The following is a 144,179-nucleotide window of genomic DNA, read 5'->3' on the forward strand; positions in this document are numbered from 1 at the left end:
TAGCGTACAGCTTATCGATTTCTTCGGCTGTCATTTTGTGAATTTTATCCGGGGTGTAGTCCCCAAAGTAATGTTTGGCTTTGCCGCCAACAGCCAACGCCACCAGTTTCTCTCGCTTGGGGGAATCCCCAGTTGGGGAACCCTCCACAGACAATTGTTCGAGCAATTCCTCACACTCCATCTTATAATATAACAAGTAAGATTTAGTTTTAACTATATAATACCCGATGCAGACAAAACACAGAGAAATGAAAGTTAAGTTGCACACGACAAATACTTCAAATATCATAGCTATGCTTAGCATTTGCTTAGCTTTGCTTAGCTTTACTTAGCTTTTACTTAGCTTTGCTTAGCAAACTATATATGCTACTGGTTGGTCGGTTTTTAGAACGAGCTTAGCGTGTTTAGTTTCAGCGAGCTGTTTCTTTACCCGTTCCCGTTCTAATTTACTCATCACATCGTTCTCTCTCAAACACTCCTCGAACGAATCCCTATCCTTGCAGTGAAATAAGACCACCCATCGCGTCTGCTCCCTGAGGTCTTTCAACACCGAGTTGAACTTCTGCGTTAGCACCCAGACGCTGTGATTTGCATGCCGGCCGGAGAAGGCCAGGTACGATAGCATGTCTCTCTTTTTTGTTATCTCGCGATTAGCGCTGCAGTCGTCCAGTATAAACAGCGTCGGTTCCCCTTTAAATTTCTCGTGAAGAGCTTTCAACCAGTCCTGCAGGCGTGTTCCAGGGTCGATTTTGTGTACGTCCGGGTCCGTCATTACCCAAGGTCGCGCGTACGTTTTATTCATGCCTAGAGTAGGGCACATGATAACGATGTTATCGAACACATCCTTGTAGTAACCCTCCAACATATCCAACACGAAAACGGTCTTCCCACAGCCAGTCTGCCCGCATATGATAGCGCAGTGTGGGTCAGTGGGGAGGTGGGGCAGTTTATTGTTGGGGGGTGTGGGGGGGTACCCCCCATCAGTAGATGGCTTGCACGAATCTCCCATTGTCTATATTAAGTTGCGCGTCCATAATAACGTACAGATATAATTTCAACTTACCAGCGGTTTGAGCCTTCTTAGTAATCTGGATGGTTATCCCTTCGCTGCCGTTATCTATACGGCGCCCGCTACCATGCAGTTTATCATCATCCGTGGATCGCATGTCCAACCATAGGGCGTACTTGGTGGTCAGGTATTCACCGATCTGCACGGAGCCGAGGTCCAGGTCCTTTGTTATGTAATCCCCCACTGGTAGCTTTTTTATCTCATCCCACTGCTGGTGTGGTCTCATACCATGACTGAACAGCTGGTTGGGCACGCCCTCGATGGTAACTTCCACCTTTTCAATCTCGGGGTTGAAAAACTTCTCGCTGTCCCTCCGGAATGGATCATAATCCTCCACGGGGACGACCAGGATACCTTTCATCGATCGCGCCGGCACGTTCAGGTTGATATTCCACACAGTGTCGCTCTTATCTCGCACGACTGATCTATGTCTCAGTACGCGATCGTACAGGATAGCCATCTTCCCAGAGTACTGGCTTCGAACCTGCCTGGCCAGCTCCGGGCTAGTGACCATGTCGAACTCCAGAGAGATGTTGTCTATGGCATAACTGGCCTCATCACCGTTCGGCGTACGCACTACTTTGCTATAGTCGTTAAACGTGAGCTCGTATTCGAGCCTATCACCCAGTGCGGCCTGGTAAAACGGCGCGTGTCCCGTGAGCAACTCGAAGTCGAGCGGCACGCAGAATCGATTCCCGTATGCTAGAGCGATGGCCTTTTCACCGTCCGATAGCTTGTCTTGCTGGTCTGTCGTGAAGACGTATCCTATGCGCGCCCGGGTTGATTTGCTGATACCCTGGTACACATCATTGACTCGTTCTCTCTCGCTTTTCCAGAGATCCTTGTAGCAGTGAAACACGTCGCTGTCGTCGATGCTCAGTACCTCGTTACCGCTGATCTTGACGGTCGTTTTCTTGATGATAGCTCGACCCACGTTCCGCACTAGCTCGCGTTTGTCGTTGTCGGAGGTCAACGTGATATTAAACGCCAGTCGAACAGTGCCTGGTACAATGAGGTCATTCTCACCAAGGTTTGGAAATCTAACCAGCAGAGTTTGATTCTGGTCTATCTTGCTGGGATTGTTGGTGATGGTCACCGACTGTCGCACGGCTCTGGCACCTAATGGCTCTCTCAATTTTCTGAAAGGATCTAATTTTCTACCGTACATTGTTATATAAAAGAAATATATTTTTAATACTAATGGATGAAGACATACCTATGGATGATATGTGGGACGATAGTGCCCAGGCATTCGATGATGAGCAGGAGACCTCATTTACTAGTTTGCCATTGAGCCAACAACTTTTAGAAACAACGGTAAATGATTATTACGAAAGTTTAAAAAGCGATAAAAACTACGTTGAACCCCAGGGTCGATACCATAAGGATTTTTTTATTGATACAAAGGGTGTTCTACGTCTTAAGTCTGCCCCAAAGGTTGACCTCTTTAACAAGATCACTAAAAAACCACTGGCCTTGTCAACTCTAGCCAGCCGCAATGGTGGTGCTGAATTTATCCGTGAACATCTAAACATGCGTGATTACGGTGGTGCAATACCTAAGACCGTTAAAGAAGATCTGCAAGCTACCAGATCCCACCTCACCACTATAGATGAAATGACGCCAGAGCGTGCTACAGAAGCCTCGGATAGCATAGAAAAACTGTTGAGCACCTACTGGGACAAACCGTTACCGGGGTTTGACTTTCCAGTAAGGGAACTGCGCGGCTTAGATGAAGCCGTGAAACGCGTGCGTGGAGAACTCGTGAACAACATGGGGAAACTGAACGAAATCGACGAGCACATCGCTAGGGAAAAAACCAAACTCACCGAAACTGACGACGATGGTATGAAGAATCGTATTAATGAACGAATACGTGATTTAGAAGACGAGAGACGTACACGATTGGAAGCCGCTTCCTCGAATCGTGAACATCTTCGATCCCAGATCAGTCGTATTCGGGAAACAATCGATAGAATACTGAACGAAGATACAACTTTAGCCAACAGGATTCGGATATTGTTCCGGGAGCAAGGGATCACCATCGCCAGCATTCTGACTGCATTGGGTTTCATCATATCAACCTTGGTGGTGTCACTGGTGGGGGGTGCCCCTGTGGGGCCTGCCGGCGGCGGTGGAACTCCAGGCGGTGGTGGTGTTAAAGACTGGATCAAAAAACTCGGGGAAGGCCTAGCTAAACTGGCTGGTAAAGCCGCCGAAGCCCTTCCCGGCATACTGGGTAGCATCGTCTCGTGGTTGTTGAGCGCTCTGTCTAAAACTGCCATGTGGCTCAGTCAAAACCTGTGGGCAGCCATCGTCGCCGTGGCGGGTCTGGTGTACGTAGCGGCTAAGAAATCTTTAACCAAATAAGTCCCAAAGTTACCCCACCAATCACTAAGGCTGTTTTATTATCAATATGCTGTTGATAGGTGGTGGAAACCCCCACACCCCCAGGGGGTACCTCCACATGAATTTTAGGCTCCGGTGGTGGCGCAACTATACCCGTTTCACGTGGTTGGGTGTGTGGGATATAGGGGGTGTTAATATCGGGGTTGATACCCAACTTTTGATCCTTCGTGGCTATGACTATTTCGTTGTTATAACCCACCACTTTTTTTATTCTCAGTTGCATATCACTCGGAGCCATGTACAACCCCACGCCGAACACGTAATTGACTTTCGATCTGGCGTATTCTAATACGTTTTGGTAGCGTTCGATGGCCCTCGGGAGATCAACTGGTGAATTGATAGCATCATCAACGTTGGAAACGAATTGTGTCTGAGCGTCGTAAGCAGTTCCCTTACCGAGGATGTTGGAACGCGTCATCGACTGCGCACCCAACAGTGCCCACACGTACGTTCGAATCGAGTCGTTCAACCTGACTACCCCTGCACGAGTGAATCCTTTCGACGTGTCCAGCATGAACATTTTCCACCCGTCTGCGGTTGACTGCTCCACTTTCTGGACTGTGAAAGCAACACCACCTTTAAAGTTCATACGATCATCCCTCCATTCATTACTCGACAAAGCAAAGTCCGGGCGTAGTTTACCTTGTTTCAGTATAAGATCACTGAGTTCTTTCACTGATCGCACGCCATCAGAAGGAATACCCAACCCGTGGTTCGGCCCCGGCAAACGCCAATCCGTCTTCGGGTTTATTTCGAATTCATTACAAATACGTTCATAGGCCCGTCTATCGTATGGGTTGTTTGTTGCGTCCCACGCTTTGTCCTGTGGGAGGGGGGCACTGATCTCTTTAAGGATACGTCTGACCTGGTAGTACACGTGGAATTTGAACACAGACTGACTCAGCGGTCCACGCCGAGTGTCGGTCAATGCCACACCACACCCCGTTGTAGCGCACCACACAGCAAAGTTGAATTGATTCTGCCAGAACTGCATAGGGTTGTTGAACCACGCGTGGACTGCCTCAATGTTAGTCACCATAAGCTTATACTTATCGAACACATCTAAAAGCTGGGCATTGAAATACAACTCAGGAGCAACCACGATCTTCATGGGGGAGAAATCTACATCCAGTTTAGGGTAAAACACACCAGGGGAATACATTTTAAAACTATTATATAATAAATATATATGTAATATGTACATAACACTTCCTGGAATAACGAGCGGTGAGGCCGTTCAGCTGACGCACGCGATCGATAACACGTCAGGTCAACTCGAAGTCGCACTCTGCGATATCACCTACCTACCGCAATGGACTAACATTAATATCAGCAACAATAAGCTGTTCGTTAGTGGAACTCGCAGTCAAATAACTGACGGCTACTACAGCGTGTGCTCGCTAAACGACGAGGTCTTCAAACCCCTGGGAGCCGAACTCAAGATGAACGACTCAAACGGCACAGTGGTGTTAATCAACAACGGAAGAACCTCATTGAGGCTAGGCCGACCATTAGCGAGGATACTCGGTATGTCTCCTGACGAGATAAAACCAACAACAACCGTCACAGGCACGAAGTTACCCGAACTAGTACCGTACCGAGAGCTATACATTCATCTCGATCAGGTGAGCACAACGTACAACATTCAAGGAGGCCACCCTTCCACTATACTGAGAGCAGTGCCGGTGAAAACTGAGAAATTCAACGACGGTAGAACCGAGGCATTTTCACCACGGCAGTATAAGAGATTAACCCAGGGTAACATACCTGAGCTGACAATATCGGTGTTAGATATAAATCATAATCCTGTAAATATAGGATACCTCAGCTTAACGCTTCACGTAACATGACCAGCGCACAAGGACCCGGAGTGAAAAAATGCGTCAATATCGGGATCTCCGACCTCGGAGACACACGCGGTTTCGACGCTCCCGGAGTAGATGGTAAATCGTATGCCTTGCAACTGAAAAACAACATTTACAAACGCGTTGAAATCCCCTCCGGTGGAGCCCTAAGTGATATGATAGATACCACAGGAGCAACAGCCAACACTAAGTACGCCCTCGTCAACACCGGTGATGACAACTGGAGAATATACCCATCATTCGGAGGTAAACTGTTCGATTTAGACGATGTTGAGAGCACTACCATCGTCAAAAACAAACCATATATGCTCGTCTTCACCGAAGATGACAAGTGGGTGTTGTTACCCGATAACAAATGGTTTCTCAATATTAGACTCGTCTCCCCTTACGTGTTCACGGATAATAAAGACAACCACCTAAACAAAGTCGTGAACAATGGAACCCTGCTCGTGGCTTACGTCCCAACTCAGAGACGTAGCATAGTCGTCAGCCCAGTCAACACTATAGCAGCCCACATGCTATCGAGTAAACCGGCCATACAAAACGTGAAATTGCAGTTGGTGTCTGAATTCGAAGGCGTGGTCAAGATACTAGAGAGTCTACCGGCAAACTCAACATTAATCATCAAAGTCTACCTAGGGGAACCATCGGTGAATGAGGTCGAGATCGTGAAGGGGATCAAACTCGGGTGGGTGAAACGACACCAGTATCAAGTTTGCAACGTTTACGTGCGGGTGGGTGTCGGCTCCAAGACCAGTCTGCAGGGGGTCAACGTGATCGTGGAAAACAAGATATCACTAATCAATATCTTCCTACCTGACAACATACACTTCATGGGTATGAAGTTAACCCCTGAATTATTATCAGAAAACCAGTTGGAAATTATATCGTAATAATATAATAATGACCAGTCATCATCCCAACACTACACTTAACGACCTGGGAGATACGGAGGGATTCGATCAGCCTGGTGAGGAAGATGAATTCTACATCCTGCACTTCAAAGACAACGTGTACAGACGGGTGTCGTTATCAGATTTAAAAGAACCCAAATGGCTGATCAATTTAATATTCACCTCACCTTATATCACAACAAAAGGGGAGTGGATTTATATCTCTAAGATTACGAATAACGGTATCTGGCCCGGGGGTTTCATTACGGGGAATGAAGCAACAGACACGGTATATTTTTATGAAGGAAAAATTGGATTAGGTTCTGGAATAGAAAGTAAATTAACATTTAGCAGTATGTATTTACACGAAAGGCAGCTTGAGATATCCCCCCCTTTCACACTCATCATAGAAGTCTTCTTTTATTTAGACAATGAAAACACCTCAAGAGTACACCAATTTTTACCCGGGGTGTCAATACACTGGTATAAAGAACACATAGACCAATATTGTCGTATTGTTATACAACAGGATACCCCCACGGGTCCTATAAACCGCTTAATAAACCTCAGTGGGGTTTTTATTACAACAGAAAAGTCTATTAGCCTCTCACCTATTACCCTGAGTACTAGTATACAACTTGTAGACTTCAAATACATTGATAGATTTTTAACTGAAACCCAATTAAAATATCTTTCAAAATATATATTATAGGATGGGTCTGTACCCAGTCGTAGAGGAAGTAGCGAAGACGCTGGAAACCGTAGATGGGTTCCGCTTGAGGCAGTTATGTGATGTGAAACGTCAACTAGAACAAGACCGTGACACGCGGAAAGCATTATGTAAAAAATATAATAGAGCTTTCAATATCGTGGACGGGGCTGACACTACCCTTATGGCAACCAGCATGGGACTAGGGGCGGCAGGCGTTGGATTGTTAACCACCATCGTGGCTGCACCTATAGTGCTAGGTATTGAAATAACGGCTGGGGTGGCAGGGTTGGTAGGGTTGGCGCTTAAGTTAGTATCACGCAGGCTTAATCGTAAGGCATTGAAACACGACGAGATCAGGGTTCTGGCCGAAGCAAAACTCAACACAGTGAGTGAGCGAATTTCCACGGCACTCTCTGACAGTAAGATCTCAGAAGAGGAGTTTAGTTCAATCCTCTCTGAACTCAAAAAATATAACGGAATGAAACAAGATATTCGATCCAAGTCTCGTAAGTCTGCTATCAGCGAGGACGAGAAAAAAAAGTACATAGCACAGGGAATACAAAAAGCCCAGCAAGCCTTTATTATGAACACCAAAGAGATCGTAGGCGGTTCACATTAAACTGTTTCATTGATATAAACATAACATAACCGTAAGCGAGCCACCGATCCTATATGGCCAGTCAAAACTTACAACAAATTATTGATCGTACCGTACGGCACAGTGTTACCGCCTGCCAAGTCACGGTAAACGTGATGGTGTGGCTTTGTAGTAGGGGCAATAATAGCAAGAGCTAATGGTCCCACCAAAGCCTCATTTAGTAAATGAGGCTTTTTAGAGGGGTTTTTGAAAAGTGTTTTCGGACTGTCATTCCCTATACTACTTCGGATGAAATTGTTTAACAAATGATCACAGTTTCAAATTGCTTAGTTTGTTTGTATTACAAGGGGGTATGCACATTAAATGAAACACCAAGAACAAGTAGTGTTGGTCTAAGCTGACACTCGTCACATACCGCACATGCATTTGTTTCACGGTTCTCACTACTGCATTTATCACCATGTAATACAAACTAATAATAGCAATTTGAATTGATGATTGTTCGTTAACAACTTTTATCCTAAGTTGTTTCAGGGATGGCAACAGATGAAAGTGATGTCTGCTGAAATTCAGCTGGGTGTCCTGGGGCTGAAACAATGTAGATAAGAAATTACAGTGAAAACTTGAAATTTGATTGCCCAAAAGACACAGATATAGGTACTTGATGTTGATAAGCAGGACCTCAACCTCCTAAATATTTTCTCCCTGGATTTAGACGAATCTCAGATTGATAGATTTGCATTTAAATCCGTGGTATCATGGAAAATTGCCATCCCTGGTTGTATAAAGTGAAATTTATTGGTACATTTTCACAGCAAACACACTGTTGTCAATCGTACCAGGAGCTGGAGGCAACACTAACTCACTTGGTTAAGTGCACAGCATCATGCATTAAATGTTTTGTTTCAGTGCTTGTAACTGTATCAAACATTAAAACCCAAACATGCATCACAAAACAAAAGAGCTGAGAAAAATGGTTTATTGAGAATGATCATATAAGAACTCATGCATTAACAATTTCATACAGCAACACCCCAGATTTTAATTCTCAAGTCTGTGCAAGAAACAGGCAGGTCAATATTGGCCTAACAGGTTTGTCATGATCTTGTCAGTAAATAATAGCTTTTGGTCTTGACTAGCAAAATCATGGCTTTGGTCGGTATATCATGGCCTTGACCAATAAATAATGGATTTGGCAGGTATGTCACGACCTTGACTAGTAAATAATGGCTTTGGCATGCATATCTTGGTGTTGACAAGTAAATTTTCATTTTGGCAGGTGTATCATGGCCTTCATCAGTAAATAATGACTTTCCAAGTACATCTTGGTCTTGGCAAGTATAAATGATGGCTTTGGTAGGTAAATGATGGCTCTGACTGGTAAATTATGGCCCTGACCAGTAGTTTCAAGGATTTTCAGTTTCCAGTACAAGTGTACCTCTTGACATGGACGTAATTGCATAACTAGTGCAAAACAAGGGTAAGTTATCAGACAGAGAATGCCATAATCTACAACCAGGATGGGTTGCTTTGCCTTAATTTGCCATTGGATACATCAACCCATAAAACAGTGGCCATAAAATCAACAGAAGCATACAAAAAGCAATATACATTAAAAAAAAATGAACATTTCAACAACTGATATATATACATATATAAAATTAAACAATCAATATATTGTATTGTGAGATGTCTTCCTTCTTATCCTCTTTTGCCATCATCATCCGTATCAGCAGCAGCATCACCACCATCATCGTTGTCCACAGCACCATATTCAGCAGGAAGTTTTAGGGATTATTGTCAGGCAAAAAAAAATACTTGTGTATTTCACTAGTTTTATTTGCAGCCCAAATATTCTTCATCACAGTTGTAAACAGCTTTAAACGAATTATTGTTGCTTTTGATATTTCGAGTTACAAGTTTGAGAAACTTTGCTTCAAACAGTTATTCACTCATTTACTCAATTGAGAAACTTTTCTACTTAGCTGTTCTAAACAAGCTATTTGTATTGATCCTTATTTCGAAAATATTACATACAAACAAAACCTCCATGTCACCTTTAAGCACAAGTAATTTTTGTTTGTGGCATAATCAGCAATAAATCACTGCTAATACCTAAACCATAAATTAAAATGTCCAAAGAATCTGCCAATTTAACTTAAAGTATTCCACTCTGAAAATAACACAGCTGCATCTGTATCCCCACAATGGCCTCTTCACATCAGCAAAATTCACTGCATCTCTTGGACACTACCTCCAAAACACAGACACAAAATATGCATTCCATAGATAAAACCTACTGCATCCCATGCAGGAAGAAAATATTGCATTCCACAGATACACCTTATTGCATTCCAACACACAACTACTGCATTTGATGCAACAGAAGATGCATCCCATGCAGACACAACTACTGTGTTCCAAGAAAATACTGTATTCTATAGTATCCCATTGACACAAACTTCTGCATCCCATGCATATACGCAACTACTGCATCCAATGCAGAAAGAAAATATTGCATTCCATAGATACAAACTACTGCATCCCATGCAGGTACACAACTACTGCATTCCATGTAGACACACAGCTACCACATCCCATGCAGAAAGAATATATTACAGTACATAGACACAACTACTGCATCCCATTTAGATAAACAACTACTGCATCCCATGTAGAATGAAAATATAGCATCTCATGCAGACAAAAATACTGCATCGCATGAAGGTAGAAAAACTCTATATCCATTGCAGGACCACACACATAAACTAATGCATTCCATGCAGAGTATATACAGACCTTTTGCATCCAAGACTATTTGCATAGATACACAACCACTGCATCTCATGCAGAAAGAAAATATTGCATCGCACAGATACACAACTACTGCATCCTATGCAGAAAGAAAACATTGCCTTGTAAAGATACACAGCTACTGCATCCATGCAGAAAGAAACTTATTGCTTCGTGTAGATACACAACTACTGCATTCCATGCAGAAAGATACTGCATCCCATGCAGAAAGAAAATATTGCATTGCATAGATATACAACTACCGCATTTGATGCAGAAGAAAACACTGTGTTACATAGACACAAAGTTCCATGCACATACCCAACTACTGCATCCCATGCAGACATACAACTACCGCATCCCATGCAGAAGAATATATTGCAGTACATAGACACAACTACTGCATCCCATGCAGAAAGAAAACACTGCCTTGTAAAGATACGCAGCTACTGCATCCATGCAGAAAGAAACTATTGCTTTGTACAGATACACAACTACTACATTCCATGCAGAAAGAAAATATTGCATTCCACAGATACAAATTACTGCACCCCAATGCAGATACACAACTACCTACTGCATTCCATGCAGAAGAAAATATTGCCTTGCAAAGATACACAATCACTGCATCCCATGCAGAAAGAAAATATTGCATTGTATAGATATACAACTACCGCATTTGATGCAGAAGAAAACACTGTGTTACATAGACACAAAGTTCCACGCACATACCCAACTACTGCATCCCATGCAGACATACAACTACCGCATCCCATGCAGACACAACTACTGCATTCCATGCAGAAAGAAAATACTGTATTCAAGTATCCCATAGATACCAACTTCTGCATCCCATACAGAAAGAAAATATTGCATTCCACAGATACAAACTATTGCATCCCATGCAGATATACAACTACTACATACCATGCAGAAAGAATATATCGTTACTGTATTCTATAGTATCCCATGCAGAAAGAAAATATTGCATTCCATAGATACAAACTACTTCATTCCATGCAGAGAGAAAATGTTGCCTTGTAAAGATACACAACCACTGCATCCATGCAGAAAGAAACTATTGCTTCATATAGATACACAGATACTGTATTCTATAGTATCCCATAGATACCAACTTCTGCATCCCATGCTGAAAGAAAATATTGCATTGCATAGATACACAGCTACTGCATTCGAGGCAGATACACAACTACTGCATCCCATGCAGAAAGAATATATTGCAGTACATGGACACAACTACTGCATCCCATGCAGACACACAATTACTGCATCTCATGCAGAAAGAAATTACTGCATTCCATAGAAACAAAATTACTGCATCCCATGCAGAATGAAAATATAGCATCTCATGCAGACAAAAATACTGCATTGCGTAAAGGTAGAAAAACTCTGTATCCATATATGACCACACACATAAACTAATGCATTCCATGCAGAATATATAAATGCAACCAATACAGACTTTTTGCATCCAAGACTATTTGCATCCAGTGCAAAAAGAAACCACTGCACCCACGTGGAATGAAACTATTCCATCCAATGCAGAGGAAAAATGTATTCCATGTTGATAGACACTACTGCATCCCAGTAGAATGAAAATATTGCTCCCCACAGATACAAACTTCTACATCCCATGCAGACAGAAACTTCTGCATCTGATGCAGACAGAAAAAAACTCTTCCCATGCAGAAGTACACTGTTGACAGAGAACTACTGAATCCCATGCAGAATGAAAATACTGCATCCCACAGACACAACTACTGCATCCTATACAGACCTCACATTACCAGTAGGGACCTGTAAATTATATTGATGGGGATCCGTTGGACAAGCGAAGGTAAAAACAAGGGATCTATCCACCGAGGAATAACAGTTGACACAATTACTGAATTAGGGTTTCAATTTCTAAAACACCCAGAATTGCCACAATAGGGGGTTGTTTAATGTAGAATGAATCAGAGTTGACACAATAGGGGATGTAGAAAGGCAGTGTCCAGAAACCTCGAGGTTTGACTCGTGAAGAACAACCAACACAACCCTGTGGGTGTGTCAATGAAAATTCTGATGCACATGATGGACAATAGCCAGTGAATGTTAGGGGATACCGATGCAGTTATACAATCAGAGGCTCCAGTTATCAAGAAGATGAATTTAAACCCAAAACCATGTCACGCAGATCAAGCCACAATGCCTACCTGTCCCCAAAGTCCTACTGATGAGGTCGGTGCTGTGACACTGCAACAAGAAATAAACAACTAGAAACTACCTGGTAGACAAAATATCTTTCATCTAAGTGTAGAAATAATCGTAATTATGTCTTTTAGCAACTTTTCACATACCAAATTTTGAGTCCACTTGTTTGTACTTCTTTGACAAAAGACAATATATTATGGATATCAAATTCTTGTTTATTATACATAGTGTTTCTGAGCTTTTCAACATTCACCTGAAGCCCAGAAACATGTGTTTTCAATAATAATAAGAAGACATCCATATTATTTTGTCCTAACTTCAATACCGACTTCTTTATGCCTTTAAACAACCCCGAATTTGTTTGTCCTTTTGACTTGCAAAAGCATTTCTAAAAATCTGAAAATGTGGAGCAAGCTGAGAAAATACTTACATGTTGAAGTGGGATAAGCTCTGGTTTTGAATGAGGATGGCTTGAAAGGAAGACTTGCATTTCTGTTTTCAAAAGAGGAAGAGGTAGATACTTCAGCTTGTGGTTTTAAACCAGCTTTCAACATGTTCCATGCTGGTCGGGGAGAGAGATCGACACTCTCAGAGGAGCTTGAACTAGAGGTGTGCACACTCTCTAACTTGCAGGTGCTAGGTGGTCTTGGGATCATTCTCTTGGAGCCAACAAAGTGTGACAATCCAGCTTTTGCGTTACTTCTGGTGAGCATTTCAGGTGTGCATTTTGGTCCAGTGGATGACTGCCATTTGTGAGACTGATTCTGCTGAAGGCCTGTCTGTTTTCTTGCTGCAGGTGACTTATCCATGGAGGTGGATGTTGATGGCAATGGAGCCACACTGTTGAATGACATATGTCTGTCTGCTACCTTCCCTACCGGTGGACATGGTGCATGTGATCCAAAGCCTGATCTGTGGCCGGACCCATGATCCTGTACCACTGATGGACCAAGACCAAATCTAGGATCCAGGACCATCACAGATTCCACTGATGTCTCCTCTGGTTTGACTGATGCAGACATCTTACCAAAGGACATAAACTGATGCTCTTTTGGACGTCGTAGCCCTGATGTGGTGTAACCAGATCTCTGTGAATCCACTGTCTGATTTGGGGATTCAATATTCTTGTTCAACACCTTATTGTGTGGTGTCCTTGAGTGTGAAAACCTTGCACGAGAACTTGCCCCTGTTTCTGGTGCCTTTGTGTCAGGTGGAGAAGGATGTAAGGATGACCATGGGTTTGGTGTCGGCAGACAAACAGATTCCATCCTCCTGCTAGATCCAGCAGTATTTACTGGATCAAGTCCTCTTGATTTCCATGGATCAAGTGCCTTAACAGACCTAACCTGGACATCTGGTTTTCTGTTGATTCCCAATGAACGGATGTTCTGCTCCTCTTGGAAAATGGCTGAACCTGCAGATGTGAAGGCTCCACGTGTGGACACGATTTTGGAGGAAAGTGATTCTGATACATCACAAGGAATCTCTTGCTCTTTGCATGTTGTAGGTATTGGTGCAAGAGGGGATTTTGCTCTATGTGACCCATTCATGACTTCTTTCAGAAATTTGGCATCCTTGGGAGAATTATCAATCAGAACTTCGGAAGGACTATCCAGATCTGACATGCGCTTCACAGGGGGTAGTGGCTTCTTTTTCTTAAATGCATCAAAATCATCTGAATCCTTTCCATCAGTGCTCTTGCTCATACCGAGGACTTTACGAAGCTCAGGATCAGTAGAACTGCCTGAATTTGATGTGAGGGAATCCACAAGAGAATCAGAGTTGTTAACAAAAACTGAGGGCAAATCAGTTTCCGCAGAAGCTCGTCTCAAGCTTATCACTCCATCTGTTAATAAAAAGATAATTACACCTGGTCAGCTGTTTAAACAAGATGTAAAATGCATACACTGGAACATCGACAACATATAACTTTTGATTGTGTATTCGTAGAAAACTGAATGTTGTGCTATGCCTCAGTCAGCAATATTCAATCTATTTCCCATTAACCAGAACATAATCATTATCAAGTCATTTCAGTAAACCAATGGTTAACAGCATGAGCATCTGCCCAAGTTATTGGTGTATGTTAAGACACAAACACTTTGTCCTACATTGAGGAGTTCATTCATCATTGGACGTTTGATACCCCACATGGGTACAATGTGTGAAGCCCATATCTGGTGTCCAAATCTGGGATATTGCTGGAATATTGATAAAAGTGGCGAAAAACTAAACCCACTCACTCACTCCTACACTGTTGTCATTTGTTACACGTGATGACAAGCATGCATTACTGGGAATTTTTGTGTTCTCGGTTCCGTCTTGACTGGAAACGTCCAGTGTATTAGGGGACTTTTATTTCATTTCAACATACATTTCAACTTGATACATAAAATATAAAGTTAAAGCTTACCTATCTTGTTTTTCACTGCTTTTGGTTTCTCCAGTCCAAGAAGTCTGTACAGTTCTGCATCTGATGACAGTTCACTGCTGGAGGTGTCTGTGGTGGAGATTTCTGGTTGCCTCACAGCCTTCTTCATAGGTGGAGGAGTTGGGAACAGTTCCCGTTTTACACCAGTACGACGGTTCTCACGTGCCAGGGCAAGAACTCTGTTCACACGACGTGGTGTTGAACTTCTTTCTGTGATGGGTACATCAGTTATTAGTAGTAGTAATATCAGGAATGAAAGTCAAAGGATCCTTATTCCCACTCCAGTGTTCAATACAACTTCAGACTTGGCTTCAAATACAGTGGCCAAATGTTCTGCCGTCTCTATGTTTCTAAGATTTGTGCACATACAAGAGAAGTAAATCTTCAGAGCACAACAAATGATATTGATATTGGATCCTTGATTTGATCATTTCATTTCTTCATACAAGTAAAAACATCACATTTCTTTTAACTGCCAGAGTCATCCTATGTTCATCATGAAATCCATCTTCAACTTAGCGATATCTACTAACAAAATTGTCGTTTCACAATTAGCCTGGCGGAAACCAATCACATTTCACATTATTTCAGCATAAACCGCTTGAGCCAATTTGCAGCCATTATGGCTGTGTACTGGCCAATAGTTCTTTGCCTGTAACGGTAACAATGTGCAAAAAGGTACAAGCCAAGTTCTGGTGGAATGCCTTAAATGGGCCTGATTTTCTGACTTTACTTGGACAGTATTGGCCCAGTTATGTGATGTTACCTTTTTCAGTCCTGATGTCGTGTTGTAACCAGTACTTCTTGCGAGCATTTGCTTCTGATGAGCTGTCACTGGCTGATGATACAGGACGGTCCTGGTCAGTAGGGTCAGATTCAGACGACCTTGAGGCAGGAGGGTGAGCTGCTGGTGCAGCTGAGACATCAAAACTGGATTCAGGTGACCTTCTCTCGACCTCATTGACAGGTGGTAATCCTGATGAAGTACATAGCATGGTACAATTATTGGTTAATATGAAATAGTCATTAATCTGATTAGGTACAGCATCATATATGGAAGAGAACAGATAGATAAGAACAGATAGATAAGAACAGACAGATAAGAAGCAAAAAGATACAATGCCAGGCAAAAAGGTACATCCTTGAAAATGGATCTGAACAAATATGTACAAAACATCATTCAAACATTGCTTGTTGTCAAAACATGGCACAATCAAGTTCAAAATCAAACCCATGACAACTATCCACTGAATGTTTGGCATAAGGGCAATCACTAGACACTATCCCCCATGTACAATTCAATGTTGAATATATGCAAGCAAAGTCTTTGTTCAGGAGAGTTTACCTGTGGCCATCTGAGTCTGTGCATGTCTGCTGGGAGTCTCACTGTTGTCAAACTTTGCTGATGTAGACGTCAGCTTTGTGTCAGCAGTTTCAGAGCTTGACTCTCCAAGATCAGGCAATGAAAGATGGTTGTCTTTTTGTTGATCTCCACTGTCTATGGCTGTGGAACAAGAGTTTAAATTTGTGTTGGATTCTGAGTGAGTGAATGTTGTTTTTCAGTCAATACTCCAATGTCCCGCCATCTGCCTCCTACTGTCGTCAGCTAAGGTAAGGGCCGATGCAAGTAGGTGGGTGTTATGAGGCTTTGTGTGTTTTACTAAGGAGTAAGTGGGTATGCTTTTGTGCTGCTTTCAGTAATATTCAAACAATGTCAAGGAGGGGTACACCATTTTCAATAGGCTGCACACATTGCACCCATCTTGGGAACTGAACCGCTGCCTTTGGTGTGAAGTGCAATGGTTTAATACCTAGTTTCTGAAGAATGTACGGTGAATGGGAACATGCATTAATAATAGTTGTCTTCATAAAAGAAGATAAATTCTAATGGGATTAATAGTTTCTTGACTGCCATTGTAGTGGGCCAGATAAGCATATGTGGCCAAGGCAAGCCTGTGACTGAAGCACATCATTGAGGTACTAAATCACCCAGTCTGCCAGGTCACACATTCCAACCATCCAATGCCCATTTCTGACCAGCATGATGTACAGAGGACCTTTTCTTTCTGGGATCATGACATGAAGAAATTTCCATGGAAGAAAATACAGCACCACCTACCAATCTGACCTAAAGTGGAAACATCCACTCCAGAACATGAGAAGGTTGGAGAATATTTGCAGACTGGAACATCCGCTGAGCTACTGGATTCTGCCTCAGTTGCCTCCCTTGTGTGGAGGTCATCAGGAGGTGATGCTGTATGTGCAGATGGAAGAAAATATCTTTGAGACGTGTTGATCAATAAGAAATGTGAAATAAAATATTACATTTTTAGAGCCATGTGGTAATGAAAATACAATGTTTTTCATGCATGTCTTTCATTCATTCCTATTAATGGAGTGAATCTGACAGTTAAGTCTGATGCATATATATTTTTACAGCTTTTTAAAGTTGCAGCTCATTCATATTCCATCAACATGTTTTGGTCTAAATAAGTAATTCTGGAGGAGGCAAACCAGTGGTTGACATCATGACCATCCAATCCATTGTAGTTGCCTCTCACAGCAAGGATAAGATGCTGAGGACCAAATTATATGGCCTGGAATTCCTATTGAGGAAGTGAGTCTCAGACATGGTCACAGTCACCAGCATTCTACTGCAGGGATTGGGAAAGATTTTGCACATAAGAATGAAAAATGGCCCATTAAAATTTTGAAGTTTACTACTGAAATAAGGGCAGTAGCCCATTCTAAATTCAGAAAATGGCTATTAATCCTGAAAATGACCCATTGTCAAAGTTCTCTTTCCTAATCCCTACTGCTCATGATTAAGACAAGGGACATCAGAAACTACAAATATACATTATGGTATTTACATGATACAAATGAATCCACATATTGCTCACCTGTGTAACCATCACTGGGAGAAACAACACCTGGAAAATAGATAATGCATTAATGAATTAAGTAACAATCACTGATTATTCTGGTATTTTTCTATACCCCTTTAACTAGAGTTGCAACCAATATACCAGAGGAGAATGGGATGTTTTACAAATATTTATTCACAAATACTTTACAGTTAAAATCAAGAGATCGAAATAACATACATGTCATATAATTCCTTAAAAAAAGCTAAAACATCAGAGAAAATGCCCCTTTAAGTCTTGTTACTGTCATGCTTGGCCCACTTCAAGATAAGACAAGTCATGCCACTGCATGGTGTGGATGTATTCTGACCTCACTTAGATAAACAACAAAGTAGTATCATAACTTGACTACTTTAACAATATTCCAAAGTCTTAGTAGTATAGGGAATGACAGTCCGAAAACACTTTTCAAAAACCCCTCTAAAAAGCCTCATTTACTAAATGAGGCTTTGATGGGACCATTAGCTCTTGCTATTATTGCCCCTACTACAAAACCACGCCATCACGTTTACCGTGACTTGGCAGGCGGTAACACTGTGCCGTACGGCACGATCAATAATTCTTCTCTTACAAAACCCCTACCCGGCCCATCCCTCAAGTAGTACAAGTTAGGTTCGTCGGCTTTCATATCCACTTTATCTATGTTGTAAGTTTTGACCGACCATATAGGATCGGTGGCTCGCTTACGGCTATCACCCTCGTGTTCCCCAGGCTGGTACAGATACCTCACTAGGGCCCTATCCGGTATCTGTTTCTCCTTCCCACGCAATGGAGCGGCCGACTCTGCAACTATTGATTTTAGTTTGATAGCGTCTGCCGGTTTCTTACCGGTGAGACGGGTGACTTCATGGTTGATTGCCGACACCACCTCGGGTAACCTCGTGACCCATTCGGTCGATCGTTTTCCAGGGGTGGCCATCTCCCTAGCATACTGATGACCGAACAAGCGCTCAGCCAAAGTCCTATTAAATCTCTCAACTATAGCTTGACTGCGATGGGCTCCGGCCGTGCCACGCCTGACCTTCGTATCGTGTTTGGCTAGCAGTTGTGACACGGCACCCATGAACTCCCGTCCGGGGTCAACTTGCAGCTCTGTTGGCCACGTCAGCGGGCTGCGTTTGTATATACGTTCAAATCCTCTGGCTACCTTGGCCGAATCTTTCGTGGTCAAGGGTTCGGCTTCCTTGTAACGACTGGCTACGTCCACTACGGTTAAGGCATACTTGTACCTCTTATCGTGGGGTAGGAACAGTAGGTCTGCCTGGTGAATTCTATTAGGTATGTTAATTCCGAAACTCCTTCTAGGTACGTAGCGTGGCGCTGGCAAATAGATCTGCCACAGGGCTTGTTTTTCAAGCCACGCTTTGGCTTTCTCCGGTGATACTCGCGCCATTTTAGCTAGCTTATCTACTGCGCTAGCTCCTTTCCAATATCCACGCGGGCTGTAATAAATAGCCTCAAATTTTTTCATGTCCATACGCGTATGTGTTTATACCATCAATAGCTATCCAACGTTTCGTGTCCATAGGCGATAGGGACGTCTTGTTTATAGTCAGTCCGTATATCTTATGTCCATCACTTCTAAGCGTGTTCATCTTATGTCTAAAGGTACGGGTCTTGAACAGGGCCTCCTTGAATCTGGCGTGTTTGATGTGTTGTTTCACCACATACTTCTTAACCCCTTTAGCTTTTCGGATCTCACTATTGTCGGCTTTCAATATGGAGTACATCTTAGGTCTCAAACCTATGTACTCAGCTATTGGCGTGCCAGCACACTCGTCCTTCATCTTACCTAGGACCTTTTTATTTACCGTGCTGTGCATGGTATGGGTCTTAGGATAGTCGCTGGTGTCGTATAAATCGATGTGTTTTTTCATATCCTCGTATACATCCTCGGTTCGAATCTCCATCAGCAGGGAATCCGTGTCAGTGTACAGCACTTCGCACCTGTCGCCGTACTGTTTCTTGAGCTCGTTGTAGTAAAAGTCGTACATCAGGTGTTTGGATAAATCGAGGATGCTCATCCCCACGTAAACAGGCCGGTTGAATTTTATGTGGCTTTTCTTCATGTGTATGGCAACTAGGTCGTCTGTGAATATTTTATTACGGTTGAATGCCGGACTGGCTATCAATTTCCTGAGCTTGTCTTCCTCACTAGATCTAACCAGTTTCACGGTCACGCGTTTCCTCAGGTTTTCCATAGTCTTACCAAACACCGAGTTGTTCATGAGCTTGTAGAGATTTTTCTCAAAATCACTGGTGGCTTTTTTTCGTAGGTCTGTGTTCATTCTGATGTAGGGCTCCATCCATGGGCTCTGGTCGAACATGAGCACCCTGTGTATTTTGGTCAGCCTCATACCCAATGACAGGTACAGCTGTAGGTTGCGATAGTGAACTATGTACTTGGTCTTATTCATTAAGTTAGGCACGAGTTTCTCAACGTCCGCCACACGACCACCTGACAAGTTATGTTGGTACTCAGACATCCAGTCTGTGTTAACCTTCATACGTTCGGGTGCAAGGGGATAGCTGTTGTGCGATGCGTGTAATGCCTTGGGATACTCTAAGTCAACTTCGAGGATATACCCTTTGTTCGAATCTGGTGCAATGCTCATAACATCAACGTTTGGTACCCATTCGAATCCTCCTGTAGGTAGATACTGACTCATAGCCCAGCCGTACAGGTTGTTTGCGTCGAGGTAGAGAATGTGATTGGTTGGTTTGTTAGGATCGTAACCTTTCACGTATTGATTATTTGCTTTAGCGTATCGTTTGGATGCCATGGAAATCCCACCTCGCAAGCCTTTCTCAATGAATAGGTGCATGTCGTAATCTGTGAGCAATTCCAAATTAACTCCGGTCTTTCTAAGCAAGGCGTCCCACGACAGACCTGGGCTGGTGTAATACCATGCGGGGTCGAGTTTATACTGCTTTAAACATGTTTGCCGAAACGTCTCGAACACGTCGGCTAACAGCAGTACATCTGTCCTCAAGTACAGGTCGTGATAATCGCCAAGGTTCTTACAACCAAGTTTATTCCATACGTTAATCGCGTGCGAGTAATCGTCTCGTGAGACGGACGCCTCATTCAGCTTGTTATAAAAGCAGTCGATAGGAGGTAGTCTGGTCTCTGTGAACTTAGCCCAGCTATCCATGTACTCATATGGGTATACGCCCTTCCTCATGAGCAGGTGTCTAGTCTCGGCGTCTGTGTATCGATCGGTGATAGGGAAGGTATTGTTGGCCTTGACCAGACTGTCGAGTGACGACAGGAGGAATTGAAACGAGTCAATGAACCTAAGTCCGTTTAAGCTGAAGGAGATGTATCTCTCCATGTTGTTGGGAATGCATGATATATTACCATCGATTTTCGCGATGGCCTGCATGATCAAGTGAGAGTCGTATCCTCTCAAGTTGTGAAAGACAACGGGGATGTTTATTGTCTTAGGATTGATTTTAAGCTTGAGGTTGCACGCGTTGTGAGCGGCGCCTCTATACTTACCAGTTATGTGGCAGTGATCTCTCACCGAATCACCGTTAAGTGGCGAGTCGCACACGTGACAGTTAGTGCTACTGGCGTGAGCTATCTTGTCGGCTCTGGTCATACGCATGGGAGCGATTCTATACAATGCATTCCTAATAATTTTTTCTTCCTCCTGCAAGCACTTTAGAAACCTTTCAGCCGCGTCAGGACCCCTATATACTACCGGAGCTTTCGTTTCCCCGTCACAACGGACGACAATGTATCCAAACGAACAGGCTTTATGCTCTTGTGTTTTTTGTGTGAAACTCCCACTAGTGGATGATTCCCCAACCACTAAGGCTTCGAAGTCGGCGTATATTATATAAGGCACAGACATTTGGTTCTTGTGATTGTCGAATTTTAAGATATTTTCACCTTCCTTAGGCATGTCGACTCGTATGGCCGTCTGCCCAACACCTTGGCAATCCTCCAGGTGGGATTCTAATAAATCGGCCCGACTGAAACAGTGTAGGCATCGTACACAAAAGTGTTTTTCCCCATCGTGTTTCGACTGGTCGTGTAACAACCGGCTGAGATGTTTTATCCACGTGTAGTGATACTTTTCACCTTTTTGAATCATGAATAAATTAATAACTTGACAATCCTTCACCGGGCTGACCCTGTGTATTATTGTTGTATTACCTTCGTGGCCAAAAACATTTATAGCCAGATTATTCTGTTTTTCTACTTTAGTAATCTGGGTTATTGGGGTTGGTTCATCTATACCATCCCAGTTGAGCCCATCATCCTGTGGATAATTAGAAGGCCTGTTCGGATTAGTGACAGCTGGAAATATGGCTGACCTGAGAGATAACCTCAGGCAATCGTTTCCTCTATTCTTAACGTTTACTATGGCTTGTTTGTTCTTATAGTAGGGTGGCAAGTCTAGGTATGACCCACCTCTGAACGGCACGTATTTAGCTATGTCTAGATAGACGTTATCGATTTTATCTACAACCCACCCGGACCCCATGTGCGTGTAGCGTTCTAGGTATTCTCGTATCTGCTGAAAACTTGTATCGATTGATGCGTCAATGGTCTCTGCATGTGTGACGACCTCTTGTTTACCTCGGAAGTAAGGTTGAAAATACTCAGTGGTACTCCCAACCTGCTTATCGAGCGACATTTTCACTGTGATCTGAAACTTGATACTTCCTAGATTATTTAGTTCCTGGTTGACCTTATCAGCTATCAGAGGCTTGATATCTGTAATGTCTATGTTTCTATCAACACGCATGCGCCAACCTCTCAAATAATTGCCTACGGCGTGCTCAGTGCGCACAAACTGTAGGTCAATAGCTCTATTCTGTCGTAATAATTCTACAAGCTGTGGTTTTCTCATACGAGAATACCCACCTAAACCCAAATCGTGTGCCTCGGCTTTCAGTTGTTTTACAGTTGGACGTGCTACTGGGGTATGTGATAACAATGCGGTTAACCCGGCTTTCCCCAATTTTGAATAACCTGTGTATCCAAGCTGTTTCGCTTGAGTTTTTAACTGTTTTACCGTAGGAGGGACTTCTAAACCTAGTAATCTCAACAATGCTGGCTTCCGCATTCTAGAATACCCGATAACACCTCTCTGTTTTGCGACCCTCTTGAGCTCGCGCACAGTAGTCATTGTGTTTACACCTAAGAGAACTAATGTCTAATTGGTTCACAGTAAGGGGAGGTAACTCCTCCACTCTTGATAAAAAATATTTTATTTCTTGTAATCACTTATTAACCAAACTCGGTTTGTTGGCCACAATTCTCGTAAGTCTTCCAACAGCTTGTGTGAATCTATGTAGGCATCGATCAGTGTTTGGTTATTTGATAACAATTCGATTAACCCGGCTCTCCCCAGGTTTGAATAACGCCGGCATCCAAGCTGTTTTGCTATAGCTTTTAATTGTTTTACCGTAAGATAGGCTTCCATATTCAAGAATGTACAGTAGACATGTTTACACCTAAGAGAACCAATCTCTAATTGGATTTTATCTTGAGCAGTCGCCTACGTTCTTTTATGTAGTCTTTTTTATTCTCATATATAAGTTGATGTCTGACTACGTTCGCTCCGTGAGCTTTACATAAACAGTAGTGCCCTTTAACCCCGATACCACACACAGAACACGTGTAGTTAGGACTTCCCATATGGAAACAACAGAACCCCTGATTCCTGCATTTCCTACCACAGGCCTCGGTCTTCCCCATAAGTATATATTCGCATCGGTATGGAGCGGGTCTCATGTTTACTTATATAGGTATTTTAGTTTAATTGCTTAGCAACCAACGCAGTAGCTGCTATACCAAACACTATGAAGCCCAGTTCACGATTCATTTGTCCCTTGGATGGTGTGTAGTACTGAGCGAGTGTGGGTTTATTGAGCGCTTCCAATCGTTTACCAGTTAGTAGGTAGTATTCTTTCATTGCTTCATCAACATCGTTGAATGTTTGAACGGCATGGTTTTCACGCGTGAGTTGTTCGTTAATAAAATCAATCCTCTGGAGGCGTTTTTTAGCGTACTCGGCCTGTGCTCTTTGTAATTTCTCAGTAGCGAGATCGTGTCGCTTCCTTTCTTCCTGTATTTCAGCCGCGTGATCATCTCGTAGTTTCGAGAAGAGGAAATTACTCCCGGAAAATGCCAGGGCATTCACTAACGCCCCACCAACCATCATAGCTATCGTGGCCATCCCTATATTTATTTCATTATATTATCAGGTATGATCCCTTGTTTTACTAGGATGTCTTTTGTGGCCATCGCCATACCAAGGTTCATTATGAGCATACCCATATCCTGCAGGTTGAAATCTAGCTTGATAGTTGGTTGTTTAAGCACCATTTTAGTCAACCGAGCGTACCCTACTGCTAGACTGGCTACCACTGTGGCGTGGTATGCGTCGTTGACGAACGTTTTCCCCTCAGACATTATGTATATGATATAAAATATTTTAAATTATAACATGATATGCGGGTCTACCATGGGGGATACCTCCATACCCCCACTGTTCTCACTGTTGGGTTGTGGCTCACTGTGGGAGGTGTATAACCATGTTATAACCACGGCAGCAGTTACGCCTACAGCCAACAACAGTCGGGTTGGGTTGGTCACTTTATGTTGGTTACACCACCGTTTTTTACCGGCAGCTACTCTCTTAGGATTCTTCTGTCTGGTTACTGTTGGAGGTACCTCCACTGAAGGGGTCACTGTTGGGGGTGGGGTCTCCTCCATCACTGTTGGGGGTACCTCCACTGGGGTTTCCTGTGCAGCATCCATCTATACTATTATTATTATTCTTTCTCTCAAATTGGCAATGTTTTGCCGTGATAATCGCCGCCGTCACTGGAGCCAACAACATACCATATTTGTGGTACAGCCCGCAGCTGATAGAGCTCACGGCGTGTTCGATAAAAGGGTCTTTATCTAGGTCCTCCCACAGGTAAAGTCGGCGCTCTGGTGGAATGGGAAGGAAGTGTGATACAATACCGGTGTATATCTGGGTCATAGCCGATCCTATTGTCTTTGTCATTTCTGCTCCGAGTCGGGACTCGTATCTAGCGTACAGCTTATCGATTTCTTCGGCTGACATTTTGTTGATTTTATCCGGAGTGTAGTCTCCAAAGTAATGTTTGGCTTTGCCGCCAACAGCCAACGCCACCAGTTTCTCTCGCTTGGGGGAATCCCCAGTTGGGGAACCCTCCACAGACAATTGTTCGAGCAATTCCTCACACTCCATCTTATAATATAACAAGTAAGATTTAGTTTTAACTATATAATACCCGATGCAGACAAAACACAGAGAAATGAAGGTTAAGTTGCACACGACAAATACTTCAAATATCATAGCTATGCTTAGCATTTGCTTAGCTTTGCTTAGCTTTGCTTAGCTTTAGCTTAGCATACTATATATGCTACTGGTTGGTCGGTTTTTAGAACGAGCTTAGCGTGTTTAGTTTCAGCGAGCTGTTTCTTCACCCGTTCCCGTTCTAATTTACTCATCACATCGTTCTCTCTCAAACACTCCTCAAACGAATCCCTATCCTTGCAGTGAAATAAGGCCACCCATCGCGTCTGCTCCCTGAGGTCTTTCAACACCGAGTTGAACTTCTGCGTTAGCACCCAGACGCTGTGATTTGCATGCCGGCCGGAGAAGGCCAGGTACGATAGCATGTCTCTCTTTTTTGTTATCTCGCGATTAGCGCTGCAGTCGTCCAGTATAAACAGCGTCGGTTCCCCTTTAAATTTCTCGTGAAGAGCTTTCAACCAGTCCTGCAGGCGTGTTCCAGGGTCGATTTTGTGTACGTCCGGGTCCGTCATCACCCAAGGTCGCGCGTACGTTTTATTCATGCTCAGAGTAGGGCACATGATAACGATGTTATCGAACACATCCTTGTAGTAACCCTCCAACATATCCAAGACGAAAACGGTCTTCCCACAACCAGTCTGCCCGCATATGATAGCGCAGTGTGGGTCAGTGGGTAGGTGGGGGAGACCCCCACTAGTAGATGGCTTGCACAAATCTCCCATTGTCTATATTAAGTTGCGCGTCCATAATAACGTACAGATATAATTTCAACTTACCAGCGGTTTGAGCCTTCTTATTAATCTGGATAGTTATCCCTTCGCTACCGTTATCTATACGGCGCCCGCTACCGTGCAGTTTATCATCATCCGTGGACCGCATGTCCAACCATAGGGCGTACTTGGTGGTCAGGTATTCACCGATCTGCACGGAGCCTAGGTCCAGGTCCTTTGTTATATAATCCCCCACTGGTAGCTTTTTTATCTCATCCCACTGCTGGTGTGGTCTCATACCATGACTGAACAGCTGGTTGGGCACGCCCTCGATGGTAACTTCCACCTTTTCAATCTCGGGGTTGAAAAACTTCTCGCTGTCCCTCCGGAATGGATCATAATCCTCCACGGGGACGACCAGGATACCTTTCATCGATCGCGCCGGCACGTTCAGGTTGATATTCCACACAGTGTCGCTCTTATCTCGCACGACTGATCTATGTCTCAGTACGCGATCATATAGGATAGCCATCTTCCCAGAGTACTGGCTTCGAACCTGCCTGGCCAGCTCCGGGCTAGTGACCATGTCGAACTCCAGAGAGATGTTGTCTATGGCATAACTGGCCTCATCACCGTTCGGCGTACGCACTACTTTGCTATAGTCGTTAAACGTGAGCTCGTATTCTAGCCTATCACCCAGCGCGGCCTGGTAAAACGGCGCGTGTCCCGTGAGCAACTCGAAGTCGAGCGGCACGCAGAATCGATTCTCGTATGCTAGAGCGATGGCCTTTTCACCGTCCGATAGCTTGTCTTGCTGGTCTTGCGTGAAGACGTATCCTATGCGCGCCCGGGTTGATTTGCTGATACCCTGGTACACATCATTGACTCGTTCTCTCTCGCTTTTCCAGAGATCCTTGTAGCAGTGAAACACGTCGCTGTCGTCGATACTAAGCACCTCGTTACCGCTGATCTTGACGGTCGTTTTCTTGATGATAGCTCGACCCACGTTCCGCACTAGCTCGCGTTTGTCGTTGTCGGAGGTCAACGTGATATTGAACGCCAGTCGAACAGTGCCTGGTACAATGAGGTCATTCTCACCAAGGTTTGGAAATCTAACCAGCAGAGTTTGATTCTGGTCTATCTTGCTGGGATTGTTGGTGATGGTCACCGACTGTCGCACGGCTCTGGCACCTAATGGCTCTCTCAATTTTCTGAAAGGATCTAATTTTCTGCCGTACATTGTTATATAAAAGAAATATATTTTTAATACTAATGGATGAAGACATACCTATGGATGATATGTGGGACGATAGTGCCCAGGCATATGATGAGCAGGAGACCTCATTTACTAGTTTGCCATTGAGCCAACAACTTTTAGAAACAACGGTAAATGATTATTACGAAAGTTTAAAAAGTGATAAAAACTACGTTGAACCCCAGGGTCGATACCATAAGGATTTTTTTATTGATACAAAGGGTGTTCTACGTCTTAAGTCTGCCCCAAAGGTTGACCTCTTTAACAAGATCACTAAAAAACCACTGGCCTTGTCAACTCTAGCCAGCCGCAATGGTGGTGCTGAATTTATCCGTGAACATCTAAACATGCGTGATTACGGTGGTGCAATACCTAAGACCGTTAAAGAAGATCTGCAAGCTACCAGATCCCACCTCACCACTATAGATGAAATGACGCCAGAGCGTGCTACAGAAGCCTCGGACAGCATAGAAAAACTGTTGAGCACCTACTGGGACAAACCGTTACCGGGATTTGACTTTCCGGTAAGGGAACTGCGCGGTTTAGATGAAGCCGTGAAACGCGTGCGTGGAGAACTCGTGAACAACATGGGGAAACTGAACGAAATCGACGAGCACATCGCTAGGGAAAAAACCAAACTCACCGAAACTGACGACGATGATATGAAGCGTCGCATCAATGAACGAATACGTGATTTAGAAGACGAGAGACGTACACGATTGGAAGCCGCTTCCTCGAATCGTGAACATCTTCGATCCCAGATCAGTCGCATTCGGGAAACAATCGATAGAATACTGAACGAAGATACAACTTTAGCCAACAGGATTCGGATATTATTCCGGGAGCAAGGGATCACCATCGCCAGCATTCTGACTGCATTGGGTTTAATCATATCAACCCTGGTGGTGTCACTGGTGGGGGGTGCCCCTGTGGGGCCTGCCGGCGGCGGGGGAACTCCAAGTGGTGGTGGTGGTGTTAAAGACTGGATTAAAAAACTCGGGGAAGGCCTAGCTAAACTGGCTGGTAAAGCCGCCGAAGCCCTTCCCGGCATCCTGGGTAGCATCGTCTCGTGGTTGTTGAGCGCTCTGTCTAAAACTGCCATATGGCTCAGTCAAAACCTGTGGGCAGCCATCGTCGCCGTGGCGGGTCTGGTGTACGTAGCGGCTAAGAAATCTTTAACCAAATAAGTCCCAAAGTTACCCCACCAACCACTAAGGCTGTTTTATTATCAATATGCTGCTGATAGGTGGTGGAAACCCCCACACCCCCCGGGGGTACCTCCACATGAACTTTAGGCTCCGGTGGTGGCGCAACTATACCCGTTTCACGTGGTTGGGTGTGTGGGATATGTGGGGTGTTAATATCGGGGTTGATACCCAACTTTTGGTCCGCCGTGGCTATGACTATTTCGTTGTTATAACCCACCACTTTTTTTATTCTCAGTTGTATATCACTCGGGGCCATGTACAACCCCACACCGAACACGTAATTGACTTTCGATCTGGCGTATTCTAACACGTTTTGGTAACGGTCGATGGCCCTCGGGAGATCAACTGGAGAATTGATAGCATCCTCAACGTTGGAAACGAATTGTGTCTGAGCGTCGTAAGCAGTTCCCTTACCGAGGATGTTAGAACGCGTCATCGACTGCGCACCCAACAGCGCCCACACGTACGTTCGAATCGAGTCGTTCAAGCGTATTGTACCAGCACGAGTGAATCCTTTCGATGTTTTTGAGATCATTTTAGTCCAGGCTGTGGCTGCATCAGGACTGGTTTGCTTTATACAGCTGACATGGATCTGTTCATTCGTTGTGGGGCCTGTAAATGTATGACGGTGTGGGTTGTATGAACCATCTTTAGAACCGGCATAATATTTTCCGGACCTGTAGAAGTACACGAGAACTATACCGAGACCATGGTTCACACCAGGAAGGCGAAAGTCTTTATTCGTTGGAATCTCAAACTCCCCACAAATACGTTCATAAGCGCGTCTATCATAGGGGTTATTCGTCATACTCCACGCTTTATCTTGAGGAAGAGGAGCACTTATTTCCTTCAATATTCGTCTCGTTTGATAATAAATATGAAACAAAACAACCGCCTTACTCAGTTCGTCTATACCATAGTCTGGTTTCACACCCGACCCTGTTGTCACACACCACACAGCAAAGTTGAGTTGGTTCTGCCAAAACTGCATTGGGTTTTGATTCCAGTTTACCACCGCCTGCGCGTTATTAACGGACACGACATACTTTTCAAAGATATCAATAAAGGTTGTTTTAAACCCCGTACCATCTGCATTCACCACGATTTTCAAGTGTGCTAAATCCATATTATATTATATAATTTATATATTATAATATGTACATAACACTTCCAGGAATAACTAGCGGTGAGGCCGTTCAGCTGACGCACGCGATCGATAACACGTCAGGTCAACTCGAAGTCGCACTCTGCGATATCACCTACCTACCGCAATGGACTAACATTAATATCAGCAACAATAAGCTGTTCGTCAGTGGAACTCGCAGTCAAATAACTGACGGCTACTACAGCGTGTGCTCGCTAAACGACGAGGTCTTCAAACCCCTGGGGGCCGAACTCAAGATGAACGACTCAAACGGCACAGTGGTGTTAATCAACAACGGAAGAACCTCATTGAGGCTAGGCCGACCATTAGCGAGGATACTCGGTATGTCTCCTGACGAGATAAAACCAACAACAACCGTCACAGGCACGAAGTTACCCGACCTAGTACCGTACCGAGAGCTGTACATTCATCTCGATCAGGTGAGCACAACGTATAACATTCAAGGAGGCCACCCTTCCACTATACTGAGAGCAGTGCCGGTGAAAACTGAGAAATTCAACGACGGTAGAACCGAGTCATTTTCACCACGGCAGTATAAGAGATTAACCCAGGGCAACATACCTGAACTGACAATATCGGTGTTAGATATAAATCATAATCCTGTAAATATAGGATACCTCAGCTTAACGCTTCACGTAACATGACCAGCGCACAAGGGCCCGGAGTGAAAAAATGCGTCAATATCGGGATCTCCGACCTCGGAGACACACGCGGTTTCGACGCTCCCGGAGTAGATGGTAAATCATACGCCTTGCAACTAAAAAACAACATTTACAAACGCGTTGAAGTCTCCTCCGGTGGAGCCCTAAGTGATATGATAGATACCACAGGGGCAACAGCCAACACTAAGTACGCCCTCGTCAACACCGGTGATGACAACTGGAGAATATACCCATCATTCGGAGGTAAACTGTTCGACTTAGACGATGTTGAGAGCACTACCGTCGTCAAAAACAAACCATATATGCTCGTCTTCACCGAAGATGACAAGTGGGTGTTGTTACCCGATAACAAATGGTTTCTCAATATTAAACTCGTCTCCCCTTACGTGTTCACGGATAACAAAGACAACCACCTAAACAAAGTCGTGAACAATGGAACCCTGCTCGTGGCTTACGTCCCAACTCAGAGACGTAGCATAGTCGTCAGCCCAGTCAACACTATAGCAGCCCACATGCTATCGAGTAAACCGGCCATGCAAAACGTGAAATTGCAGTTGGTGTCTGAATTCGAAGGCGTGGTTAAGATACTAGAGAGTCTACCGGCAAACTCAACACTGTTCATCAAAGTCTACCTAGGGGAACCATCGGGGAATGATGTTGAGATCGTGAAGGGGATCAAACTCGGGTGGGTGAAACGACACCAGTTTCAAGTTTGCAACGTTTACGTGCGGGTGGGTGTCGACTCCAAGACCAGTCTGCAGGGGGTCAACGTGATCGTGGAAAATAAGATATCACTAATTAATATCTTCCTGCCTGACAACATACACTTCATGGGTATTAAGTTAACCCCTGAATTATTATCAGAAAACCAGTTGGAAATTATATCATAATAGTATAATAATGACTAGTCATCATCCCAACACTACGCTTAATGACCTGGGAGATACGGAGGGATTCGATCAGCCTGGTGAGGAAGATGAATTATACATCCTACACTTCAAAGACAACGTGTACAGACCGGTGCCGTTACCAGATTTTAAAAAACCTAAATGGCTGATCAACTTAACACTCACCTCACCTTATATCACAATAGACGAAAATAATTGGATCACTAAGATTAGGAACAACGGTATCTTGGCCGGGGATTTCATTCCGGAGAGGGGATTAAGAAAAAGTAGAAAAAATGGGTTATCATCTTTCTTCGAAAATAAATTAACATTTAGTAATCCTGAAATAATAACCCCCCCTTTCACACTCATCATAGAAGTCTTCTTTTGGTTTTTAGACAGTGAAAACACCTCAAGAGTACACCAAATTTTACCCGGGGTGTCAATACGCTGGGATTACACACCCGATTATTATCGTATTGTTATACAACAGGATACCACGGGTCCTATAAACCACTTAATAAGCCTCCGTGGAGTTTCTATTACAACAGGAAATTCTATTAGCCTCTCACCTATTACCCTGGCTGGGAGTCTAGATCTTGTAGGCTTCAAATACATTGATAGATTTTTAACTGAACCCCAATTAAAATATCTTTCAAAATATATATTATAGGATGGGTCTGTACCCAGTCGTAGAGGAAGTAGCTAAGACGTTAGAAACCGTAGATGGGTTCCGTTTGAGGCAGTTATGTGATGTGAAACGTCAACTAGAACAAGACCGTGACACGCGGAAAGCACTATGTAAAAAATATAATAGAGCTTTCAATATCGTGGATGGGGCTGACACTACCCTTATGGCAACCAGCATGGGACTAGGGGCGGCAGGCGTTGGGTTGTTAACCACCATCGTGGCTGCACCTATAGTGCTAGGTATTGAAATAACGGCTGGGGTGGCAGGGTTGGTAGGGTTGGCGCTTAAGTTAGTATCACGCAGGCTTAATCGTAAGGCATTGAAACACGACGAGATCAGGGTTCTGGCTGAAGCAAAACTCAACACAGTGAGTGAGCGAATTTCCACGGCACTCTCTGACAGTAAAATCTCAGAAGAGGAGTTTAGTTCAATCCTCTCTGAACTCAAAAAATATAACGGAATGAAACAAGATATTCGATCCAAGTCTCGTAAGTCTGCTATCAGCGAGGACGAGAAAAAAAAGTACATAGCACAGGGAATACAAAAAGCCCAGCAAGCCTTTATTATGAACACCAAAGAGATCGTAGGCGGTTCACATTAAACTGTTTCATTGATATAAACATAACATAACCGTAAGCGAGCCACCGATCCTATATGGTCAGTCAAAACTTACAACATAGATAAAATGGATATGTATTACTTGAGGGATGGGCCGGGTAGGGGATTTGTAAGAGAAGAATTATTGATCGTACCGTACGGCACAGTGTTACCGCCTGCCAAGTCACGGTAAACGTGATGGCGTGGCTTTGTAGTAGGGGTAATAATAGCAAGAGCTAATAGTCCCACCAAAGCCTCATTTAGTAAATGAGGCTTTTTAGAGGGGTTTTTGAAAAGTGTTTTCGGACTGTCATTCCCTATACTACTGTCTTTAACACAGCCAGGCACTTCAAGGAATATTTCCAAAGGGATATGGCAGGAGATTAAAAATAATAATCAACAGTTAGCCCACAAATCCAACTATTTGCTTGTCATCTACATGACTGATGAAGAGTAGCTTGAAATGTTACTTGTTACTTGTTACTCCAGCTCAATCCTAAGCTTTGCTGTCGAGATGATATTCAAATTGACCCCTGGCTATTGGTCTGGTCACTTCCAGCAGCATTCTGCATCTAAGCATTGGTGTTACTTAGACTATTCCTTACAACTCTAAAGCCAGTTGTGACTTAGACCTGTCTGCTATCAGATGGAAATACTTTTTAACAAGAAACAATTGTGTCCAGGAACAAGTATGCCCTGCTACTGTATGAAGAATTTCCTACACTGAGTGTGCTCTGGTGATTAATTACTACTAAATAAGTTCAATAAACATCTATGTAATTATTAGCTTCACACCTTCCAAGTCCCAGTGAAACACATGTATAAGCTCAATCAATTCTTTTGAGCAGTTTTTGAAGAGAAGTGGATAGACTTAAACCCCTATTTCACTATCATCAGATCATCAGAGAGAAATTCCACAAAGAATATCTAAGTTCAAATATTTCTGAACATGCAAAAAATTGTATAACACTGTTAGATTTGGGTGAAAGTTTGAGTGGGTCCTAAATGATGAAAATAATGTTTCTGGACCCCTCCAATGTTAAATAGATGGGCAGATGTAAAATAGACGGTGTCCTCACTGAATTTGATGAGTCAAAACACTCCAAAACCCTCTCTTGAGCCAACACTGGTATAAAATACAAAAACAAAACATGAGATACACACCTTCAGAGTCTCTATACAAGACATATGTAAGCAAAATGAGTTTTGTGGGTTGTTTTTTCTGGAAAAGAGGATAAAGTACACCCCCTGTTGTATGGGAAGAACAGGGGTGAATAGCGTAGAAGTGACACAAATTGTGGAAAAGTGGGTATACCTCATTCCCTAAAACACTATATTCAGAGAGAAATTCAACAAAATTTATGTAAGTTCAAACGACAGTAAAATTGAAAAAATCAAACAAAACAAATCATTTAATTTTTAGAAGGAAAACATACCTTTAGTTGAAATGTATTTGCAAGTAATAGTGACAGTTTTATGACTTAAAAAAATGTTAGGGTGTAATTGAGGTGTGTGAAAAATATGACATTTCGCCGATCTGTTCTGATCAGCCATTGAAATGCTACACACCATTATTTGAGTGTCTCTAGTTATTTCTTCAAAAACATCTTTCACATATGCCTTTAATTCATTTGAGAGGACTATACCATCAGGTGAAATGTGTTTGCAAGTAATAGTGATAGTTTCATAATCTAAAACAAAATGTTACGGTGTATTTGATGTGTGTGAAAAATATGACATGTTACTGATCTGATCTGATTCGCCATTGATGCTTGAGGGTCATATTTTCTTAACTTCTTTCTTGTTGATCATAAGATTTGACAAAACTGGAAAGGTGTTTTAGAACACTTTGTAACAGTTTTACACTTAATTTTTGAGGGCAGTGTGTCAGTTAACATTTTGTTAATGTCCATGCCATTCCCCACATGCAATAAGATATCTGAATTAATTATTAATGTAAACAAAAACTAATGTAAACAAAAACGTCTCAAAGTAGATTTTGTAAATGGACAGCTGATGTTAACACGTGTTCTCGCGATACTTTTGCGTTCTTTAACATGTTTTGGGAGGGAAGGCCACGGTGTATCTTTTATTCTTTCATTCATTCAAATATGTACTTCTTTCTTTTATTGCTTGTATTTTTTCATTCATTCACATAATTCTTGATCTTAATTCTTACTATAATTCATTCATTCATTTGCTGTAAAATTCCGACTGAAACAATAAACTGGCTGAAGTTCTGTTAAACACAACTGAAGCAGCCCTGGGAACGAGCCAAGTCACTGTGTGCGTTGGAGCACGACGAGGCACACGTTTCTTAGTACAAATGGTAAAGAAAGCTAGTGAATGACCTATCCCTGTTGTAGAGTATCCCTGATTCAACAAAGCTCAAACATCCGTAAATGTGACAAACTTAAGAAATTTCATAAAAATCATGAAATGCACACTTTTAGAGTCTCTACAACACAGGGGGCAACCCTATATGAACAAAAGCGACAAATTATAATCTAGATCTAAATCTGTAAGTTTAACAAGTAGTTTGGTCAGATACTGTCTAAGGCATAAAAGGCGCCATAAAGAAGTGACGTAACTAAGATGGTCATAAACAATCATAGATTTACATATTTACGTTGATGCCATGAGATTTGAAATGATTCATTACTACAGTAGAACACTTACCACTACAACAGACAGGAAGACAACGCTTTTTACGTTTCTTCTTCGGCATGGTGGCGGCTGGAGCAATTTCTAGCGACCTTGGTGAGAAAACACTGCTGCCCTGTGGTAGCGTTGTTCCCGCAGTAACAGATGACCTCGAATAGAGAGAGGTCATGTCAGTGTCAACCAATGACATAATCACGTTTTGATCATGTGACTCCTTTAGAAGCACTTTTAGAGTTACCTCCCTCCCCATGTTTCGGGTCAAGGTCATGAGATCGCCCTTTTTCGCTGGTCTGTGGTCCTGGAGCGTTATAATGTGCTGAAGACCAGTGAACTGCTAAACATTCATTGTATTCTTACACTTATCTCATTACTCGATGTTTTAATGTAAGTTCCGAGTACATGAAACTGTTGACCTGACCGGAGACATGGGTCTGTGACCTGACGAGCGGGATGTTTTGGGTCTCCTGTTCTTTCCCCCAAGTGGCGAATGTCAGTGGAATGAATGAATGAATGAATGAATGAACGAACGAACGAACGAACGAACGAACGAACGAATGAATGTGACGGAGACACAAAATCGTAAAACAAATCAATGCAAACAGTAAGCAACAGAATAATTACTAAGACTAAAATGGCAGAAAAAACTGATCAAAACTTATAATACAAATTTGACCAAAGACCAGTTCACAGAATTGGAAGCCTCAGGCGCTCTGCGCCACGTAAGGGTATATGTCCTTGATTTGACAATAATAACTGGGGGTGGTCCAGAAATCCACGTTGTATGATTCAGGCAATGAAGTAAATTCATATTTTTAGTCACCTATTCCACAATAGTGACTTGTAATGATTTATTACCACTACCAAGTGTCAGTAGATATATCTATCTACATTATACAAATAAAAAATAAAGCGCGTAATATGGCACTTGATACAGTCTATACAGAAAGTACTAATACGCTTTGGTCAAATCTCAGATGTTAACGATATTGCATGGTTAGGCCACGAGTAGAATTCTGACAAACCTAAAAACAATGATTCCTGTCGAACCCGGATTCTAACCCACAACATTTCAAATGTTCCTTGTTTGCGCATAGAGACACCTCTAATCAACGTCTTGATCAAAGGTTCCATTCAAAGAGAGATGTCCGTTCATCCGTTAACAATCTCTGCGATGTGATCCGTAATATCATGATATCCCGACAGTTTAGCTTTAGGGTAGCCATGAATGTTCAAGACTCTCTTGGGGAAAAAGACAAAGTTTCAGGTACTGCTGCAATACAAGATTTTTTTTCGAAATTGGAGTCTAAATATGCTCACAACTGTAAGAAAGTCTTGCAAAACGGCTGACATTTTTTTTAACGTTTGATAATTTTTTGCTTTTATTTTTCACAGTATTCTTCTCTATTTTCAGCAGCATATCCTGAGACGATATATTCTGTTCGATTCTAGTTCGGGAGGATTCCTGGCTCCAAAGAACCTCTCCGATGAAGTATTATTCAAATACTGTGCCCAAATCTTCACTGGTTTCAACCGTGAAAGAGAGAGATGGAATCGTGATTGTGGAGTAAGTGAGTGGGTGAATATGGTTATAGCAATGCTCCAGCAAGATAACAGCATAGCACACCAAACACGTCTTTTGTAAATTATATACCCGTCGTGGGAATCGATCCCGATCAATCGGCGTAACGAGGGAACACTTCAGTTACAAAGACGCCCTATCGTCCCTCTAAATTGTAAAATGGAGGGATCATCTTTGTTATGTTGCAGTGACCACAATGGATAAAACAATGCGGAAATTGAATTACATATCGGAAAATGATGTCAATGCAGAGTTTGGGTGGCTTTGGGTAGTTTTGGTCGTCAGTCAGAATACCGTTCGTAACTGAAAAAATATGACCCATGCTTGTAAGAGGCGACTAACGGTACTGCGCGGTCAGACCCGATGACTTGCTTGACACATGTCAGCATATCCCAATGGAGAAGATCGATGCTCATAATACTGACCATTGGATTGTCTGGTCCAGACTCGATTATTTACAGCCCGCTGGAATAACTGGAATATTGCTGAGTGGGGTTTCATTGATGGTTAATGATGCAGTTGCATTCATGATTTAGTTTTATAGCGTCATTCGTTTTCTTTTTGCTAGCGGTTGTAAACATGCATTACAGTTGCTTGCCTCCCTTGGAATGATAAAATTTACCTCCCCTGTCGATGACTACATTTACTGTTTATAGACAAAGCGAAGTTATCATTTATAAACAGTAGTATTTAACTGTAGGAAAATGGTAAGTTAATCACTTTGCTACGATAAGGAAATTTGCATCAAGTCCCAATCGGAATAGTTCACTGATTTATGCTTGTGGTGATATCGCGTTGTTTGGTGTGCTGTTTTCGATCATTTCTAGGTTATATTTCTGGTTGTATGATGTCGATTGTCAGATGATATGAGATATAAAAAACGGGTATAAGCATTCGTTACATATTTTGTTTATATCACGGTATGTGATTGTAATCTGAAAGTTTGCTCATGAAATATAACGATTTCGGTTCAGCGAGGACAACTTTCGTAAAGATATACAGGGCCCTGACAAGTAATTCACAGTAGGGTAAGAGTTCCGACCGTAACCACCCGGACCCCCATCCCCCACTATCACCCCAATCAAAAGCCATAATTACAAGCTAACATGCATACCTCTCCTGAAATATGGATTCAATAAATTAGAACAGGTATGCTAAACAGTGAACTTATTTCAACTTTATTTGACCAAATTGTACCCTATTAACTATAACCTGCATATAATGAAAGTGTACCCATTAACTCCTCTCTGTGTGATCCGACAGGGGACTCCCATCAAGGATGTGACCATCCCGGACAGCGCACCCAAAACCCTGCTTCTTCAGAAACATGCTGATTACATTGCTGCATATGGTGCCAAAAAGGATGACTATGTAAGTTATTCAAGCTCATCATGTACATACAAATTATAACATGCTCTATTTTTCACTGTCACCAGTGCTGCCTTGGTTGTGTTGCAGTTACTATTTCTAAACAACAAATCGATTGGTAGCCTAGTTCCAACAAGAGGGAAACATGTAGAGTTCAGTTTTCTGCAATGTTTCCTGTTTGACAGTGTTTGCAGTATGCCATAGATTTGATGTATCTACTCTATACATTTGTGAACCAACATGTACAACATGTCTGTTTGGCAAATGACTTTCTTTGGAATGTTCCTCTGGTCACTAGGCAGTGAGTGGGTACCTGGTAGTATGAGATGGTTATGTGACATTTAAACTTCCAGCTCCTCATAGGAGGCTTAGGTTGTTTATGTTGCAGTGGATAGTTATCATCGTTATTCAAAATCTGACAGTAGTTCAAAAGTTTATACACTGATTTGGGCTTATTTGATTTCCTTGAAATACACACTGTCTCATTTCATTATCTGACAGAAAATAGGCATACATCACCACCCAGTTTATCCACAGTTGATGGAAAAATTTTGTGTATATGTAACAGGTTATTTTGGAAGTATATTTTCATGTTCAGTGACCAAAGATAGCAAGTATGAAAGAAACACAAAATTTATAAAAAAAAGAGGGACAAGGTTTTGTTTTGAGTTATTGAATTCTCTTTTTACAAATTTTTGCTTGTCTTTTAGGAATATATTATGACAGAATACCTGCGTATGAATGGCATATACTGGGGACTGACAGCCATGTCTCTTGCTGGGCAACTTGACCGTATGGACAAAGCAGAAGTTCTTGAATTTGTTAAACAGTGTCAACAGGAATGTGGAGGCATTAGCTGTAGTGTAGGGCACGATCCTCATCTGCTGTGTACACTCAGTGCCGTGCAGGTAGGATCCTCATTTATTGTTTTTCAGCATTCCCAGTAGCTTTATTTCAAAATTTTATTAGTATGTAGATTTGCAAATATGAATGGGTTTCTGATGGTGATGTTATCTGCAGATACTGACTCTTTATGGCTCACTGGACACTGTCAACACTGACCGGGTAGTGGACTGGGTCAAGAGCCTGCAGCAAGAAGATGGCAGCTTCATTGGGGACAAGTGGGGTCAGTCCATCTACATCTGTAGTCGATATGTCTACAGATCCAAAAAACCTGCCTGAGATACAAATATTGATATTGATCTTAAACATCACTCTTCAAAATTTGAACTTTCCTTAAACAGATATGAAAATTAGAGAATTTAAGATATTTTCCTCCTGTTTGATCCTGTTATATTCCTTTTTAAAAGAGGAAAATGGAATGCTTTTTCCCAATATTCTTAAAGCTCTGATGGTTTGATGTTTTGCAGCATAACTAGAAATGTTAAAGGATGCTACATTCCTCACATGGGAACAATCAGTGAAGTCCCCTGTCAGTATTTTGCTGCAATATTGCTAAATGTGCCATAAAACCCAATTCAAGCATGCACTCAGAGCTTCATGTAAGCTTTTGGCCATGTGGGTATGATACCAGTAGTTTTGAAACAAAATGGGTATTTCCAATTTCAAGTGGGTGTGTATAGTTTTAGATACCCACCATCTTTTTAAATTCTGGTTATTCTTGTCAGATAAGTAGAACAGGTATAACACTGTCTTATCCAATAGTAAGACAAAATCCATCCCACAATGCTAAATTATAGCCAATACAGTTTTATCCACATGTGCTGCAAGAAGTAATGTGTGCCTGTTACATCCATGCCAAGATTTCTGTTAAATGATATAACAGTCATGTCTCCCTCAACAGTTAATTTTTTTCAAGACCTTCTTCCCATCGTGTTGTTTCACGCGAATAGCTAATGTTACAAGTTCATTTCAAATGCACTGTAACTGATTCTGATTGTGAAGTACAAGCCTATAAATTCATACGGCAGTCCTCTAATGAACTAGGTAGTTTATAGTGTGTGGAAGCTTTCAATCACACTTGCTCACCATTATCGATTTGACAAAGAAAACCACTATTTGATTGGTTGCTAGTCACTGAAGGTTTGATAAACTGTGCTTAGTATTCAGTTTCTGTTGCAAATTATAATTGCATTTGAAATTATTCAAGATTGTTTTTAATTACGAATATTTAGAGATTGAAAAACTCTAAGTTTGATTAGCTTTAATTGATACGATACGCAGTATGATTTTCATGTATTGTGTAAATACGCATTGTTATTTTGACTTAGCGTAAATGTAAATATTTAGCATTTTTCGATGTGCTGACATTTATTTTTCTTGCATATTTCAACTATTTTACAGCATATTTTATGCAAATACGCATCTTATATGGGGCTCAGGCACTCACTCTCTCTCTCTCACTCACTGAAAGATGGTACTTGTTGCTTTCCTGCCTGGTGTGGCCAGGCAGGGCACCTCCTTCAATGTCTCACTCCTCTTGCAGGTGAAGTTGACACAAGGTTCTCCTTCTGTGCAGTCGCCTGCTTGTCGCTACTAGTATGTATATGTTTGTTGTTTTCGTTAGTCCTGTTTTATGATCCTGTATACTTCCTCAGGCATGGGTTGCTGAGGACAAATTCTAACCCAAATCTTCATGGGTGTCTGCTGTTATACATGAGAGAGAAAGGAGATGGTGAGGGCTCTCACATACATTATCCTTGAGATCCTATAATGTCTCCATTCTGTTCAATGCCCTTGAAGAATTCGCAGTCTTACTTCATTTTTAACCTGATTACTATCAGCCATTTCAAGGACAATGCTGAAAACAGAAACCCAGTCAAATCTGTAGGCAAGATATTGGATAAGACAATCCAGTGATCAATATTATGAGTGCCAATCTATGTATTAAGGAAGTCTTAGAATCCTAGGTAGTCCAGGATGGTTTTGTTTCACTCTTACTCTGCCGTTTTTGCCATTATGGAATGTCAGATTTGTTATTCTTGTAAAGTTGGATGAACATGAATTTCCGACATGTTTGATGGATGACTTGTTTTTTTATTCTATATAAGATGTTTCAGGGCAAAAATAAGCTTTTTGTTTGTAATTGTGTTATTATCAATCTTGGCAAAACTATTATCTTGAATCCATGTCATTACCTCATCTCATCCAATCATTTACTCAACTCGTGTTAAAATGTTAAATGCCATTTCTTGATTTTTGTTGTTCTGGTGTCTCTGGTTTTTTTACAACCTTTTTCTTGCAACATTTGTAATCAAATGAAAATGAAAATTCTAAATGAGTTGAACTAAATGTCCATATTCCTCATCTAAATTATTGTTTTATTTCTGATGGTTTTGTTTCAGGGAAAGTTGAATGCCATCAATATAGACAAGGCTGTTGACTTTGTGTTGTCCTGTATGAACTTTGATGGAGGGTTTGGTTGTCGGCCTGGTAGCGAGTCCCACTCAGGACAGGTCAGTAGATGCTTTATCTCTGATGAAACTGAAAATGTTGTGTCTGTTGAGAGTGTTAATTACAATTTTTTTCCTTTTTGCATAGCTCAAGTGTGTAACATGTAACAAAACCCAAACCCTCAAGGCAGAGGTGTTAATGGTGTATTATGAGCTAGTAGCTATGACCATTTGGTGTGGCGTTGGGATTCTGTATCTTTTCATATTTGGTAGTAAAATTTCTAATTACAACCCTGTCCTTATGAGGTATAAACAAAGTAATATTTTCTGCCATTTTTATTATTATTTTATTATATGAAAGTGATGTTCCCAGTGTATGAATACACAATATCATTTAGAAAATGGTAAACCACAAGATATGTTATACTTTTCTCACTAAAGTACTTTCTAGGGTTATTTCAGATTTGAGATTTAAACCCACACCAAAGAGATTAACCCTGTACTGTATCCTTATGCACTTGGATGCAGTTTTGCAGGTTTATCACTTGGATGCAGTTTTGCAGGTTTATCACTTGGATGCAGTTTTGCAGGTTTATCACTTGGATGTAGTTTTGCAGGTTTATCACTTGGATGTAGTTTTGCAGGTTTATCACTTGGATGTAGTTTTGCAGGTTTATCACTTGGATGTAGTTTTGCTGGTTCTAAGTAGCTGAGGAGGCTTCTCTGTACATGATGCTGATGAAAGGGAGGTAACTCTGTTTCAGATATACTGTTGTGTGGGGATGTTGGCGATCACAGGACGACTCCATCACATCAACGCTGACCTGCTGGGGTGGTGGCTGTGTGAGCGACAGTTGCCGTCTGGGGGTCTCAATGGTGAGATATCTACACACAGTAACGCTTGTGACAGATAAGATTACACAACATGCAGCTGTCTTTGAATGTTCAAGCTGACACAACCAAAGGATCTGCTAGTTTCAATTTCCTGAGAACACTGAAATATCAACCCAAATCATTTTATCTACTGTGCTGTCTGTTGTGATACTCCAGATCTGTAGAGGGGTGGTTGGTTAGCCTTGTGGTAAAGCCATTTGCTTGTCATGCCAAAGACCCGGCTGCCATCCCCGACCTTGCTACTATGTGGGTAGTATATATCTGGTGTCTCCCTCCCATGACATTTGTTGAGAATTGCTGCAAGGAGCATATAACCGTACTATCACCACTCAAGCTGTTTCATTCACTGGTAAATCAGCTATGTAGCACTTACCAACACTAGCCTCCTTCAGACCACATTTACAGACCCTTATGTTCCCAAGACATTATCATTGCTAGTGTACTTTTCCATTGATGTGAACATTTTTTGCCTTCCATCCAGGCCGGCCAGAGAAGCTTCCTGATGTTTGCTATTCTTGGTGGGTCCTGGCATCTCTCAAGATCATCGGTAAACTGCACTGGATTGACAAGGTAACATTAGTGTGTAAAGGGCAGTAGCGAGTCATGTCAGAGCCTGTTGTTGACCGGAACAGTTCAAGGGGTTTGGGTTGTAGATTGAGTATATGCTGTTTGCTGTGTTTCGAGAAATTGAAGCCTTGAAATGTAGAATACTGGCTATAAGTCATATGTAAATGACCTCCCTTTATAAAATGTTTGTTTTTGTATGTCCTGTTCACATGCTGTAGAATATCTCCAAGATTACAGGTGTGATGTATTAGTTGTTTATGATTATGACGTCACTGATGTTGTTCACATGTAAGTATTTCACTGATTTCATTGCAGGACAAGTTGATTCAGTTTATCCTGGCATGCCAGGATGAGGAGACAGGAGGATTCGCTGACCGGCCTGGGGACATGGTGGGTATATCCAGCTTTCAGTGAGAACAGCAATAGTTGGACAGTCGTCCAAAGTAACTCTATCAGTAAACTTTGAAACTTATGTCTACAAAGGTGATACATCACGTTAAAGATCACAGGTCTTGCATAGCTCTCCATAAAGCATTCAGCTGTAAAAATGACACTGTATCATGACAGATTGTCCTTTTTACTGTATATTAAGCTGATCTCATAGCTCCCATAACTTGACCCTTAAAATTAGTATGGTACATTAAGCGATCCCCCTGCGATGGTGTCCTATTCGCAGCCAACTCAGACCTCAAGTGGCAGTTACCAGATACCAGAATATATTTCGCTTTATAAATTAATAGTTTCAGATACTATTTTTTTTAGATCACTGCATCAGAATTTATCATGATTTATTTTTGGTTACCTTTTAACTGAATCACGGGTCTGGGAACGCCTGCACTGCAGAGTTGATTGCTCTATTCGTTGCTGTATACAAGACAATTACAAAAGGTTATCTTAATCTGTGTATACAGGACAATGCTCAGTGAAAGCTTACTAGAACTGAACAGCTAAATTATCTTGTCTAGAGATGTTTAATCACAAATTTGATGTCTTTACTTACAAAGTCATCTTCTGTTTTTTGTTCTTTCACGCAAAGAGTTACAATTAGGAGATAAACACACTGTGTTGGGAAATCAGAGGTATATAACGAAATTGTAATAGCTCTAAATTTGATTTAAAACTGAACGCGTAGCCTGAGGTTTTAAATACAAAATTTAGAGCTATTATAATTTCGTTATATACCTCTGATTTTTCAACACAATACGTTCATCTCAATTCTACCATAACCGTGTTATTCAGATTTTAAACAAGTACCTAAAGTGTTGGAAAATCAGAGGTATATAACGTGATTATATACCTCTGAATGACTTTGATTAACCAATCACAATCCAGTATTTACTGAAGTCATGGTAGAATGTCATTTTCGTACCCCCTGAAAAAATTTTGACAGGAATGTAACTCATACATACTTTGACTTATCTGTTATCTTATCTTATACAGTATTTGTTGCCTCACACTTTCTGCATGTATCATTGTAGCTGGATAGGGCTGTACTCTGAAAACCGACGTGTCCATCTTGAACAGAAAGTAGCTGTAGAGCAAAATGGAGAAATCAGATGTCCCTCAAAATGTCACGTGACATGTTTAACATGTTTAATGTGACTTTTTTGGCAGCTGTATGTGGAAGACTAATTATGATGTGCTGTTGTTAGTGGAGAAAAGTGGACATTAGAGTGACCAATCAAAAACCAAGGAATTGCCAGGTCCAGCTTTGGGCTATCAGACAGGAGACAAATACCATACATACTCTAATTATTATAATTATTATTCATTATTATTATAGGATATTTATATAGCTCACAAATCCATGCAACTATTGTTTGCTCAAGGCGCTGGTATTTGTTTCCCTTAATTATTGGATGTCTGTCTCAGCATCACATTGTATTATCAGTTTCAACTCTCTGGGGAGTATACAACTTTTGGTGCTACTAGGCGCACCAAGTATACTGTGGCTCTCTCATCCTAATGAGGTACCCAATAAACAGTGGGGTGGACTACGAGACATAGTCACAGTACTTTGTCCAAGTTTACTGCACATTGCTGTACCTGCAACTAGGTGTGTGAACGTATTCATGTAGCCACCATCTGGTCATCTACCAATGGATGTGTGGGTTGTTTTAAGTGCACAGGGTTGTGTACTGTACACTAGGGGTTGTGACAACACTGAAAGAGTCTGCACACAAACTTGACTCCAAGGTTGTCACAGGTGAGCTCCATCCTGACACCTCATCCTCGATGGATCACTAGCAACATGCTTAAGCCAGCTTGCCCACTGCACCTCCTAATAATGCAGTAAAACTACCACAACCAAACTGATTAAAGACAATACCATATTTACACAATAAATACAACATAAAATATGAAACTGCCACATTATCATGATATTACAGTGAAATCTGTCTACACTGGCATAGCACAGGACCAAAATACAATGCCAGACAGGGTGCTGGATTAGACAGTGATGATCATTTTTCAACATGGGTGTCCTTGGACTCATCAGTCTCTTTACTGCTATAATGCCTTTGATCTTTGTGATTGTGCAACAAATTTATGCAATGTTGACGAGAGATAATTATTCTTTATTCAGCTCTAAACATTGTTCAATAAAATGTACAGTTACCCACTGACACATCACTCACTTGAAACCAGTTGATGCAATCCCCCAGTGTTTATGAAGCACAACTATGGTAATCCTACAAACGTTTGATTCACTGCGCAATCACTACTTCCTGATTATCTAGCATGCCAAGAAGATTAATTAGTGCATTGAATTATGGGTCCTTGATTAGACTGTTAAAACCCATGCCAGTTAAAGACAGTGTTATTTACAGTTAAAACTGCATGTTATGACTGGAAAGTCATCTCAGAATAGCCAGAAGGCACATTTGACAATGTTTTAATGATCATAATGTTCAAGTAAGATGGCGGGACCAAAGTTTTGTGCTGGATTTGACAGTGTGCCGGATTAGAAAGGTGCCAGTGTTGGTACTTCACTGTATGTATACAGGAAGACTGTGCACTTGGTTTTCATGTACATATAGATGACTAAATTCACAGAGCAGAAATTCAGGATCTGAGTTTGGGTCCTGTTTCACCTTGGTTGTATTTCTTGCTTTGTCAGTGCTATACATGTGCTCACGAGTTTTACAAAACACTGAACCTTCACCAAATTTGCTTCAGCATGTAATATGTGTGATCTCAAGCACACTTTGAAATGTGCTGAACTTGAGCATGACATAGGAGGGAGTTTTGTTTTATGCTTCCTTTAGCAACATTCCAGCAATATCACGGCAGGGAATGTACCCATGTGGGGATTTGAACCGAGGTCTTCGGCATGATGATCCAATGCTTTAACCACTAGGCTACCCCACCACCACAAATGTGTGTGCCTGCCTTGAACATGAAATAGATTTGCACGATCTGAAGCACATTCAGTGCTGGATGTGATACCAGCAACGACACCACACCTGTTTATTAATCTGACGTTTAACACGTGAAGGTCCAGAGTAGAATAAGCCTTTAGCAGCCCATGCTTACCATAAAAGGCGACTATGCTTGTCGTAGCAGGCAACTAATGGGATCAGGTGATCAGACTCATGTTATTGGTTCCCAGATTGTCTGGTCCAGGTTCGATTCTTTAGAGACGCTGCCATATAGCTGGAATGCTGAGTGTGGTGTAAAACTTAACTGACTCACTAATCTGACATTTACTCCTTGTTGATACTCTGATGTCTGATTTCAGGTGGACCCGTTTCACACACTGTTTGGTGTTGCTGGATTGTCCCTTTTAGGGGACACAACAATTCATCCTGTCAATCCTGTCTTCTGTATGCCCGAGGAAACAATTAGGAAGGTTGGGATTCAGCTGGATCTGTTATGATGCTCACATTCCTAGTCTCACAAACATGTTCATAATAGGCCATGTTCCACAATATAGCGGCTGTGATGTAGTGTTCCCCCTAGGGTTCAGAAAGTGCTGGATAAATTCATGGAAAAGGGCACTTCATAATCTAAAAGGGCATGCTGGTGAGGATTATTGAAAAAATAACGAAATGTATTTGAAGTCAGTCATCCTATAATTTCAGTTCTAAAGTTCATTGTTTTCTCAGTTTGTATTTTAAGATTAGTATTTGAAAAAAAAGCATTTCAAGACATTATATATATGCCAATTTCCTAATCATCTTAAAAACAATATCGTGACTCAAGAAAGGGAGAGAACTCTGCATTTGATAAAATCAGGAAAATACACAGGGTCGTAGTAAAATCAAGCGCAGCTGAATAAACTGACTGCAATTGAGGCTAAAAGGGAAGGGCCCAAAAATCAAAGAGCAGGGTGCTGTGCCCTCCTAAACGTGCCTAGGGGGAACACTATGATGGTCATAATGGACTCTCTGTCATGGTGCCATGATCTTGGAAATGGCTCTTATGCTGTTATTGTAAGAACTCCCATGATTGCCTAAGCCTGTGTGTTATGATACATCTTAATGCTAAGATGGTTTTGTGGAACTCATTCTTGGTAGTGCAGTGTAGAATGTCTGTGTGGAAGTATGTCTTAGCGCTGTGATTGCCTAAGTCTGGGTGTTATGATACATCTCAATGCGAAGATGGCATTGTGGAACTCGCCCTTGGTAGTGCAGTGTAAAATATCTATGTGGAAGTATGTCTGAGCACTATGACTGTCTCAGTATGTGTGTTTCGACAAGTCTAAATGCTATGATAGCCTTGTGGAAGGGTACTGTGTCACTCATCCCCAGTCACCCAGTGAAATATATGTCCTCTTCTCTAACAACATGTAACAGTACACACTGACAACACAGCTTTGTCCACAGATGTGATATCTCTTTGTTTTGTGAGTTATTTGATAGGACAACTATTTATTCTATGTGGAAGTATGTCTGAGCACTATGACTGTCTCAGTATGTGTGTTTCGACAAGTCTAAATGCTATGATAGCCTTATGGAAGGGTACTGTGTCACTCATCCTCAGTCACCCAGTGTAATATATGTCCTCTTCTCTAACAACATGTAACAGTACACACTGACAACACAGCTTTGTCCACAGATGTGATATCTCTTTGTTTTGTGAGTTATTTGATAGGACAACTATTTATTTTAAGTTCACATTATTCAAATGTGGCTCAGAACAAAATTGCTGTGGGGAATGACTCCAGCCCAATACAGATAAGATACCGTAAGATGTTTAACAAAGTAATTTGTTGCCTTATAAATGTCTAGTCTATGGTAAAGTGTGAGCACCTGTCAGGGCTATAAATAATAATTATTTTATTACATAATAAAACAATTATAGACTGGTGAATTTGGTCAGTACCTGATTTATGAACCCATGAAAAGCAATATTGACCTAGTACCTTGTCCTCATTCAAGATTGGTTTTCGTAGGTCCATAAAAAACAGGTACTGACATCATCACTAGTCTATTATTGTATATCACTCCATGGAGGATGCTGTGTTTTCTGTCAAACCTTCCACTGTTACTTTGTCAGAAGTTCCACATTTCCATATACTTTTATCTTACCTCACACATAAGTGTTGTATTCTGATTGACTGAGTCAATCAATGCACCGCACTTACAAGAGAGTAACATTTTCTATGTTACCCGCTGAAAATGTTGAACTGTGGAAATTTGTTTCCGGTACCTCATACCTCGCATCCGGTACCTCATATTATCATCCGATACCTGTACATCAAACTGTTCAAAATTATCATTTAGGTGCACAGTGAGATAAATATGTTGTTCATTGGTCCCTCAGGGTTGATGTACCATCAATGTTTGTTTATGTTCTGAAGGGCTCTGAGAACATGAACAGATATTGTAAACCAAAAGTGTTCTGTAATCTGATTGGTTGAAAAACATGATCAAATGGTATTAGATTCCTGGAAACTGCAAGACTATTCACTGCATATTGACACGTAGAAACATCACAAGCAATTGTTTTGTTGTGTCATCAACAGTGGTGACGTCATTCAAAAACATATTGTGATGTAAAGTTAGAATGATGTCACAAATGAGCACCTCTAGATGCTACCATGGGAACAAGCTGAAACAGCCAGCTGATGACACTTCACTGCTGTACCCGTACTCAATATAAATAAGTGCAGAGAGTAAAACCCTTTGGTTTACTTTTTGTGTACTATGTCGATAAACATCATGTGTTGGCCAATTTCTGGGTGTTACTGAGTATTTGAAACACAGGAATAAATCATTTGAAACCTCCAGCTGATGTTGTCGGTTCCAAATGTATTCCCGTGTTTCAAATCCTCAATAACATCCGGAAATTGGTCAATACATCATGTTTATCTCCTAATTGAGGGTACATCAACCCATGACCACCTCATGACCACTGAACAACTCAAGGTTCTGAGCAGATGTTATTGTGTCCCATATGTTGAATTTTTGTGCTAAACATACTTCAGAGTATCAGCATGAGGGACGTCACCAACTAAATAAGTCCACGAATTATGATTCTGGCCTCAGAATCCTGTATTGATGACATTCATTTAAGTCATCTACCTGAGCAGATCCTATGTGGAACAAATTACAAACATCATTGTACATTTGGGATTATTTATTCATATCTCTTCGAATATACACAAATAAATATACATATTTACAAATCTGGTAGTATGTGCTTTCTTTATACAGTATGGGTTCGTTAGAAATGTAAGTCATGAAAACTGGAATATACATTAGAAAAAGTACTTGAGAATATCAAAAAATGTTTGTAGAAATATTCAAAATGTGTAAAGAAGAACTTAGCCATTCCATTGACTCAAATTTTCACGTAAGTATATCTCAAAAAAAAATCTGCAATAGGGCATGTTTCAGATATAAACTGTTGGAATAGTTGAGTGAAATTTTGTGGCTGAGACTGATGAGGGTTTAGAGCATCAAGCTGTGGCCTTGGCCTTGTAGCCGACATACTCGTCCCAGCCCTTCCGACATGTCTTCACGATCCAGTCATGTTCATCATCATCTGAACAGAAAGAGGCTGGTCAATATCATATATTTTGAATACCAAAAACAGTTACAAACTCAAAATGATTCTGATGCCACTGATACTTAGGTTAAAATATTAGTTATTGTGGTTAGAATATGTGCAGTTGAGTGACTGTTGTTTTCTTTCACATTCAGCAGCCATCAATCTCTCAATAGAAGGCTTAAAATGATGTGAGTGAGGTGTTAAGCTGCTTTTAGAATATACCAGCAACATCATGGCACCAGAAATAGGCTTCACACACTGTACCCATGTTGGGAATCAAACCCCCGATGCTAGTACAGCTGCCATGCCACACAATATACCAGCAATATCATGGCACCAGAAATAGGCTTCACACACTGTACCCATGTTGGGAATCAACTCCCCGATGCTAGTACAGCTGCCATGCCACACAATATACCAGCAATATCATGGCACCAGAAATAGGCTTCACACACTGTACCCATGTTGGGAATCAAACCCCCGATGCTAGTATAGCTGTCATGCCACACAATATACCAGCAACATCATGGCACCAGAAATAGGCTTCACACACTGTACCCATGTTGGGAATCAAACCCCCGATTCTAGTACAGCTGCCATGCCACACAATATACCAGCAATATCATGGCACCAGAAATAGGCTTCACACACTGTACCCATGTTGGGAATCAAACCCCCGATGCTAGTACAGCTGCCATGCCACACAATATACCAGCAATATCATGGCACCAGAAATAGGCTTCACACACTGTACCCATGTTGGGAATCAAACCCCTGATGCTAGTATAGCTGTCATGCCACACAATATACCAGCAACATCATGGCACCAGAAATAGGCTTCACACACTGTACCCATGTTGGGAATCAAACCCCCGATGCTAGTACAGCTGCCATGCCACACAATATACCAGCAATATCATGGCACCAGAAATAGGCTTCACACACTGTACCCATGTTGGGAATCAACTCCCCGATGCTAGTACAGCTGCCATGCCACACAATATACCAGCAATATCATGGCACCAGAAATAGGCTTCACACACTGTACCCATGTTGGGAATCAACTCCCCGATGCTAGTACAGCTGTCATGCCACACCTCATGTGGTTTGATAACTTCATGGCTGAACAATTCACTGTATTGATGTGCTATGTCTTCACATGTATTATTTAAAACATTTTGCAATTCTTAATCTCAATCCTTCACATCTTAAACCCTTAAATACAAAGTCTTCACAGAGGACATTTATTGAGTCGTGAACAGTTCAGTTACTGTCTGTTACACATTTTTTTAAAGTGTGAACAAAAGTAAAATAATATAAGGGTAACACTATTTTTCAGGGCATTATCATTTGCAGAAGCCCGAGGTCTTTCATTAACCGCCCGAGGAAGGAGGGCAGTTGAAAAGACCGAGGGCTTCTGCAAATGATAATGACCTGAAAAATAGCATACCGTTATTATAGCTAAAATGAATAGAATTTTTAATAAAATAAGAATAATAACAGTGGCATCGGTTTAGAAGCATTTACTGCCAACAACAAAACGACTGAGGTCACTGACACACATTTTACAAATAGAGACGTCATAGAACAACACAAATGACGTCACTTTTGAGAGTGACGACATTCGACCTTGACCTTTGCTCACACTACCAGCCGCCATTGTTTTCAGTGATCAACAACGTTAGACTTCAAGTCGATGTTTTCATTGCTGTATGTTGTCATTTATGCTACAATTGTTATGGTTGGCACAGGCAGGAAAGTGCATAATGGCACAGACACATGTGACGAATGTGAGCCAGATATAAGGTCATAATGAACCCAAGTTTAAACGAGATGAAGGTGATTGAACTTCAACAGCTGAGCTACTTATGACGTCACGTAACAACGGGCTTGATAATGGCCCGTCGTCAAGCATTTTGCGGGCGTTATCAAGTTACAGTGGACCGCTCATTTCTGATAATGTGCAGTGACATTTCTGAGTGGTGTTGATATTGGATATTTTCTTACAGTGACAATACGTCTCTTGAAAATATTATTTCTCTAATGGTATGTTCAGCTGTCAGTACAAACAGTGAGGAAATCAAACATGACAACCACTCACCAGCATTCCTTAAGAACTTGTGGTTATAATCAACAACTACTCGAGTCACAGGATTGTAGAACCCATCACCACAGTCATAGCAACCCTCGGGGATGTCTCGCGGCGGCACACGGTTCGTCAGCTGAGATCGACCTGTAATGGATTGTTTGTTAATATGCAGATTTTCACACTGACAACATGTTTTTCCAATCTTCAATGGTAGACACTGGACTAAAACTTGAGTCTAGTTACATACTGTTTGGTCTTTTAAGCTCAGCTGATAAAATCCCATTTGAACTATAGAAAATGACATGAAACATTTTTAGGATTGGGGACAGACATTTTGGGGAACTGTTCTCATGAAACAAACCATTGCCTGGAATTCTAATCCATGATAACAGATATTGGGTATGCCAAAACGATGCAAATCAGGGTTAACAAATTGTGGTGCCGGCTTAGGTGACCCTCATAAATAAAAACTGACTTCAGTGGTGCCATGAAAGAGCTCTAGAAGGAGACTAGCGGTATTAGTGGGGTTGATCAAGATGCATGTCTGCAGGCATGGTGTAATATATATTACAAAAAACCTAGATTTAGTTTAAGGTTGCTTATATATATTGATAATATTTGTGAATTTATGTTGTCCCCACTCCCAGTACAAGGCATGCTCAAAGTGCTTACACACAATCTGATTACTATTACCCCGAATAACCCAAACTGCCCTCAACGCACTAGGTGGTTAATAGGCACATAACTTATCCGAACACATAAGCTTTTTCTGTTGGGTGAACAGAGTTAAGTTTGAACAAACTCACTTGCCTAAAGTGAGACTTCATGTGTCACATGCTTTGTTGTGGGGCAGAGCTGAAGTCCTAGAATCCATCAGGAGTCAAGCTGTGACCCATCCAAGGACTCTCCACCCCCATCATTGCTTAACATCAGCTGATTTGTGACAAAGCTCTATGCACAGGACGACACACTACTATATTTGAGGTCAGCATTTACCCACACAAGTGAAATGAAGCACATACATATTTTCTTTAGTTTGGTTTGATTGTTCATTGTTTGATGTTATACCCTGCAGTATTCCAGCTACAGTCTGAAAATAATCCTGTCTGGACCAGAAAATCCAGTAATTGACAGAATGAGCATCAGTATGTCATTGAGATACAATGGCATGTTTCAACCGTGGCATGTTTCAACCATGTGATGTTTGAACCATGTATCACCATGCTAGATCCCATTAGTCACATGCATGGGTTACTGAAGACCAATTCAGACCCGCATCTTCACGGGTTGAAGCCAACATAGAGTAGGTGATGTAAGATGTGCAGGGACGTACCAGCTGGTTTGAGTCCATTGCAGATTTCAGTGTAGAACCTTCTGTCATAGCCATCACAGTACTCCCACTTGTCTTCCTCGTACCCAAGGCCGTCCGAGAATGTGTACTTCCCCTGTTAACAGGGGAACAATGATGACTGATACAACATGTTCAGCTTGATACAGCAATATTCCTGTACTGTCGTGGTATGAGCTTGTCTTGACCAGAAAACTTTGGATTGGAGAATTCCATTTCAGTCAGTGAGTTTATTTATTTTATGCCTCTTTTAACAATATTCTAGCAATATCACCAGAAATGGGCTTCACACACTGTACCCACATGAGGAATCAAAATGGGGTCTTTTGCATGGCAAGCAGTGCATACTATTTGTGTCCCACAAGTCTCAACTTACCTCCACAGCATAGCCATTTTCCCACGTTGCCTCGTACTTACTACCATTTGTGAAAAACAGTGTTCCCTTTCCATGGAACATACTGTCTTTCAGTTCCCCTTCATATCGGGTTCCAGTGGGGAACATATATGTTCCCTTACCCTCCATTCTGAAAAAGAAAAAAACAAACAAACATTTATGACATATTGACTTGTCCTTGCTACTCAATCAAAGTGCATATCATTGATGAAATTCATTACTTCTTTTTGTGGGCATGCATAGTTCTTACTGCGAGGGGAACATAAAGAAATAAAGAGGGTACATGAACACATGGACCAGTGAACCTGTTCATTCTCTCTCTGATTCACTTTCGCATGACCCCCACCCCCACCCCCTCCAAATTTACAGTCAAAACTGGTTGTTTATCTTCCATTTGCTGATATTGATAAAGTATATCGATTTACTCAAAATTGTTTAAGAATAAACACTATTCGTCCATACCTCCATGTGTCACGGATAGTCATTTTCACAATCTTCATATTGAGCTGTCAATTTGTCAAAACAGTAACACCTACAATAATCAGCTGATAATCGTTTGTTGATAATCATAGACTCTTAAGATCTTTTTCACGTGCATCAATATTGACGTCATAATAAGAACGGATTCACGAAATGACAATTCACGAAATCTCAGTTCGAACTTATACGCACATTCACAAGACATAGACATCTCCATTCACTTAGAATTAACAAAAGTTTAATAAATAGTTACCGTCCATTTTCGTGATCTCCCTTGTAGCTGCTTCCCGTGTACTCCATCTTGAGGCTTCTGGTGTTGTCATAGCAATCTCGCGAGAGTTCGCGACCTGTAGGACAAGAAGCGCGACTAAGGGAAGCTACTCTAAATAAGAACCCTCATTGAAGGAAGCGCTTTAAAATGACTCTTCTGATAAAAGGTCCATGTTTGCACGTGAACACTCTGTTTTCTTTGTGAATGTGGTGTTACAATTAAGACTAGTTATAGGAAGTAGATAAAACCCCAGGAGGGGTGGGGGTTGTGAAGCTGTTATCACATGTTCTATTATGAGCACTATACCCATCCTCGCTGTTATCTCTCGATGAATTTTTTGAATGGCCCTTTCCTAATCACGAAAGGGAATTCCATTATGTCAAGTGACAACAGCACCTCACCTGTGAGGGTTCTGCGGCACGTTCACGCACAGAGGGAATAGTTAAAACGTCAAGCTACAGATAAACCTTTTAACACTTAAGTGTTTTTATCCTCAGTGTTTGTGAGGAAACTATGTGTAAATGAAACTGACTTAAATTGACGGCTCGTTATCAATTGTACGATATTACTATCCACGACTAAATGCGATAAAAACAATTTTCTGTGTGCTGATTAAAGTTTTCTTGTTTTGATGAAATAACGCCGAAACACTGCAACGTAAGGCAAAAATACCCCCAAACATACTATAATACTCAAGAGCACAAGAAACGTATCACCAGGGCATATATCACAGAAATGTTGTTGAGTATACACAATTGTGTATTCTACAAATTTGCTTTACCAAGCACGAAACAGAATCACCAATGTCCAATCAGTAGTGATCCTGTCCAAGCCTTCAGCAGCATGTGTGACGACCCCTTGAATCGATACATGCCAAAACACGTTTCCTCATGGATGGCGTTAGTCGTCGGATGATGTCAGGAATTCTGTGCCACAGCCCCAAGACAACTTGTTCGAACTGCTGTCGATTTGCTGGTGGAGGTTGTCGTTGTCTCAACAGTCTATTAAGATCATCCCATAGATCCTCTATCGGATTCAGATCCGTAGATCACGCTGGCCAGGGCAATATGTTGATTATCACGTTGTTGAGGTAGTCTTGCTCGAGCCTGGCCCTGGCAGTATGAGGACGTTCATCGGTCTGTAGAAATATGACACCCCACGGCTGTTGACGCACATATGGTAACACAACCGATCTCAAGACTTCGTCTCTGTACCTTTGTGCAATCACATTTCCATGAAAGATGACATGTCGTGCTCTCTGTTGACCACAAATTCACACACACACCCCTCCCCCCATACCGTGTCACTGCCTCTACCAAGAGGGTGCACCTCTTGGACACAGTTTGGCACTAGTCGTTCACCCCTAGATCTATAAACTCGAACTCATCCATCATTTCGGAGCATGTTGAATCAACTTTGGTCTGTAAACAGAACTCTGTCCCAATCACGTCGCTTCCACCGACGTATAGTTCAAGACAGTGTTGACGGGTCAAGACCATTCCACGAAAGGGACAGTGAGCTTTGATGCCAGCCATACGGGGTCGTCGCCATGTCATCAACCGCTATTCTAGAGGTGTATGTTGTGAAGAAGAATATTGTGTTCATGATTGTTGTAGTTTAGCGTTCCTAAGCTCGCGCGGCAACCCTCGGTCTACCCGTTCCTGGACGGTCTTGTGTCTGGCGACCTGTCTGTTGGTAAGGACTCAAAAAGTTGTTGATGGTTGCTCTGCTGCAATTGAAGACTCTAGCAGTGTGACGTTGTGAGGCCACCATTTCTGCTATACCAATATTTATGGCCCAGTGACGCTCGGCTTGTGAAAGTCTTGTCATTTCTGTCATTTACCTTTTGATACTGCATGGTTGCCCTGTTCGACATCTGTATTTGTGCAACAATTGTGCTCGGACATTTTCAGCAAAGTCCATTTACGCTGTTCTTGGAATTTTTCATGACAGCACGAAATTCAGTTATGTCTTAAATTGCTACTCCACCACAGAATGTGTTTGGGCGAATGTTTTTTGAAAACATTTTACTTTATGACAGTACCTGTTATTGCGGAAACGTTAATTTAAATGTGATAAGTTTCTTTTGCCCGTGAGTTTATTAAATAAAACATGTAATAACAAGAGTTTCAGTGGTCATTTAATAAACTTCCTGGACAAAAGCGGAGTGCGAACTCCCCCTCCCCCATCCCAGCTCCCCCCAACACCTTCCTTCTATGATTAACCATTTAGATCTGGCCAAGGTCAAACATGAATGGATGAATGGCAGGGTCACACATCTAATTGTTCGAAAATTGTTCACAACTGGCTTTGTTGTCAACCAGTCAAAGTAAACTTAGTGTCAGTGTTATTCGTTACACTCCACCACTGAGACGTCAAGTACTGAGGCTAAGTTTACTTACTTACTGATTGTCAACAGAACAAATGGGAAATAATTTTAATATCATTAAAACGAATTAATTTGTTACCACGATGCTGAAATGTATACCCTAATAATACTGGCAGTATCAGCCATTCACATCTGAATTACTCTCTATTGTGCGCTTTGTATGTATCTCAGCTTCACGGAAAGTGTGTCATTCGCTCTATTACTGAGTGTGATATGACAAGGCCGGTTCACCATACAACCTACGCCTGATTAAAATACGCACACTCGGCTGGCAACGGTCACACCGGAAACAACATGGCCTCGGGTGGTGTGTGGCTCTGTATTGTGACCGTCTCCTGGCTGCTAGTGCTGTCTCACGGACAGAGGAAGCTGTATGTGAGGGGCGGGGCTTTGGGCCTGGGTGGGGAGAAGGTGTATCTGTCAGGGGTCAATCAGGCATGGGTAAATTATGCACACGACTTCGGTCAAGGTAACTACAAGAAATCTCGTCCTCAGCTGATCAAAACGTTGGATAGCGTCCGTGATAATGGAGGGAACTCGTTACGTAAGTACAGGAGAGAGAGAGAGAGAGAGAGAGAGAGAGAGAGAGAGAGAGAGAGAGAGAGAGAGAGAGAGAGAGAGAGAGAGAGAGAGAGAGAGAGAGAGAGAGAGAGAGAGAGAGAGAGAGAGAGAGAGAGAGAGAGAGAGAGAGAGAGAGAGAGAGAGAGAGAGAGTTGCAGTGAATGTTTCAGTGTCCTTATCCGTAAGTTGTCAACGTTTATCTACCAGGCATTGTCTCTACGAAATAAACACAATGTATAGAAATTATGTATTTATATTATTATTTGATGTCATATGGTATGATGTGGTGCGATATGATATGATATGTGGTATGGTATGGTATGATGTGATATATGATGTGATATGATATGGTATTGTATGGTGTGATATGACACATGGTATGGTATGAAGTAATATATGGTATGATGTGCTATGCTATGATATGATGTACTATGATATGGTATAATATTGTATGGTATGGTATTTCATAATATGATATGGTATGGTGTGATATGATATGATACATGATATGATATGATATGATATGATATGATGTAATATGATATGGTATGATGTGCTATGGTATGGTATTTTATTATATGATATGGTATAGTGTGATATGATATGATACATGATATGATATGATGTAATATGGAGTCTTATGATATGATGTGATACGACGCAGTATGTGTAATGTGGTGCTATGTGATGGGATACATTTGATGCGATATAACATATAGTGATGTGACTATATTATTCCTCTATATAGCTATGATATTGTGTACTATGTTCTTGTATACTATGGGCCTATGGGCCTGTGGCCTTCAATTGAAATACCATATTCACTTTCCATGTTCGAACACTCTGAGTACGTTTAATAGTAAAATATATCTTTCATTTAATATTTATTGCTTTGATTATAATTGGTTTAACATATCAATAATTGATTATTGGATATATATTACATTGTGCATTCAAGCTTTAATGTTTTCATTTAATATAAGAATCGGCAGAGCGGAAATAGAATATACATAAGTTATGCAAAACATTTTGATAATAAAAATCCATCAAATTTAAAATTGCGATTTCACGCTCTCATTTATGAAATATCTAAATAATATTGCCATAGCAGAGCGGTTGTATCAAACACGTAGCACCATGGGAATAGGACATGCAGTGTTCTCTGTGAACCAGCTTGTCAAAGTACAAGTTGGTTTACTAAAGGTCCGATCAATTAACCGCATTCAAACGGAATTTTAACAGGAAGCAGAACACGTGACCCATGATCGTATTTCTCTCAACGTATTGTTCACTACTGGCTCAGTACTTCCCTTATAATTCACTTTTCGTGTCTAACCGGTGAAGATCCTTTCTGAGATGATCTTCAGTGACGCATGCTTGTCGTAACAGGCGACTAACGGGATCGGGTGGTCAGGCTCGCTGACTTGATTGGCACAGGACGTCGTATGTTAATACTGTTGGTCACTAAATTGTTTGGGCCCAGGCTCGATTATTAACAGACCGCCGTCATATAGCTGGAGTATTACTGAGTGCGTCGTATAACTAGACTCATTCACTCACCCTGCGTACTACCTTACTGAATGACACGCGTTTAGCGTATATTGTTCAAAAGTAGTACACAGTGGAGGCAGTGGAATAGCACACTGGTACGTTCGCTCGCCACGCTGAGACTCGAGTTCGATTCCCATATGGTTACCATGTGTCAAGGCCATTACTGGTTTTTGCCACCTGGAAAAAGTCATATTGCCATATTCTCTTACTCACATACTCGTTAAAGCGTTCGCACGTCACTTCGAAGACAAGGGTCAATTCCCCACATGGGTATATTCATCCTCGATATCTCCAGTGTATACGCTCCGATAAGTCTCCACTATACCCTGGACGCATCTACGGTTCTGCCAGATAAATTTATTGCCTCCCTTTGCTGGCTCCGCCTTCTCACAGTAGCCAATCAGCTAGGCCACCGTTATAACAGAGCTTGCCAGTGTCAACAAAGGTAGCGGTCGCAACTGCGAAGGTTTGCACACAGTGCGTCACGCCGAACACCCAGGTTCGATTCCTCACATGGACACAACACGTGAAGCCCATTTCTGCTGTCCCCCACCATAATATTGCTGAAATATTGCTAAACTCACTCACTGAAATGATGGTAAACACAACTCACTCACACACCGCGTATTTTGTGGAATAACATATTTTACGACCGCCTTTGCTAGTTTGTTTCTACGTCCCGTGAGTGTAAGAAATGTTTCCTCTCCCCTTGTCGGTGAAACAACTTGAAAGTATGAGGACAATTCACATTTTAAAGGCACGGATATCTCAGACCATGAATTGTTATTTCGACCATGCCAAAACAAACATCTGTGTTACACTTTTGAGAAATTTCGTACGCTTTTGTACGCTTATTTGTACCTGTGACCCAGGGATTTGGGTTATAACTGTTTTTCACTTTACAATAAGTCGTCCAATGATAACTGATAAACGATCTCTAATGTTTTGTTGACCTTTCCGTTCATTTGAAATATGTATGCTTATAATAAGAGGCGACGAACGGGATCAGGTGGTCAGATTCGATGTCTTGGTTGACACTTGTTATCGTATCTCAAATTGCATAGATCGATGCTCATGCTGTTGATCACCGGACTGCCTGGTCAAGACCCGATTTTATAAGATCTTCTGGAATATTGCCGAGCGTGTTGTTAACCAGCCAACAACCCAAATCCTATTATATGTGCTGAATGCGAAACCCCCAAATTTCAGAATCCTATCGAACGTTTCAATATTCCAGAAGGTTTACATATAACGTGCAATTTCAAAGAATATCCTCTCAGTACGGAGATTGTTCCAAACGGAAAATATGTACATCGTATAGCGTATAGTATCAATTTTCAATCACATGGAACAATGTTTCTACAGGACTGTGGCTCCACATCGATGGCTCGTCTACACCGAATTTCAACAGCTCTGGCTATGTGACCGGCCTTGACCCTGACCTCATCAGTGACCTCACCGATTTCCTGAACGAGGCTTGGGAGAGAAATATTATCATCAACTTGGTGTTATGGAACTGCGCAGTTAAGCCCGGTAATCCCTAAAGTCAATGGTCAAAATATCGAAGTGACCTTTTCAGTAGTTATTGTTTGTGACGGTCCTTGCATATTTTCATGACCCCAGGGAATCATTTTGCTCTCTCGATTAAATATATTTTGTGCAGACACTCCATGTACGACACTATTAAGTCAAGCATAACATCAGACATACGCGAAATTGATACCATGCAGATGGCTGATCTCGGAGTAGAAATTAAACTCCTTTTGAGTTGCGAGCACTTGGGTTTCTGGTGAAATCGGCACGGAACGCTTAGTGTCTCCTTGAATGTAGGGACGAGTTAGATTACTCAGCTCAAAAAAAGATGCCCTGTCCATAATATAATTCATATACAGATCGTCGTCACTTACGATGTCCAGGGGACAGGTCCGATCCCGAAAAAACACGCCGTTTAAACACATACTTCTCTTGCTGAGTTTCTCTTTTAACAAAAGTTAATACGCCGTTTTGTCCTTGAGTTACAAGAATACTGTTCATTTACGAGAGCAAGTACGTACCTTAATTTTTATTGTAAATTTAAGGTATAGTAAGCCTGCGAGATTTTCCTGAAATGCCCATAAATCGTAAGATTGTGCTACGAAAAAAAATTACGGGATCCTACGCTTACGAGAGTTTTGTGAAATGGGGAACAGAAATACTTTGGTGGTCAAAGCGTTCGCTGGTCACACCAAAGATCCGACTTCGATTCCCCACATGGGTACAATGCGTGAAGCCCATTTCTGGAACCCCCCTCCCTGATGTTGCTGGAATATTCCTAGAACGGCGTAAAACCACACTCACTCTAGAAAAGCGAAGAAAATAATTTAGGTTGAGGGGATCAAGATAATTGTCAACGTGTTTTACGGTTTGCAGTCTACCATGTATTTAAACTAAACTAAACAAAACAAGAACATAAGAACAAACCCCCCACATGGGGTAATGCTTACTTTTGTCTTTTACTTTTGTACTGTAAATGGTTAGCTAACCTTTGTACTCTGAATCAGGGGATCGACTGAACGGCCTTCTCTATGACGACTCGAAGCTGCAGTCCTACATAGATAACGGGTTGAAGCCGCTTGTGAAGGCCCTGAAGAACAATTCGGCACTAGGGATATGGGAGATCATCAACGAACCGGAGGGCTGCATGGACATCGGTGAGAGCACCCACACCATTCTTCAGAAGTCAGGGTCATTGGTGCTATATTACGGCAGCCTGTAAATAATCGAACCTTTGCACTGTTGACAAAAAGGTCGATTTAAGTTAATTAAAGGTCGAAATGAGTAGTTTAATGGCGGGGTTTCATTTATAGCGATGTCAGTAAGTGATTTTGTATTTGTACCCTACTAGAGTATATGTGATCTTTAACAGAATCAATGTAACGATGAGAAGGGAAGCTTGCTTGCGCACGCGTGTGTGTATATGTGTCTGTCTGCTTAAAATACCATCATACTCATCCTGCAGTTAAAAAGGTATACCAAACTGAGACACACTATACTGCAACCCAACAAGAAATTGTTTTATCGCCCAAATGTTGATCACCAGACAAGGAAACAAAAAGTACCACAATTTGGTATGATTATCCACTCCACAATTTTTTTCTCAAAGCAAGCATGATTATAGATTGATTTGGGTTATTAGGAGAGAATGCTTATTTCAAGAGATTACTTGAACGGTAACGCGAAATATCAGCTTTTCGGGCCTCGAAAGTACAGGAGAAGTATACACAGTTGTCAATGAACAGTTACCCCAAAGTACTTGCATGAGATATTGACATGTCTCAGAAAGAGACTGACCTAAATATAAGCTGCATGCCGTCAGTGAAGGTCAAAGTAAAAAAAAAACGGTTGTTAATGAGGTAACCCGTGACGATCCAGGTTAGAAAGAGGTGACTAACGGAAACGGATGGTCACGGCCGTTGACGTGGTTGACACGTCACTGCAATCCGGTTGCGTAAATCGATGCACATGCTGTTAAGCAGTGCGATAAAGATAACGAATGGTATAAACCTTTTGTCATAGTAAATTCGTTATGGCATCTTGGGTTGTATATATAAAACAATGCCATACTAGGTTAGGGTGGAGCAGTTTTCTTGTTAGACTCGCCTCTGAATTGGGTGCTTATGGATATCTGCGGGAAATCTGCATCTGAAAGAGAAAGTTAGGGAAACAACCTAATATATTCTCTCCTGTTCGGAACATGACGTCTTGATGGTAGCCTATTATGAGACCTCACACGACAATTAACCAAGACCCCAACCAGAATAATACTTGCTCTTGTTCTTCCAGACCACGCTTCCAGTGAGACGTGCTACGACACCACGTCTCTCAACATCCTTGACTTTGCTGATTGGACACACGCTCACGTTCCATTACAGAGACTCTTGGTTTTCATTGGACGCCAGGTGGCGGCAATCCATTCAGAAGATAATGAGGTGAGTGAGTGGGGTAGGTGAGTGAGTGAGTGAGTTGGTGTTAGGCAGGTTTAAACTTTATCCTAAAGTCAGAGGAAAGACTCAGGGCACGATTTAGTGCTTTGTTACTTACACCCAATATGACATAGCTAGTCTATTAATGCATGTCTATTAATGCATTATCAAAATTTGGGGAAACGTGGAGCTCATAATGCGTCAACTATACCCCAGTGAGTCTCATAATATATTGTGAAAACTCAAGGAACGGTGCATGTCATACTTTTCCCTCTGTTTTAGTACAGTGTGCAATGAAGATCTTCTAGAGCGCTAAAATGCATATTTATACTGGATATTAACACACACGCGCACGCACGCACGCACCTACGCACACACACACACACACACCAATACACCACTCTGAATTAACTTTCTGTCTCTCCTTTATACTCTAGACTCTCGTCACCGTGGGGTCGTGGACATACAAGTCGGTCACTAATCAGTTCCAGAGACGCAACTTCTACTCTGACCACTGTTTACAGCTGGCCAGCGGTCAAAACAACAGTGGCATTGACCTGTATGAGATACACACCTACTCCACTCTCGGCGTATATTTGCCAACTGATCCCTTCAAGGTAATCTGGAATAAAACCCTGTACACTCTTAGAAAAGTACAGGAACTTCATTTTTTAATTTACTATTGAAAAACAAATCGAGATATTTCGGGGTCAATTAATGTTGATATGATAACAATGAATGTTTGACAGTGCAGCACTATTTGCACTTCGTTATGACAATCGTTGTTTCTACAGTAATCACTCTTGAAGATGATTGGTGTGTGACGTGTGTGAAATTTGCATGTGTATGACTTTCATTTTTCAAACAAAATAGACAAACAAACACTAACAACCGTGTGATGCAAGATGATTGTCGGCACGAATGGTCTACAGTCATTTCTCGACCTTCTTGAAAACCGTTAAAATCAAGAATTACACTCGATGCAAGTGTATGGGGCTACTGCTTCGTGGACTTTCACCCCATGCGTTGTGTTAAGGGTGGTGATAAAGAGAAATGGATGGTGGTGCGTCTATCTTTGAAAAGTTTGTTAACGCTTATACCCCCTACCCAAATAGAAAGCCCAGGTTCCCCTACCTGTTTGTAAGAATATATATTGCATGCACTGACTTAGGATAACCGTACCGTATATGGATAGAATACACGTGACCTATGACGACATCTCTATGGGTCTGGTTACTGGTTGGTTGATCAAGCCGCTATCTACCCGTGAACATCCGGGTTAGAACCTATCTTGTTACAATTAACCGGGTTAGACTTGATCAGCCCATGCTTGATGTAAGAGGGGACTTACGACATTAAGTGATCATGCTCGCTGACTTGGTTGACATATGTCATCGTAACCTAACTGCTTAGATCGATGCTCATGTTGTTGACCACTGAATATGGAAAAATGCCAACACAGAATACAGATGTATCCTCGGAATCAGAATTCGTGGCGGTCAGAAACGATAGGTTTCACAATAATGTAACGGCGGACCATGAACGTATTCGAGATATGGAAATAAATCATAAATGTCTGAATGATTCAGAATTCGGTCATTGGAAAGGGGGGCTGACTCAATTTCCTCAACTCAACTTCTAATTGTGAGATTGCTGTTATCAGAACAATAATATATGTGAAGGGACATGTAATGTAGAAAATAGGATTAACATGCAGTAATTGTCACCTATTGTCAAACAATGAAGTTTCCAATACACCGCAATGCGTATCCCAGTACCGATACCTGCATGACAATATACAGTATTGCAGTACAATTTGTGCTACAAACAAAAAGTAAACCAGCTGAATCCAAGGGTGCTGTAACACATCAGCATCATGTTTGATTCAAACGTCCAAACACAACAGCCTAGTGCGTATGAAAGACTAACTTTCCATGCAGCTCGTGGCAACGCTTGCAGTTTGTGACAAAGTTTGAATCAAACATGGTGCTGGTGTGTTTCAGCATGCTTGGACTTCGCTGGTTTTCACAAAGTTTGAACTTTCATTTCACTCAGACTCAACGAATATTGAATCAGTTGCTTCACTGCATGTTCTAGCAGGTCGTATAAAGTTCCAAAGTACACAAAAAATGCATAGGGGATAGCTCTTAGGGATGTTTTTTATCACCTTCTTCAATGCCGACATTTATACATAATAAAACGAAAGGGAATCTTTCTAATAAGGGATCCTGTTGGGATCCTCTGTAGGAACACACAATGTCATGTGCGTGTTTGTCGTAGGATGCATCAAAGTGGTTGGAACATGGGCGACATGGCTGAGTGAATGTCGTCCTGTCCCAGTTGTATGGTTCGATGCTCATGATGTCAACCACTTCTGATTGTCTGATCATGAACCGATCATTTAACTAACCGATCACCATTTTGAACTTTCAATATAAACAATCAACAGGAATCGGTGACTATCGAATTAGTAACCTCCCAAGCCCCTACAGCTTATAACAACGAAGTTCATGGTCCAGTGCACTGAAATTATAATGATTTGAAACCGAGAATCAAATTTAGATGTTAAAGGGCATAAAAAAACAAACAAACAAAAACAATCCCCCCCCAAAAAAAAAAACAAAAAAAAAAAAAAAAACATAAAAAATAAATAAATAAAAAAACAAAACAAAACAATTTGAAATTACAAATCGCTTGTTGAAGTGTTTCCACCCTTCATGTTTACTGGAAAATCTTGTTTTATTCATACATGATGCCAAGGGTTCAATCTAAATACTGAATGGTCACACAAGTGTCAGCTGTCAATATATTGTAAACAGCGGCAGACGGAATATCTGGAAAACAGTGCCCGTCTAAATGTAAATCAAGCATTCCAAATCATTGAATGTTGATTATGACGGCTAGTCATCTAATACTACCCAGAACATATTTTAAATGATATTATCTGAGTGCATACCATTACCAAAGTGTACAAAAAGACAGATCGTTTCTCGGTTTCTGCAACTTTAAAATGAAATATTATACTTCAACGTGTTGTGATGACTAATATCTTGCTAGCCACAATCCCCTCATACATGTATGAGAAAGTTTGGATGTGGGTTTGCTAATAATTTCTTCAAAATAAGATGTGATTTGGACAAACACTGGACACCGGGGATATAGTTAGACTGACTACTTTTTTAACGCCCCTTAAATATACCACCACAAATCATCTGAAATTATTTATCTCTGCGTACCATCTCCAACACTATTTGTCTGCTTACTATGTACATTAGGCTGAGTTCATTATGCCAGACAAGTAAATGGGGAAGAGGACAGGTAGAGGAACTGGGAGTGAGTGAGTGAGTTTGGTTTTCCGCCGCTTTTAGCAATATTCCAGCGATATCACAGCGAGGGACACCAGAAAATGGGCCTCACACATTGTACCCATGTGGGGAATCGAACCCGGGTCTTCGGCGTGACGAGCGAACGCTTTAACCACTAGGCTACCCCAACGCCCCAGAGGAACTGGGATGTAGTTGTTATGGGATATAGGGGTTTTGGGACATACCCGAACACGTGGGGTCGTGAAGTACTGAACTGCACGTATGAGCAATCATGATGAACAATCACGATGAACAATCAGTTTGAACAATCAATTTGAACGATCCACAGGTATCAGCGACAAACTACTCCTTGGACAAACCTGTTATCATTGGTGAGTTCAGTCAAAAGGAGGGAGGCGGACTGACCGCTGCGCAGCAGTTCAGCTGGGGTTATCACCACGGTTACAGCGGCACGTGGGGATGGAGCGTCAGGGGAGGCGACGCAGCAGCTGATACCCTGCATGTACTTGAAATGGGCATGCGCGAACTCCGTGGACAAAACAACCAATCGGCGGGAGGAATGGTTAACTTCGTAATCCCCTCTCCTGATAGCCATAGCTGGTACATGTATCCAATACGGGTTTTATTGTTTTTGTGTGCATTTTTGATTAGTTAATAAAGGTTTTAAACTAACGAGAGAGACTCAAAATTGATAAAACATTATACTGTTGCACAATCGGCTACATCTGTTCAACCACAAGTGGGCAGAGAGTTTGACCTGTGAGCAGACAGTTGCTAGTTTGATCCCGGTCATGGCTCTGGTTGTTCCCAGGACTGTTGCTTGGGAACAAGGATGTTTGTTGTTTAACGCCGCACTCAGCGATATTCAGGCAATATGACAGCATCGATCTACATGTGACAACCAAGTCAGCGAGTGACCGATCCCGCTGGTCGAGTTTTACGACATGCATGTGATGCTGATGGTGATTTTTGACCCGGATCTTCACAGGTAGTGGCATCATGGCTATAAAACAAGGCTAGGCTGGGCCAGAATATCCTGCTTGAGTTGTCCAAAGGACAGTAAAAGAAGGACAATATCGCCATCAAAAGAAGACAGACCACTGCACTAGTGCCTTCCTTACCTGCATGGACCAGTGACCTCTTGTGAGTGGGATACATGGAAAAAAGAGGTTGCGCAAAACCAATCAGACAACGACATTTATGTGTGAGGAGAGATAAATAAATATACACAGATACAACCAGCCAGCCACACACACATATACACAGACACACATACACATGCGCGCGCGCACACGTGTCATTGTCAAGAGAAACGCGTGCTAATATCCGTCACGTTTCAATTAGAAGATTGAGTCAGATTCACTGGCCACACACGTCAACAACACAGTGAAAAATGTTGTCTACACAACACCATAACATTCTCTGCAAGAAATAAATAAAATAAAAAAAAATAAATAAAAAAAATAAAATAAAATTTGCCTACTCCAACCTGAGCTCCTTGGCATGTCCTATCTTCACATCATCAAGATCTGGAGAAAACACGTCCAAAATGGCTGTAATTGGAGAGGCGGTCGTAGGTAGGACAGCCATCAGCAGCCAGTTTGTACACAATACGTATCCTCGAGCTTACTGGCCCAAAGCGCTACAAAGACGTTGATGTAAATGGTAATAATTTCGTCCCAGATATCTTTTGACACCCCAGGAGCCTAGTGCTTTTCTTTCTTGAGGAAAGTTGCCATCGCCAGTGCATGGGCGTTGTCTCTAGTGTACTCTGTTGTGAAAGAAACATCACTTGCGACGGTGAGTATTCTCACAGACATGATCGTCCAGCAGAAGCCTGTTGGTGTTCCAGTCATCGTGGTGGGCAACATGACAGACGAGGTTGCAGGAAATCCTCGCTTCATGTCAAGAGAGAAAACCGAAAGCATGGTGAACGTTGAATGGCAGCACAAATACATAGAAGTGTCAGCCATGGGCAGAGAGAAACTTTCTGACATTTTCAGAGAAATTGGCATTCCGACCCAATCTTATCAGCGTCCCAAAAGAAGTAACCCCAACATCTTCCAAATTATCAGACGTCGTTTGTCGAGACGCAAGTCTAATGAGTTCAGTACACAGACAAATGGGACCTGTGAGTATGGCACTTGCGATCATTACACAATGAACAAGATATGTGTTGGACATTTGCTTTGAAACAGAAGTGTACGCCGTGTGTTTCATCAGGAAGCAGTGAAGTGACTCTTGCAGATCTTTCTCGATTTGAGAACAATGAGTCTGGTGTGAGGAATTTATGATATACCAACGCCTTTCAGCTGCATATGGGAAGAACGGGACATTGCTTTTGGACGTACACTGTAAGCTCATGCCCTTTCAAACACGCTGAGAACACTACACGTTGATGCTTTATAAAGCCTTGTGCATCAAGCCTTGTGCGTTTTTGTCAGAGGAAATACGTCTAATCAAACACTATGTGTAACATTTTCAAGTGTTTCAGATTTTCCTGAACGATTCCTTTATTTGAAAAGTTAACATTGTTTACGATTTGATTGTTGACACTGGATTTGCATTAAGAGAATTCCACGTTGATTTTCATTGGTCAGCTCAGGATGAATAGATGAAAATGAAAACATATGAAACGAAGCAGTATTTAACAGAGTTAAATGTTTTCAATTCGTTTAGTAAAACCACGTGGATGTTTGATATATGCTGGAATTGTTTGTAATCGACAGGGGCTGATAAAAGCATTTGTTTTTGTGTGTGTGTTGGGGGTGGGAGTATGTGTGTGGGGGTGGGGTGGGGTGGGGTGGGGTGGGGTGGGGTAGGTGCATTGCGGATCCGCCCTGGTCAGCATAAAGCCATGGAGTAAGCTGATTGTTGTAAAAGACTTACGGTTACGAGACAGATACTTCCGGCATCTGCCAAGTCAAGCTGGTCATCTCCAGTGTGTGGACTCATCTGCGAAATCAAAATAGTATACACCTGGAAATTAATCAAGCAACACCCCAATTTTTTCTATTGGAGCAACTTTGAAGTGTTCTGACAATCAAAATATGCCGGGTTGATATAGTTTGACACTTTTTTATTCAACAGACGATCTCTGACAAACAACTTAAAGGGAAAAAGTATCAAGACTTTGCTTTATTGCAACGAAATCCAAATTCTTAAAACTGTCTTAAATTCATGAAAAAATGGACACAATTTACTATTCATCAACAGACGTTGTTGTCAGGTGTATTAACACAAATGTCACATGGAAAGAAAGAACAGTCATCTGAGAGTCTGCACACCGACTTTCATCAATATCTAGTGTGTCCTCCCTGCGCACGCACCACCGATTCCAGACGCCTCCTCATTCCTTGGATGAGTCTCCGGATCTGATTCTGGGGGATCCTGTTCCACTCCTCATGCAGGGCAGCCGTCAATTCGTTGAGATTATGGACTGGTGGGTCTCTCTGCCTCACACGACGGCCAATAAAGTCCCACAAATGTTCAATGGGGTTGAGGTCAGGGCTCATGGCAGGCCATGGAATTCTGTCAATTGCATTTTGCCGCAAAAAATCATTTACAGCATGCGCCCTGTGAGGTCTAGCATTGTCGTCCATAAATATGGGTCTCGTTGCCAGAGGATGGTTCTCAAAATGAGGTACCACAGCCCTGTCAAGAACCTCCTGTTGGTAACGAACACCGTTAAGGTTGCCACGGATGGTAATGATATCCAACTTGCAGTTCATGGAAATGCACCCCCATACCATAACGGAACCTCCCCCAAAGGCCACAGTCTCCTGGATGTTCCGTGGAGCCATTGCTGTGTTCCTCTGCCTCCAGACCCGAGTACGACCGTCCACCATGTGCAGCAAGAACCGGCTCTCATCTGAGAAATGGACCTTCCTCCAAGAGGCAATGTTCCAGTGCAAACGGTCATTACACCAGGCCAGTCGGGCTGCCTTATGGGCTGGAGACAGTCTGGGTCGCTTGATTGGCCTCCTTGCCCGGTATCCTGCAGCTTTCAGACGATTCCGAACAGTCCTGTTCGAGATGGGTCTCCCTGGAAGCCACTCCTGTCTCAACCGAGAGCTCGAGTCGAAGGACCTGCGCCGTACAAGTCTCAGTAAAGCTCTGTCCTCCCGGACTGTGGTCTTCCTGGGTCTTCCTGGTCTAGGCAGGTCTTTAACTTCATTAGTGGCCCGGTATTTTTTCAAAAGTTTTGAAATTATGGAATGATGTCGTCCGATTTGAGTCCCGATTTGTCTTAGAGACATACCAGCATTCCTCATGCCGATTATTTGCCAACGAGTGGCCTCTGATAATTTCCTACGTGCCATGACATTGAAATGAATGAAAAACCGAATGCAATCGACAACCTGCGCTTGTAAACACCCCAGGGAAAAAGTGCATTTTTCGAAAGTTGAGGTTAAAGCAATGCACGTGCGCTGTGCAAGCTTCACGCGCGTCATATCAACCCATGAAAAGCTCATGCTGTATGTCAATACATCAAAATTGAATAATCAATCATCAAAATTACTTCGTTAAACTTTGTTAAGTTTTTATGTGTCTTTGAATTTGGTGTTGCTTAATTAATTTCCATATGTATAGTTTAACTGACTCACCGCCTTCCGTTGGCAAATGTGCAATACTAAATAAATGATGTTTGGGTGCTGATTTGCAGCGTTATCTAGTTTATGTTTTAACTGTTTACTGGATTTCAAGTTTCTCATTAGTTATTAAACGATACTGAAACTACTTCAGCTTGTTTTATTTCATATAGACAATACATTAATGTGACAAATGACTTCAAATGAGACACTTCAAGAAGAACTATTGCAGCTGGTAGCCATAGACTATCGCTATCGCAATAGTTGTTTCCCTCTCAACAGTTACACCTACATGTTGCTGACAATGTTCGTGTCAGCTGCTCATGTCATAATCCAAATCGTAAATCTACTTTTGTGTACGATTTTACTATGGGTGCGGATGAGTTTTGTCGATTTTATTAAGAAAGTATACTTTTCACCGTCTGAATGTCTTATTTATCAAATAAATCACGTCTTCGTGTGACTTATGTGTGTTCTTATCAAGTGTGATAGAAAGGGATCAGGGAATATGTGTGCTACCGCACACAGCGATTGGTGAGTGAGTGCAAGGTCTGCGTCACCACGGCAGTATTTCAGCCATATCGTGAATACTAATAATATACACGTGTAGATAATCCAATAAAACTGTCGTCGACAAACAGTATTTCTAATAGATTAGCAGGATAACGTTTTGTGGAGTTTGAGAACACCAAGCACCTACACAGGACCGCAGCGAAATAGCATACCGGTGACCACGTGGTTCTGACCAGTTAAAATTCACAGTTACTCTTATGTGGGAACAAAATGCATAAATTGAGCATTGTTATTTTTTACAACTTCATGAACACTATGAAATTATGAAACTTATAACAGCTCATCAAAGCTAGTGAATAAGAGTAACTTCGTTAACCGAGTGAGAGAACTAATGCTAAAATATCCTTCAGTCATGTGGACTTCAAATATCGAAAAAAATATCACTGTTTCCTAATACGGATAATAGAATTTTAAAATATGGCTTACGTTATGTAGTGAGGTACTCAATATGGAAGGCAACTCTTACAGGCTTAAGAATGAACTTTACTGTATTAAAAGTTATCTCCCCTGGTGTAGCAGACGGTTCCCGTTGTTGACATGGAAGACTTGACAGCAGAAAAGAGAAAGCTGGTTTTATGTGATTCTGAAAGGTAATGAAAAAAAATATGACATTCCTCAGTCTAGAGTATACATAACTTCAGGAGTTGGGACTGAACACATGACAGGGGCAGGACTATCAAACAAGGTCAGTACTACGCATCGCCGGAGTCTTGGTCAGATTGTGAGCAGGGAAAGTAATCTGCTAGTCTGCTTATTTTTCTGGAAACACGTGCTAGAAGCATATCTCTAAAGTTTCGTTGCGACATTTTTAAAAATTTATTTAATTTTCATTTTATACTTCCTAAAATTTTATGTTGGCGACAGTGGCACAGCGAATGTGCCCTCGTCCATGCATACACCTGCAAATACAGAACTGCATGCATCATAAACCACCTCAAAGTATTAACCGACTTTACCCGACCTCAAAGAGAAAGGAAGATGTCTGAAAGCTTCATCATAATCCTTTAACCAACGGAAAATCATTTTCAAATGATTTGGCTGAAACATTCTGGTCGCGCATTTGCCGCAATTAATTAAGCAAGAGTCAAGGGGTCAAAATAAAATAAAATAACTTTCTTCTGCCCGGTAATAAATGTGATAAAGTGAAACAAAGATTGATTCTTTATAACGATGTGTCGGTGCCAATTAAGAAGCTGGTAATTATTTCTTTAATTATGAAATATCTTTCATAGTAACAAGTCATTTATTTCCCTTTCATGAAGAAAATTCAGAGGAGCGCAGTGAAGTCTTTTAAAGGTTTCATCACAGATGTTTATAGAAACTGAAAGTAGCCGGCGTCTACACTAAAGCTGAGTTTGTTGGCACCGGGTTGTCACAAATCCTTCAAACATTACCGTGACAGTGCAGTGACAACGATTTGAGTTAAGTTAAGTTAAGTGAGTTCATATTTAACGTCACATCAGCAATATCTCAGCCATATCGTGACGAGAACATTTAATACTGAAATGAAGTATATATATCTATTATAAAACCTGTCAACGAAGGACAGTAAAACAACTAGAATATCACAGATGAGAATATAAAACTAGTAACTATACCTAAAACAATTTATCTATAGAGGACAATACAAGATAAAAATGGGCTATAGATTGCTAACAACTGAAAGTAGATCACCATACTAGGGACCATGGGGACTTACAGTACCTTTGCTACCTGCATGGACCCTAGCTGGATTTACATCGTCCCCTCAGCCATCAGCAATTTGGGAAAACTAGCCATGCAAATAAAACGACACTTATGCTACGATTAAAAACGTGAAAGTTTGAATTTACTTTGAATGTTTGTGGACTTACGTAGCCTCTCAGGGGGACAATAGTTTTACAGTACTTCAACCCCCTTTGACGATACAGCCACTAACAAGCACAGTTACCAATTTAAACCTCCAGTAATAAAATATTTATCTATTTACAATTCTGTCAATAAATCTAATTCTTTTAAAGATGCAATGATTAAATGAGAGCTTGTGTTATTAAAAAGATCCTTCAGAATCCGTGAATGAAAATACTGATCCCTTGTGATGGAATACTCAACACAGTCAAGCAGGATATGCTTGACTGTGATTCTTCCATCACAAGGGATACAAAACGGAGGATCCTCACCTTTAAGCAAATATTTATGTGTATATCTTGTGTGGCCAATACGACATCGTCGCATGATGACCTCCTCAAATCTGGACTGACAACCCAAGTAGGTGTAGCCAATATACGGTTTTATTTCATGTAATTTATTGATACCTACTTGAGTGTCCCACTTCTTCTGCATCAGATCACGGATATACGTTCTAATGCAAGCTTTGTAATCTGAATATGGAAGAAGAAGTGGTGTCACAGATTTGTTGAGTGCTGCCTTGGCAGCAAGATCAGCCATCACATTCCCAGAAATACCTACGTGACTGGGTAACCAACAAAAGACGATGTCGTATTGGCCAGTAGCAAGAGTATTATACAGTTCAATAATTTCTATTAAAAGTGGATGTTTACAAGAAATATTTATAATAGCCTGAAGGCAAGAAAGAGAGTCGGAATATATTATATACTGTTTACGTTTCGGGTGTCTTTGAATATATTTGAGAGCTGTTAATATGGCGTTAGCTTCTGCTGTAAAAATAGAACTATTGTCTGGTAATCTAGAAGATATTGTTCCGGATCCAATGACAGTAGCGCAAGCAACTGCACCACCATCCTTGGACCCATCTGTAAATAAGGATTTGTAATTGTTATATATATGTTTCAATTGATTATATTCTTGTTTATACTGTAATTCATTCGTTTCTGATTTTTTAAATGTCGTTAATGTTAGGTCAACCTGTGGTCTAACCAACTGCCAAGGGGGAGAGGAAAGAAGACGGAAAGGAGCTCTATTGTCCAGCTCAATACCACCAGCAGCAACAAACGGCTTTATTCTGAGCCCAAGAGGTGAAACAAGAAAAGACTTTTTGCTATACAAATCCTGATAAAGAGGATTGAAGACACAGTTATATGCAGGGTTGGATTCGTTAGAGTACAGTTTTGTGATATATTGTAAAGATAATTTAATACGGCGTTGTACAAGAGATGGTTCATCGGCCTCAACGTAAAGACTGTCAATAGGTGAAGTTCTGAAGGAGCCAAGACAAAGTCTTAGACCTTGGTGATGGACAGGATCAAGAAGTTTAAGATTGCTTTTGCAGGCTCCACCATAGACGATGGAGCCATAATCAAGTTTAGAACGAACGAGTGATCGATATAGATGGAGAAGGGTAGCTTGATCCCCTCCCCATTTTGAATTTGAAACCACTTCCAACACGTCAAGTGCTTTCAGGCATTTAGTTTTAAGAGATGTAATATGTGGTAAAAAAGTTAAATGTGAATCAAAGATTAGACCCAAGAATTTGGCTTGCTTCACAACTTTAATGGGCGTCCCATCTAGAGACAGTTCAGGGTCTTTATGGGGTTTGTATTTACGACAAAAATGCATGCAGTTAGTTTTCGATTTGGAAAATTTAAAGCCGTTTTCAAGACACCATTTATTTATTTTGTTTAAACACAACTGCAATTGCCGTTCAATGGTATGCATATTTTTACCACGACAAGAAATATTAAAATCATCCACAAATGACGATCCATCAATTGAATCGTTTAAAACTTTAGATAAACTGTTGATCTTGATGCTAAAAAGAGTGACAGATAAAATACTGCCTTGTGGAACACCCTGATCCTGATTGTAATGATCAGACAGGGTAGAACCCACACGGACCTAGAATTGTCTGTCGTTTAAAAAGTTGGCAATAAATTGAGGCAAACGACTTCGCAAACCAAAGTCATGTAAATCCTTCAAAATACCATGTTTCCAGGTTGTGTCATATGCTTTTTCAAGATCAAAAAAGATAGACATAGCATGTTGTTTATTAATTAGTGCGTTTTTCACAAATGATTCCAGTCTTACTAAGTGATCGACAGTACTTCTGTTTTTACGGAAACCACACTGTATATCTGTGATAAGATTATTTGTTTCCAAGTACCAAACAAGTCGATTATTTATCATGCGTTCCATGGTCTTGCAAACACAGCTAGTTAGTGAAATAGGTCGATAATTGGACGGATCTGTATGATCACGTCCAGGTTTAGGTACTGGTACTACTATGGCGTCACGCCATGATGGAGGAAAGTTACCCGATGTCCAAATATCATCAAAAATATTTAGAACAGTTTCTAGGCAGGATTCTGGTAAATGCTTCAGGAGTTGATAATGTATGTTATCAGCTCCTGTAGCAGTGTCATGAGCTTGATCAAGAGCAGTATGGAGTTCATGAATAGAAAACGTTTCATTATAATCTTCCCCATTATCAGAATTGAAATTAATAGTTTTCTTTTCTTCTTGTTTTTGATATTGCTGGAATTTTGGAACATAATTTGAAGAGGAAGAGTGTTTAGCAAGGGTTTCACCTAGTTTATTAACAATATCTGATTTATCAGTAAGCAATTGATCTCCATGTTTAAGATGATGGACAGTAGATTTAGTACCTTTACCTTTGATTTTCTGGACCATGTTCCATACCTTGGACATGGGTGTCCGCGAATTTATTTTGGACACATAATTTTGCCAAGATTGGCGTTTGTTTTGTTTAAAAGTACGCCGTGCTTTAGCATTTAAAATTTAAAATTTATTTAAATTATGCACCATAGGATGGCGACGGAAATAATGTTCTGCTTTCTTCCTTGCCTTCCTAGCTTGTTTGCACTCATCGTTGAACCATGGTTTTCTTATGTGTGACACTACAGAGGAATTTGGTATACACTCATCAGCTATGGAATTCAGTTCATCAGAAAAAGATTTAATAGCATCAGGAACGTCAATAAAACGTTCGGGTTTAAGTTTTTCAGCACACAGTGTTTCATATAAAGCCCAGTTAGCCTTTTTAAAATTCCGCCTTGATGATGGAGGAACATCAGATGGAGTTACAGCTTTTAATACAGTAGGAAAATGGTCACTTCCACAGAGGTCATCGTGGACTGACCATTCGAATTCATTAAAGTTCGGAATTTGTCAATGACAAGTCGAGAGCAGAATAAGTCCCTGTACCAGGGTGTAAATATGTGTTGGAACTATCATTATAAATACATAAGTCATTGTCGGAACAAAAGTCCTCCAACAACTTACCTTTAGTGTTTGTAGTTACACTACCCCAGAGTGGGTTGTGGCCATTTATATCTCCCATTATAATACAGGGTTTCGGGAGCTGGTCATATAGAGCTTGGAGATCGGTTTTAGCAAACGTCGAAGACGGCGAAATATAAAGAGAGCATAGCATAAACGCTACATGTAAAGTAATTCTCACTGCAACAGCCTGCATAGTAGTATTAAGTGAAACAGGGCTTTGAATAACGTTTTGTCTGACTAGAATGGATGACCCGCCAGTGGCTCTATCACCCGGAGGTGAAAAAGTATGATATGCATTAAAATGACGAAGGTCAAATGTATCTGTTTGTTTTAAATATGTCTCTTGGAGACATATCGCCGAAGGTGTAAAATCTTGGACTAATAGCTGTAATTCATGTAAATTAGTCCTCAATCCTCTGCAGTTCCACTGTACAATATTATTGGAATAAACTATCTTTTGGGAGGATTTATTGGGGATCTACCCCGCACTCTTTTGGAGGGCGACAAGCTATGTGCCCTAGAATGGACGTTTTCAGAAATGTCCATGTCTTCAAGAGACCCATATATATTGAACAACTGAATTTTGTTCTGTGATCCTTTAGGAGCTCTGCCACTTTGTTGTTTTGAAGCATCAGCCTTTGACTTCGGTTTACTTTTTACCGTTTGCTGACTATCAGCTGTCGACTGAGACTTTGAGTGTAACTGAGATGATGATTTGTTATCATGTACTAGGAAGTGATTCCTCAGTCTGAGATGACATAGTAGGGGATAAAAGCTGTGGAGAATCTCAACTGACCCAAGTCAAGGTAGTTTGGCAGCTTGTAGATGATTTTGTTATTTTAGATCTGGACTCAGATGGTGGTTTTGCGACTGTAGCATAGCTTTCTGTGAGGTCAGATCTCTTCACCAGTTTTTTTGCTTCAGAAAAAGAGATGTTTTGGGTATACTTTGTTCTGTTTATTTCCATTTGCTCTTTCCAGATTGGACACTGTTTCGAAGAAGAAGAATGGTCGCCTGAGCAGTTGGTGCATTTTTTAAAGTCACTGTCACAATCTTCTGTTGTGTGTGTCTTCTCACCACAGTGAGCAGACACAACAGACAATGTGCAGGTAGATACACCGTGTCCATATTTCTGGCATTTAAAACACCTGAGCGGGTTGGGGATGTATGTATCAATCTGAATATTACAGTAGCCTGCCTTCACTGATTTGGGTGCATTTGGAGAGGAAAAAGTAAACAGATATGTATTGGTTTTGATGGTTTCGTTGTTTCTCCGGATTGAAAAGCGCTTGACTTAGAGTACACCTTGATCCTTCATTTCAGATCCTATATCAAGGTCCGACATATCATCGAACAATCGATCCCGATCTCTCACGATACCTTTACTTGTGTTCAAGGTTTTATGCGGAGAGACCGTGACCGGAATGCCCACGAAAGATTTAATATTCATCAAGTTGGTTAATTGCTGTCTTTTTCCGCATTCAATTAACAACGCACCCGAACGTAAGCGTCTAATGTTCTTAACGTCCCCTTAAATACCCTTCGATACTGCGAAAGGGTTCAGCTTTAATGGTGTCTTGTCGGGAGTCTCAATAACAAGAAAACGTGGCCAATACTCAATCGATAGAGACGGTCTGTGGTCGGTATCAACAGGATCAATTTCAAGTGGACGTTTTGTTTTTTTGGGGGGTCATGTTATAAGCCATGGTTGGTGTCATATGGTTCATCTTACGAGCTCCCCACCCACCACGGAGTATCACAAGGACAATGCTAAAGCAAGCGGGCCTCCAGCTTGCAGCACCAAGGATACCCGGATGATATACTCAGTAGTATATCTAGTCTACACTAGACTTCTACACTAGTAGAAGAATTATAAATAATTAGTCTACCAGATTGGCCCATGAGCCATCGCCTTCTGGCACAAGACTCTAGGCAAAGTTCATATAATCATAATTTGGATAATTCACAATCGAAAAAGTTACAGATCACAAGTAGTGCCAAGACTAAAATCCACAACAATTCAAAATCAAATTTGTGCAATGACACATACATAGTCCATGCACAGGGCTTGGCATGACCAGCCGATTGGTTGAATCGGGCCAATTCAACCACCCGTCTAGGTGAAGTAAGGGCCGAAGTGGTGTGTTGGGCAAATGGAACGCAGTTAAAAGCCCAACTGCCCTCAACCACCGGGATCCCGTCCTCCACCGACACGGGACGCAACCCACGGCAAACAGGTTGCCCAATTTAGTCGCCTCGTACGACAAGCAATGGGGTGCTGTGAACACATTCTGTCCCGGGTCCACACGGGAGAAGAGCACTTAGCTTTACCCAGCACCCACCATGAGGAGGTGGCTCTTCATGGGTGTCTCTTGTCACGTGCTACTATGTGAATGTACATAATTTTGATAGTGAGGAAGAAACTCATTTTAACTGAAAAGGAGCTCCAGGGAAACCAGATATTTAGAGACTAATAAAATCTGCATTGGGGCTAGAGTCAATATCAATCAGGGGTGTTATCATCCAGGCATCAGATATAAGATACCTCATGTTAAGCCCTTTCTAGACTCTATGAAGTCTCAACATAGCGCTGCTGTCATTACCCCATGTGGCCCAGCCACGCTCCACTACTGCAAGCAGCCTGTCTGGAAACTTGCAGCCAAAAATGTTACTTTGAGACTAGATAGCCAAAGTGCAAGATCTATGTGGAACACCAACAAAATTACTCAGGAATTTGAACTTGTCCCCAAATTCAAAAGCGTCCATTTGTGCAATATGTGAAGAGGATACAGATAAACTTTTATAGACGCACACTGTTCAGTGGAAATGAAAAGACTAGCGTCTGCCTTATACTGGAATATGTTCTGGGTATTTCTAGATACTAGATCATCTCACTGGATTTTACCTTGCATGCCTCATTCTCACCACGAAGATTTAAATCCGAGATCATGTGCCGTAAATCGTTTTGTTTTGCTTCTTTATGAGCTGTGGTTTGCTTTGTATTTTTATTTAAAAAAAATTGGATACAAAAGGCGCAGTATTAAATGTCAAAGACATAACCCTCTTAGTTAGGGAACAATAGATCATGGCCCTTATTCTCGAAACGTTCGTAGTCTTAAGAACTCTTAAGTATGATCGTAACCAATGTCGTAAGAATGGGCTTAAGAAGTTCGTAGGGCTACGAACGTTTCGAGAATAGCCAGCCATCAAGATCAAGGAAAGACATCATACTAATTTGTTGGTCTGGACGTGTTTCTTCAGTTCGTATTTTTCATGTTTTTTGATCAGGGAAATAACGTGGTTCAGGGACTGTGAGACTGACTTGTCACCTGCATACCTCGTTGTCTGAGGTGAAGTGGTAGCCTTGTGGTCAGCTCGTCTCGGTGAAAACCCAGGTTCGATTCCTCACGAGTAAAATGTGTGAAGACATTTCTGGTGTCCCACGCATGCTATTGCTGACATATTGGTAAACGCGGTGTGAAACTCACTCACTTTATGTTTCTAAAAATGCATATATTGAAACAGAACAAGGGCTATCATTGGAATTAACCAAACGAAAGGGTAAAATGTGCATTAAAAAAGTTGACTAAATATATATAATGTCTCCCTGACAGACAAAAATTCAACATGATAGCTAAACATAATAAAATGAGCATACCTGATGCACATGGTGCTAGAAAAGTATGCCTATCTAATGCAATGGTGTAACAGTAATTGATTTAGGTTTAGGAAGAATCGTAAAACTTGCTTATCACGGCTTCAGACCATTTGGAACCAAAGCATATGCTTGCTGTTTCCTATGAAGCTTACCATAAACTGCCTAATATGTCACCAAAGAATGTTTGGCATTCATATTAAGGCTATTAATATGTATGGTTTAGAAATCCGGGTGATCTTTTCAAAGCAAAGCTTTTTAAATGTGTTCCAGGGTTGGCTCGAACTCGCACAACGTTGCAGTGCCAGGGAATTGTGGAACTAGATGTATGGACTCCTTAGAATGTTTGAAACACGTTATTTAAAAAAATAGACACAATCGGAAGAGAAACGTGGGCTTCAAGCATCAACAAAATGTTATTTTCATTTGGTTATGGTATTGTTTGGGAAACTCAATGTGTTGTTCAGAACAACGAGTTCTTTGATACATAGCTGTGCAACCCCCACGTTTTCAAAAGGCTGGATCCGGCCAGGACTCCTTGGTTTGTTTCACTTTTTCATCTTGTCTTTGGTAGATTGCTCAAACTGAAAAAGGGAAATAGAATTTGAATAAAGCCATTCTGTCATCCAGTTTGGATGCTCGGCGTCAAATAACAATAATTTTATGAAAGAACTTGGTATTTCAAATAATGCCATATAGGACAAGAATGTTAACTGCGAAAGAAATCTGCCCAAACAATTTATCGGTGTTATCAACCTTTAGTTGAAATCTGAAGACATGTCTGTTCCTTTTTTTGGGCTCTGTCTCGCATATTTTAAGAGCCGGGAAACAGCCTAATACCGGAAGTAGCGCTCGATTGAAGGCCCGCTTATCACCTTCAGATGACCATTCGTGAACACTCGCGCAGTTATCATTTGTCATAGTGTTAATCGATTGTGAGCAGTCCGCGTTGTGCAACTGTAATACTGCTGAGTGCAGTGTTAACCAAACATCCTCATTTCATAGTCACAATTGCACAGTCGACCCTGCTTGTTGCAGAGATTTCTTACGAAGGTGGAAAGGTTTTGTTAAAACCGCACTAGCAAATCTTCGCTCAAAATATTTCCCATTTTCACTGACAATATTACTGCCATCTCACGAAAGCAAATTAAACTGAATTAAATTGATCTTTACAAATGTAGCACCCTTTTCAAAACACATTTATTATGTTAGCTATGCGTGGGCCTGGGGCCGTAATAAAGAAATATAATGAATCTACACAATATAGTGTCTGCATACAAATTGCACCACGCGTGTCTTCAGCATCCTGTTCGGAAATGAATAATGCAGCCATTGCAGTGACGAGGATTTGTATGACAAACAAAACCAAATAATAAAACTCTGTCAACTACAGATATAGATATTTATCATAAAATGGTTAGTGTTCTCGGCAGGATCAAGCCAATGAATATTTTCGGTTTCCGTTGGAGTCATAAAATGGTTATGGTAGATGGAGTATGGTAAATTCATAGACTTACGAGGATTTCGACTGTCAGTGTTAGCGAGAGGACGGCACAGGAATCCAGGTGCACAATGTCACGCGAACATTCAAGTGTATTTGTTGTTCAAAAGGTAAATTGAAGGCTTCTAAAGCTCAAAGCGAGTTTGTTGTTATTTTTCAAACGTTAGCTAAGATTTGTTGAAAAAAATACTTGCTTTAACGTGAAATAAAAAACTCCCAACTTACTTGGAACTAAATGACCTAACAGTCGGCTGAGTGATCAGGAGAAAAATAGTCACCGGGCTTGTGAAGTAATACATTAATACGCACATACGTTTGACGTCATAGACATTTCAGGAAGGTAAGTTTCATGATTTGTGGCATTTGAAATCGTATTTTTGAAAAAAGAAATATGATCAATATCCTGCATTAGGAATAAACATAATGTATTTGCTCTCAAGGCCTGCTAAATACAATGATTGTTCCTAATGCAGGATTAGCCATTACAAAACACACTTGCTTGATAGCGCTGGCATGAATACCTAAAGCTTTCAACTGTAGAAGACAATACAATATAATAACAGGCTGTATATTGCCAACAACTGAGGGTCGATTTCCATATTAGGGACTACAGGGAATCAGGATACATCTACTTCCTGCATACACTGCTCTTTAGAAAAGGCACAATGATCGTTCTTGTGTCAATATCTGCTTAAAACACGTTTATTCCGTCCACGCTATGTCCTTCAAACAAAAGAATTTTACCTGATGGCAGGTAAGAAAAAGAAGCAATTGAAACATGAGCTAATGAAAGACGAGAACTTCTTTCCCTCTAGACTGTTTGAAGTATCATGACAAATGGAAATCTGGAAACGATCTCGCAATTATTCAGAAAAATAATGGAAGCTACATAAATATGACATGAACTATGCTGGTGACGTTGATGTCTAATTTGGCATCGTCATATGACATTGACATCGTGTTTGTTGGGCCCTGAGGCAATCTGGTCGTTTTGCCCAGTTCTAGGGGTCATTAACATTGGCAAAGAAATTCTAACTATCTGAAAATGTACCATTTCTTACATGATATCAGGTATTTAGTAATTGTAGTCAACAGCCTGATATCCACTGTTTTTGCAAGCGCGTGTACCTTTGAAATAGTTCAGTATGGAAAGCGTCTGTCAGGGTCTGCTTTCAATGTGCTTGGGATGTCTACCCTTTTCTCATGTGCTGCCGAATGTGCTTCATACAGATTGTGCAAGTCTTTCAACGTTGATGTGGACCAACACACGTGCACCCTCAACGAGAAAGAAGACATTGGAGATCTACGGAACAGTCCGGCAACAATATACAGTAGAATTGACTCCTGGAATACGGTAAGGTGGCGAAATAGACCATTCATTAGTGTTATACCATTTGATATTTTAGAGGACGAAAAGTACTCATATTAGAAAGTACTTCCGTCCTGAACAGAAATATTTGCTGAAGGTTTATTCATAGCAGTATTCCGCGTTTGCAAACAACCAATCGCTTGCAAGCGATGAACAACGATTCAGTTGACAACGTAGCGCTTTCAGACGATTGCGATCGCAGCAATCGCTGGACGAGGTCAAACCAAAATGGCTTGAATTAGAAGGCTGAACAAAATTGTTCGGCTGCCAAACTGGCAAAAACAGCTTACATCACAACATCCTCAGTTTGTTCCACATGTTCAGTGTAGTCATCGAGACTCTCCTAATATGTTCTTTTTTTGCGCCAGACTAGCAAACGGTAATCGCTTCGCCGTTTTGAGAAGACCGATAAACGCTTCGAGCTGTTGCAAGCCCGGAATAAGCAATTCATTAACTTACTCTAAGCGATTTTCTGCCTGCAAGGCACCCAGGATGTAATGATAGCTTTGTAATCAAAGTAGGGAATGAGGAAGAAGTGACGTCACAGAAGTGTTGTTGTCTTAGCAACAAAATCGACCATTGTGACCAGAAATGACAACATGACTGAGAAACAACAAGAGAGGACGATATGGTATTGGCCAGTGGTAAATTCAATATTGTGCATTGTTTTGAAATATGGTTAATGTTAGGTCGACTTGGGGTCAACCAAACTGCCAATGAGGATAAGAAAGAAGTCGAGAAGGAGATATGTTATCCCGCTGGATGCCGATGGAAGAAATGAATGGTTTGATTCTTAGCCCAAGAAGCGGAACAAGAGAAGACTTCTTGTTATGGGGATCCACATGAAGATGATTAATGATACAGTTAAATCGCGGGCTTGAAAGCCCAGTTTCGTTACATACAGCATGTGAAATTTTATATTGATAAGTTAAGAGATGGCTCATGGGCCTTGACGTAGAGACTGTCAACAGGAGAAGTTCTAAAGGACACATGGCAAAGTCTTCAACCTTCGGAGGGTGGAATCAAGTATTTTTGGGCTGCTTTTGTAGGCTCCACCACATAGAGTGGAACCGTTATCAAGTTCTGATCTCATCTATATATGTGAAGAAGGGTAGTTTGATTCTCTCCCCACTTTCATTTGGAAACAACCTTTAACAAATCGAGTGCCATCAGGCGTTTAGCTTTAGGGGATTTAATATGTGTCAAGAATGTTAAATGTGAATAAAAATAAGACCCAGGAACTTGGTCTCCTTGACAACTCAGGATCCTTATGCAGTGTGTATTTACGACGTAAATGTATAGAAACAGTTTTCGATTTAGGAGATTTAAGACCATTTTCAAGCCATCATTTATTTATTTTGTTGAAATAGAATTGCAGTGACTGTTCAATAGTATGCATATTTTACCGCAACAAGAAATATTACAATCATCCACAAATAATGATCCAGTGATCATTTCGAACATTTGACAAACTATTGATCTTAATGCTAAACAATGTGACAGATGAAATTCAACCCTGATCGTGATTGTAATAATCAAAAAGGGTTGAGCCTACTCGTACTTTAAATGGCTTGTCTGTTGAAAAGTGAGAAAAGAGAGGTAACGACCCCCCTCAAAACCAAAGTCATGTAAGCCCTTTAAATGCCATGCTTACTTTAAATATTATCAACATTGCATGTTGCTTATTTACTATGGCATTTTAACAAAGGATACTAATAAACCAAATGATCAGTGGTACTTCGATTTTTCCTGAAGCCACATTGAATATTTGTTATATGGTTATTGGTTTTAAGATACCATGTTAATCTATTATTTACCATTCCTTCCATGGCTTTACAGACACTACTCTTTAAAGATACCGGTCTGTAATTTGATCCCGGTCGGGCTCCGAAATGTATTATGAGCTTGCTTAACGAAGCGGTATTGAGGGAGGTCATGTAAAAAAAATAATTCGTTATAGTTTTCACCATTGTCTGAGTTCATATTGGTGTTTTCTTCTGTTGTTTCTGATACATTTCAAACTAAGGGACTTAAGTGGATGATGGAAAATGTTTGGCGAGGGTTAAATGATATCTTAGTTTTTTTTTATTTTCACCATATATCGAGCCTTTGCCTTGTATTATTTGATCACGTTCCACTCCTCTGTGTATATTCTGTGAATATTCTGTTTAAATGCTGCTTAAAGTTTAACTTTGTCTAAATAAAGGAATCATTAAATTATTTTTCTTGGTACAGGTGGATCAATCCCAGGGTTGAATGTTTTCAGAATGTTAAGGATGTGATCAGTCCCGCATCTGTCATCATGGACCATCCAAATTCATTACATTAGGTTGAATTAGCGAGTAATAGATTCACCGAAGAATATCTTCCCATAACTGGATGAATATAAATGGCTGAGTTGTCACTGAATATCACAAATTATTATCGGATTCCTTGAGGATTTTACCTTTAGTATTGGTGTGGACACTTACCCAAAGCGGGCTGTGTCCATTCAGATCGTCCAGGATGCTATGTGGCTTTGGAAGCTGACCATACAGATTTTGCAGATCCGACACTCGGGTATCACAAGATGGAGGGACATATAAAGTGCACATCAGTCAACGCAGAGTCAGCTGAACAGCTACAGTTTGGGAGATTGGTATTAAGAGGGGCATGGCTATGCATGAAACATTTCCCGTTGCTCTATCTCCTGACGGCGTGATAATCACTGTATTGTCATAAACTGATTGAGTCTGTCCCCGGAACACGCACTGCTGAAGGTTTAAAATCACTTATAAGCAATTGTATCTACCAGAAGGCATTCTTCTTAAGGCAAACATTGGTTGCTGAAAGCCTATTCTATCCCGGACCTTCACGGGTCAGCTCCGTTGGGATTTCTTCTTCAGACATGTCAGACAAGAAAACGAGCTCTGCCCCCACAAGCATTTCGTGTCCTGTGCACCGCAACCTGACCATTTGCAAATGTTTAATCGATAGCAATTTGAGAGATTTGAATTTTTCCATGCGCAGGGCACAGCATGGCCAACCGATTGATAGAATCAAGCTAGTTCTACCACCCGTCTAGATGTAGTCAGTGCGAAAGTGCTGTGTTGGTCAAAAGGAACACGGTTCTCGGATACTTTCGCCCTCATCCTTCAGAATCACGTCCTCCACCGATACAGGGGCACAACTCAGGGGCACAACTCAGGGGCAAACAGGTTTTCCGATGTGGTGGTCTCTTAAACCATCTATGGGGTGCAGTGGGTAGACACATTCTTCCTTGGGTAAATAGCTATTAGCGGTACCTAGCACTCATCCGAGGAGGTTGCCCTTGAAGGGTGGCAAGTCATTGATAGACGAAAGTATGATCATTGTGGTGCTCTTGAAATGATCATCTTTACACCCCCATACGCCTCACCCCTAAAACCATCTTGCGTCTCAGTCACTAAATTTCTCAATTTCTCAATGTCAGGTGCCGCCAACGTTGGTTTGTAAATGATTTTCTTCGTTTATCGAGTGGTTGGGTTTGGAACAACTTGAAAAGCTATAGAAAGAGTTATGTCGGGCAGTGAAAACAAGCGTAAATCAGCTTATGTAAATATAGGCTATTACTCCAGTGGACAAGAGCCATGAACGAAATGCATACATTTTCCTCGGACCATAGAAGAATTGGCCATGGAAATCTGATAAACAAGAATTCAGGAAGAGAACAGTTACATCAGGTGTTGGATGGGAAAGAGAGAAAACGCCAGAAATCAACAACATCCAGGAAATCTCACTATGTTTTCTGCATAAACTGATTAACATGGTTCAAATTCTACTGTCTGCAGCAAGTGTATTTTTCACCCAGTTCGTATGGCGATATCGTTATTCAGGAATAAACGCTTTCTAAACGTTTGAACGGGTTCATATGATGGATCTCTGTTTGTGGATGGTTTTAATGTTTCTTGTCAAATATGCATACAATAGAGAGGTAGTTACCAACTTGTCAAGGTAAAACCGCTCCATTATAGGCTCAAGATATAGTTGATTCTTCTTCTATTGACAGTCTTAAAGTCGTTGAAACATACTAGCTTTTTCTTAACGAACGATGTATCAAACTATTTTTGCAGTATATCAATACCACTAAACTATATTCTGATCAGTCCAATCTGACATGTATGTTTCTTCAATACCCTAAGTGAGGATCTATACAACAAGAGGTTTTCTCTTGTTTAGTCTCCAGTAGTAAAACCTTCCCTTTCTGCTGATGGAACCGAGCTTGATAATATATCTAGTTCTTGCTCTTTTCTCCTCTTTAGCAATTAGTGAGGCCACAAGTCGATTCAACATTGATAGCATGTAGAAAGTCAGAAACATTAAATTCATATCTGCAACAAGCTGTTGTTTTTCAGTCCTTCGTTAATAGGTTTTTATACTTTACCTTTAATTGTTATGAATCTGTAACTTGATTTGGTTATGTTATACGAGCGGAATTTAAGACTCACAAAATTAAGTGAGAAAACTGAACGTACGTCTGTCTTCAGAATGGCTTTAGACGCGAATCGTCCATAATACGATTGCATCAAGAAAAATACGACGTGGAAGAAAGTGGGCTGAAACATGCTTGCTCTCAAACCGAATTCCGATAGCAGAGCAACGTACTGGTGTTCTGACATGTATGCGATATGTGACTATCCCCAAATCGGTGTAGAATAAAACCCAGCGTATGCTGTGCTGAGGGTATGTTTTGACTTTTTAAACTTTTCTACAGCTTTGAGTTCGCCTCCGTTAAAGTTTGAATAATTGTTACAGAATCGATGTTACAATGGTGTAGTTTCTTTGACAAGTGATATCCAGTGATAAACAAGTGTTAGTATATATCGTATGAACGTATAACTGTCTGCTCTCGAATTTTAATTATTCCTCATTTGAATGCATGACCCTTCATGTCTTGGATATATGACGTTGAATATCTTTATGTACCACAGACAAGCCTAACTCCATGTCAAGGTGTCCACTGTGGATACGGTGAGAGATGCGTTGACAGAAAAAACGGAGAGGTTGAATGCGGTAAGTTTAAACTGTCTACAAAGTACACAGACACACACACAGACATACACACACACGTGTGTGTGTATATATATATATATAGGTATGTACACACACATACACACATATGTGTGTGTATGCATGCATGTGTGTGTGTGTGTGTGCATCACCTCACACATAAGTGTCGTATTCCGATTGGCTAAGCGCTCTTCTGATATTTTCAGTGTGCCCTCTTACAAACTAAGTATATTTCAATGTACCCCGCTGCCAGTGGCAACTCATTCTGTACTTCGTTTTCTCGAATAATATTGAATCACGCGTGTTGCAAGGAAATGACCGATGTTTTGTGAATGGAAATCGATGGAACGTAGATAACTCTAAATCTGCTTTATTGTGCCGTCTGCAAAATGACTTCGAAAGGATTTGCCTCGCATTCCAATAGATAAATTTTGATGAAACGTTCAAATGTAGTCCCTATGAATATTAAGAAGGGTAGTCACACCGCGGAGACTTTACTAAGACAATGCCTGTGGGAAAACAGCAAGGTGGAAGATTCGAATCGTTTGATTCACACAGGTTGGTTGAAGTGCACGATCCGATATCCATGCTTCAGACAATTCAAACTTAACAGTAAGGTGTTCGGTATGATAATTACGTTGTTCACTGGTCCCTGTGCATAGAAACATGAACATCAACAGACATCGAGGGTACATCAACTCAGGTGACAGACTCAGGCACACAAACTCTGAACTGAAAAAAACAAACAAACAAAAAAACTCCTTTGTTGAAATTGGTGATCAGTTTAATTCAAACACATGTTTAATCATCAATACGTAAAGTCGAATTTCAAATAGATAGTTACAAGGTAAAATGACAACACGTGGCGCGACACTGTGATCCGAAAGTCAGAAACGTGTATGGTCTCCTTGAACGTTGGCAACAGCGTTGCATCGTCTGGATGAGACGGTTGATGAAGGCCATAGGAACTTGCGCCCAGACTCGGTACTACGCTTGAGATAGTTCAACTGCGGTTGTCGGTCTAGGTCGCACAAAAGTGTTCTATCGAATTGAAGTCTGGACTGAGAGAAGGCCATTGAAGAGTTTGTATGCCGTGTTGACGGAGAAAGTCTCTAGCTGCCCTGGCGGTATGGGCGCGAACGTTGTTCTGCTTGAAGCCGTGGTTTCCATGACGACCAAAATGTGGCACGACGAAGGGTTTCAGCGCTTGATCAGTGTAGATGGCAGATGTTACACCATTTCCTCTACCAGGACCAATATTCTGGAACACCATAGGGCCTAGTTTGTGATTGACAGCAATAGCACCACAAGACCACGAGTCTCTTTCCAAGACACGGTCATCTGGAAAACTCTGCGTGCGTCATCGCAACACTCTCACTCTGCCATCAACCGGCGAGACGCAATACCGGGAGAAGACTCCGGTTCGCCACTCCCGATGACGCCAATTTCGATGACGTGGGGCATACTGGAGACGCGCACGATGATGTCGAACAATGAGGATCTGACCCCGGTAAGGCCCGCGACATCTGACATTTCTCTGCCTCAAACGCCTCCGCGCTGTGTCGGTGCTAATTGGTTTCTGGTGATTGCTAACGGTTGACCGTGCAGTTTCCGTCGCCCAAGCGAAACGATTTTGCAGTGATGACGTACAACCTGCCGATTTAGCCTCAACGTTATATACGTACATAGTCACATCCTTTCTTTCCCAGTTCAGAGTGCTCTACACGTGAGATAGCGGAACAAGCATATGAAATTCCGAGTAACAAACATATACTAATCCATTGTATTAAACATACATACATCTATATCTATCTATATGTTACAGTCAAGATTGTGAAATCAGTGATATCGTGAAATTACTAATAAAATATTCAGTCATTTCATGAAATGACTGAGAGGGTCGCACAATTCGCGTCATTTGTGTAACAACGATCACTATACTTCAGTCATTTTGTGAAATTTCACTTAATAACTTAATCTATAAAAGTGGATCACTATTTCAACATCACTTATTGTCATTAACAGTTAAAACTATTGTGGCAGCGACTGTTGCACTTCAGCTTGGCTTGGAAGCATTTACACCAGTTTGTTTGACACTCGCTGTGTCCAAAGCAGCCACACCTCACAAACCCATGTCCACCATTTATGTACTGGACAAAACTAGTTAGGGATATATGTAAGTTTTGAAATTCTGAATCATGATTTATCTGTTCACTGACTCACTGATAAGATATCAATCCTAAAAATACCAATATCCCTAATTTATTTTGTCTAGTATAGATGAAATGAAATTTAATGAAATGATTAAAGTTTCTGATTGTTGGTGCACAAAATGACTCGAAATGGCGACCCTCTTAGTCATTTCATGAAATGACTGAAGTTTCTGATTGTTGGTGCACAAAATGACGCGAATTGGGCGACCCTCTCAGTCATTTCATGAAATGACTGAATATTTTATTAGTAATTTCACGATATCACTGATTTCACAATCTTGACTGTAGCATATAGATAGATATGTATGTATCATGGCGACCCTCTTAGTCATTTCACGAGATGGCTGATTTCACAATCTGACTGTATCATATACATGTGTACATATATTCATTCAAAAGAGGCTTACGAGGATCTTTCCTGCACAGAGTATGTTCTGCAAAATGTTGCACTGAACAAGGCAGCATCAGCTAGTTCTGTCTGGAATGACAAAAATCCGCCTGGTGCTGCTGTAAATGGTAATGTATCAGCGATATGGGCCCCTGGAAACTGCTTCCATGTGGATAACGATGATTACACGCCTTGGTGGCAGGTGGATCTTCTGACCACTTGCATCATTGTGGAAGTCCGTATCACCACAAGAAGTACTCTGGGTAAGATATTTAACCTCCTAGCGCGTTGGCAACCGTAGACTTCTGTTTGTCAAATACATTACTTACCTCGAGCCTTAAAACAACACAGATTGTAAACAGTATCTTCAAATATGTTTCCGTACTGAGTCATCACTACGTTATAATTATATTACAGCATTGGATCTACAGAATAGATAAATAAAATTATATCAAGAATATTTTCTACTTACGTCATTTTGTGTTTCAAAATGGGTTAGTTACCAAATTTACATCGTTTGTCTGTATAAACCGAACAAATCTATGAGTAAGTGTTGTTTTGGTGCACTTTAAAACTTATTTCTAATATCTAACCTGCATCCTCCTTAACTAAGCGGCTGAAATTTTGATAAACCCACACTCTTGTATCCATCCGTGTGTACCACTAGCTTGTGGCTGAAATATGGCTGTGTGGGGGCGTTAAGCAGCAAATAGCAAAACACATCCTTTATTCATCCAATCACTTTGACTACTTTTGTAGGGAGATTCAGCAATAGGTAAACGGCTACAGCCATTGTCTATTAAAACTTTCCTTTCGTTTTGCTTTGGAATATATACGGTTCACTAACGGTTACAATTCCATGTGCAGCTGACCGCCTTCACGATTTTGCCCTTGATGTTTACCGTAAAGACCTTCGTGAGGACACTGACGTCAAGGCTCAGCTGTGTTTCATGTACAATGGAGCGGTAACCGAAGGGGGCAAGACGGTTGCTCTACCATGTACTTCACCTGTAACCGGTCGTTATTTGAGAATTAGAGGCACGAACACGCTTGACACTCAAGATGTCCTACAGTTCTGTGAAGTACAGGTCTTTGCTTTCAGGATTTTATATTGGTAAGTACATACACTGAATTTCTATAATACTTAAATGTTGCCACCGACTGAGCATTCTAAACCCCATGCCAGTCGGTGTCACACAGTTTCGGTCTGGCTCACCATATGAATACACAACGCCTGAGGAAGTGTAATCCCAAATATAACATGTGACTCACCATAGAAGTACATTTGAATTCTGTCATCTGTTCCATGTTCAAGACCTCAAATGTTGCTGTATGTGACGGGAAACACAAAATCTACCCCGCGAACTGGTTCTCCAGAATCCAGTGAGAAATGCTTGTCAATATCATTCTTGCATACAATTTCATTTTTCATTTTATGTCAGTGTCACAGATTGTACGTTACAGCAGACTGGTACGATTACTGTTTATGTGGTCCTGTTGCCATTATCTACCTTGAAGCAGGTCACCTGTCTTTATGATTCATCTTTCAGATTCAGGAAACATCTTTATGAAGAGTGCTTATAATGGTTCATACGTTAATGCACCCACGACAAGCTTCAGTGTTAACGAGGACTATAATATGTAAATATAAAAGGCGACCTGGGCTGACTAACAATATACAAGCGCAATATCCTGCCATTTGGCATAAAGATATTTTCTCATCACCCAAGTCTTCACTTCCCGTTCCTCAAGGGTTGGCGAGTTTGAAATATCGTGAAACTTTTAGATGTTCAATGTTCAAGGATTTTCTTTGAGGTCAATTCTAGTGAAAATATCAACACGATAAAGCAATACACTGAACTAATTAAGTCGTCAACACCTGGTGTCATACTGTATTTTTGAAGTATTACACATTACTACTTAAGTTTGTCCCTTTCATCACTGCTCGAATTTTGAACTTTCCACATTGCGTAGAAGAGCAGAGTAGTGAGTTGGTTTGTTTAACACCTGATCCAACGATATTCTAGCCATGTGACCGTGGTCGATAAATGTTCCAATCTGGACCAGACAATCCAGCGAATGATGTGAAGATCATATGTCGCTTTCATTATCGCTTGACTTTTGAACTTTCTACATTGCATAGAAGAGCAGAAGGGTTTGTTGCTTTGTTTAACACCTGACCCAACGACATTGCAGCCATGTGACGGTGGTCGATAAATGTTCGAATCTGGACCAGACAATCCAGCGAATGATATGAAGATCATAGATCTACATAATTTGGATGAAGTGAGTTGCTGAAGACCGATTCTAATTCTATCTTCCGGTCTGGAGGGAGCAAGGAGGTGATATCGTCGATGTGTTTAGTCTCTTACTGTTACCTCTCTCTGTGCATAATTGAAACACTGTCGATAACAATGTGATTAATAGACACTTATTAAGTTAAAAATTATGAAATATTAATGAATTTGCGTACACGGCATGAAATAAAATCCACTTGACATTAAATAAATCCTGATCAATATTGTTCAAAGACCCACTCTTTGTGGCAAGCTGATTGTTTTCTGGCCAAGAATTTGATCAGCGTAGGGTTAAAAAGGTAGGAATATTGTAGAAATATTCATAAAAATTCCTCTCACTAAGGCATCCCAGTCTTCAATTTGGCGCTGGTTTTGATGTGATGCACAGGACGTTGACTGCGTAAAAATTGCACTGATTCATTTCAGCTTGAAATCTATTTAATGGGAGTCTCATCTCTTATCTTTGCAGGCGTCATGAATCCGATACAGTGCTAATCAACGCGTTGTCTTTAATGCTTTAGAAGAAAAAGGAGAAGAAAGCATGTGAAACATCCAATAAAAATAAAAATACAACGGTTATAATGATGTAAACCTCACCCATGCAGTCAACGTTCATACAACAACCATTGTACAGAGTCAACAAACCACCCACTTGCACTCAGTTACATATCGGTGCAATAAAATCACGAACAGAATGTTTGACTGAATGCAACCCCTAATATGAACAATTTCATACATTTGTTCCCATTTAGGGCTGCCCACCCAAACACTCAACTAAAATGTTGTCATTCTAAGTCAAGAAGCTTCTTGCGTTAATATCCAAGGATATTCCTCAATGTAGACGTAGATTTCAGATCTCGGCTTGTAACAATCTTCTGGATTATTTGTTAATTATCAAAACCGACCAATGATATACTATATATATAATTTAATATTTAATATTTACTGTTGGAGTCAACTGGGATTCGATTGGCAGGCGATACCTTGCCTTGAATACGTAATGGACCCGTGAAGGTCCCGGGGTAGAATAGGCCTTCAGCAACCCATGCTTGCCATAAAAGGTGACTATGCTTGTCGTAAGAGGCGACTAACGGGATCGGGTGGTCAGACTAGCTGACTTGGTTGACACATGTCATCGGTTCCCCATTGCGCAGATCGATGCTCATGTTGTTGATCACTGGATTGTCTGGTCCAGACTCGATTATTTACAGACCGTCGCCATATAGCTGGAATATTGCTAAGTGCGACGTAAAACTGAACTCACTCACTCACTGAATACGTAATGCACGTGCACTGCACGCACTACCCGTCTTGTGAGCAACACATGGTTCATACTGAAAATCACATTTTTCACAGCGATCCTTCGCTGGCAAGTGGATAAAACCGCCAAGCTAGTAAGCGAAACGCATTCTCTTCCTACAGAGGTTACTCCTGTCATACGTCGGAAGATACGACAAGTAACTTCTATGACAAGAGAATGGTTTTATGACACGGCATGTAAATTAATCAGGATCAGACAATCGAGTGAAAGACATCCTGAGATTGATCTGTGCATGTTGGGATACGATAGCTTGTGTCAGGCAAGTCTAAGAGTCTCACCATCTGCTGTAAATGAATAAGTCCACAATCAACTCAATTGTTATGTATTCATTAACTCAAAAACTATGTAAATTCAAAGCCATGACCGACGAGCTACGCAATGGGGACGCCTCAACATGGATCATCCTAGTCAGCAAGCAGGAGTACAACGATTAAAATTCCCGCCTGCCCAACCGTCTGGAACGGTCTGTTTTCATCTCGGACGGTCAAACTTCAAGCGTAGCCTGTCCGGTGGTCTGGCAGATTTGTTTTACCCCTAACTTGTTGTTGTTCCTGCTGCTGAGAAAAATGACAATGGCCATGTTGACTCAGACTATGACTCATTTTTCTCGGATCCTGATTGTGAGGCAAAAAGTGCAACAGATTTCTAGTTTCTAAACCAGGCCATGTAGCTTAACATTGACGTTACAGTACATGCATAGAAGTGTTCAGACACCTGATTTCTTTGTTGTTGTTTATTGTTGAAAACCGGACAGGCACTTTTGTGTCAGAACTGGTAATTTCTTAAAGTTACCAGTCCGGCTGTCTGGCTTGGAATTTTGGGAGTACCCAATACCGTCAGTCCACTGGGGTGGTAAGGTCCAGTTCTAACCCGGAACTTCATGGGTTGACCGTATGATAGTGCGATTCAATTGATATATTGTAGGAATCGTTTGTCGGACTCTGATTTGACATGTAATTTTCAAGGCATGTAGTGGTTATGTCTCCTCTTTTTTCATATCTGGGTTAATGTGTTCGCTTGTCAGGCTGAAGACCCGGGTTCGATTCCCCACGTGGGTATAATGCTTGAACCCCAGTTATGGTGTCACCCCGTCATATTGCTGGAATATTATTGTTGCTCAAAGCAGCGTAAAACCAAACACACTAATATCTGTATTACCCTGATATGTGACCTCCCCGCCACTACTCCTGGTTAATGTGTAATAGCAAATTCTTCTCGGGTTTTCGTCCTATAATAAACTGACATGCCATGACAGAAGTTGAATATCATTAGACAGCGGTTAACAAGCGTGTTGATACAAACAGGATCGTTTGACGATCCTTCACGAACACAACCATTTATACTGACAATATAGGCAGTATTCGCAAACCCCTGTTCGGACTTTCATCCTGTCTGGACTGTTGTAACAGCTTACGTTTCGGCATCCATGCAGTTCATCTCAGCTTCACAGTCTTCAGAACATCCGGAAAAAAGCTGCAAGAATCATTCTCAACATTTTCTGCTGAGTGTTCCAATCATATGGCGCCCGATCATTCCCGTTTGATGCAGCATCTGTGTGGACCCCTCTTGAAGTCATCGCCAAACCCCACGTCTTTCAAAGCACGCCTCAAAGCCCACTTTTTTCCAAATATTTCAATACGATTTTTACCAGCATCTCAATCCCTGTAGATAGTTTACACTGTGACTACATTTTCACTCGTTTTCAAGAGACTTTCAACAAAATGAGGTACGTCCTCTCTACATGTTCCCCACCTTTCGTTTCCGGGGTAAACTAATGAAAGCCATACATAACTTCTACTTCTCAGAGACTGAAAACTGTTCATATTCATATCAGTTGGATGTTCATTTCAACATGGTCGATCTATGACACGGTGCAAGAAAAAGTCTATTCACAAAACCAAAATTCGATATTTTGAAATGACGAGAAAATTACCGAAATTTACGAAAATACAATCTAGATATTGAGAACTTACACAGAGTTATTGAAATAGATACTATCAATGTGACACCATTAGACCCTCGTAACTAACACTCCGTTAATGCTTTAATTGAAATATAAGATATGGGAAGGGTTATCTCTGAAAACACACATACCTTAAACTCTAATGAAGGGGTTGGTGCTAGTCCTATTTAGTGCTAGACTGGATTGCTCAATAAGTGATATCAACTGTACAAGAGGGATTAGGCACTTTGAAGATACATGTTTACAGTTCAGATATTAAATCTGTGGAAGCTGGCCCGTCCCAAGGTTCCACTGTAGGACATCTTCTTTTCATTATCTATATTAATGATGTTGATTGTGAAAATGGCAACATCCTTCTTTGTGACGATGCATCGATATATGTTATAGAAAATTATCGTATCACTGCAGCTGGAATTATAAACACTGATTTGTCGAAAATTTCAGACTGGACTAAGAAGTGGCAAGTTACTATTAATGGTGAAGAAGCTGAAAACCATAAAACGTAATATGCATTTCACTTCAAAGAGTGTCCTTGGGAAGTGCATATTAGCTTCATGATACAGAAAACAATTCAGTATCAGTTGTCTGAGCAGTCTAAATATATATTACCGTTTAACTAAAAAAACCCAACAAAACAAAAACGTTAAATACTCTACAGCTGCGTCTCAAAAGTTTATTGAAGTCACAATATGATCATTTTTAGAATCTGTAATCGAAGTAGCTGTTGATTACGTTATGCAAAACGTTAGCACTAAAACTCAAATTACAAATAACCGGACCAGAAATTCCGAGAAGATCGGCGCATCAAGAGACAGTGTCGCAAGGGAAGCTATTCGACCCTGAATATGATTGGAGGAAGGCTGAAGCTGACACTGGACAGGTATGTGAGTATGATGACGATCTCTCGCAGACTGCATCGATTTGGGATGAGCTGTTATGTGCCTGCTAGTAAACCTCTGCTAAACAAAATGCAACTTAAACGCCCACTCTCGTGGGCACGAAAGGTGAGACGTTTTCGAATGCCACAATGGAAGAAGATACCAATTTCTGATGTTTCAGAATTTCAAGTGTTTCAGCAAAAGAAGGAAAATGAAGATATGACGTTTAAGAAACCAAAGATTCGGTCCATATTGCTTGCAAACAATCCTGAAACATCCGGGGCAAGTTAGGGGAGCGATATCTGCAAATAGCCCAGGTGTGCTGTGAAAAGGTGACTGGAACGTTGAACAGTGTTCGATATCAACACACTATACGACATGTATATTCATGGTCACTGTCTCGGATTTCATGAGAAAGAATGAATTTTTCAACAGGACAATGCCCCTGCTCATGCTTCGAAATCAACTACTGATTTCCTATGGCATCAAGGCTTTACCATGGCCCGGTAATTTGCTGGATGTGCATCCCATTGAACATGTATGGGACATCACTGGAAAGAGAGTCACCAGAGACTCTTCGACATCAAGTGATGAACTGTGGATATCCGTCCGAAAACACTGGTACAGTTTTTCAAAATTTACAAATTACAGATTTTGACAATCTGTACCGTAATATGCCACTAAAGGTAAAGGCAGTCGCAACTGCAAAAAATGGGACAACATCTTACTGATTGTATTTCATGAATATATCATTATTTCCAACTTCTCGTTCATTTTTGTCTTAAAACGCATCTTTACTCAGTGATTCCACAAAGTTATGTGACGGAGCTGTATATTTGTCTTTTATCTAACCACTTACCAAGGAATGTTGCGATAGCGTACTGGTTATGTCGTCCGCTCGTCACGCAGACGATCTGGATTCGATTCTCCACATGTGTGCAGTTTGTTAAGCCCATTTGTGGTTTTCCTCGCCTTGATGTTGCTGGAATATTGCTTGGAGAGGCCTAAAACCATAATCACTCACTCGCTACAGATCTAGGAATTTGTACTGATGAAACGTTATTAAATTTCTTGTAACATTGAGTAGACAAATCATCCATAGACAGACAGTTTAACCATTGTAACAATGAACTGACAATGCCTATTTGAATTATTTAGTAATAGATTAACTCGATTAGTACACTTCATTGAAACCATGAAATAATGCATGTTACAGCGTTGTGTTGGAGCTGATCCAGATCAAGCACCCATAGTTTTCAAAACTGATCCAACATGTCTTCAGTCATCTTGAACAACATGTTTTGCAACTGTTTTATGTGTGTAGATTTACGTAAGAGGAGTCAGAAAATAGATGTTGACAATATTGGATGTAGGTGATAGTGATGTGGACAGTTCGTGCTAAAAATAATGAAAGACGACAAAAGGCCACGTAGACAATAATGAATAAATGAATAGTTCTTGTAGACATCTTGTAGAAAATTAGACAAAAGGGGATGTGGACAATTACAACATGAAGGCAACAGTTCATGTAAACAGGCAGACTCTATAACAGATGTAAACAATAATAAAAGAAGACCGATATTCAAGCAGATACAGAAAATAAGACAATAGTTCCTGTGGGCAATAAGGAAAGGAGACAAAAGTTCGTGGAGACAATACGGGTTCATGCAAACAATATGTGGTGGATAAAATGGCAAGTGGACTAAAACAATTTTCTGACACATATAAAGAGAAACAAATTTATTTCATCGTTACAAAAGCTATGACAATCAGATATCTTGACTATTTGTATCATGAAGGTTAAAAAACTGTCACTAAAGTGGCTTCAAGCATATATGTATAGTAAATAAACTGATTCTTGTTCTGTGTCACGCTCTATGAAAAGGTCCGCCGTTGAACACTGGGGCGGAAAGCAAAGCAAAACAATTTTATTCTTGCGCGGTGCCCATTTACTTCTTCAGACTACAATGTGCAATCAATACCTGAGTGAAAGTGAAATATCATCTCTGTATATGTTCGCCCGCCAGGTTGAACTCTTTTACATGATACATATTGGATTAGCAAGGAGGGTAATTCACCCATGTTCTTGGAGAAGTCTGCTTTTAATATAATCTTAGAAAAAGTAGGGGAACTGTACTTTACATGTACGATTGTCGAAATGTGACGAAATATGGGACTAAATCAATGTTTATACAATAATAACGGATGTTTTGAGAATGCATCATCACATGGATTTCATTTAAAGCAAATTCAGTTATCCCCTTTGTTAGGTGACAGGTGTATGACGTGAATATTTCACGTTTACAATTTTCAGTCAGTAGTGTGTGATTTGACCCTGAAAACTCTGACCGTGTTCAGATGCAAGAAAATTATCAGAAAAAAATCATCTGCAGTGATTTATGGACCTGCCTGAAAAACGTCAAGATTCATAATGACACCCCATGCACGTGTACTGGGCTCCCACGTTGTGCACGTGCTTCCCATGCATTGTGTTTGCGTGTGGTGATAACGTGAAATGATGCTGCATACACAAGATAAATGTCATTGTAGCGTTCCTCAATGGGTTTTTTTCCACCAGACTTCAAAGTTCAGGTTCTCCTACTTTTTTAAAGAGTATATGACGTTCAACGGATTCATAGATGTGAGCCATCGAATATGAAATGACCAAACCATGGCAGAATGTCTTTCATACTCTAGAGTTACCAAATCATCAAAAGAAGTAGTATGAACCTGTTATTCACAAGATTAGAAATATACACGTTTAAACTTCAGCCCAAGGCCTCGTTCAACATGGCGATCATAGTTATTGGATGTTCGTAACCTCCGTACTTAAACATGATCAATGACAATAAGATCGCTTTGTGCCTTGGTCTTCTGTTGTTTAAATCAGCCTGGGTAGCCACTGTCCGGTAAAACGGGGATTGTACAATGACTGAAATTTTCCGCTGAACAGATCATGTCTATACTCTCTTCATCTTATACGTCATTGACACATTGTCCTTTGTTCACATCTGCGGCAAAATGTGGCTGAATATGTTACTTGTAGTGGCTTGTGCATTCTCAGCCCAGGATATTACTGAAGGTATTACTGCATAGCCCCTGCAACCATCATGCGTCTTGCTATATATCTGGATAGTCTCCACTACTCGCGACAACTGAAATGCGCACCCTCTCTATACATGTATAGTTCTTATTAAACATTGCGGAAATCATACCTGTCTTCATATCTTGGTAGTCAAAACTACTCATAGAGACAAGTATGTGTCCCTAGATACATATGGATAGTCCCCACTACTCCCACACACCAAAGTCCCTCCTCCATAATATGGATAGCCTCTACCTTCCATACAGACAACTATTCCACCCTCAATATATCTGAACAGTCAAAACTGTTATCCCCTATATAGTCTGGATAGTCGGTGTCCTATTTTTGAGAACTCCCAGTTGTGAGACACATTAATAAACGGTTGTAGGAGGTGCTTCGACATCCCTACAATGAAAGCGGGAACAACCCAGTTGCTGATGAAAACTCACAAGAGGCATGTTTCATTAATGAGATAATTAACGCAGAAGACATTGTTCGTTAAAGAGGATTTATTGTTTTCAATAAAGAACATTGTTAGACATAAAAATAACGAAATGGATTCTCAAAGATATGGAGCGACCAGGCCGACTTCCTGAAGACCTGCCGTAATGGCACTGAATGCCATTAGACATCAGTTTATTTCCCAATATTTCTGCCAACATCCTAATATTTTAATAGTCATCAGAATGTTGTGTTCTCTGTGTCACTATGTGTGAGTTTTTTAAGAAAAAAATATGTGTTCTGTTCACAAGGTGCAGTTACATAGCTAAACCCTATTTAGCTAAGGTTAGTCCATTTTAATAGATATTGGAGTATGGTGTCTTTTCTTTGTTAATTACCTACTCCACTGTGTCACAAATGGGAGTAGACGGGATAGTCCACACCAAGACAACAATGTCCCTCCGCTATATATCTGTTACACATGAGCATTAATTAAGCACCACCCATTTTCATGCTATAAGATTGTCTTTAACACAACAAACTGGTCATTCATGAAATGGAAACCAAACACGTGGTAATAATTTCGTTAATTGAGGCATCTAAAGTGTCAATCCATCTACTACCAATACTGCTGCTACTTTCGGCTGTAATTTATTGACGGTGATATGGGGGCACTAAAAACGTTATCAATAATCATGTCCAAAACTATGGTCATACAGACAATGCCTGTGTCCAACGTACACAAAATTCTCAAAAAACGTTCACCGTTCCCAAGCCAACAGTAATGGTGTCATCAGTATTGGCTGTAACCCCACTCCTCACGCTGGAATTCAAACGCCGAATGCGCATCATTGGAATCCTGTGCTATTCCTCATGAACGGACTGGGCTAATTTCTGTAGATTTTGAACAGGTGGATCCCTTACTTGCACTTGACGCCCCAGATGGTCCCATAAATGCTCATTTGGGTTGAGATCAGGGCTTCTCGCAGGCCAAGGTAATCTGTCAACTGCATTGTTCTGCAAGTATGCGATAACAGCTCTGAAACGATGGGGCCTAGCATTATCGTCCCTCAATACTGGCCGACTGGCGAGGGGCTGGTTATCAAAATGCGGGTCAAAAGTAGCTTCCAGTACTTCCTGTTGGTATCTCTGACCACTGAGAGTCCCTTGAATGGAGATAAGATTCACCTTACAGGCATAGGTCCGCTGTCGATAAGCCTCATTACTCCATCCCCAAACTCGCCAACGGGACGTCTGATTGGACGACGTGCACGTACATCTGGTATTTTCAGAAAGCCTACGCATGTCCAGAAATGTTCAATTTCTGCACTGTTCACTTATTGATGCGTCGATATGAAAGCAATGAGAATATTTCATTTCACCTTTTATACCCCTCAGTCCCTTGCAACATGACAGAACTTTAGCATGAAAAGCATGCATTTGAGTCAGCACGTGAATTTCATGCTAACTGCATGTGTATTTAGATATAACTGGTTGACGTCTCTGTTTTGATCCATTTTTGTTATAATCGACACATGGTTTTGGTGGTGGTTAAATATAAACCTAAAGCGTGTTTCTCACTATATATTAGGTCATCTGTCTCTTGTTTTCCCAGAATAACCGCATTTGAGGTTTTTGTTTTGGAGGTACAGGTTTTACTTTTCATTAGTCAGACCGCTATCCACGGTTTACTTTTCCTAACTTTAAATGAACATTAACATTCAAATGATACATGAGTGTTTGAAATCAATTGAAAAAGGTCGTTCAAAATCAAAATCACAATTCAAAGATTGTCAGGGTTTGGTACCGCAATTTTGTTATCCAAGGCAGACGCTCTAGCGCACGGCCACCGGGCCGATAGACACAAAGGTTAAATTATCCACTTATAGTTACTGTCATTAAATTGATTTTACGCCCGCTTCAGTTATTGTTAGGTAGCTTCATCAAAAGATTATCTACATTGTAATTACCCATCATTGACGGTATGTATGACAGAGAAAACACTTCTCCTCGGTTTTGGTAGACAATGTAAAACCATCGGGATCGGGATGTCCATCCCCCTCCGGTTTTACATTGTCTACCAACACCTCGGAGGCATGTTTTCTCCTATACTTAATGCTCATGTGTATATATAGCTTCTACCACCCTCTCTATATATCTGGGTAGTCATATTTACTCACGGAGATATGTTCCCCTGTGTACATCGGGACAGCCCCAAATACTCATAATCAATCCTCCCGACCATAATATCTGAGTACCCTCTACCATCCATACAGGCAACCATATTCCCCTCTAAATATCTGAGTTGTCACACCTACTCAGAGACAATTATGCTTCCCGTTATAGATCAGAACTAGAGTCGATTATGCCAAAACTGACAACCTGATTACCTATTTATTAGTGGATTGTCCCCCGCAAGGCATCTACTGAACCATTCCTTCTCTATATTCACGTGCGGTTTCCATTGGTCACCATGGCAACGATTGAACTATTTCTAATTCATTTTCAGAATCGTCCCCACTACTTACAAACACAACGGTTAAACCACGTCTCCTACATTCTCCTGGATAGTCCCCACTACTCACTCTGACAAAATACCCCCCAATGTAATACAACATACCCTTAACTTATGACAGTGACAACAGGAGCAACATACCGCGTTCTCCCTCTGACAACCATGCATCTTTCAACATACCCGGATAGTCCCACTACAATCTACGAAAACCATAAATATCCATGTAAGTATTCCTTTCTGGATATCTAAGGTGGTGGTGGTAGCCTTGTGTTTAAAGCGTTCACTCGTCACGCCTAAGACCCGGGTTTGATTCCCCACGTGGGTCCAATGTGGAAATCCCACTTCTTATGTCCCCCACCCTGATACTGCTGGAATATTGCTTACAGTGAATTCAAACACTCTCTGGATACCTGAATAGTTCCAAATACTTACAGCCACCCCTCAATATATCGTTCCACAGTCCATTCTCTTGTCATTCCGTCCATCACGGCTTTGTGCTTCTCGTAAAGTCTGTCGCCCTTCCTCGTGTACTCAGTCTGTGAAACAGAATAACATAAGGGCACTTCTATTCGTATGTGTGTTTATTTGGTGTTTAACACAACATTGTCAAAAATATCAGCTTTATTATAGAGGATGGTTGGTTGGTTTGTTGTTTGACGCCGCACTCAGCCATATCCCAGCTCTGTGATGTGGTCTGTAAATAATCGAATCTGGACCATACAATCCAGTGATCAACAGCACTGGCATCGATCTGCGCAATTGGGAACCGATGACATGTGTCAACCTAGTCAGCGAGTCTGACCACCCGATCCCGTTAGTCGCCTTTTATCACAAGCACAGAAGCCTTTTGTGGAAAGCATGGTTTGTTGAAAACATATTCTACCCCGGACCTTCACGGGTGACTCAGATTTGAGGGGAAAAATGCAAAAAATCCAGAAAACCCAGGGATCAACAGCATGCGCATCGATCAGCGCAGCTGGGTACGATGACTTTATCAGGTCAGCGAGTCTTACCACCTGATCCCGTTAGTCGCCTCTTACGACAAGCAAGCTGACTGGAAACCAGATCTTATCCGGTTTGTCACAAGAACAGTTCAAATATAAAGACACCTCACCGTCATTTCCGAACCATCGATTCCTTTATAGTCCAATGGTTTTCCTTCTGTGAGTTCTTGTTTCATTGGTTGACCTTTGTATCTATGACCAGGTGTAATTTATTGTCATCCAGTTTCAATGTTTTAATCATTACAAACCTCTTAATTGTGTCCTTTTGCACCTGTGGCATCCCTGAAAGAAAAACAATTTGAGTATTCTAATTTGAGGGAGCAGAGTACTATTTCACATTTCAGTATACCTCAACCCATCTTCGCCGCATTAGTGAATGCGCATCAGCTCTGTATAGACTGGGCCAGTTCGCAATGAAACTTGACTTGAAAGTCAAAACAATCAAAACACTTTCGTCAGAATATTTACCTGATTATTTACTTGATTTTAGTGAAAAAGGAAAGATTCTGCACATCTCAGAATCATCAAACGTGTACTTTCTTTTGTATGTCAGTAAATTTAGTGAGTGAGTGAGTGGGTTTAGTTTTACGCCGCTTTTAGCAAGTAATAATTGTGCCCATGGGAACGCAGTCTCAAAGTACGAAGGGAAAGTAATTTCATTCGTACGTCCATTTATTTCTACCGGTATTGCATCTAGCTGCACATTCTAACCTCATTGCATCTCAGTGCACATGCACGCGCTGCACATGTCGATTATTAGAGCAATCATCGAGATATCTTGCTGTTCCAAGTACCTTCAGACGAAAAACATCCTCGCATAAGTTCCCCTTTTCACTCACTTTTCACTGAAATATAGCATTTTTCACCAACATGGACCAAAAAATCTAATACTATAAGTCCAATTTGTATCGTGAGAATGCGAACGAGACAGGGTTCCCCGGGAAGGCCATGGTTACGTGTAACGCGTAAGCGCAGACTATCCAGTTAACCAAACCGAATATTGGTTGAGAGAGTGCAGTCCCGCACTTAATCTCGAGACAGCAATAACAAACATATACTTTCTATTTTCTCGGTGTCTTCTCAGTGTGTTTTACCTTTTCGACTCGGTGTCAGTGCAGTCTATAGGTAAACATTTTCTCGCTTGTTCTCACTCTCATTTGGGGATGTGTGACACACTATGACGATATTCATTATCTTTGTGTACGCAAGGGCCTCATATGTTCACAGTTCATGAGTGAGCACATCGGCTGCATACGTTGGTTACAAGGGTATTGAGACCTCCGCATAAGAAATTCGATTTTGACATTGTCTTAATGGTTTGTTTAATACTGGTGACACCTGAATGATATGCGCTTCTCACTTAATACAGGTTCGGTGCACAAGAGACTCTATAATTGAACTGGTAATAATTCATTGTTCGGGTATTTAAGAACCCGATTTTGTCGCCCATTTACTCCATGTACTGGAGGATGTAGAAACACATCGTAAATATAGAAGACGCGTTTGAGTCACTCATTTAGCAAACGAACCAGGGCTGACAAGTGGAAAAAAGACCAACAGTACATGGCTACATTCCACAAGTACATCAAGCGCTTAGGTAACCGTAACTCCCGGAGTTCAAAATCAAACATAATTAAAACACAATTATCACTTATTCATGACATATAATATACATTGCTGCTTGTAAAAAACAAATAAACAAATTTCTAAGCGTACAATCGCGATTCAAAAGTGCAATATTGTGTAGTTGGGCTTACTTCCCTCGAAACAAAGCCCATAGGTGTCAATAAACATTGAGCTTTCTCTGTGACAGAGGTTGCTTACCACAATCAACAAGCGTGTTTATGTAACGAGTAGATTATTTACTTGTTTGTGTAAACAACCAAGATTAGGCTACTGCTCACGACCTCATATTCCGAGCATGCATACTGTTTCAAGCTCCGCGAACCTATTCACTGCGCATGTGTTATGGGCGCAGCGCAGCACAGCACAGCTGTTGAAACCAGTTTTCCCCCCAGCGCTGTGGGAATTTAGTGAATCTTTTGAACTCCGATTTCGCGGGCTTTTTTCATCGCGTTTTTTCAACTTTATAGACTGAATTGGCACTTTTCACGATTTGTTTCGTTAAGTGCATACCTAAAGGTATTAGAATCTGCAAAGTTGTGTTTTACGTTGCAAGTTCAAACTGCATGTGGTGAATGATTGAAGCTGTCTATTGTATATTGTCTTCAGCAGACAGGCAGGCAGACATATAGATGTCAATAAACCAGACTTTGAGCTTTCTCTGTAACAGACCCTACTTATCACAATCAAGGTTTTTATGTAACGAGTAAATTATTTACTTGTTTGTGTACACAACCAAGATTAGACTACTGCTCACGACAAGCTCCCCGAACCTATTCACTGCGTATGCGTTCTGGGCGCAGCGCAGCACAGCTGTTGAAATCACTTTTTCCCCCAACGCTGGAGGAAATTTAGTTATTCGTTTGAACTCCGATTTCGAGGGTTTTTTTAATCGCATTTCCCCCCACTTTATAGGCTGAAATGGCATTTTTGATGATTTGTTTCGGTAAGTGCTTACGGAAAGGTATCAGAATCTGCAAAGTTGTATTTTACGAAGCTTGTGACTTTTAACCATTGGCCTGCAGTAGTCCCGTAATCCCAGTATCCCGTTTCACGGTACTATGACTCCTATATTGTGACAAGTGGGATTGCTAAAAGCCACTAAGCATTATTTCTGCTCCATCGCATTCGTAACTACTCGTCCCTTTCCGTAACACTTCTTTCAGGTTACGGGAACGGACGAGTAGTTACGATTACGTCGGGTTGATATAGTTTGAAATTAACATCGGTCTTTAGGCCCGAAGCCGAATGAAAACCACTCGGCCCTACAGCTCTTGCTTTCTGTAGGTCCTTAATTTAAAGGGTCACTGATGCAGAGCAATTTCCGTGGACTGGTTCTTAGTTTTGTTATTGTTTTTCCCCGTGAGAACCCGGATGATATCCCAGAATTCATGACTGGTTCGTGACCTATGCTGCGCCACCCGAATGTGCAATTGATAGTATAATTTTAGACTGATCAACAAAGATGAAGCTACCTTTACTTCACTGTTATGGAATGCAATGAAAACACTTCGAAGTTTAATCATCTGCCAGTTGTAAAGGGCTGTTAGGGCTGTTAGGGCTGTTAGGGCTGTTAGGGTTGTTAGGGCTGTTAGGGCTGTTAGGGTTGTTAGGGCTGTTAGGGCTGTTAGGGCTGTTAGGGCTGAAAAACAACGAAGTAAATGTACATCGTTATGTTTTGTCTAATAATCCCAGTTACTTTATTATCATATTTGTATGAATTTTGAAACTTAATAAAAAAGCACATGATCCACCTGCAATTCGTAAGTTTATTACATGATTGTAATATCTAAACATTTTATAGACTGCCAACTTGAATTATATTTCACACAAGCCATATGCTTGACCTAGTGTATGCTATCTGTCATATACATTCTGCTGAAGATTACAACAAATGAATTAAAACAAAACATTAAATAAAAAATCAGACTAGTCATAGCAGCAATGTCAGGCTAATAACTTGTTCACAAATGTATCAAACGGTATCCACATAAAAGAACGATATGCGATTCATCTGTAACTGGTGTATAATACTGCTCTATGTGATAAAAAAGTGATACATCGTTACATGTTTTTCAAATTGGTGTATAGCCTCATTGGTCATTCAAGATAGCACACCTGGCAGCTAATTGTAAGGTGTCTGCCAATCTAAGTAATTTGGTTAGCCAGTAATGATCAATCAATCAATCATTCAACGTAATGGCGGTTAATCCTTTGAAGCAAGGATGTTTTTACACAGGCACTTTGCGACAGAGTTCATTCAGTACAGAGTAGTAAACCTATACACGCAGACACTATTTTTTGACAAATCCACAGTGGAAGATAAAAGTAAATTAAATTAATCAGTCAGCGTGCGATCGGTTAATCCTTTGATCGATGTTTGGTTTTGTGACTCAGCTGATAATTCCTCTTGCCGCACTTACATGCACAGATTACCACTAATAATACCGGTTATAAATGTGTTAACTGACCAATAATTGAATAATGACAAACAAGATTTGTAGGTTTACACCAACAAACACGTGTTACAGTAAGGGAGAAGTAATCGTTGTATTGCATGCAATTTTAATTGCTTGAAAGCACTTATGGGCACACATTGTTATGAGGATACGGGCGGAACTTTATTGTCACATAAGACATACATATAAACATTTGCTGAGTACTTTGATAAACAGGTATATCTACTTAGGTAAATAGGCATAATCAGTTTTTAACTTAGAAAATGTTCAGATTTTTCTAACAATGGCTGAGTTGTTGTTATTAGTTTACGGATTCAAATAAATCAGATGGATGTTTTATTATCATAGGTAATACACCAGAGGCTCCTGTCACAAAGCAACCTTTACTAATGTTAACCTTAACTCTCATTCTTTAACATTGCACTAAGGTTACCTAAGTCTAAGGTAACCTTAGTGTAGTTAGTAAAGTCTGCTTTGTGAAAAATAGAGACGGGTCGTTTTAAAAATACGGATATGGATAACATATGCATTTCACTTAAAACATGAACCAATATTAAATTTACATCATTACTGAGATGATAGCAGAAATCTCTGGTTCTTACCCATTTTCTCTGAAAATACGTCTGTAAGCTCCTGCAGATCTGGCACTAATTCCCATTTCCCATTAAGATTGCCAAAGATGATAACCACTTATGTGCTCAATAGCTTTTGTATGCATGCATGTCAGACAATGCTTTATGTATACACCCTCTAGTACATGGTGAGTACAACGTTGCTATCTTCACAGGGTAACGTGTGCCAAAGTGTTGCTGGTATATTTGCCAGCCCGTACAAACTGTGCAGTATATTTGGACCTCTGTATGAGTCATAGGCGTTTTAGGTTAATGCTATCAAGGTATGTCGTAATTCATGATTCGTCTGATTGCATGTATGTTGTTCGCAATACCCCAGCAACATGTTGGTTGCCCGTACCTTAAAACTCGCGTTGTTCCGAGACAAACCGAAAGGCAACTCATGGCCACTGAGCTCATCCGTGATACAATCACTCAAGTCACAGCATCTGAAGATCCGGGTTGGTTGGTATCGCTGACTTGGTTGACGAATGTCATCGTAACCAAGTTGCATAGATCGATGCTCCAACTCTAATATTTACAGACGGCCGTCATACAACTTAAATATCGCTAAGGTCCCGTGAGACGAGCCTTCCTTGGGGCATCTATAGAAGACCAATATTAGGGCATTCAAATTCTGTCAGATATTTGCCCTTTGCTATTGGCCCAGGTCCCGGGTCCCGGGTGAACACTAGATGTGTGTGGTACCAAGCTATTTCTTCACAAATTTAGTGAAAGAGTTATGATTGCGCACTTTATGATTGACAGGCATCAGCATGTAGTGTATCCCTTGAATTTAAAAAAACCCAAATTTAACATCAATTTAATTTTAATCTTTAAAATATGTATAAGAACCATGTTTGCAACTTTGTATAAGAAACAATTTAAAATTGACATGTTCGCCCGATACCAGTGGAGCAGATCCTTGTCAATATTCCATTATCGTCTGTTCCGAGAAACATCCCGAAAGAAAGTTTCCCATCTCGTCTTCAAGGAATGTGCCACATCATTTAACTTGTCTTGGCACGCAACGTAAGTGTGAACATCTTCGATGTCTCCAGGGTATACGTTCCGATAAGTCTCCACTATACCGTGAATGCATCTACGCCGCAGTCCGATGAATTTATTACCTCCCTTGGCTGGCTTTTTATCCAATCAGGAGTCTCCGCTGGGAAGCTGAGCGTATCAAACACAACTCACTTTCGCTTTTTAAATCATGTATCCGATTAAACACAAATCATGCAGAGGTACTACTCTAAAGGAGGTAGAAGGAGTTCTTACATGTATATTTCTTTTAAGTTTCGGACTTGTCAGTTTGTTTGTATGATTGCCCCTAAATCTGAGTCACCCGTGAAGATCCGGGGTAGAATATGTCTTCAGGAACCCATGCTTGCGACTATGCTTGCCATAGGAGGCGACTAAGGGGATCGGGTGGTTAAATTCGCATGACCGATGACACATGTCATCGGTTCCCAATTGTGCATATTTATGCCAGTGCTGTTGATCAGTGGGTTGTCTGGTCCAAACTCAAATATTTACAGACTACCGCCAAACACCTGGAATATTGCATAAAATTAAACTCACTCTCCAAATCTGAGATATCAAACAAGCCTTCGCTGTTTTTGTTGACACTGGTAAGCCCGATTGTAACGGTGGCTTAGTTGATTGGCTACTGTGAGAATGCAGAGCCAGCAAAAGGATGCAACCGGTAGATGCATCCAGGGTATAGTGGAGATTCATCGGAATGTCTGCCCTGGAGATATCGAGGATGAAGAGTGAGTGACTGTGGATATTTGCCGCTTTTAGCAATATCAGGCGGGGAACACCAGAAATGAGCTTCACATATTTAACACAAATGGGGAATCGAACAAGGCCCGCTGGCATGACGAGCGAATACTTTAATTACAATGCTGCCCACCGTCCTGCAACTCATATCAGTTGTATATATGTCTGATATAGTTATCGGTATATGACCCTTGGTATTATACCGGGTACTCTTTACATACACACAGAAATATGAAGGAAGCAACAATTAAATTCAATATTCAATCTTTGGCATCAAGATTTGTGGGAACCAGGATAGTGCAACATCTAGAACTGACCATCTGATTCCGTCAGTCGACTCCTCCGACAAGCATGGGTTGCTGAAGACCAGTACTTGCCCGGGTCTTCTCGGGTTTAAATAAGCTTAATATTGACACAGTTGCTTATTCTGCCACGTTTATGACTCTTAAGTCACAGTGACCCTGTAGGTTGTGAAGTTTTTTCTGAAAGAATCCTGAAAGAAAAACGTAAAATCTTTTATCGTCATTTCGAAATGGTGGCTTTGTTACCTTTGAAAGAAATACGGGTTCAAACCCCCCAGCAGCAGATCGTGATATTGCTATATGTAGCTAGGAAAGCAGTACACCATCTCTGAGTAACGCTCACTACACATAAACATTACAGACTGTCAACGAGTATTCATGAAGCCTGTTTCGAGTTATCTGCCCTTGTCATATAATATCAGGTGTGCAGAAAAAAAAAATCATTTTCGGCAACAATGTTCTAAGCCACCCCTAGATGAGATTCCCCGATAGAAATGTAAACCTACGACCATTCATAAGAGGCGACTAAAGGGATCGGTTTGTCAAGCTCGCCTCCTGTGACATTCTATGAACGATTTAGACGATTTATGGCGGTTATATTACTTTACCATAAGATACATTAGTTGTGTCCAAAGAAAACCCATGTATAATCACTGAATATCATCCTTGAACAAATAAACTAACGTCCAAAAGAAAGTATACACCTATGTGTAATGGCGGCAGTGTGTGAAAGCGACGGCGATACGTTTGATAGTTACTCTGAGTAAATAGTAAATAGTGTTTTGACGACTATTTTACATTTTGACTATGTTGGTTAACTCCAGTTTCCATCTGTATACATTTTCTGCCCCTCAGTCTATGCTTCCTTTCTGTGAATACCACTGACCCGGACCCGTAGTGTCGCAACCACTATCCGTCCAATCATAAACTGAATACTAATTCTCGCGCTGATGATAGTAATTTGACTGGACAGCTATATTCAGCGCAGCGCGATTCGGATAGAGATAACACTACAGCGTCAATCTGGTCACCGAATTTATCTTAACGGAATGAAGCTGTAAGTCCCCAGATACACGAGGATGGTTTGATACGAATTCGAGGTAGGACAAGTGTTAAAAATGAGTTTATACATGCACGGTAACAGGTTATACCACTCTGTGATACCATTGCCACAAGCGCTGATCATCTTCGTTTACAGTCTCTTCAACTTGTCTTCACGGAAACGCCATCTTGTGTCTGCATATGTCAAGACGTACACATTAATGTGAGACAGTGAAAGACATTTTGGAGAGGTATTCGCAAATTTTCGTAACCTTAGAGAGCATTATAGATTAGATAGTAATTAAAACCTTTGTTACTAGTGTGAGTACGTAAATATTGTTTAACGTCGTATCAGTGAGTGAGTATGGTTTTAAGCCGGTATTTTTTGCAATATTTCAGCAACATTATGGGCTTTACACATTGTACCCATATCGGGAATCGAGCCCGAGCCTTCATCCTGGCAAACCAAAGCTTTACCCGTTAACCGTTTTAAGTAAACATAATTTCTGTGTTTTAGTTCACTTTAGTTCGTGCGGAGTTGAAATACAGGTGCATGAGATCTGTTTTCTGAAACTTACAATAATGAACATACTAACATGTAATAAAGAGAAATAATAACATTCCTGCAGGTCGTAGCATGAAAAAGGATCCGTGAAAAGTAACAGCATAAAAACGCCTTCCTTGAAGATAACTAATATACAGTTGTCCCTTTCAGTTAGTAGCAGAAGTAATGGTATGTGACATATCTTGTAAATATTGCATTTGACAAATACGATTTCCCAACAGTAAATGAGTACAGTGGCTTAAATACCCCAGTGTCACCGTCCTAATTATTGTGAAGAACCGACACGTAGTCATCTCCCTTGAATAAACTTTCTCAAGAAAAACATGAAAGGCGAGACAACAGAGCAACGTAACTAGAAGTTAATAAAATGGTTAATAAGGACAGGCATTCTCTTTCTAAGCCATTCTACAGTCTGTTAGCAGAGAAAATGTGCCAATGAATTTCACTTTAAACAAAAAAGTAAATGGAATAAAGTGAAATTGAGACCATGATTCCTAATAATTTAAATTAAATTAACATTGTAAATTCTTATAATTTTACCTTGCCAACTGAACATTTAAATCTCAGAATTTTATTCAGATTGGAAGAAAAGCTGTCTAACCACGTTATTTGTTTGTATCACAAGGGGTTATGTACATTAAATGAAGCACTGAGAGGAAATCGGGTTGGTCTCAACGCTCATCACATACCGCACAGGTACTTGTTTCACTGTTCCAACTCCTGCGGTTACCCCCTTGCAATACAAACCAATAAGAACGACTTGAATCTATGAACTTGTATCTTAAGTTGAATAAAGTTTTGAGATTTAAATCTTCAGCTGGCAGCTATGAGGATTCGCAATCTTAATTTCATTGTATTTAGTTTACCTTTTGTTTAAAGTGAAATTCATCGGTGCGTTTACACTGCAAACAGGCTATAGTGCAATGTGAAACTGAGCTGTGCAATTGATTTGTTGGAGTTGAACAGTGATTAAATATTACATGATGTGTATAGTATTGCCAACAACGTTATTGTCAGCTCACAATTTGTCTTGTCCTGAACAGACTGCATTGTAACTTGCCTGAACGTTTGCCTCACGTGGTCATTACATTGACAAAGATATTCAGAACTTTGTGAAAATGTACCATTTCTTACATGACAGCAGGTACTTGGTAATTGTAGTCAACAGCCTGATATCCACTGTTTTTGCAAGCGCATGTACCTTTGAAATAGTTCAGTATGGAAAGCGTCTGTCAGGGTCTACTTTCAATGTACTTGGGATGTCTACCCTTTCCTCGTGTGCTGCCGAATGTGCTTCGTACAGATTGTGCAAGTCTTTCAACTTTGACGTGGACCGACACACGTGCAACCTCAACGAGAAGGAAGACACTGGGAATCTACAGAACAGTTCGGCAACAATATACAGTAGAATTGACTCCTGGAATAAGGTAAGGTGGCGAACCATTTAATATTTTGGACGAGGAATGGCTGGCTTTTTAGAAAGTACTTTCGTCCTGAAAATGCCAGAAAAACATGCATTTGCTTCAGGTTTACACATATAGTATTCCCAGAAATTATTGAGAATCATGTTGCGTCATGTAACTCATCACGTTTATTAACTTCTGGCGTTTTACTTATATAAACATGTTAAAACATCATCCTTTTACAGTCTCAGTCTTGTTTTAGTACTTTGTTAGACCTCCTCGCTCAGCAATGCATGCCTGAATACGCCTAGGCACACTACCCATCAAAGTTTGTAGGTAATCGTGTGACAGGGTATCCCAATATTGGATCACCTCGGCCTTCATATCTTCAATATTTCTCAGTCCCTTTTGGTTTATTCTGTCCTTCATGACTCCCCACACATTCTCAATTGGGTTTAGGTCTGGGCTGTAACTGGGCCAGTCTAAAACTTGAACATTTTCGCCCGACAACCACTGTTTTGTGTAGCGCGCAGTGTGTTTTGGGTCATTATTATGCTGGAAAATCCAATCATCTTCATACAATGTTTGTGCTGTCGGAAGAAGGTTACCATTTAGAGTGTCAACGTATCTTTCTTTTGTCAAGTTCCCGTGAAAACACACAATGGCGTCACTCCGCGAGCCGATATGCCACCCCACATGTGAAACTTCGGGCTATGTTTTGGTCGCTGGTAGATAGGTTTGATAGTATCTTTGGTCCAAATTTTCACACAATTAGGGAAAAGCCAAACAGAACTTTCATCCGAAAAGAAAACATTATCCCAATCTTGATTTTCTTGAGCCCGACACCAGTTTAAACGTTTTTCCTTTTGTGCATCTTTCATCAACGGCGAGGGAATTCCACGTTTTTTCACCCAAGTAATTCCTGCCTAACTGTTTCATTGCATACCTGAGGACTTCCTCTGCTAATCATTTCATTTCTGATGTTCTCAACACTTTTCAATTTGCCCCTACTCACAATCTGCCCAAGTCTTCGGCGATCCACAACACTGAATTTCCTAGGTCGACCTCCCCCTGCTTTGTGCTCTATCCCGGTTCCTGTTTGAATATTCTTCAAAGTTCTGTATACTGTAGATAGAGGAATACCATGTCTACAAGCTAACACTTTAGCATCAGCCTAACCCCTTTCAAAATCATCTAGAATGAGCTTTCTTTTCTCTCTTGCTGTAAATTCTGCCATGTCAACACAGGAAGCCGTCTGCTCAGACAAGGGAGATAACTCTTGACGTAATGAGCTGCATTCTAAGCCTTCAAGAGTTGTCTCCCTTATTTAGTATGCTTAGTGCATAGTGAAAGCCCTTTTTCCAATCTTAGCATCATTAGAAAAAAAACCAAAGATTTTCTCAATAGTTTCTGGGAACACTGTAACAGTGCCTTTCGATAGTGAATCACGTTCATGTCACTGTATGGCCGAAATATTGTCGACGTGACTTAAAATCGTAACTCACTGATTACAGTCGTCAAACGTGGTATTGGAATATTATATACATCCACGAGGTATAAAAGGAAGACCGAAAGGAATAAAAATTGTGTTGGCTTTGCATTTGAAATGGCTATATATTTTGTGGCTTTGTAGAAAGGTAGTCTTTCCCGCTGCAAACGTTTACGTTTAAGATTTCGCTTTATATTTTAGACTTATCTTATGTAATGTATATTTTACAATTAGAACTACCTCATTAAGTGGATTATTGGTTTGACACTAAGGTCAGCTATACCATTTTCATGAGAGAAATCAATATTTACTTTATTTAACTTGACATTTCCTCTCATATGCTCGGAATGGTAATAAATAATTAATAAATGTATTATCAACATCGGTTTGCAATTTAATATATATTTGTCCAATCTTCTTTACAGCAGTTCTCACCAGTCAGCCATTGAAAATGGTAGATATCATAATATACCTAGATATCTCAGATATTGTAATATGTGCTCAGGTTACCATATTGAAAATGAATACCACTTTCTCTTAATTTGTCCAGCTTATAATCATCTGCGCATTCTGTATATTCCTCAATATTATTATAACCCTCCTACTCTGTTTAAATTCAATGTATTGATGTCTGTAGACAACCCAGTGGGATTAAGAAATCTTGCAATGTATGCCTTTCGTGCAAATGAACTGCATAAAAGCCGTTTGTTGGCTGCAAAATAACTTATACAATGCTATGTATTATGGGCCGATGGCCTACATACTCCTGAATAAAAGAAAGAGAAACATCGGTTTATAATTTAATCCATATTTGTCCAATCTTCTTTACAGCAGTGTTGTTTCAGAGTTTCCTCCCATTTAGTTTGGCCAGTAGGACCCGCTTGACACTGTGACCAGAAGTATTATAGATTTACGCCTTCGTTTTTTTTCAAAAGGTAGCATTGGATTTTGAACCTCTTAATAAGCATTTCCTAAAACACATGTTTAGCTCTGCAGTAAACTTACACATCACAAGTTTTACCTTAAAAATGTAGAAGATTTACCTTGGGTATTCCATATTTATTTCAGTGTCAGTTTTTTGTAAGAAATTTCCATTACTAACAAAATATGTTCCCTGTTTGGCATATGTTTAAGAAAAAACAAACGTTCCCTCTAATTCTATATTATTGTTGAACCATAGATTTTGGCAGCAAATGTGTCAAACAACAACTTTCGACCTTCGGCAGAGTAAGACGCAAAACGATTAGCCACGATGTTTCCTGAACGGTCATAGAGAGAGATGGCTTAGTTTATGATAAATATGATCGACTTTGCGGTTTTGTTAAACGACAAGTGAAATACAGAACATTGTAGTTTTGGATGCATTTATTCCCATAAACAAATAAGAAATTATGGCAACGATATCATTATTCTAGTTATACCGACAATTGTATCAGCGATCATCCACTTGGCAGCAGCATTCCATCTAAGGCCAAGGTCATTCGTACAACCCGTGTGGTGTGTCACGTGACAGATTTGAGAGTTTTATCTTAAGGGTAATAATACATACAATGCTTAGCGTACATGTGCATTATGCCTTGATCCTTTTTTTCTGAAGTGTTTCGAAAGCGTTGAGTTCGCCTCCGTCAGAAATTGTACAATTTGTATAAAATCTATGTCACATTGTTTTCCAGTGGCATGCAAACAACAATCAGCAGATTGTGTTGGATACAGGATTATTTATTGCCATGTATTGCCATTCAAATGTGTATTTCCGATTTTGAGTTGTGATAATTTGAGATATTTTGATAAGAAGCTTAACGCCTATAAATTAACGGTTTCGCAATTACAGAAACTGCCATAAGTAAAATGTTTTCAGAAAACATTCGCCCAAACCCATTTTGTGATCGAGTAGCAAGGCATAAGTCTGTGATTAAGTGAATTTCGTGCTGGCATGAAAAAATCAAAAAAACGTCATACATGGACTTTGCCGGATATACTGTGCACAACTGTTGCAAAGATACAGATGTTGAACAATGCAGCCATGTAGTATCAAAAAGAACATCACAGAAATACCAAGACTTTCATAAGCCGAATATGACAGAGCCATTGGTATGGCAGAAGCAGGATCCTGACAACGTCACATTGCAAGAGTCATCTGTTGCAGTCAAGTAGCCGTCCGCAACTTGTTGAGTCGTCACCAACAGACAGGCCAGACAAAACACCGTTCAAGAACGGGTAGACCAAGGATGTACACCACTACATCCGGACAATAGCCTGCTGAACAGATTCGTCACGGTGACGTCAACGGTGGCGACGACCTTCGGCCCATCAGCAGACGAACCATACCATGACGCCTCCTTTTCGTGGAATGGTTTTGACAACGTCAACACGTTCAACGCAGGTTACAGTAGGCAGGCGGCTCGAACTGAACGTCGGTGGCAGCTACTTGATTGGGGGTGAGTTCTGCTTACAGACGAGAGTCGATACACCATGCTCCGAAATGAAGTGCGAATTTGCGCGACTGGCACTGAACTGTGTCCAGCAGGTGAACCTTCTTGGTGGCGACGGCTTTACGGTTTGGATCGGGATTTGAGGTCAGCAGAAAACACGACTTGTCACCCTTCATGGAAATCTGACTGCTCAAAGGTAGAGAGACGAAGTCTTGAGACCAGTTGTGTTACCATTTGTGCATCAATAGCCGATGGGTTTGATCCTGCATCAGGACAATGCACACAAAGACTCGCAAAGACTACCTCCAAAACGCGAACTTATTGGTCTGGCCGGCACCATCTCCGGATATGAATCCGATAGACGATCTCTGGGATCATGTCGATGGACAGTTGAGATAACGGCGACCTCCACCAGCAATTCAGCAGCAGTTCGAACAAGTTGTCTTGGGGCTGTGGCACAGAATTCCTGCTGGCGTCATCCGACGACTAACGCCATCCATAAGGAAACGTGTTTTGGCATGTATCGATTCAAGGGGTCGTCACACATGCTGCTGAAGGCTTGGACAGGATCACTACTGATTGGACATTGGTGATTCTGCTTGGTAATGTTTAAAGTTTGTATTTATCAACAATATTTCATTGATTGTCTGGGTGTCTACTTTATGAGTCATAACATCAGGTAATAAGTTCCTTCTGCCCATGAGTTTATGACATTTAATATGTTTATATACATTGCCATCACAGACAAACCTAACTCCTTGTCAAGGTGTCCAGTGCGGATACGGTGAGAGGTGCGTTGTCAGAAGAATCGGAGAGGTTAATTGCGGTAAGTTGACCCAAATAAAATATGTATCCAGGATTGAAGCATGTCGACAAACGTTTGTCCATATATACACGGCGTCATTCATGAAGGGTCAAGTTATTGGTTATCCTATTTCTTAAAATTTGTAAAGTCTACGTTTTTGTTTGAAATATATATAAACACTACGGAAACACCCATCGGGTCGTTGAAATGTGATTTTTGTGGTATTTAACATCCAATACATTTATGTCTTTTGTTTAAATTGTGAATATTGAAATCTATCTGCCTCTTTATGCCAATGATATACACGTGCAAGTCGCTCTACCCATGGGAAGTGGAGTACAATACACATGCATTGATGCTTCTACATTGTCGTTCATTGTTTGGGTACCTATTTGATATCGCAGCTTCAAATGAAACGCATTTAACGCTTGTTGAAAGGGGTCAGACTATAGGCCTTTTGGAATCTGGTCAAACTGGTAGACTCTGGCAGAGATTTCAAGCCAATGTGTCCTTGGAGCCAGGTTTCCCTAGAGTCATAACGGTCCAAGGTGATAGACACATGATTAATACTGCGTTACGTAACAGATTACTTAACACAACAAATGTTCCGATAAAACACTTCCAGGTTAACAATGTAAAGATACTAGTATCCAGGAGCACCATTCGTTGACGTTTAAGGGCAGCCGTAACACTATATCTTAAAAGTTGTAAAATCTTCTTTTTTGTTTGAACCTGACTGGTTTACAAACAGAATGGAAAAAAGACGTAAGGACGTTGAAATGTCATTATTACCGTCTTTATGTCAATACATTCCGTTACAAGCATCACATCTTTTATTCAAATTGTTAGTATGGAAATCCACCTGCCAGCGTTATCAGGGCGAGATTCTGGCTCCTATGGCAGAACCATTCCTGCAACCTCCGCATGGCTTTTATGGTCGATGCTCTTGACTACAAGACAACAACGCTAGGTGTCATACATATAGTTCATGGTATTTAAGTATTTAAAAGGGACTTACGAGTATCTTTACTGCACAGAGTACATTCTGGAAAATCTTGCTCTGAACAAGACAGCATCTGCAAGTTCTACTTATCAAGAAAACCATCCCCCGAGTCTTGCTGTAAATGGTTATGTCTCAGGATTATGGACCTCTGGTAACTGCTTCCATGTGGGTAACAATGATTACACACCATGGTGGCAGGTGGATCTTTTGACCACTTGCATCATTGTAGAAGTGCGGATCACCACAAGAAATACTCTGCGTAAGATATTTGACCTCCTGGAACCTTGGCAAACGTAGATTTCTGTTTGTCACGTCGACTACTTGCCTAAAACATTAGGTTGGATAAGACTGACTCCACGGCAAGGGAACACTGATTGTCAGCAGTATCTTCAAATATGTTGGAATACTAATTTACCATACGTTTTGTTACAACATTACATCTGTAGCATAAAAAAAACATTTCTACATCATGATCATTTTCTTTTTACTTTTACTCTGAGTTTCATCTAACTGGGTTGGTTATCAAATCTGCACCGTTTATCTGTCTAAACGTTAAAGATCAACGAGTAAGTGTGGTTTCAAGGTGCATAATTACGTTCACATTTTTTCTAATATCTAATCTGCATCCACTAAAGGGATGAAATTTCGATAAACCCACAATAAATCTCCTGGATCCACCCATGCGAACCACGAGCCTGTCATTGAAATATTGGTGAATAATTACAGGAATATATTTCGCTGGCATTAAACTCATACTCGTTGATTCAACAATACGTAAGCAATGTGTAAACAGCTGCAGCCAGTGTTGTTTTGGGTTTTCCTTTCGTTTTACTTTGGAATACGTACGGTTCAGTAGCAGTAACAATTCAATTTGCAGCTGAACGACTTCACGACTTTGCCCTTGATGTTTACCATAAAGACCCTCGTGAGGACACAGACATCAAGGCTCAGCTATGTTTCATGTACAATGGAGCGGTAACGGAAAGGGGCAAGACGGTTGCTATACCATGTACTTCACCTGTAACCGGTCGTTATTTGAGAATTAGAGGCACGAACACGCTTGACACTCAAGATGTTCTACAGTTCTGTGAAGTACAGGTCTTTGCTTTCAAGATTTTATATTGGTAAGTACATACACTGAATTTCTATAATACTTAAATGTTGCCACCGACTGAGCATTCTAAACCCCATGCCAGTCGGTGTCACACAGTTTCGGTCTGGCTCACCATATGAATACACAACGCCTGAGGAAGTGTAATCCCAAATATAACATGTGACTCACCATAGAAGTACATTTGAATTCTGTCATCTGTTCCATGTTCAAGACCTCAAATGTTGCTGTATGTGACGGGAAACACAAAATCTACTGCATTTCTGTAATTCTTAAAAGTTACCATCGAAAATCCCATGACGGTTTAACATACTGTAACTTTGTCTTTGTCAATACAACTGTTTTACGTCATTTTGTCACCATTACCTACCTTGAAACACCAAACTCATGCCTTTATGATTCATCTTTCAGATGCAGGACACATCTTTATAAAAGTGCTGGGAATGGTTCATACGTTAACGCACCGACGACTAGCTTCAATGTTAACGAGGACTATAATATACAAAGATAAAAGGCGACCAGGGCTGACGAACAATATACAAGGGCAATATCCTGCCATCTGGTATTTTCTCCTCACCCAAGTTTTCACTCCCTCTTCTTCAAGAATTAGCGAGTTTGAAATATCGTCAGACTTTTAGAGGTTCAAGAATTTTCTTTGAGGTCAATTCTGGTGAAAATATCTACACGATAATTGAATACACTCAACTAATTAAGTCGTCAACACCTGGTGTCGTACCGTATTTGTTTGGTATCACGTGAGTGTTAGTACTTACGTATGTAGCTTTTATTATCTCTTGACTTTTGAACTTTTTACCTTGCATAGAAGAGCAGAGGCGGTTTGTTGGTTTGTTTAACACCTGACCCAACGATATTCTAGCCATGTGACGGTGGTCGATATGTGTTCGAATCTGGACCAGACAATCCAGTGAATGATATGAAGATCATAGATCTACGTAATTTGGATGAAGTGAGTTGCTGAAGACCAATTCTAATTCTATCTTCCGGTCTGGAGGGAGCAAGGAGGTGGTATTGTCGATGTGTTTAGTCTCTTACTGTTACCTGTCTCTCTGCATAATTGAAACACTGTCGATAACAATGTGATTAATAAACACTTATTAAGTTAAGAAATTTGAAATATTAATGAATTTGTTTATATGGCATGAAATATTTCCTCCTTAACATTAAACAAATCCTGATTAATATTGTTCCAAGACTCACTGTACTTAAGGTATCGTGACCCACTCTTCTTCTCTTCTTATGGCGTTCTTTCCGGGCAGATCGAGGCTCAGTGTACTTTTATGATGTCCTGCTGTTGCTCGGGAGCACGGACACCCCTCCTTTGTGGACAAGTTGATTGTTATCTGGCAAGCATTGGTTGTTGTGTAACGCCGCACTCAGCAATATTCCAGCTATGGCGATGGTCAGTAAATAATCGAGTCTGGACCAGACAAGCTAGTGATCAGCAGCATGAGCATTGATCTAAACAACCGGGATGCAATGACATGTGTCTACCAAGTCTGCGACCTTGACCACCCAATCCCGTTACTAGGATCATGGGTGGCTGAAGATAAATTCTAACCTGGATGTTTACGGGGTTTATTTGGCCAAGAGGTCGGTCAGTTTAAAGGTATAAAGGGTAGTGTAATATAACCATAACACTGCTAGCCTTAGACGCTCCCAACTATCACAGGGTAGTAGTTGTGGTTTTACGCAACACGTTTTTAGCAATATTTCAGCAATGTCACGGGATGGGACACCAGAAATCTGCTTCACACATTTTACATTTCGTCGTGTCATGTGTTAGTAATTGTTAATGTCGTTACTGAAAATAATTAGTCTGTATTTTCTCCTAAACTGTGATAGGTAAAGATTCTAGGAATGTATTAATGCACAAGGAACTCATCTTCTGTCCAACATATATCTGAATATCATATTTTGGGGGAAACTAACTATTTGACATAATTTGGTTCCCATGCGATATTTTGCTAAAAGATACCCTAAAAAAGTAGTGAAACGTTTTCTCTCGACAGTTTTGTTAATTCTTTCCAGCCAGAAGTACCTGCGTACAACTAGGCTGTTAAGGTTAAAAGTTAAATGTAAAAGGCAGTGGAAACTATCTCGCCTTTTTATGTTTCTTTCACGGGTTTTGGTTGTAAACATATTGTCTTCATGAGAAAAGGATTGGGTACAAGTTATAAATCTTAGGACACCCTCTCCGTAGTATATACATAATATTGTTTATATTCATTTTATACAAGATGGACAGAAAGAACAGAAAAATAGGAAAGAGTGGAACAATTGCAATAATTAAGAAAACCTTTTTGGTTGACAAATATATGTTTGCATTGCCATGTAATAGTAAGAGTTTATATTGACATTGGTAACACTGCGTAAATTAGTCATCATGGTAGATTTAAGAGTCAAATAGGTAGTGATAAGAATTTTCACAAACATGTCCACAAGAACAACTTGGGTTATCTACTACACAGCACGAAATAGATCATATTTCAGTTGACTACATATGTAACGCAGTTTTGGAAGGATGATATTAGTGATTCTCGGTCCAAAATCAAAGTATTGGGGAGCAGTTCTTTTGTGTTACAACAATATTAGATTTAAAAGAATTCAATGACACGCTCATCTGACTTCAACTGGAAATTCATTTCAAATTGTAATGGAAAATACGAATTATACGAAAACTTTAACCGTGAGAAAAAAAAGTGTTACGAAGATTATAGTTACTTATGGATGCTGCCTTCCAACGACAAGATCATTAAAGGTCACATGTGACGTAAAACATAGACTAACAATTAGTCACCGAAATGAACATATTTTACTGAAAAAGGTTCATAGTTAAAAATAATAATATAATGAAATGGAGTCCTGAGACTTTCTTCATTAGCTAAGGGCATCTAGACTTGCCACATTTTCTAGACTTGCATGGGCTTTGTTGGATATTCAGAGAGTCAGACTACGTGTGCACCTCTTCACAATAATAGACCCAACCAGTTGTGAGATACGTGAAGTTAGAAACGGAGTCGGGATTGGGGATTCGAATCCCAAATCTGAATACTTTTTTCAGATTCGGGATTCGAATTCCCAATCTGAATTTTTGTTGACATTCGTTTGATTTCCTTTTGTAGAGCATATCTGTCTGTCTGCCTGTCTGCGTGCGTGCGTGCGTGCGTGTGTGTGTGTGTATGTGTGTGTGCGTGTGTATGGATGGATGATGTGGATGTGTATGTATGTATGTATGTATGTGCTTGCATGTATGCTTGCGTGCGTGCGTGCGTACAGGTAGGCATGTATGTATGTATGAAGGTAGGTAGCTGCGTACGTACCTGCACACATGTGTGTACGTATGTATTTTTCTTACAAAGTTGGAATTTGGAACTTCGACGCCCTTGTTACTATGCTCTTTGCAACTTCATTTGTCAAAAGATTCTATCCTCCACGATGGCGTGCACCCTTGGAGATAGTCAACGGTGCTGAAGGTCCTTCCTGCTTGCAAGCGCCAACCCTCCTTGACAATCGAAGGAAGACGAACAATGTCAATACTAGTATAATTTATTTAATCTCCATTCTAATGTGTGCCTGGATATCTTAAAAACATAAACAACAAAGAACAGTTTTCCATATTTGAACCTCCAAAAATTTATCTGTGTATAACTTAGAGTGAGTGAGTGAGTGTACATTTACGCCATTTGTAGCAACATTCCAGTAATATCAAGGTGAGGAACACCAGAAACAGGCTTCACACATTGTACTTATGTGTAACGCCGAGCCTTGGTCTTCAGTGTGACGAGCCAACGCCTTCACCACTAGGCTACCCGCTGCCCAGGTATAACTTAGAGTGAGTGAGTGAGTGTACATTTACGCCATTTGTAGCAACATTCCAGTAATATCAAGGTGAGGAACACCAGAAACAGGCTTCACACATTGTACTTATGTGTAACGCCGAGCCTTGGTCTTCAGTGTGACGAGCCAACGCCTTCACCACTAGGCTACCCGCTGCCCAGGTATAACTTAGAGTGAGTGAGTGAGTGTACATTTACGCCATTTGTAGCAACATTCCAGTAATATCAAGGTGAGGAACACCAGAAACAGGCTTCACACATTGTACTTATGTGTAACGCCGAGCCTTGGTCTTCAGTGTGACGAGCCAACGCCTTCACCACTAGGCTACCCGCTGCCCAGGTATAACTTAGAGTGAGTGAGTGAGTGTACATTTACGCCATTTGTAGCAACATTCCAGTAATATCAAGGTGAGGAACACCAGAAACAGGCTTCACACATTGTACTTATGTGTAACGCCGAGCCTTGGTCTTCAGTGTGACGAGCCAACGCCTTCACCACTAGGTTACCCGCTGCCCAGGTATAACTTAGAGTGAGTGAGTGAGTGTACATTTACGCCATTTGTAGCAACATTCCAGTAATATCAAGGTGAGGAACACCAGAAACAGGCTTCACACATTGTACTTATGTGTAACGCCGAGCCTTGGTCTTCAGTGTGACGAGCCAACGCCTTCACCACTAGGCTACCCGCTGCCCAGGTATAACTTAGATCTCTATATCAAGATCCTGTGTGGGAAACCCTTTCCCCATGGCTACACGACAAAATGACTTTCCAACTTCCTTCATGTCCACTATTGGAAAGTTTGAGTTTTCTTCATTTTCGGGTTTCGGCATTTGACAGCCCAGATTCGTGTCCATAAATAACAAATAAAGTGTCCTGAAATCCGATGTATCCCACTGAATTAGCATCTAGATGTCTACGCCAAAGGAATGGATATTAAATTCACAATATTTCCTTGTTTATCAAGTTCAAAATTCAGACAAACTAAAACAGATTTTAAAAAGAACACTACTTCATAGATAAATTCAAACCAATGTTAAACCATTGTAAGCTTTGACCTTGTCACTCTTGACCTTTGGCCCTATGGTGATGTCATAATGTCATAATGTATATGTAATGACGTCATATTGTAACTGCTACATTCTCCCTGAATTTAAGTGATATTTATGACTGAACACCTGAACTATTTTTGACATTTTGTCATTTTGTGCCTAATTATATTCTGGTAACACAACGGCCGATTTCGCTGCTAAGGCATCACTTAAATATATCTTGCCTACAGGCTCTAGAAATATATATGGTTGCAATAAAGTTTTATAGAAAGAGATTCTGGAAAAAATATATGTTGTTTCTCTTTGGGATGTGTTTTTTTTTGTATATTTAAGCACTGCAATATCATGTACAATTTCCTGCAGGAGTGGATGATGTCGGTCACACAGGAAGAAAGTAAACATGGGACAGGAAAGAACAAGCTCCAACTACATCGCCGTTTTAAGGATAGTTTTAAAGTTGAACGTTACTTGCAGCTTCCCCTACCCTGGTCTCACCGCCGTGCTCTAGCGGTATTCCGCTGTGGTGTGGCCCGGCTCCGTGTAGAGAAAGGTCGCCACAGTAATGTGCCTTTGAGTGAAAGACTAGGTTTTAATTGTCAGGAATGTGTGGAAGATGAACACCATGTTTTATTTCACTGTCTCTTATACACAATTGTGTATCCTTGGTTGAAACGTGGTGCTCCGATGGTGACAATTTTAATTTCCCTGGCTACACCCAATTCAGTAGCACCCGAGATGAGTCTTCAGGGGCAATCAGAAACTCTGGAGGAATCCTAGTGCTTATTAGGAACACATTGGCTAAGTATATATCATACCTACCTTCTGAATCCTGTAATGTGCTTTGGCTCAAAGTGCAAATACCTGGTAGCAACGTAGTGTTCTATGGGGTGGTTTATTATTCACCTGCAGGCTCCAGTCAACACGCCGAAGAGAACCTCTTTGATCTCCTCTTACAAGACATAGAGAAGTACAGATCTGCACAACCGCACTGTGACATCATACTGCAAGGGGACTTCAACGCCAGAACAGGAGCCGGAAACCACTGCGATTACATTGAAAATGACGACGCCCACTACTTACCCATCGATGACGATATAAACTATATAGAAGATACCCACCTTCCACGTACATCTCAGGATCACGTGGTTAACAAACGAGGACATGCCCTCTTGGACTTCTGCATGTCAACTGGACTCCGCATATGTAATGGTAGGATAGGCAGTGATCAGGATCATGGACGCTTTACATGTTTTGCAAATAGTGGTAGTAGCGTTGTAGATTATGTATTATGCTCAGAAAGATCATTTGTATTGTTTGAAAAATTTGATGTAATATATAACGAAGTAGAAAGTACACACATGCCTATTGCCTACTCATTGAAAATAACAAAGCCTGAAGGATATGTAAACACAACATACGATGAACTGCAACGTGTTAGGTATTCTTGGAGTGACGATCAACGAGGATTATATCTTGACCATTGGAATCGCCAGAGAGACTCTATTGCTCAGGACAATTTTATATATCATATTAAATGTAATAACACTCAAAAAGCCTTTACATGTTTCCAGGAAGTGCTCCATCACTGTGTCGAACCGTTCAAGAGGCAGAGTTTTGGTACTCAGCCTGTTGTCAATCGCAACAATAACAATAGCTGGTATGACAACGAGTGTCGTGCTGCACGTGCAGCAGCCAGACAAGCACTTCGTGAACTACGTGACTACAGTGAAATGAACAAGGACAGATACCGTGAATCCCAAAAGATGTACAAAGAACTGTGTAAACAGAAATCTGCTAACGTGTTTAATAATTTTGTACAAACTTTAAACAGTGCTCTACTATCCAAAGACAGTAAATTATTTTGGTCTTATTTTAAATCATTTAATACACAACGTAATAATATCTCATGCGCAGATTGGAATGAACATTTTTATTCATTATTTCAGGGTACAAACTTTGCAGACAGCGAACAAGACTTTTATGCTTTTGTCTTTGACTTTATTGACTCTATTAATGACGAACTTATCGACAGTACAGTTGATAATGACTTTCTCGATAGAATTATTTCACATGAAGAAATTACTGAAGCTATTAATGATATGCAGCCAGGAAAAGCCCCAGGTTTCAGCGGAATACCCCTTGAGTTTTACAAATATGCACCGTCTGCGTGCTATGAGATGCTTAGATTATTATTTAATATAATTCTACAGACTGGTAATTACCCTAAAGAGTGGACGTTTGGAATTATTATCCCGATACACAAGAAAGGTGATCCTAATGAACCAGGCAACTACAGACCAATTACCCTTCTTGAAGTGGCATTGAAGATATTTGCCAAAATAATTTGCAACAGGTTATCAGTTTGGGCCACGAGAGAAAATACTTTAGCTCCAGAGCAAGCAGGATTTAGAAAAGGTTTTCAGACTACCGATAATATTTTTGTTTTAGACACTGTTATAAACAAATATTTATCACTGCATAAAGGTAGACTCTACTGTGCGTTTATAGATCTAAAATCAGCTTTCGACTCAGTCCCCCGTAATGGCCTTTTGTATAAGCTATGGATTGGCAACGTTAAAGGTCGAGTCTTTAGACTTATTAGAAATATGTATGAAAACGTAAAGTCTTGTGTTCTTGTAGGAAATAATTGTACTCAATTCTTTGATTGTAATTTCGGAGTTCGTCAAGGCTGCCAGCTTTCCCCCTTTCTCTTTTCATTTTTTATCAACGACTTAGTGCAATTTCTTGAGCAGGATAATCAGTGGTCTATCAGTATCGGTATGCTGCAATTGTTTATATTACTGTTTGCAGACGACATAGTGATGATGGATAGTACAGTTAAAGGTCTCCAGAAAAGGTTAGACAAATTGTCAAGGTATTGTGATAAATGGCAGTTGCTAGTTAATTTAAATAAAAGTAAAGTTATTGTCTTTCGTAAGAAAGGTAAACTTAAAACTTATGAAAGATTGTACTATAATGGCCAACCCGTGGACATAGTTTCTTCCTACAAATATCTAGGAGTACATTTTTCAAGCTCCGGCAAATGGTATATTGCTAAAAAAACTTTAGCTCTCCAAGCTACTAAAGTTATCCAGTGTTTAAAGTCTAAGATATATAATTTCTATAACTTGCCTATCAACATGCTATGTCACATATTTGATGTTAAGATTCGGCCGGTTTTATTATATGGTAGCGAGGTGTGGGGTTTTCACCCCTCACCAGATGTAGAAAGAGTCCATGATCGTTTTTGTAAAAAGCTCTTATACTTACAAAGATCTGTACCGAATATTGTAGCACGTGGTGAGTTAGGTCGCCATTCACTTAGAGTTAACTGTTATGTAAAGATTATCAAGTATTGGATAAGACTCTTGTATCAAGATGATAATGTTATTCTTAAGAAAGTTTATTCCTACCAGTTATCATTAGCAAATCAGGGTTTGAGTAGTTGGGCATTAAAGGTAAAGTCGTTATTATGTGAGTATGGCTTTGGTGAAGTCTGGAGTAAGCAGGATGTTGGTGTTATAAATCATTTCATTTCCTCTTTCAAGCAGAGATGCATATATATTGATAAGCAGCGCTGGTTTGAAGATCTCCACAGATATAACAAACTAACTTTGTACCGCTCTGTAAAACAAGAGGCAGGTTTTGAAAAGTACTTATCTTGTATTTCTGTTAAGGTTTATCGTATTGCCCTTACTGCATTCCGCTGTTCTGGCCATAGATTATTCATTGAACAGGGTAGGAAAATAGGTTTAGCCAGGGAAGAGAGACTTTGCCCCATGTGTATAGTTAGACAAATTGAATCAGAATATCACTTTTGTTTGGTATGTCCTTTTTATGATAGTCTAAGACGCTCCCTCATTCCTGCATACTACTTCACATTTCCCTCAGAAACCAAATTTCAACAGTTGTTAGCATCAAAAAATGTTCATGTATTATCACTGCTTGCAAAATATGTATTCCTAGCAGTTAAATTACGATCACGTTTTGTATTGCCAAATGTATAACTGATGTTCCAGGCGCTTTGTTGTGCTACACACTGTATTTCTTTTTTAAATGTATAATGGGCCAGTGGCCACCCATACTGTCAATAAACTCACTAAATATACACAATTATTACTGATAAGGCTTTAAGTGTCTGTATGAATATCTGAGTGTGATATTTTTTAAGTTTTAGATGATGTGGATAAGTTTGCTTTTATTATGTCCAATGAAGATCTGTTGTTTTAACGGCCAAGCGCAAGTCTATTTCATATAATGCTTAGATTTATCACTGTGATGTCACTCTTGTTTATTCTACGTTTTTTCTTTTATAGTCTCTCATAACCCGATATGGGTGGCTTGGTATGCATTTTATTATACCTGTATACATATATGTATGTATTTATGTTGTATACGAGGTGAGATGATGATGATGATGATGATGATGATGATGATGATGATGATGATGATGCTTCAGCTGTGGAAATGAACGTTCACTATCAATAAGTGAGGTGGAGGGATGTATAGCGACTGCACCATCAGTAATGTTGTATTATGCGGTGAAACTTGCAAACGACGATAGGTACTTGCGAGTCAACATGATGTACACTATCCAAAGAATGGTTAGCTACAACAAAAATGGATAGTGAGGCACCATTCCGACCAAAGAACAATTCATCTGTTGTCTCAAGCCACCTATGAATACCTTATAATGTAATTAATGTTTTTGAGATGTTGTAATCTAATTACATTAATGTCAAGCAGTGAACAGTTACATTTCACTGAAATGTGCAAATGATTAATGATAATGAAAACAACCCAGTTTGGAACGGCTATACATGTTATAAATGGCGTAAATATTGTCAACGTCTCCCCAAACTCAGTGATAATTCTTAACGGTAGTTACTTTGCCACAAACAAATAGTTTCCAAACATCAGTCCATACTAACTGTCAGCATTATACATAATTATTGAACTTTTAGTAATTATACATATTTACTATTTATACATATTTCCTGTGACATATATATGTTACAGTCAATACACAAAACCAGTGATTAAGCATGATCCCTAAAAGTTTTAGTGAATGTGTATTATGTCAGATTCATTCAGTGATTATACATAATCAGAAAAATATTCAGTGATCAAACGTAAAGACTGAATAGTAGACTAGAATCGTAGACATATTCCCTGAAATTACTAATGTATATTTCTGCAAAAACCAAGTGAAATTAGACTTTTGTATTAATCAGGATAGAGACGTTTCTTTCCTATAGTGATATCTTTATTCAACATAATAGATTTACACATGTTTGATGTATATACATACAGGTATGATGCGGTTTTCATTTTGACAATACAATGGTATATTCAGCTTCGGGATTCAAATGCCGAAACCCGAAAATGAAGAAAACTCAAACTTGAGGTTCAAATATGGAAAACTGTACTTTGGTTGTTTATGTTATTATGATAACCAGATTCATCCCCTGGCTATCTTAAAGACATAAACACCTAAACCCCAGTTTTCCAATATTTGAGCCTCAAGTTTGAGTTTTTTTACACATTCGGGTTTCGGCATTTGAATCCCGAATCTGATTTATTTTTCAGATTTTCCAGATAACCCAGGCTCATAAGGAGCACCTACCTCCATATCTGCCTGTCTGCCTGCACGCACGCAAGCACGTATGTAAGCATATACATGCATGCATCCTTCCATCCATCCACACACATCCACACACACACACACACTCACACACACACTCACACAGACACACACACAGACACACACACAGACACACACACAGACACACACACAGACACACACACACACACACACACAGACACACACACACACACACACACACAGACACACACACACACACAGACACACACACATACACACACACATACACACACACATACACACACACATACACACACACATACACACACACATACACACACACACACACACACACATACATACATACATACATACATACATACATACATACATACATACATACATACATACCGAATTCAGATTCGGGATTCGAATCCCCAATCCCGAATCCGTTTCTAACTTCACGTTGAAACTTTAAGTGTTTAAGCTGTTAAAGTGATAAACATTTCTATCACACTCGATCTATCTGTCGATACTTTCTTTTGCGATTATACATACTATATCAATAAAAAGAGAACATTCAATGCCATATTCAGTGACGCTTTTTGTTTGACATGATATATCTCCAAATGTTTATATGTAAAGGTTGATTTGAATGTCGGATTCTTTATCAATACAGGATAGGTTGATTCACACGAGTCCAAGTTACAAACGTCAGTTGCTCACAGCTATTACTACATCTTTTGCTTCCTTTGCTCGATATATTCAACACTTCTTTCAACAGAGGTGAGGTACCCAGCACCTTCAAACAAGCCGTTATCACACCATTACTAAAGAAACCATCATTAGACCCTGATGATTTAAAAAACTACAGACCAGTTTCCAACATTTCCTTTGTCTCTAAATGCATGGAGCGAATTGTTGCCAACCGACCATCTTAAAAAGCACAAACTTTTTGAAATATTTCAATCTGCGTACCAACCAAGACATAGTACGGAGACAGCTCTAGTCAAAGTACACAGTGACATCATGTCCGCTATGGACAATCAGAAGGTAACGCTGGTTGTTCTCCTCGACCTATCAAGTGCCTTTGATACCATCGATCACAGCATCATCATTCAACGTCTCAACACCAGGACAGGGATCAGAGGAACAGCTTTTAACTGGCTGAAATCTTACCTATCTAGCCCATGCCAGTCTGTCAAGATTGGCACTGTTCTCTCGGATTCTGTGCCACTCCATTGTGGAGTGCCCCAGGGCTCGGTTCTTGCACTGGAAAAAAAGTTCACCTTTACAAGCTTGTAAATCTTTTGTAAAGATGATGTTTACAAGACATTTACAATTTTGGAAAGATGATGTTTACAAGACATTTACAATTTGTAAAGATCCACAAGGGGAGATAACTGGTGGGTGATGGTAAAACGGTCTGCAAGGCCTCAAATTCACACCTAATAAATCCCAAAGGCTAATTACAGTTTGACCCCTCGACATAATTAATGAGGTAATTGGGGCGTGAAATGAGAGTGGGACAGACCACTGTTCAGTGGACACTCTGGGTCACTCTGTTAGGGGTAGGATGCTGATGCTCTTACTACAGTGTTCGGTGGAGTGAAGATGCATGGGTGTGTCTTTCACTATGCGCAGGCTGTTTAGAAAAGAGTTCCGACTCAGTATCCCACTTATTTTGTGTTTGAGAACAATGAATAACAATAACCATAAACAATATCACCTTGTCACCTCTGATAATATGCTAAATGATAGAGATTGTGTTGTGATAACATAACACATGACAGTATATGTTGCTATGAATCATGTGGTCGATCCAACTTTTACCAATAGTACCAGTGATACAGATGGGATAGGTCACCTTTTGAAATATTTCACAATCATATTTATTTTTTGTTGTTTCTGTTGATTCTTCCTTTCTGTGGTCAGCCAAGCAACAATCCACCATAATCCCATAAAATCATTGAGGCATGAAGTCCCATAAGCCAACTGAATAATTTTAGGCTTCGTGGGACTACACCTGTTGTACACGGGCTAGTTGCAGTTACCACATACTGCTATATTTAACATAACTAAACAATAACCTTCAGGAATGGAAGCCCATGACAGAAATGTGCCCTGGACAAGTAACAGGTTGGAGGTTGGCATGGGAGGTTAAAGTAACTTGTTGGAAAAGCCCATCCCAACGTTTTCGAGATGATAAATTTCATGTTGGACTGGAGACGCAAATTAATAAACTGAACATGGTGCAACATAGTGCTGGCCAGACACTGCTCCCAAAGAAAAAGAAACATCAAGACCCCCAGACAGAACTGCCCACCCTGGAACATAGGGCATTATTGATATGTTGTATTATTTTGATGGGTTATCTCATGGAACAAAACTTTCTAAAAGGTCACATGAAAAAGGAAAACACAACTTTGCAGATTCTGATACCTTTTGGTATGCAGTTACCGAAACAAATCATCAAAAATGCCAATTCAACCTATAAAGAAAAAAAAAACGCGATGGAAAAACCCCGCGAATTCTGAGTTCAAGCGATTCACTAAATTTCCCCCAGCGCTGGGGGAAGAAGTTGTTTCAACAGTTGTGCTGCGCTGCGCCCATACCGCATGCGCAGTGAATAGGTTCACGGAGCTTGAAACAGTATGCATGCCCGGAGTATGAGATCGTGAGCAGTAGTCTTATCTTGGTTGTATACACAAACAAGTAAATAATCTACTCGTTACATAAAAAAAAAATGTTGATTGTAAGAAGAAGCCTCTATCACAGAGAAAGCTTAATGTCTGGTTTATTGACACCTATATGTATGGCTGCCTGTCTGCTAAAGACAATATGCAATACACAACTTCAATCATTGACCACATGCAATTTAAACTTAACACCTATCAGGCTATTCGCCATAAACAAAATAAACTGATTGATGACTCATGCATCCGAGTCCTGTCTCAGCCACATTATGTAATTAAGCAGGTGTGATACTTATACATATGACATGTTTTTTATGTCTATGGGTTGCAAAGAAACTACATCCGTTTTTCTCGGATGACTGGATCTCACGGAAACTGGTGCAAACGCTTGTCAGTTTCAAGTCCTGCTTTGTACTTGGATTACAGTTTCCAGTCGTTCACCATCTCTACTGAGATGATTTTTGATTGGATGGAACGCAAATTCAGAGATGGGTTTACAAAACCCAACATCTCTACATACATTCTTTATGGATAACAACATAGTATATATGATTTTGTTTGACAACGGTATATCAATCCATAGTGAAACGACGTATCATATACAATACAAAAAGTTGTTATCCATAAAGAATCTTACTTTCTTGTAACTCGCCATACTTCTAAAATGCCCATCAAACACATCATCTTTCTAAACACACTATGGGCCCCACCTTATGAGCCCTCGGCGTATCAGCAAATGAAGCAGACAATCGGTAACCGTCGTTACACTTGAGTGCACATCCACCATCTATGACTGGGTTTGGTCTCCCGCGGGCTTCGTTACGAGGGACGAAAGTCCAAGTACAACCAGGGATACTCTACAATACTCTATATAGGCTCCCTCGTACAACGTATTGCACTTCTGAATCGCCATTGTATGCTTGTAATTTTATTATTTTCTTACAAACAGCAGAACTGATATAATGGAATATATGTTACTAATACTTATAGTGGTGGAATATTTGACATTTCATTTGATATTTTAATATGTTTTGGGGTTTTTGTATCTCGTGATCAATAGTGGTAACGCCAGATACTAGTAAGTTCTTATCCACCTAGTGCCTGTAAAAACACAGAATGGCCTTCGTTCGACTTTGTGCATAGTCAGTTTATTCACATGGCATAGGAACCATATTTGAGGTGTGGCGAGTCACACTGCTTCCATTTCCCTCGCTACTCTGCTACATCTTTATTGGATAAAAAAATGGATAAAAAAACATTTTGAAATTGTTTCTGAGGAGTTGTAGGCTGGTTTGACATCTTGCAGTGTCATCATCGCGATAATGCGCCGAGGAGTGGGTTGTTTAGGTGGTGAAAGTTGTAATGTGCTGAATTTGGTTTATGACGCGTGAACAAGGAATTTAGCATATCATACCATTGAAATAAATTTGATGTTCGCTTGATAGTGCTCCATGGTCAATACTGCAGTGTTGATGGAAATGGTATTCTTTAATGCGGAATTTGTTTCACGTTTATAATACTCCCGTCTTTCATGCAAATTAAATTATCCCAAAACAAATAGACAGTGTCAAGCTTAAACTAGATGTTTTTTACAGATTATAACAAGAGGAAGATTAAATTTCATACAAAAACATTCCATTTACAAATTTACGGAAAATATGTTACACATTATTATCAAATATACAATCAAAAACAATGGGGTAGCATTGTAGTTGAGCATTCTTTAATACTTGTTCATATTTGGCTTTCTTATGGCTGGGGAGGTCTGCCTGTTGCATCCTTTCGACTCGATTTCTGAGGAAAACAGTCAATATGATTATACTTGCATTAAGTGAATGGTAAACCAATGTGAAAATAGAATCAATGGTTATTCTCACAATCTCATAGCAGGTATTATTGATACTTGTGTATTTAGTGCATTAGAACACAGGTGTTCAACCTTTTTTCTCCTTTGAAAGATCACACGGATTAATACTGTGGGGTGATTGTTACTGTATCTCCCAGCCTTGAACAAAGCCTCAACACATAACAAGGCCTAATCCCTTGTTCATTGATGAGCAAGTCATGTCAGTAAGGGTTCATTAATTAACAAGGCCTAATGCCTTGTTCAGGTAATCCTTCAGCTCAACCACAAAAAACAGCTGGTGTTATCTGGGGAATATATTCCACCCCCATAGCCTGATTAAGTCCCAGGAAGGATATTTATGACATGTAATAAATCTTTGATCAGCCAGTTAGTCGGGCTGTTGTTCTCATATCGTGATTCAGTATACTAAACACTTACTGAATGGCAGAGATACTCTACGACTCTGTATATTGAGCTCCCTGCTAAATGATATGGTAGTCTTGAGTGTAAGATTTCTCAACAACCATGCTGCTGAAGGAACACATATTTTGCATCATCAGGATTGCCTTACTGATTTTACAAATAATATACTTGCATCATCTGCAATATACTCACCTGAGCTGAATGTGCCCTCTGAAGAAATATCGTTGACAGACATTCTGAACGGCTTTGTAGATGTAAAGTCTCATATGCACGATAGCAAAAATGTCCGTATGTTGGTGTGCAATGATCAACTGCATTTTCCCATCGGGTGTTCATATATGTATTTAGATCTCAAAAGGTCATCAAATTACTTTGAGTTACTCAAAGTAACAATGGACAGTGCACGTGTACACAACGGTTTGTGAAACATGTAAATAAAGGTATGTCACTTTAATATGAATTTTACCAACTGACCATGTTGTTGAAATAGACTATTGTTCATCAAGACTAACCGTTATCAAAACACTAACTCAAATCGGCCAAATAATCCCACTAGTGGTATCCTCTTTGGACTGAAGTTATTTATTTTAAGAGTAAGAGAATTATAAGGCATGCTCAAATGGGTTTGGTCGTTTAATTAATCCCACACAGCCATCACCAGCAGAGGGAATGATTTACACATCTCATTTTTGTGCTTAATTATTGTGTTTGTTTTTTTGGGGGTAAAAAATGACATGGGATTGTGAACAGCTTTACAGTTTATATCGACACCGGTACCATACAACATACAATACACAATTTAAATGCAGCATGTGTTGTCACATATGTATATAAATTTGAATAACAAACATGGGTAAAGCTTGAAGACAATCTTATATGGAAATAGTGAATTATCTGATCTTAATAATCTGTCCATCTTAAGATCTGCCTACCTCTTCGTCACTGCTTCTTTTAGATTTGATACTATATATGATTGAAGAATTAACCTCGTGGTTTGTCATATGATAATCTTGTATTAGAACTTTGGTTTATTTACCTTTGTAAAGTGCATTCCACACATACAAACTAATTGTATCAATATAGAGCATTTACGAGAATGTTATTGGTAAGATAATTAGTTTTGGTGTCTTGATGGTAAAATTGTGGATGCTCACCGAAGTAACCATAGACTTAAGACAAAAAAACATCTTCAAGCAGACAGGAAGACCATAACAGAGTATGGAAAAGGTTTTTCCCATCTTGTTGGGTCAGTTGTGTATGAAGTGAACTACAACTGTTGACACTGATGATGTATGATTGTGTAGCACTTTAAGAATTTCTTATTTTCACGAAAGTCACCAAATGCAAAGCAGATTGTACAGTTATGTAAGTTATATTTTATGTATGAATAATAAATTAAAAATTTATGTACGCCGAACATAAACAAACAAATGATAGACCGGCACGCACCATTTAAATATTCTGTAACATAATTCTTGTAAATGATTATATAAATCTTGTTACACAATCATTTTTATTAATTCATTTGACTACTTGCTCCAATCCACACGTACTGACATCACAACCAATTATCTATTGACATGTTTATGAGATTTCTTGAATACGCCAATTGCATAACACCGTTAAGGAGCACCAACATAAAAGGTCTAGTGACAGGTGTTATTTAGAGAATGCATATAGTTCCCATGGAGTAGAGTGGTAAAATCATCGGAATGAGCTTGGGATGATGATCTCCAACAAAGGCAAGACATCTGTTTTAACAGGCACAAGAATTTGGTACATGGATCAATGCTGGCCGTACACATGAACTTTCATGTTTTCAGGCACCAGACGCAGTTGCATTGATATAAAGCACAAATGGACTACACAAAATATGGCTTATTCCTTCAGTTTTCATGAATAAATATGTCACATGCAAGATCCATTATGCATATCAACAGTAAGAACTCTAACAGAACAAAAGAAATAATAAATTAGTAAGTTCAACGAGTCATGGGGATTCTTGAGAAATGGCAAAATTGAAAGAAGTAGCGGTATAATCCTTCGTAAATTTCCAAACATTTACAAGCCTTGTAAACATTATCTTTACAATCGTTGTAAATGTTTGCAAATATGACATTTAAATTTTGTAAATTTTCGTAAATCAACATTTTTTTCCGTCTGCATGAGTACACCACAACATCCACCAATGGATCGTGCACCGCCACCCTCATACATGAGACTCCACCATCACATTCAAAATGCATGGTGCACCACCACTGACATACATGAGTACACCAAAACATCCACCAATGCATGGGGCACTACCACTGGCATACATGAGTGCACCACAACATCCACCAATGTATGGCGCATCGCCACCGGCATACATGAGCACACCTCAACATCCACCAATGCATGCCGCATCGCCACCGGCATACATGAGAACACCTCAACATCCACCAATGCATGGCGCACCACCACCGGCATACATGAGTACACCACAACATCCACCAATGCATGGCGCATCGCCACCGGCATACATGAGCACACCTCAACATCCACCAATGCATGGCACACCGCCACCGGCATACATGAGGACACCATAACATCCATTAATGCATGGGGCAAAGCCACAGGCATACATGAGTACACCACAACATCCACCAATGCATGGGACACTACCACTGGCATACATGAGTGCACCACAACACCCACCAATGCATCGTCCACCGCCACCGGCATACATGAGACACCCATCATCACATCCACTAATTCATGGGGCACCGCCACCCTCATACATGAGACAGCACCATCACATCCACCAATGCATCGCACACCGCAACCGACATACATGAGTACACCACAAAATCTACCAATGCATGGTGCAACGCCACCGGCATACATGAGTACAACACAACATCCACCAATGCATCGTGGAACGCCACCGGCATACATGAGCACACCACAACATCCACCAATGCATGGCGCACCACCATCGGGAAACATGAGCCACCACCATCTCATCCACCAATGCATGGCGCATCGCCACTGACATACATGAGCACACCACAACATCCATTAATGCTTGGCGCACGGTCACCGGCATGTATGAGTACACCACAACATCCACCAATGCATGGCGCACCACCACCGGTATACATGAGGACACCACAACATCCACCAATGTATGGTGCACCAGCACCATCATACATGAGCCACCACCATCACATCCACCAATGCATGGCACAACACCACCGGCATACATGAGTACACCACAACATCCACCAATACATGACGCACCGCCACTGGCATACATGAGAACACCTGAACATCCATCAATGCATGACGCACCGCCACCGGCATACATGAGAACACCTCAACATCCACCAATGCTTGGGGCATCACCACCGTCATACATGAGTACAGTACAACATCCAACAAAGCATGGTGCACCAGCACCCTCATACATGAGCCATCACCATCACATCCACCAATGCATGGCGCACTGCCACCAGCATACGTGAGTACACCACAACATCCACCAATGCATGGTGCACCACCACATTCATACATGAGTGCATCACAACATCCACCAATGCATGACGCACCGCCACCGGCATACATGAGAACACCTCAACATCCACCAAAGCATGACGTACCGCCACTGGCATACATGAGTGCACCACAACATCCACCAATGCATGGGGCACCACCACTGACACACATGAGTACACCAAAACATCCACCAATGCATGGCACACCGCCACCGGCATACATGAGTGCACCACAACATCCACCAATGCATGGGGCACCACCACTGACACACATGAGTACACCAAAACATCCACCAATGCATGGCACACCGCCACCGGCATACATGAGTACAACACAACATCCACCAATGCATCGTGGAACGCCACCGGCATACATGAGTGCACCACAACATCCACCAATGCATGGGGCACCACCACTGACACACATGAGTACACCAAAACATCCACCAATGCATGGCACACCGCCACCGGCATACATGAGTACACCACAACATCCACCAATGCATGGCGCATCGCCACCGGCATACATGAGCACACCTCAACATCCACCAATGCATGGCACACCGCCACCGGCATACATGAGGACACCATAACATCCATTAATGCATGGGACAAAGCCACAGGCATACATGAGTGCACCACAACATCCACCAATGCATGGGACACTACCACTGGCATACATGAGTGCACCACAACATCTACCAATGCATCGTCCACCGCCACCCTCATACATGAGACAACACCATTACATCCACCAATGCATCGCACACTGCAACCGACATACATGAGTGCACCACAAAATCTATCAATGCATGGTGCAACGCCACTGGCATACATGAGTACAACACAACATCCACCAATGCATGGCTCATCGCCAACGGCATACATGAGCGCACCTCAACATCCACCAATAAATGACGCACCGCCACTGGCATACATGAGAACACCTGAACATCCACCAATGCATGGGGCACCAACAAAGGCATACATGAGCCACCACCATCACATCCACCAATGCATGGCACAACACCACCGGCATACATGAGTACACCACAACATCCACCAATGCATAGCGCACCACCACAGGCATACATGAGTGCACCACAACATCCACCAATAAATGACGCACCGCCACTGGCATACATGAGAACACCTGAACATCCACCAATGCATGGGGCACCAACAAAGGCATACATGAGCCACCACCATCACATCCACCAATGCATGGCACAACACCACCGGCATACATGAGTACACCACAACATCCACCAATGCATAGCGCACCACCACAGGCATACATGAGTGCACCACAACATCCACCAATAAATGACGCACCGCCACTGGCATACATGAGAACACCTGAACATCCACCAATGCATGGGGCACCACCACCGGTATACATGAGTACACTACAACATCCACCAATGCATGGCACACCGCCACCGGCATACATGAGGACACCATAACATCCATTAATGCATGGGGCAAAGCCACCGGCATACATGAGTACACCACAACATCCACCAATGCATGGGGCACTACCACTGGCATACATGAGCACACCTCAACATCCACCAATGCATGGCACACCGCCACCGGCATACATGAGGACACCATAACATCCATTAATGCATGGGGCAAAGCCACCGGCATACATGAGTACACCACAACATCCACCAATGCATGGGGCACTACCACTGGCATACATGAGTGCACCACAACATCCACCAATGCATCGTCCACCGCCACCGGCATACATGAGACACCCACCATCACATCCACTAATTCATGGGGCACCGCCACCCTCATACATGAGACAGCACCATCACATCCACCAATGCATCGCACACCGCAACCGACATACATGAGTACACCACAAAATCTACCAATGCATGGTGCATCGCCACCGGCATACATGAGTACAACACAACATCCACCAATGCATCGTGGAACGCCACCGGCACACATGAACACACCACAACATCCACCAATGCATGGCGCACCACTATCGGTAAACATGAGCCACCACCATCTCATCCACCAATGCATGGCGCATCGCCACTGACATACATGAGCACACCACAACATCCATTAATGCTTGGGGCACCGTCACTGGCATACATGAATACACCACAACATCCACCAATGCATGGCGCACCCCCACCGGCATACATGAGGACACCACAACATCCACCAATGCATGGGGCACCAACAAAGGCATACATGAGCCACCACCATCACATCCACCAATGCATGGCACAACACCACCGGCATACATGAGTACACCACAACATCCACCAATGCATAGCGCACCACCACAGGCATACATGAGTGCACCAGAACATCCACCAATGCATGACGCACCGCCACTGGCATACATGAGAACACCTGAACATCCACCAATGCATGACGCACCGCCACCGGCATACATGAGAACACCTCAACATCCACCAATGCATGACGCACCACCACCGTCATACATGAGTACAGTACAACACCCACCAATGTATGGTGCACCAGCACCCTCATATATGAGCCACCACCATCACATCCACCAATGCATGGCGCACTGCCACCAGCATACAAGAGTACACCACAACATCCACCAATGCATGGGGCACCACCACATTCATACATGAGTGCTCCACAACATCCACCAATGCATGACGCACCGCCACTGGCATACATGAGAACACCTCAACATCCACCAATGCATGACGCACTGCCACTGGCATACATGAGTGCACCACAACATCCACCAATGCATGGGGCACCACCACTGGCATACATGAGTACACTACAACATCCACCAATGCATGGTGCACCACCACCCTCATACATGGAACACCACCATCACATCCACCAATGCATGGTGCACCACCACCCTCATACATGGAACACCACCATCACATCCACCAATGGATAGCACACCGGCACCTGCATACCTCAGTGCACCACAACATCCACCAAAGTGTGGGACACCGCCACCGACATACATGAGTACAACACAACATCCACCAATGCTTCGCGCACCGCCACCGGCATACATCAACACACCACAACATCCACTAATGCACTGGGCACCACCATCGGTATATATGAGCCACCACCATCACATCCACAAATGCATGGCGCACCGCCACACGCATACATGAGTACACCAAAAATGCACCAATTCACAAGAATGACTGCACAGAAAATAAAGGTCACCAGAATAGTGTTATTTCCAAAACAGCCCCCGTCAATTTCCCATACTTAGGTTCGGCTCGTGTTAAAGACGTCATTCATCCTGCCTTGCCTATTCCAATTTGTTTTTTTCGTCATCGATTCCATTCCGTTAAACCAGTCTTACTTACTGAATGGTATAACAATGGTTCCTCCTTACACGTGTCTGAAATCACATTTAGTATCAATCTTGGGATAATGCAAACACGACTCAGTGAAGAATGGCCACACCTACCTATCGATGAACGTTTGGATGATTCAGGTGATATATTATACCATTATATGAAGTGATGTATTATACCATTATATGAAGTGATGTATTATACCATTGTATGAGTGCCCATGTCAGATTGAGATTCATAATTTACCTTTACAGACTATCAGTGGTGCCTACAAAGACCAAAATTGGCACAGGTGGATGACGAAACATTGATTATAATGTAGAATGTACAGAAAGTACCTTATTATTTAGCATCATTTCATTTCTGAGACAAGAAGCTTTATACAAATATTCACCTAAATTACACAACTGTTTTACATTTCTAACATTTACAAGTTGAATGCGTTTATGCATTGTACTAATATGGTTTTATATGTTAGTAATAAGGCATCTGTAGTAATATGGTTTTATGTACAGTGTTCCGTAATTAATAAAATAGCGACATACTAATATAAAATGCAACTCGTCTTCAATGTCGTCTTCACAAAAAACATTAGTTTCTTTCTGTTATTTCAACATGCTGTTTCTATAGTTGAATTACGAGAGTTACGTCGGAATTTGGATAAATATTTCCCGATGATGTGCGGGATAGCTTTACATAGGTAACACAGCAGAGTGCAAATATCAATAATATTTATATAAATTACACATTCTGATCAATTGGATAAATAACAACAATCTCTTGAGATGCTTGATCGAAACTTCGTATGTAAGAAGGTAGGTATGCAGGACATACTTCATCTCTATGTCATAATTCATTGATACCAATGTTAGATTAAATATTGTTCCCCTGATACGCCCGGCTATTAACTCGACGGTTCTTTACTTCTCACAAAAGACATTCATAATAATTTCGAAGGATAAGATCATTTGTGTGA

At 40.9% G+C, this 144,179-nt stretch overlaps 5 protein-coding genes and 2 pseudogenes across 5 annotated transcripts; 5 read left to right on the plus strand and 2 right to left on the minus strand.

Moving 5' to 3' along the window:
* Window positions 1-13,690: 13,690 nt before the first annotated feature.
* On the minus strand, window positions 13,691-35,124 carry LOC137273075 (uncharacterized; annotated as a pseudogene).
* Window positions 35,125-37,244: 2,120 nt separating this feature from the next.
* LOC137273804 (geranylgeranyl transferase type-2 subunit beta-like) lies at window positions 37,245-49,455 on the plus strand. The gene is made up of 10 exons (XM_067806664.1): window positions 37,245-37,346; window positions 37,903-38,010; window positions 38,718-38,915; window positions 39,028-39,133; window positions 40,454-40,506; window positions 41,313-41,423; window positions 42,125-42,236; window positions 42,736-42,824; window positions 43,137-43,211; window positions 46,564-49,455. Exons 1-10 carry the CDS (start codon window positions 37,344-37,346, stop codon window positions 46,699-46,701), a joined length of 993 nt encoding a protein of 330 aa, XP_067662765.1. The 5' UTR covers window positions 37,245-37,343; the 3' UTR covers window positions 46,702-49,455.
* On the minus strand, window positions 49,392-54,481 carry LOC137273805 (MORN repeat-containing protein 5-like). The gene is made up of 5 exons (XM_067806665.1): window positions 54,385-54,481; window positions 53,634-53,781; window positions 53,243-53,354; window positions 51,922-52,053; window positions 49,392-49,814 (listed from the first exon to the last, which is right to left on the minus strand). Exons 1-5 carry the CDS (start codon window positions 54,429-54,431, stop codon window positions 49,729-49,731), a joined length of 525 nt encoding a protein of 174 aa, XP_067662766.1. The 5' UTR covers window positions 54,432-54,481; the 3' UTR covers window positions 49,392-49,728.
* Window positions 54,482-57,077: 2,596 nt separating this feature from the next.
* On the plus strand, window positions 57,078-66,863 carry LOC137273814 (mannan endo-1,4-beta-mannosidase-like). The gene is made up of 6 exons (XM_067806676.1): window positions 57,078-57,335; window positions 60,269-60,436; window positions 61,444-61,593; window positions 62,726-62,871; window positions 63,303-63,482; window positions 66,520-66,863. Exons 1-6 carry the CDS (start codon window positions 57,086-57,088, stop codon window positions 66,844-66,846), a joined length of 1,221 nt encoding a protein of 406 aa, XP_067662777.1. The 5' UTR covers window positions 57,078-57,085; the 3' UTR covers window positions 66,847-66,863.
* Window positions 66,864-67,135: 272 nt separating this feature from the next.
* On the plus strand, window positions 67,136-68,384 carry LOC137271840 (ras-related protein Rap-2a-like; annotated as a pseudogene).
* Window positions 68,385-82,756: 14,372 nt separating this feature from the next.
* LOC137271842 (fucolectin-1-like) lies at window positions 82,757-91,827 on the plus strand. The gene is made up of 4 exons (XM_067804234.1): window positions 82,757-83,070; window positions 88,035-88,111; window positions 90,748-90,972; window positions 91,577-91,827. Exons 1-4 carry the CDS (start codon window positions 82,757-82,759, stop codon window positions 91,825-91,827), a joined length of 867 nt encoding a protein of 288 aa, XP_067660335.1.
* A 21,890-nt stretch (window positions 91,828-113,717) lies between these two features.
* Window positions 113,718-127,484, plus strand: LOC137271843 (uncharacterized). The gene is made up of 5 exons (XM_067804235.1): window positions 113,718-114,026; window positions 118,668-118,749; window positions 119,766-119,990; window positions 120,609-120,855; window positions 127,322-127,484. Exons 1-5 carry the CDS (start codon window positions 113,718-113,720, stop codon window positions 127,482-127,484), a joined length of 1,026 nt encoding a protein of 341 aa, XP_067660336.1.
* Window positions 127,485-144,179: the final 16,695 nt, after the last annotated feature.

Source organism: Haliotis asinina, chromosome 2 (genome assembly GCF_037392515.1).
Source record: "Haliotis asinina isolate JCU_RB_2024 chromosome 2, JCU_Hal_asi_v2, whole genome shotgun sequence".
Lineage (NCBI taxonomy): Eukaryota > Metazoa > Mollusca > Gastropoda > Lepetellida > Haliotidae > Haliotis > Haliotis asinina.

Bases quoted from the DNA above. Each gene is read 5' to 3' on its own strand.
- LOC137273804 (XM_067806664.1), top strand. The intron at 40,507-41,312 runs GTATGTATATGT...GTTTTGTTTCAG, and splicing joins TCGCCTGCTTGTCGCTACTA to GGAAAGTTGAATGCCATCAA. The intron at 41,424-42,124 runs GTCAGTAGATGC...ACTCTGTTTCAG, and splicing joins GCGAGTCCCACTCAGGACAG to ATATACTGTTGTGTGGGGAT.
- LOC137273805 (XM_067806665.1), bottom strand. From the start codon at position 54,431: ATGGAGTACACGGGAAGCAGCTACAAGGGAGATCACGAAAATGGACG. The intron at 53,355-53,633 runs GTAAGTTGAGAC...CCCTGTTAACAG, and splicing joins AAAATGGCTATGCTGTGGAG to GGGAAGTACACATTCTCGGA. The intron at 49,815-51,921 runs GTGAGTGGTTGT...CTTTCTGTTCAG, and splicing joins CAAGTTCTTAAGGAATGCTG to ATGATGATGAACATGACTGG.
- LOC137273814 (XM_067806676.1), top strand. From the start codon at position 57,086: ATGGCCTCGGGTGGTGTGTGGCTCTGTATTGTGACCGTCTCCTGGCTG. The intron at 57,336-60,268 runs GTAAGTACAGGA...ATGTTTCTACAG, and splicing joins TAATGGAGGGAACTCGTTAC to GACTGTGGCTCCACATCGAT. The intron at 63,483-66,519 runs GTAATCTGGAAT...AACGATCCACAG, and splicing joins TGCCAACTGATCCCTTCAAG to GTATCAGCGACAAACTACTC.
- LOC137271842 (XM_067804234.1), top strand. From the start codon at position 82,757: ATGTACCATTTCTTACATGATATCAGGTATTTAGTAATTGTAGTCAAC. The intron at 83,071-88,034 runs GTGGCGAAATAG...ACCACAGACAAG, and splicing joins GACTCCTGGAATACGGTAAG to CCTAACTCCATGTCAAGGTG. The intron at 88,112-90,747 runs GTAAGTTTAAAC...TTTCCTGCACAG, and splicing joins AAACGGAGAGGTTGAATGCG to AGTATGTTCTGCAAAATGTT.
- LOC137271843 (XM_067804235.1), top strand. From the start codon at position 113,718: ATGTACCATTTCTTACATGACAGCAGGTACTTGGTAATTGTAGTCAAC. The intron at 114,027-118,667 runs GTAAGGTGGCGA...TTGCCATCACAG, and splicing joins GAATTGACTCCTGGAATAAG to ACAAACCTAACTCCTTGTCA. The intron at 118,750-119,765 runs GTAAGTTGACCC...TTTACTGCACAG, and splicing joins AATCGGAGAGGTTAATTGCG to AGTACATTCTGGAAAATCTT.